We start from the raw sequence: 144179 nt of genomic DNA, 5'->3' as shown, positions 1-144179 counted from the left end.
TTCAATCTGTTCGTACACTCAGTCACATTAAAGAAGTCTTTTTTGTGTGTTTGCAGTACGTGCGTTCTGCCACTCAGTGGGTGTAACCACAGTGACGTCACGAGCATAACCCCTATAGAAGCTTTAGCAAAAAGGAGGAGCATAACTTCCTGTAACGAGTGTTTGTTTCCGTCAAACAAGATATATTTGTGTACTCTGTGGTCATACACAAACACACGAGCGCGTGAGTCAGTGACCTCGGGCTGACAAGGCTCGAGCGATTTTTTTGTTGAGCAGTCATCTTCTTCTTGCCGCATGTTTGTGCGTCTGTATGCTGACGATAAGCGAGTGTGTGTTCATTAAAAAAAGCTGAATGGAAACAATCAGCTGCGATTCATTTGTGTAGAGGATTCATGGAGACACAGAAAGAGGTGAAGACGAGGGGAGGAAAGACGTGTGCGAGCGGTGCAGTCACTGTCCGGGTTGTGAGGCACACAATGGGATGTCATCAGCATGCAAGCACACACACACACACACATACTCAGACGTATATAAATAAACGGTGTGTGTGGTCAGCTTTTCCTGACAGATGAGATCAACTTAAATGAAACCCTCAGAGAATGAGAGCAATGTGTGTGTGTGTGTGTGTGTGTGTGTTTGTGTGTGTCTCTTTCTGTGCGTGTGTGTGTGGAGAAGCAATAATCCAGGACGGAGAAAGAGTAAAATAAGTCCACATATTTGAATGTGCATGAATATTTTTAGCCCTTAAAGTGTGACATCATGTGGCTTGACTAATGCCTGGCACTCACACACGCACTCAAAGACTCGCACACAATTACGAGGTTATTGCGGTTACCATTAAGAGCAGACGGGGAAATTAAACTGTAATTTTCTCGTCTAAAGCTCGTCATTAATCACTTACCTACCAGAGGTACTTTTCTGACTCACCGGTGAGACTCTTAAAACCCAAATGTCACTTTAAGACACCGGCTGTGTAACTTTTCTTCTCCTATGTCACGGTAATAAGCATCAGCGGATTACCCAGCATGCCTTTGGCTGAACAATCAGATAAAGATTGGCTCCAGTGGTCCAGATGTCTCAGACTAGTCCTGCTCTTTGATTTGCATAACAAAAATATCTATATGAGATTAAAAGGAAATTAAAAGTGGGAATTGAAGAGAATTTAAGAGACGATAGAGAGACGGGCAGATGAGAAAGAGAGGAGGGGATAGAGAGAGGGACCAAAAACCTCGAGATCAATATCGTCCGTATAATTACCTACAGCTTCCTGGGTTGCTAGGCGACCAAACAGAGAGGGACAGAGAAGAAGAGGAGACGGAGAGAGAGAGAGGCTGTGAATAATTTCAAGGTTGCACTCCTTTTTATTGTGTTTTTGTGTTTCAATAGGGCTCGTGCAGACAGACAGAGAGAGGGGAGGACGAGGGAATGAAAGGGAAGTCAGAGATGGAGTAAAGGGAAGGAGGAGGGAGGGAGGGATGAAAATAAAGATATGTCTGGTCTGTAGGGGTTTGGGTTGCATGAATAATTACTGCGATATTGACACAGCCAGTCATTTCATCGTCCACCGTTTGGACCGTCCTTATCTCTCCTAATCCCTCGTCCACTTTGTCCTAGCTTACTTTCACTTCTCTTTTCTCTGTATGTTGTTTATTTTTCCATCTTTTCTGCCATTTTTTTATCCCATTTTTCTTTCTCTCTTTTGTATTTTCCACTTCTTTCTTGCACATTCTTTTTTTTGTACCTAAAAATGTGTCTTTATAGCTTTAAATCTGGTTATATACCCCCAGGGATGAGCATAAATTAGGTTTTAAAACATTCCTCACAGTATAAAATTAGCATTAGCATTAGCAGTAATAGGCTTATTACAGACAGGAGACATTTGCTAATTATTCCCCCTTCTTTATAGGCCATTATGTGTCTTCTCGCTTATAAAAAAATATATATATAAAAAAAAAAAGATACAAGTTAAATACATGTAAACAAAAACAAACATTTCTGCTATTTATTTCATCCTAACAAGAATAATCTAAATGGGAGTCATTCAGCGCATGAGTCACTCAAGGATTGAATAACAGCTTGTTGAATGTGATCTTATTTAACATGAGATTGGTGTACTGTTCCTTTAAATTCAGGGAGAGGATGAGGAGCAGGGAGAGGGCGAGAGAAGTACGGAGGGAGAGAGAGAGAGAGGGAGAGATAGTAGAAAAAGGGGAGGATGTGGTGTGCACTTTGTCTTGGAGAGGTGTGTGGGTTGAATGTGAGGAAAGAAAGAAAGTGACTTGTGAGGAAATTATTGAAAGGAGGCGCACGTCTCTCGAGGATTTTTTTTTTTTTGAAGATATTGAAACAACTGGAAGGAGGAGCTGTGTTTATTTAATGTTCCTTAGGAGCACGTTGGACATGGAAACACAGGGCAGGTATCAGTGACCTTTGATGAGACACTGTGGACACTTTTATGGATGATTCAACTGCTTGATTTCTGAACTGTTTCTTGGTCGGACTTTCAAGGACTTTTAAAACCTGTCAGAGATAATTGCTCTCCAATGAAATGTTTCTGAGAAGCTTTTAGGCAGCTGGATATTCCCTGGATCAGTCTGAAGGTTTTTTAAGTCCACTTTGCGAAAATATAACAGGATATTTCACTGTTTCTCTCGTCTTATTTTATGCACATTAACCGACTTTTTTGGCTATAATTTATTACAGATTGAATCCACTTTTTGACAAATTCTTTCTGTTGCTATTTAATCGCAAGTGACTGTGATTCAGGAGCAAACAGCTGAGATGTCCTGCTGAATATTTGACTTAAATCTAAAGGAATACAATCAATGATTAGAGATTATTTTCCCTATTTAATCATCAACTATTTGTAGTTTAAAAGAAGGAAAAGAAAGGAAGAGCGATGGCACAGAAAGAAGGAGGAACAGAGCAGGGCCGTGTTAAGACCACAGACACTCTCGGTGCCAAAGCCACCATGGCCGGGGCCCCTACCTCGGGTGGAGGAGTGGTGGTGGAGGTCAGGGAGAAGAAGGGACCCCTGCGGGCTGCGATACCCACAATGCCTTTCCCTGTGGCGGTCATCTGTCTGTTTCTGAACACCTTCATACCTGGACTCGGTAAGTCGAGAGTCACCCCCTCTCTGCATGCACTCTGGATTTTTGTTTCTGTGGAAAAAGAGAAAATTTTAGAGGAAAACAAAAAGCAGGGGAGAGAAAACGTGAGGCAGAGTTCACATGCAGAGTTTAAATATAGAGAAACTAGAGACAGAGCGGTCGTGAAACAGAAAGACCCCAGAGGCGTGGAGAGTTTATAGCCAGGGCTGCATGTGGGCAAGCCAGCACATAAGATAAACAAACATGGAGGCAAATGATTAAATAAATATCAGAGGAGGATTTAATGCGACTATAAAAGTTGGTTGGAAAGTTTGCAAGCAGTGGAAAATAAACTGTGTCCAGTCTTGCTCCCCCATGGGAGAGACACACCTTTATACTCTCAGTCTGCACATGTTTATTACTGTATGCACACATATGAGAAACAGGGGTAGAAGATGAGAGACCCCGTTCACACCCTGTGCTAAAATAAGGGTGCCAGGGTTTAAACATACACACACACACAGCATCAGTCTGCCAGCTGTTAGCACACATGGTACATGTGGTGATCAGATGTAACTCTGCAGGAACAGACAGCATCACATATGGTGTAAAAATATCAAGTTGTTAAATCATTAGGGGCAGCAACATCATCACTGTGGGTAGACTCAGCACTTGCATCATTACTGTGGGTAAGATGTGGCCTAAAGCAGCGTTTTAGAAGATGTTGATGATGCCATGAAGAAAGTGGTAGATAGAAAGAACTGACATTTTTTGTCATAGACTGTATAGGAAGTGGTGGTAGCCTCTTGGTTGCAACATAAAGCAGATGCGAAAGTGAGTTAAACCTGCATTCTTTCTCATGGCCAGCAGGGGGCGAGTCCAATGTTTTGAAACAGAAGAAAACCAGACGTGAAAATTGATCAATTATTGGATGATTTAAAACCACAGTAAACATCTTCCTAAGGAGTTTGTGGTGATATTGACGTTTAAAATGCGTGCTCCGCCCGCAGAAAACTCTGCTGCATACCAAATCAAGCTCTCCCTAAACTAACAGCCACTCCCTCAGGGGGGCGATCGAGAGGTTTGGCTTCACTTTTGGGAAAGCTGGCACGTCATGGCATGAGCGCCTACCTTGCAGCGGCAGTTTAGAGTGGAAGAGTAAAGAACAGAGACCGGTGTTTCAGTTCAACAGGTGACCATGTTAACAGGCGACTTTCACGCGAATGCTTGTGGTTGTCGTAGTTACAGCAGCTGCTGAAAACGGGAAGAGAATGCGTAACTGTCCTCATGAACGCCTCTTTGTTGTTTTTCAATACGAGCTCAAAATATACTTCTCTGTCACGTCTGTGAAGTGTTGTTTGTGTAAACATGACATGTACGCTACTGATGCTCATGCTCATGTTTTGAACGCTGCTTGTTGTTGCGCTAAAACACAAAGAGAGCAAGTCACTCGTTAAACCGAAAGACCAGTCCCCCCCCCGAAACAGCTCGTCATCGGTTGTTCTGAGGTATTTCGGGTTTAGGGCAAGGAAAAGCAAGAAAAAATAATGCGCAAAGAGTGCATGAATCCTGTGTCTGCGCCGCAAAGCAACACAAGCAACTTGTTGAGTGTATGAAGGCCAAGGGGAATAACGCCACTACTCCCCATTCCTGTCCAGCATCAACTCAGACATCCATAACAGCAACGCTGTAGCTCACATCGCTACACCCTGATCAATTCAAAGGGCCATCGCTCACTAATGCTTAGTTTGACACTGCATGGCTCACCTGTGGATGGTACTCTAACATTATGTCTCAATGTTCTTGTGTGTATATTTTGGTGCAGGTCCAGTTGAGATATTTCTCTACTGTAAGCATGTCTCTGTCTCCTCCCCTCTATCTTATTCTCTGCTTAATCCTCCGCTTGTTTGGATGTCTGTGTATAGTAAGATTATGTAAGGACGTCTGGAAACACACACACACACAGCTGAGCCTCATCTATATGTTGATCCTCACTTTGAACATAACAAAGCCTGTGGAGCCAGACTGACTCTCTGTATATACTGTAAATCAACTGTCAGGTGGTTTATCAAATCCCTTACTGTAAAGACTCGTATGGAAGTGCACTCACATCTTGCTTTGTTCAGTGGTTTGATGATGATGATTTTTTAATATAATATCTGAACAAATGTAGCAATGAATAAAGATTTGAGAAGAAAGTAACATGCACAAACATCCGTCCTTTCCCTTATTTTCTGATCCTTTTTTCTCACTTTAACACACATTCAGCAGTGTGTGTGTGTGTGTGTGTGTGTGTGTGTGTGTTTACCCTTTCTACAGTAAATGTTAAATCAATGTGTGCTTGAAAATGTCACAAACAGCCAGTGTGAGAAAACAAGGTCAGCGAACATCGTGACCCAAATAATCCGTTTTCCTCCCCTTCTGGCAGAAACGCTGTCCTCACATGATGCCTTTAAAAAACTGTCCCCATCGTGCCTCACAGGCAATAAGACAACACCTCATCTGTGTGTGCAGTTTGCCCTGAATGCCTTGACATTTCATTGAATAGCTGCGGCTAGTTGCCATGACAACACTGACTGAAATGAACACAATGCACGCGTGTGTGTGTGTGTGTGTGTGTGTGTGTGTGTGTGTGTGTGTGTGTGTGTGTGTGTGTGTGTGTGTATCAATGCCATTTGGGTCTAATTGACTGAGACTGAACACAGCGGCTTGTTGTGTTCATCCTGCGGCCAAAATTAATGTGTAATTGAATTTGGACAAGAGTCAGAACAGAACATAATCTCCCGCAGACACACAGGTGTATCAATCAACACTCACATAAACAGGCAATAATATTTAGAGAACACAAATATTAGTCTAGTCATAAAATGGCAAAACATAAAGGGTCAAAAGGTCAAAAGTCCGACGATGATTTATGACTCGGGGATCAATGGCCAACTTCTCTGTATTTCCAGTAAAACCAGCCGTTAACAATAAACTACTTACAGCCGACTGCATTGTTTACAGTCCAGTTAGCCATGTAACCGTTTTCAGATCAAAAGTGAAGCGACATTCACCCCCCAGATATGTCAGCAAAGTAAACGCTGTCATTTCTTGGTTCATTAAATCCCCCAGAGGAGCGCCCGCTTATCTGTTTCTGGTGAGTCTCAGTTTGACTGTAAATAGTAAGTAAGACAGAGGCTGCACCCTGGCCTACTTCAGCGGTATTAACTGGTCGACCGATACAGGTTTTTCAATGGCTGCTGCCGATATTTAGAGAGCAGGGCAGCCGATGGCTGATACATGACGCAGATATCATGTTGTTGCTTTTTTCGCATTTGATAAAATACAACAATTTAATAATAATAACCAATGAGAGAAGTATCTAAGCTTAAAATATTCCAGGTTTTTATATTATAAAAAATTCCTCATTAATGAGAATTCACCGAGCCCAACCCGCTAGAAAGTTACATTTTATTACGTGGCCCGCCCGATCTGGATTATTAGCTTGTCCGCTGATATAACTGCAATCAACGCATCACAAATGCTCACACACTGAGATCATGTTTTAACACTACTGTGCTCTTTTCTTGGAGAGTGTAAACTTTCAGGTCCGCTACGTGCAAACAACGCAGGTATAGCCAAACTACCACTAGCTGCTGTTGCCGCATACAAGATCTTATGTGAGATTCAACAGCTTCCCCCCATGGTCCCTAACAAGAATGTCTTTCAGCAAAAATTACACCTTGCATCATCATCAGCAAAACATAAGTTCATTCTTTGGAGCAGCTAAAAGGGTGAAAGTTTACGATGATGTAGTTAAATAATGAGAACACGGATTAAGTTAAATGAGTTATTGAAACTTGCAACCATTACAATTCCCAACCAACATTATATGCATTTTCTCTCTAAAACACCGTAACCAGACGGTAAACATTAACATTATATGTTGTTAAGAGTAGCCAATTAAATATATTGAACTTTGAAAGCTAGGAATTTACTGTTTTCTCTCTCTGTTTGACAGCACCCACTTACGTTTGTCTGTAGATGCGAAATTCCACAGCAGCCACACTGACGAGGCAGCCTGTGTATGCAGACATATTTAGTTTAATCGGCCACGTGAGCGCAGACATTGGCTGTTGCTTATTATGTAAAAATGGCACGAGTCGGCCCGATTAATTGTCCTCAAGAGGAGAAGAAAACAACTTTTAAAATAATTGTTTGTTAAATGGAGGTCGGATCGATAATTTCTGATGCATTCGAGGAAGTCGGGAAATTTAAACGCTGAACGCTGCACTTGCACGCAGATATCTGTTTACATAGATATTTATAAATAGTTGTCAGATGAATGCTGTCATCACGGCGGATTACGTTCCGCCTGCTTTTGCTCTTCACATTCACTGTTTGTGCTGCATGCCCCGAAGCATTCTGATACATGACCGGTCAATACTACTCACAGACAGCTAGTCCGTCTCCATCCAAAGTATTGATAGTAGCAGCTCACAGCTCGGCAGCAAGCACATATCTTGTTTGTGAAAGAAAGCACAAATTGTGTTTGTGGGAGTGAAGTGCTTTTACTTTTCTTTCAGTAAACAACAGCCGGGAGCAGCAGAGAGGTTCAGTGCAGAGGTGCATGGGCGGACAGATAAACTGCAGTTTGTCGAGGAGTTTTAACTTTGGCCGGAGCCAGGCTAGCTGTTTTCACTCTTAATGCTAATTTAAATCAACTTAAATCAATCAATTTAAATCACTTGACAAAGAATACAACCCAAAATGTCAAATTTACTTTTTTTTTTTTTTACTCTCCTTTTGTTATAACAAAAGATCTCCTCTAAACTAAATCTGAAATACATAATCAAGAAGTGCAAGTAAGCAGTGTTTTTTTCCACCATAGACTGTATATTAAGAGTCAGTACACCCAGGGCTCTAAGGTGAATGGTGGATTCAATGTGACAAGCTCCCTCTCTTGGGTCCACTTCACATTAATCCTGCCTGACGGTTTGTCACCAGGACCTTAGATTGCCCCCACAATGTAATTAAGACAGACTATAAATCTATTAGTGAGTCCTACTGAAGCTCTTAGTCAGTGCAGAGTGATTAATGACCTATCTGCTTGTAAATAACCGTCATGTTTATCATGAAGGAAACTATAGATCACCGCTCTGGTCGTGTTACGATCTTTGCCTTAAGAAGATCGGAGAGAGTGAATGTGATACCAAGAGCTAAAATGGTTACAATATTTAGGCCTCAGTGTGAGTGTGTGAGGGTTAACGTGTGTGCGCACGTGTGTGTGATTGAGGGTATGTGATATTGGAGACACTGCATCAGTTTCATGTTGACATCTTGCCTCTGGATGTTTGTGCGCTTTAGGACTTCTATCTTTTTGAGGACCGAATGGTGAGATAAGAAAAGCTCCAAAGTGAGGACATTTTTTTTGTAGATTTCCATTTCAAAGGTCAAAGGTCAAAGGTAAATTAGAGGTAGGTAGTTTTAAGATTACGATTGTTCTACATGTTGACTATGTAGAAAAAGTTTGCTACCCTTGAAATCACCACCAACATTGTGTATTAAGACTAATGGCTCATCAGTTGCACATATGGAAACAGGCTTATTAAGGCCTCTATATACTGCACAGCATGACCATGTTGGTGTTTAATTGCTGCTGCTGAGAGGTGTTACCACTACAAACAATTATATACAAACACAACATGTGATGCCAGGAAGGTTTAATCTCTCTCCTGTAACATCTCCAACACTGCTGATGTTGTTTTTCAGGCTGAAAACAAGTTTATATCCAACAGACAGGCTGTGTTTTATATATAAATATACTGACTGTTATTAGATTAAGATTGGCAGGTTTAAACCTTCCTAAAAAAAAAATTAAAAACGCCGAACAGCTGATGAAATGTCGTTCCTTCTGAGCTGTAACATGAAGAGTAGCTATGTGGTGCAGGTGTTGTTTCCTTTACCCCTTAGTGTCAAAGGTTGTAGAAGATCTTTGTTAATTTTCCTGAGTGCTGAAGATAATTGTGACGTATGGCAGCTTGGACAATGGACCTACTATTCAAAACATGATGATCTAGGTTCCCGTCTAGCATTAGTTTTAAAAGCGCATGGTTCAGTGGTCAAGTTATTGATAATAAATATGGTTAGAATTGGTTGGAATTTCAAAATAAAGCGTTCAAGTTAGAGATTATAAAAAGCAACCACTAACTTTAATGTTTAGGTACCAAAATGACATGGTATGGTTGGTTCAATTGAGTACTAATGTATTTATAACAGAACACAATACATTACAAAACAGCATAAACAAGTGACGCCGGAGGTGTGGCTACAGCGTCATATTTGAATAGTTGGGCCAATGACTAAGCTAAGAAGAGGGACCAGAAGGTCGGTGGTTTTTGGAAAAGCCTAGCACCCACCAAAGACTGAGAAATTGCCTTCTGGTAAATAGGCCTAATTCCCGTTCTCTGTGTTCTTAGCTGCCTTTCATGTAAATGAGTGTGAAGCCTGCTGCTTCATAGTTGGACAGGACTTCTTGAGAGCTACATGCTGTCACCGGGCGCTAAGCTAGCTGTTGCCTCTGGTGTTCACATGTATCCTCTTCTCTCTTTACCTCAATTTCCCTTTTGTCTTTTCTCCCCCCTCTATTTTATCTCTCACTTCATGTCTCTTTCTTAGTTTCTTTCTGTCTTTCACACTCCGTCATTAAACTCCCACACCACCAGTGGGTGCTTTGTAGAGTTCTCTGTGTAATTATAGTCATTAGTCTGGCTGATATCTAGGCACAAGCACATGTGACATACAGGAGATCCAAGAGCTTTTCACACATGGAGGATTGTCAAAGTAGATTTCTCTTACCGAGAAGATTAAACCTCTAATTGCAGTGGAGGATTGTTCAGCTCGTATGGGTTTGATTTATTATCCAACTGCACACATTCGTACACGTCAAGTTATTACCTTGATGGTTTGCTTTGTTCAGATCAATCCTGGGCAGTTTGACAGACTCTGTTTTTCAGTAGTGGACAATTCATCTTTAATTAATAGAAGTCAAAGAAGTCTGACATCTAAAAATGTTAACAGGCCACACTGCCGTTATTGTAATCTACACCTGTGCAACTTGTAAAAGTGTCTGAAGTTAGCCTTTGTGTGCCCCTCCAAGTTAACTTACAGGAGCAGTGCTAGCAATGTGCTAGCTGTATGCTAAGTTGCATAAAAATATGTACCTCGGCATGGCTATCCCCTGCAAAATTACCAAGCTACTTAGCTCCCAAGCTAGTGAAAACAGTGTACAAGTTAGCAGCTAAAGAGCCAGATAGCTCTAAGGAGTGGGTCGTCGGATTGTGTATTGAGAACCGGTACTTTTTGGTACTGGTATGTGATTGGGCAGTACCGAAAGTACTGATAAGCTCATGGACAAACGGTGCTCCTATTGGTATTTAACGTTAACATTGCATCATTTTTAATGTCGTTTTCATTCAATAGTTTCATTCTAACAAGCTGGCATCATTCACCTATAGATGACGAGGCGTCAGGCAATGACGTTGCATTGTTTTGGTCTCAAGCTGGAGTAAGTCAAGTAGGTCTATATGGTGGACAGAACAAAGCTTTTGCTAGTTTGGGCTCACTTTACCAAATTTAATTTGGTGCATCTTCATGCAATTTATGTAAAAAGGTAGTTGCATCTAAAGGGGGTAACACCAGCAACCTCATGAAACACTTACATGTTCAACATTCTATTAATCTGAAGCAGTGCAGCGTGTTTGACTGCTTTAGCAAAGCGGCTAATGCTAACGCTGGTGCCAGCGTTACTGCTAGTACGTCCACAGTGCAGCCTCCCAGTCCCAGTGGCTCTGATATCGATGCTTCAGATGGGATTAGCAAAACTAAAAATGTAGTTAAAACATAAATGGCTTCATAAATAAGCCTGGAGTTATTCAGTCACTGTTGTTAGCTAGCTTTGGTTGTTAGCGCTTCTAAATGATGTTCCAATTTAATCCATAGACGCCATCGGTCAAGCAGCAGCTTCATCTGCAGGGGTTAACGTCAGCAGAAGTCAGACACCCACGCTAAACCCATTCTCTGTCGCTAAATGAGATGACAAAAAAAACCCGCAGAATGTCACAGAGCTGTTTATTGCAAAAGATTTACTTCACTACAGTGGAGTCCAGTTGGATTAGGTGAGCTATTAAGTGATAGCTCGCCTAAGTGTGAATTTTGAGTTGCCATGAGCAGTATCAGTATCGGTACGGTATTGATAGAATACAACGATACCCATCACTAGTAGGTAGAGACCAAAAACAGAGCTAAAAGAGAGCAAATATCATACTTAACTTGTCATCCAAATGAATGCTAATGTTTCCCCTTATCTGCTGATTGATTGAACAATTTGCTGATATTTATATCAAGTAAAAGGTGATTATGTCATGTGATCTGTTTACAGCTCATTTCTGCTGCCCCCGAAGTGGCCAAACAATCAACTTGTGTAATCAAATCAAAGTAAAAAATGTAATATTGAAGTGTTCACGATGGCTTGTTTCCTTTAATAGGCTACCGATATGCTGCAGCGGACCTTCAGACATAATAAGCTCATTTGAAGATGTTGTTTGTAGCCCTGGGAGCTTGTTTTTCATTAGTTTACTATCATTTCATAGACATGATTATAAATTGAATAAACAATAATTAAATTAAGCATTAGATAATTGAACATTTGGAAGCCACAAAGAAAACCTGAAAGTAGCCAGACTGTATGAATCCTGTTTTAAATGCCAAAGATTGACGTAATGTGTAACCATTCAGTCACCAGCTTGCTGTCAATCATGGCTCATGTCTGGAGGTGGGCAGCTCCACCAGCAGCCAGAGCATCTGCTGGTGGGCGTGGCCTCTGCGACCTGAACATTTCTCTGTCTGATGAGACCATATCGGCTCTGGGTGGAATCTCATTTTAGCCCACTGTTGCTCTTTCTGCTTTGAGATGCTTTGAAATGAGCATCGCCTTAAAGCTCGAAAAGGAAAAGTAACCACTCGCTCCACTTCATCTTCCACATGTAAACATGGCCTGTTTTTACTTTCTGGGGCTGCTTACTATTCTGGGATCGTGCTTGTACCGGAGTTTGACTTTATGGAATCCATTCCAGATAAGGGCAGTGCAGGCCATGTGAAAGTAAATATTATGGTCTAGGTTCAGATTTGTCAGAGATTATGGGACAAACTGTAAATATCTGGCATGTCTCTACTTCTATAGAAAGATTTACACACACAGATGTTACTAATTTACAGTAAAACAGATAGAGTGATACATTGAAAGTGAACGGACAGAGAGACAAACAGACTAAGAGTGAAAATTTGACACTAAACTAACTTCTATACGAGTTGACCTCGGCCTTTAAATCGCTCCAGAGAAACAAGATGCAGCTGGCAGCCTGGCAGTTCTCGTCCCTCCCTCCTCCCTCCTGCTCTGTTTGTTGAATTCCTTCAATGTGACAAGAAATGGAGCACACAGAAAGAGGAAAGCCAAGGCCATGATGCACACAACGCCCACTAGGCATTTCTTGTGTCACTTTCAATATTCACACTATTCACTTGAGTATTTGCAAAAGGGTACAAAAAGCCTGCAGAAAGAGAGTCCAAACATCAACTGGTTCTTTGAATTATTTATCATTCTGTACAAATGATTTCTTTGCCTTCCCGACTCAATCACTAACAGAACACTTCACATTCAGACGCTTTTGCTAATTACATTTATACACTCAATAAGATTCAAGTAAAACGGCAGCCAGACAAATCTTAACACTTACCTGGTGAGACGGCAGGGTGAGACCCGGGCGGGCAACAGACTTGAACACACTGAAACACTTGATCACTTTTTCCAGCCACAACGCAGTGAAGTCTACAGTGGCTACATCATGGCATCTTTAGCCCTTTTTATTAACATTAAAGTTAGTTGAGAGGGATGGCTTTTGTGACATGGTCCATTTGAGCACAGGTGCAATACACTAAGCAGACAGCATTTAGCCAACAAGTGCTTGTCAGAAATGGAAATCAAATAAAGGACGGAGTTAAAAAGAACTGTCGGATGCAGAGCGAATGGTAGTTACAACCGATGCCTGGACATCATGTACAATAGGGGTGGGAATCGCAGGGTAACTTACGATACTACACACGATACATGGCCCACGATAACGATATTATCGCAATACAGCAATTCTACGATAATTGATATATTGCAGTACAAATCACAAAATGATACATAACAATATCTGATTAACTTCTTCTTCGGCCAATTAAATTCCGTTCACGTTGCCCTCATTCATGTCATAAGCACCACCGCGAGGAGTCATGAAGTAGTGATGCAGTGAGTCAAAATCGCAGGGAAATCTGTTTAGAGCGCCACTTGTAAATTTATATATCACCAGCCTATAGATAATGGTATTGCACGAGTCAGGACGATGACATATTGCCATATCGATTAGAGATAGACCGATATGTTTTTTTCAGGGCCGATACCGATACCGATTATTAGTAGTCAAGGAGGCCGAATACCGATATTTGGAGCCGATATTCATTTGCAGTAAAAGTGAAAATATTGGCGTCAAAATTTTGAATAATACAAACTCCAACACTTAACTTTGTTTAAATGCCTTTAAGCATATGTTTATTAAACAAACAAACAAAAAGCGCAGGGAGTTCCCAGGGTCAGCAGCATCTCTTAAAAAAAGTTAACTGAAAATTTAAATAAATAAATGAATAACTTCCTGAAGTTTTATTAAGTAAATAAAACAAAGTTAAATAAAATTTGCAAAGAAATGAACTTTTTCTCCTCTCCGCCGTGTGTGTGAGCACTCTGCACTCTTATCGGCCATCGGATCAAAAAAAATTTTTTTTAAAAAGGCTGATGCCGATATGCGTCAAAATGCCGAATATCGGTGCCGATAAGCGTCAAAATGCCGAATATCGGTGCCGATAATCGGTCTATCCCTAATATCGATATTTTGTCCCTAATGAGAGACCAATTCATATGTGACAATTCTTTTTTTTTTTCATTTTGCACAAACCTGCACATCTGTACAGCTCTTTCATACGCTTTTTGTACATATTCTGTTTTATATCGTTTTTATATTCTTATTCTTTATTGTTATTTTATTCTATAATAGAATTATATATAATGTTAAATTGAATTTCTATTTAAGTTCCCCGACAGTAGGGGTTTCTATTGCTGCTCCTTAGCTACCTACTTTTTTTCTTTTAAATTCTACTTCTTGTTCTGCACCTAAACACCAAGTCCTTGTATGTGAAAACCTACTTGGCAATAAACCTGATTCTGAAAATGTCTCGAAATTCTATTTTTATTTTATTTCTGGTGTCAATATTAACATTTGAATTCTCTCCTTTTTGAGCAGGTACACAGCTCTGTGTAACAGTGTTTAACCCATCAAAAATATTACTGATTACTTAACTAAATATTGTGTTGGAACGTGAGGAGTATAAAACTTCTGCAGCCCTTATATTTGTTTGGGAACAAGATATGGGTGCATCAAACATTTTGTTAGTCCGCTGGGCATTGAGGGTAGGCGAGGGTAGATATATATAGGTATATTTATGAACTATTCATCGATTCTGGAAGCAAATATTTTGGGCTGTCACAAGTGTGGTGATAACAAAATTGGTTGATACATAAAGATACATGGATGTTAGGTAGGCTGAAACAAACACTGCTAGTAGTTTGTCAGTGAGTTAATGCAACATAACGGCAAAGAAAAACACTGTTGGTTTCCATAGTTAAGAAGGCATGAACGGCTGGTGTTATAGCCATGAAACAGACAGACAAATCATGTTATATATAGATCCTGCTCCTGAGGAAATGTTGTCATGGAAACATTCAGTAATAAAATAATCTGATTTGTCTGGCTCTATGTTTGACACATGCAGAGCGCACACACACACACACACACACACACACACACACACATTGCATTTACTGTACAATGAACAGGCCCTGGGAGGGTCCAGCTCTCCAGATAACAGGATAAGGAGCCATATTTGCTTCATTCAGGCAGACGAGGATTGTCACAGATGTAATCCTGTCCCCTGCTCTGTGAATGTGAGCATCAATGTCGGCTTCAGTAGCGATCTTTTCCAAAGCGTACAGTAGATTGACTGCTGCCACGAACAGACAATCACCAGCTGTAACCACTTTAAAGCTATGTTACTTAGACAGCATGTGTGCAATAGCTTCAGTGTTTATCTGCTTTACTGTGCTGGACCGGTTAGTTATTTCAGGAATAAGAGATTTATTCTGTTTCTCATATTTTATTTTAGCTAATGGAACTCATACAGTGACTGGCTGTCATAATTCTCTTACCTAATAGATATGTCTCCAGCTCTTCCAGCTTCCATTCACACCACTACTACATATGATACCATCTAGGCATCACGAACAACAAAGATGTTTAGCTTTGTTGCCCATGTTAGCCTTGTTAGTGTTGATTTTCTTGTTACCCAAAGCCGACTGACCTTGCTGATCCCCTGACATTTTTGAAGCCATGTTTTGGGGTATTAGTAAATAAATCTTAACTATTGACTAGAGTGATAGTGATAGTGTAGAGAAAATGAACCTGCAAAACTGCTGGTATTCCCATCTATAGCTGCGTCCCAATTCAGGGGCTGCAATCTTCCAAGGACATATTTAAAGGCCGACTGCGTCACAGCGGTGCATCGAAGGCTGTCCCAATTCAAAGGCTCCCTCAGATGCGTCCGACAAATGCATCATCCTTTTCCCGAGCCACGAAGGATCCATCAACGTATCCCAAGATCTATTGTGCGCCAACTCAAACGAGACGGCTGACTCTTAAGCGGCCAGGAATACACTTTTCAATTTTTAAGTTTCAACTCATTTGAATAGCTAGCGATACAAATGTTTTATTGTTTTTTTTAATTGATATTTTTAACAGACATTTACAACCATCATAGTTTAAATATTTACAAACTGTTACTTTGTATTTTTTATCTAAAACAAAAAGAGAAAACAAGAACAGTCTGGTTAAACCTTGACGAGGCCAGCGATACAAATGTAAAAAACAAAGAAAGGGGTTACAAGGTGACAGGAGTGGGGTCTGGTGATGCAAGGGTAAGGGCGGGAACAGCTGGTGACACCAACAGGAAATCCTCTGTAGACTAGGCTGTCTCATTTCAGTTCAGCGGTCTAAGCAGTCTGACTCATGGCCCGCATCGTAGCCCACATCCTGCATCCCCAGAACTGAGACACTGCTCAAATGTGCCCAAACGAGCTAAAAATCAACATCAGTTTGTTGCATGTAGACATTGTGATGACGTTAGCATTTGGCTCAGAACACTACTGTGAATTAGACTGGAGTTATCTTGTGTCATGTTTTCAGTTGAGGCAATCTTGTCTCTTCTGGTTTATTTTATTCACAAGTATCTGCTGTCAGGTTGTTTTATGGACCCATACAAACACATAGCTGTGCAATAATACCTACAACAATAACGGGACATTTTCCAAGGGTTAAAAAAACACTTTCAATGAACTGTGTTGCATTTTGTTTTTGTCCCAAAGGTACGTTCATCTCAGCGTTCACGGTGCTGTGTGGAGCTCGCAGTGAGCTCATCTCAGAGCGAGGGGTCTGCTGTGTGTTCTGGCTCAACGTGGCAGCGGCTCTCATCCAGATACTGACCGCTGTCATCATGGTGGGATGGATCATGAGCATCTTCTGGGGGATGGACATGGTCATCCTGGCAAGTCAGTATCCGTCTGTCTGGTCTTCTGCTTTCTTCACCTCTTTTTAATTTAAGTCATCTCCATTGCTTTTATCTGTCTCTGACATGCAGCTGGGTTCAATTTCAAACAACATTTGCAACATAAAAACACTTGTGTAAAAACTCAGTCTTTAGTTTTCCACTGTAGAAACAGAGTTAAAATTGGTTTCACATAAATGTCTCACCACAGTAGAGACGCAGGAAATAGGTCAATGAAACTGTTGTCTCCTTAAATTATTCATTTATGCTTTTCTCACATGAAAGTCAAGTTCACTGTCCCAAGTAATTCTTATGTAAACCAATAAATACGATAAGTTTGGCGATATTCTATATTTTCTATTTTTTAACAAATCCCTTAAAAAGCAGAAAATAGTTACCCTATAACATGTCCCTTTATTATAATGAACATGACACTGCAGTTTACTTTGACTCAGTCCTGCCTCACAACCCTGCTGGTGTTGATATTTCCTATGCATCACCAAGCTGAATATGTATTAATCCGCAGCTGAATATAGGCCCTAACAAATCCACTATAAACTCCTGTTTGAGCAACATTTAAGGAAAACGACAGTGCCCAGAAAGTTTAAGAAGCTATTGACATATTTGTGATTTGCACTGACGGCCACACTGAATAAACAGGAGAGGGGAAAATGCAATAGATAGGAGGATAGGCGCAAATAAGGGAGCAGGGCTGCACGATATTGAAAAACTGACATTGGGATAACTGTTATTTATTGCAATTTTAAAAATGATACCTGATAATGGATGATCAATGCAGTGTTTCCAATTAACAGTCATACTTTTTATGAAGTTTTATTACTTATGAAAAAGTAGAGAGTTCAGGTGGAGCGACACATTTCTTTATAAAATAAATACAAACAGACTTTAGGGCTGCATTTGAGTTACTTCAGCGGTATGTCATCAACCATCAAAAACGAAGAAAGCAGATGTAGATGCAGAGAACAGAGATGGAGAGGATGGTTAAAAAACCGCCTTCTCTGTCAAAAAGTGGTGTTTTCTCCTCAGGCATTGATGCATGTACAAGTGCCGACACACACACACACACACACACACACACACACAAAGTGACTATTCTCTCATTGCACTGAGGCAGCCTTTGAATTAGCGCCGAGCTGTCTCCTTTGTGCGTATGAGTGTGACTATGTGAGTGAGGTAATTGCTGCCTGCGTGTGCTACCAAATGTTAGGATGCACATGCTTGCAGCAATCTGTGTGTTTCTGTGTATGCGTGTGTGTGTGAGGTATAGTAATTGTGTGTGTGGGAGTGAACAGCCCCACCCCCCCCGGTGTGTTTTTGTTCACTGCTCCCTGCTGTTTCTCAGGCCTCTGGGCACACGTCTAATTCAACTGTTGCTGCTAAAATCCATACTCCTGTTGGCGCGCTGTGCTAGCAGCGTGTTTAATATTTATATTGAACACGAATGGCAAATTCTCAGGGTGAAAGCATGCACGCTGTTTGCTACAAAGATCAATTATTATTCAGCTATTCATCAGCACAATGCACTACTTTGTAGCTTTGGGGGCTGTGCTCGTATTCAGCTATTGCTGCTTTCCCTATGCAATGAATCACTATGATACAGTACTTTCCTTCTCTCTGTAATGAGCCTGTGTTGCATTTGATCAATATATTCTTTCTCTCCATACCTCTATCTCCTCTTTCCCCTCTTTTCTTCCTCCCTCTATCTTATGATCATGCTATAATTCTCCTCCCACTTCTTTCTGCTTCTCTTTCTCCAATCTAATGATTCTTACTATTTGATCCTCTCTTTCACATTATTCCTCCCACTCTCTGCCCGCCTCACAGTCCCCCTGCCCGCCTCATTTTTTCTTTTTTCATTCGTCTCCGTGCCCGTCTCTGTGTTCCTGGTTATCGATCTAACAAACCAGGGTTATGTTTCTGTATTTGTGCTCATTTGATCCTGTAATGCATCTGAATTAAAGATCCTGTTAAAAGGTTTTTCTTTTCCTTTCAGTAACTAGACTGCTCTGTGGAAATGTCTGTTTTTGTCCATGTTACTTTAATACGGTCGTCGATTTTTGCATGTTAAAACCTGATAGTATTTATTTTCTTTTAGTTTCCATCACTAACTTTTTTCTCTCTTCTGCCCTCCCTCGGTTCCTTTTCTTCATGGACCAAAGTTTCTGACGGTAGGTGTTTCTCTTTCCCTCACTCACTGCTGTGTCCCACATTCAGAAGCACATCACAGAAATATTAAAACGTCAGCTTTACTAAATTTAACACAGATAGCGTAAGCCAAAACAAATAAGAATATTTCCCAGGCTTACTTTCAAAAACATCTATTGAGAACTTTCTCATGATCTCTGGGCGGGTTGGGAATCAGATATCATATTTGGTATGTTTACAAAAAGTCTAAATCTCATGAGCTCCTTCCTGACCTTGGAAACAGTTTTTCACTCTTTAGCTTCTCAACTGAAACACACTGACTCCTGTTAAAGTTTACCCAACTGTCATGGAGATTTATCCACTTTATCCACTGAGTTGCCTTCGTGGGCTTAAAAAGTTACGTATCGATTAGTGCACAAAATCTTGACCTTGCAAATAAAAGTTGGAAGGGCCGTTGGGGGTTGATTTGTATCGTGAAAAGGAAACTGAAACAGTTAGTCAAGTGGATCTTGAGTGGGCATGTCATGATTTAGTTTTTGCTCTGAGACCAGGTTACACATGGTTTCAATGATGATTTACTGACCAGTGAGAGTTAGTGCTGGGCAGTATGACTAAGAATCTGTATCATGGTATTTTTTTATATTCTGCCGGTTTCATGGTATATCATATACCGCAATATAATATTCAACTCATGCATCCTACTTCCTGTCGCCAAACGCACAACCTTATGCCGTGTGTGCGCAACAGGTGAAGCGACTCTGTGGCACCTCTGCTCTGTGAACGGTCCGTTTATGCGGCCACAGCGATAAACAGCAGCAGGGTGAGGTTCCGCTAATAATGGGGACACATTCACTGAAAAGCCAACTTGCATAACTACGCGTCAGACTCAATTATCCCGCCGACATTATACATGAGGGCTGCAGCGTCGCACGCATGTCTACAGGCAAGTGACACACACACACTCTGCATGCAGAGCGTCAGGTCTCTGTGTGCTCCATGTCGTGACAGAAGACCTGACCTGTTTGCCCTCTGTCTTTAAATCAATGTTTCCTTGGTAGAACACCTCTGCTGCAATTGTTGACACATTGCTCAGTTTCTTGGGGTAAGAGACAAGATTTTGGTCATGGAAGCAATCTGGTTTCCATTTAGTGTGAGTTTGTAATCTCTATTTATAGCTACTGCATACAAAATGTAGAATCTGTAGGCGCGGGAATTTTGGTATTGGAAGTGTTCTGGTTTACATTTGTAGTACGTTTGTTGTCCGAGTAGTATTGACCAGTCACGTATCAGCAGGCTTTGGTTGCATGCAAATAGTTTGTGTGGAGAGCAAATGCAGGCAGAATGCACTCCACCTTAATGCCATCTGGGCTCCCATCGGAACTTATTGGATGATGATTTAGCTTTTTATTAATCTCTATAAACAGATATTTGCATTAGGGATGCACGATATTATCGGCACGTTATCGGTATCGGCCGATATTGGATTAAAAATGAACTAACGGATATCGGCCAACACGCCAATATCCGCCGATATAATTAACCGATAAAATAATTGGCTGCTGCATACTTGATTAAATGCCCGACCTCGGCGCAACGTCCCCGGCGCAAAGAAGACCTGCGCGGCGCAGCGTGATGACGTCTTCAAAGTGTCGGAAATAGAGAGCAAAACTGCTATTTGCAATGACTGCTCGGCTTCGGTGATGCGAGGAGGAGCCAAGGCAAAGTCTTTCAACACTACAAACTTGATACAGAAGAGAGTTGATTATCTCTGCAATTAGGTGTGCGGGAAAAAAATATCGGTATCAGTATCGGTATCGGTAATCGGCTAAATGAGTTGTAAAATATCGGCATATCGGATATCGGCAAAAAACCCAATATCGTGCATCTCTAATTTGCATGCAAGTGCAGCTAACAATCCGCTCTCGCAGCTCCATTTTCGCTTTTCAAGTTGCTAGTTGGACTGTGAAAACGCACATGGAAAAGGAAGTCTCAGCCCGAAAGTCCTTTCTCACTTAGCAAAGGCTACACAGGAAGCCCGGAAAAGCTGGCCTTCTCTCCCAGAGGTCATATCATTATCGGATGATAGCTGATGGGTTGCGAGATTGGTTTGTAATGAGAGTAGATCAACCAAATACATTTGTGCAAGCTTTGGTTGCATGCAGGAAAGCAGCCGGTGTGGAGAGCAGAAGATTCTTTTTTTTTTTATATGTATTTGGATTCATGTTGAGAGATCTGTTCATGGAGATAAGCAGTAGAAGTTGTCCAACTCTATCATTGCATCTTACGTTGCTATAGACGGACTGTAACCAGTGACCAGCGTACAGAAGCTATCATGCTAGTGTAAGTCATGCTAACAAAACAGACACCAATCTTAGAAGTATTGCTTCGTAACGGTTAAAAACATTCAGCTTTATAAACAAGGTTGAATTTAATGGGAGAGATTTCTCTTGAAGTTAAAGTTCATCATCTACATGAAAGGAAACCCATCCTAGCTGAAAGGCTGTTGATCCTTAGCAGACAAAAACAGTGTGCTTTGTGAGGCTGTAACCCAGCTACAATTCTGTTTTTATAAATGTTGACTCATTAATAAAAGGAGTTTCTTATTCATCTCTAGTGGAGTTAATGTTTCCAATTCATTGGAAACCATAAGGCTCATATCATCTGCCACTTTGGGGAAGCTTGATAATGGCTAAACCTTGCCAGCCATTACTTAATACAGCCTTCTCTGCACCATCTTGGCTTTTAGTTCTCTAAATGAAATAAAATGGAGAAAGGCAATCATAGTCTGAAGTTCCAAACAAATGTTTAGCAGTTTAATGAGCTCATTAAATCCCTCTTAAGTGGGGCTATAAAACCGGATTATTGATTTTACAAGTGTTGTTTCTACAAGCACTTAAAAGGCTTTCTCTCTCTTTTCTTTTTCCTCTACATCTCTCCCATTCACCGCCCTCTTCCTCAGGCTATAGAGACCAGGGTCTTCCTCAGGACGTCTGAAAAGGGGTCACACTGTTTGCCGATTGAAAACATGGACAATTTGGCCTCTTTAACCTCCCCTGACCCCTGATGGTGACCTTTACCGTTATGATGACCAGTAGATGTCGACAGAGGACAGAGGGAAGGAGAGACATTAAAATAAATCAAATACGTGGAGGAAGAAAGACGTGGATCAGCTGACTGAGAAATCTTCTGCTTGCTCGCTGCTGATTGGTTGATACTGAGACAAACAGTCCAAGGGACAGAGACTCAAACTGTACAGTCACAAGAAATATAACGGAGTAGAAAAACAATGTGTTAGTTTGTTGAGTGATCATTGCGGTGATTTTTTGCTATTTGTATTTGATCTATTTGAAAGAAAATACAAAACTGTAGACGTGTTGAACTTGAGGACTACATGTTTTTCTACATGACAGCATCGAGTAAAAGAAGAAGCAAGGACAATTTGTTGTCATGACTAAGTTAGACAATTAAGTTTTGTCGGTATTTTTAGTTTGTGAATTACGCAGGATGATGACAAAAGCTTCAGTAAATGCTGTGTATAAAAGGGTTGCATTGCACCTCAATGATGCATTGTACATAAGGGCCTGTGTCCACTAACGGCTTTTGTTGCGCTGGGAGCGCCTATTTTCTCTACAAAACCAATGCAGTTCAGCGTTTTCAGCGTCCTCAGCGCAAAAACACCATCAGCATTAGCTGTTTTTTGTCACGAAGCTCTCAGTTGAAAATAGTTCAACTTCTGGAACAACGCTGCGCTCGTCAATGTCACTTCTCCCTCACCGACCAATCAAAACGGGGCGCGTAATCCGACATCAACTTTGTCTATGGCGGAGGAGAAGCTAATCCACTCGTTTTTTTCATGGGTATAATTTCCAGGTGTAGAGCTGCTGTTAACGCCAGGACACCATTTCTTTCCATCGTTTTTAAGTTTTTAAAATTTCCTTGAATAAAATCAAATATTAAGCATACAGAGCGAAAGTTTTAAAACAAACTTCACGGTCACTACCAAGGGAAGAGGAAGTGCCGCCAGACAACTTGTGTAACCTAGCAACAGCAAGCCCTGGTGAGAAGCGCTCTGAAATTGAAGTAGTGGATGCTGCCAGTGCAAAAAGCGCCGTTAGTGGACACAGGCCCTAATAAGGCTCATAACAGTGTTTTCAGAACCAGTGTAACCAGCGTTTCCACTGCCTCTGAACTGGCTGCCTGGTGCAGCTGCAGCTTTTTTCAGTGTTTGATGTCAATGGATTTGCTGAAGACTTTTAGAGTAATGTGACCGACTTTAGCGTTAGCCTCCAGTGTGCTTTAGTGGCCTTTCCAATGTGAAACTGACATCACAATGCTGCTCTGCTTTCACTTTCAGCGTTTAAAGCTCTTGCAACGAAACATCTACCATCTATTGTTTAAAAAATAACCCATCCAGTGCTGTACAGTAATATTTAACAAACCATGATGTTTTGCCGCTAAATCTGTCGATCACTGAGCACAGAAAAAGCAGATATTCAGGTGTCAACTTCGGACCAAACATCTGGAGCATGTGTTCAAACTATAAGCAGCTCTTGCAACTCCTCCACTAGCCTCTGGTTGCTACATGTGCAGTATTTTAGTCTTTTCCAGCATATTTTACTGTAACAGGAAGTCAGTGTCATCCTAACATTACAGTGTGGAGATTAAAATGACTCATGCCTCCTGATGATTTGATTTGAAGTTTCACACCTCTTAAATGTGTAAATCAGTGGCGAAGGGATATTACACGTTATTATCTAATCAACAGTTCCCACTCAGGGGGAAACGTCACCACAGTGTCTGTCACATTATGACAGAGACACACTTACAGTAAAGCTTGTGTCACTTAAATAAAAGATCTATTTTTGAGTTGCTTGAGTTTCGTGTGTACACTATATATATATCAATGTGTGGGTGTTAAATAGTGTGCAATATTAGAGAATATACGGTATTGCTTTGGTGTAACTATGTGCAATGTAGGAGGGTTTGTTTGTGTACCAGACTCAAAAAGTTGTAATATTTAACACGATTGCCTTGAAACAGTGGATCCAAACAAAGCCTTTCCCGTGATACCACATCAGATTTCTCACGCTCTGTGACATTGGCTCACTTCCCTGAAAGATATCCAAGAGTATCAAAAGTCAACGAACCTGAAACTAAAGAAATAAACAAGCTAGATATTTGGATATTAGTTGTGCCTCTACAAAAATACAACCTCATTTGCATAATTGAAGATGTGCTCCTTCATTTGATTTTTTACTGGTGATCTATTTTGCTTATCTTCATTATATCAGCCAAATGCCTTTTAGAAACGTACTGCTGTATTTTGAATGACAACAATAATGTTTTTACGTTTTGACTTTGTGTATGTTTGTGTGTGAGACAGATTTGTTCCGATACCGATACCAGTGTTGTTATCAGCCTCTGATACTGCCTAATGCACCAATCTGCTACCATGGTCATGGCCACAATAAATCATAAGCTGTACCCCAATTCAGGGGCTGCAGCCTACAAAGGAGGAGGTCTACAGAGGATGAGTCATTCGTAGCCTGCGTTGACTGCTAGAGCCGAACTGAAATGAGACTGTTTGGTCTACGGAAGACACCTGTTTGCGTCACCAGCTGTTCCCGCCCTTACCCTTTTGTCACTAAACGGCGCACCTGTTGCCTAGCAACAGGTAGCTAGCAACAGGTAGCTAGCGGGCTAACTAGCTAGCATAACTCACATCACATAATGTAACCTATTATTTCAAAGTTAATTTGTTTCAAGGCCCTTTTTGTTTTTGTTTTTTTTACATGTCATGCTAGCTATTCGATTGAGTTGAAACCAGAAACGTTTACATTTAAAAGTGTATTCCTCGGCTGTCATCTCATTTGAATTGGTGCGCAATAAATTACAATGAATCTCTGGATATGTTTGGCCGCGAAGGATGCACCCGATGGATCCTTTGTGGACCAACAATCAGCCTTTAAATATGCCCTTTGAAGGCTGCATCCCCTGGATTGGGACACAGTCATAGATTATTGTGTGACAATTACAAACAAAAACAATGTGGTGCTAGCAGAGAGTATAATAGTCCAAGCTAGCAAAATGTCAGTAATGTAGGTACATTGTTGTAATCACACTAGCATCGGAGGGGTACTTGGTATCGGCCAATACTTAAGCCCAGGTATCAGAATCGGTATCGGGAAGGAAGAAAAATCGGAACATCTCTGAAAATCGATGACTGTCATGGTGATGATATTTTCTGCCTTAAAGATGACCAAGTGTTTTTGTAGCAGTTGTGCTGGAGTTTTAGCTTTGTTTCTGTTTGGGTGCCATGTATACATCTGAAATAATTGTAATCCTTCAGCTGTTAAATCTGATTCTGCTTTGTGTTCAGGGGGAATATTGACTAATTGTAATGTCTTTTTTAATGATGCTGGTGTTGTATTGGGTTTAAGATTGTAGAATAGACATACTGCCATGTACAGATTTCTGCATGCTTAGCTTTGGTGTGAAGTCACTGTATAGAGTACACACACACACACACACACACACACACACACACACACACACACACACACACACACACACACACACACACACAGAGATATACTATTTTAGGGTTGTAGCGTAGTTCTGTTTCTTTGCAACAATGATTTTATTTTGAAACATTTGAGGTGACTGATACAAAATCTTGCAATTAAAAAGTTTTGGTTCAAATTCCTGTATACTTGCGACTGGTTTTTGCCTGACTGGAGAGAGTTATTCCAGCTGGTTGAGGGATTTCTACTCTAAGCCACAAATGCTTGAACAGATTGTTTACCCCTTGAAACTGAGAAATTCTCCAGTCCCTAATGATAGAATACTTGTTTTTGTAGGATTCTGATTTGTCATTCAAGATGTCACTTCATTTTCCAGCTAGGATTGAGAGACTTTTCAGCCATGCTAGCGGGCAAGGTAATGTCCATTTGTTGGTCCACCAATTTAGTCCAGACTAAAAAAGGTTAACAAGGCCCACTGATTAGATCGCTGTGGGCCCAGAGGAAAAGTCTTAACTATGCTGGTGATCCCTTCAGTTAAAAAATTCAAGCCGAAATCATTCCCATTAGCTTTATATTGTGTATAAAGCTAACTAACATGCTAGCATTGTCAAATAACCCCATACTCAGACGCACCTCAGATAGTCCCATTTCCTGGGAACTCATTCTTCTGACTTTTTCCCCTTCTACACAGCCTGTTCAAGGCAGGACTATTATGCATCCATTACGCCTCACCATCTGTGTAAAAAGTAAGTTACGCATTTAAGCTAGCAGGGGAGGAAGTAACAGAGGCACAAAGCACCACTTCACAGTGCATCATAGTAGCAGGGGGCTGTAATCATGTCAAATGATAATATGAGGGGTCCATATTAACAATTTAATTATTTGTTGAGCAACCCACACTGCTGATGTGTCACACGGTTTCTCTGGTGACAATGTTTCTGCCTTATTACTCTCTATCTTCGTTCATGGCTAGTCACAACTATATTTTCCTGACATGAGTAAAGAAATAATTTGTCTACTTTTCATAATGGCTAAAAGACATGCAGTAGGATTATATTGTATAGTATGTAAAAGAAATATCTGCTGCGTGGAGGCAACTTTAACTTCAAGGTTCCCACACGTGCACATACCTGGGTTATTCAGTCACTCAACGAGTGAGCAAGCAAGTCAGACAGAGAGAGATTGATCTGTGCATTTTTTGCAGGTAACCTTTACAACACACCTCCATAAAACTCCGATTCATCGCATGTATGAATTAGCAAACAAGCCTGAAAAATAGCCAGCAACATAACGGGCAACAATATGCTATACATTATTACTACATAATAGATTGTCCAGACAACTTGGATTAAATGTCGGTATTATACAGGTAACTGATTTCATCATGCAGCAACATCATTATGAGAAGAGCCATGCAAGAGAGATGAAGATAGGAACATTATGCAACAGCAACATACCCGACATAATAGACAATAAAAAAAGCTACATGTTCAAATAAAATTTTGAATTATTCCTACCTTAAGTTAACTCAGCATCCACCTGTTGCATCAAACTCTTCAGAGCGGCCTTCTCGTCGATTCCAGTTGTTTGTCAGTCATCTTATTCCTGGGATACGTCTTTAACCGATGTAAACAGCTGAAGGAGCGCACAGCACTGACAGTGGACACTACATCCTTAGGATCATCCTCATGACAGTGTTAAAGTTTAGGTAGCTGCGACGGTAGATTCCTCCTGGAGCTCTTCACTTTGGAATATGGACATGTAGCTGGCTGCTAGCTGCTGTCGTGTAACTTTTATGCTAGCAGCACGAACGTTAGCAAACTCAGGGCTCGTGCGGCTCTGGAAGAAGCTTTGGTGCTAAGAAAAGTTCGTTCCTATTTTCAAAAGCCCGAAATATATTCAATTCGTTAAGTTTTCTAATTTCTGGGGTGCTTATTTGCTTCTTAAAACAGAGATAAGCTCAACTTAACATTTCAATCGTCACATTTAAGCGCCAGAAATGTTTTCATAAAATTACCGTAAAGACGTAAACACCAATTACCGGCCGGACTTCAAATGAATTAACGTCATTACGTTACGCAGCCTAAGAACGCAACATTATTTATTTTGTGAGTTTTTATTTCTAAGTAAGTTAGATCTTTTAAGAAAGAAAAAAATAGAAATGTTAATAATAGATTATTTGTAAAAAATATATATCAAATTATTCCATAAAACTCCACTACTGAAAAAGAAATACGAATTCCTATGTTTTTTTTTCAATCAAGCACAATTAAACACTGCAAGGTCATTAAATGGTAAGAAAATTGCCAGGTTCATTTCTTAAAAAGAATAAAACAGTGGAAGAGGCCTCGAAGACAAAATATTGAGGTAGGAAGTGGTCAAGCCCCAAAAATGTGTTGCCTATTTGGTGAAAATCTCTCAAGTAAAACTAGCATTTTAACTTAACAATTCCACAGTTCAGTGGAAAGGCTCTTTGTTCAGGTATAATACAGTTATTGATTTTATCTGATCCACTTTCATGGCTCAGAAGTGCACTTCTTTTCCACTTCACACTAAACCTGTATAAAATCACTTTCAACCACAACAATAAAAGCAGCGTTATTAATCATCTTCACAGGGATATTGGTGATAGGAATAAATAACACTTAAGAAAACTGTTTGTGACAGTGTGACAGAGCCCTTAAGCACTGAGCCCAGACTTATTGACTCTCCTCTCTCACCAAATAAGGATTTGTCACTGCTTGCTTTCCTTGACCAGACGACTAGGTTCACAACATCCCCCCTAACACTCCCACTGTCGCCTCCGTAGTGTAAACACAACCAGAGGTGAGTTTTTCCATCTCAGCTCAGCAAGCTGCAATGTCAGAACTGATTCATTAAAGATGTAACGAAGCTGTCAGAAAAAGTTGTCCTCTAAGAACTCGACCTAACACAGCAATCTTTTAATTCAAACAATCTTTGGTCCGGACGTCACAGCTTAAATATCTTGAGGCCTGTTTGTGCGCCTCTGTCTGCGAGTTAAATGTTGTCCCTTGAATACAGTTTTAGAAAATGGCCTCAGGGAAGACAGCAGATGGTATTCGGAGGGAATTAATTAAATTGCATGAATCTCTTGGCGAGCTTATGCTTCCATACAAATAATAAATCAGAGCAGTACAAACTAGCCTATTTAATGCTCTGGATTAGGTTGTCAGCCGGAAAAAAAAAATCAGGGCATTTTGATTAATTACCTAATTCATCTGTGAATATATATTTCTACCCTGAAGTGGGTAAACATGTAAGGTCATTAGGCTTTATAAGACTCTATCCTACAGCACTATCAATATCAAATATGAGTCTACGTTCCCCTAATGGCCATTGTTGCTTTGTGTTATCATTAATCACTCTAATTTCCCCCACAGCTGCTGACAGGATGGTGTCTAATAAAACGTGATTAAACATCTTACAGTGAATGCAGCTGAATTAGTTTGAAGTAATTGTCTGACTGGTTGCAGGCTCTATGTTTTATTCTGTGGTGGGGAATGATGCCTGTTTTGGGGAAGCACAACAGCACCACCTGCTGGACACTTACATGAATTACAAGAGGCTGGAAGTTAGACTTTACAAGGCCTGAATTTTAGAGTAGTTGGCAAAGAGTGAATAATGGATTTTATTAAATTCAGACAAAAACTATTAGGTGTGAAGTATCAGCCTCTTGAAAACTTTATTTTGCCTTGCGCATAGGCATGATTTATCTGCCTGGGTATTTTTTTATATTTGCATGTTCTCATTTCCCAGGCTCTCTGCCAGTTCCCCCATCGCCGGCCAAGACAGGGCTAAATAAGGAAGACAACCTCTCCTTCTAGCTCTCCCTCATGCATTCTGTTTTTCCTCTTTAAACAGACATTACAACTTCCTTAAGTACAGTGCCACTTTACATGGTCAGCAGCACGTACGCACTATTTGGTGCTTTTAGTTTGAAAGTATTAAAGATCACACACACAAAACCACAAGGAGCCACATGACAAGTATAGATCAAACATTTACTCTTTTCATACATCTTCATCACATCTTTCAGTACAGAACGCATTTCGATTAGAAAATTTAAACCATCTTTTCACCAAGTCTTGATATGAAATATAAAGTTGGCATTTCTAGCTAAAAATCTCCCGCTGGAAACTACAGGCAACTTGTTGTTTTTTTTGTTTTTCTTTAAACATTTTTCAGCTTCACACCATCACACCTTCTAACTGTTTTCACACAGCGGAGCAGAGACAACTTTCACAGTCGCACAGCAGCCAGGTGACGGAGGATTTCGCACCCGAGGAGGTGTGGAGAGATCAGTGGAAGCGAGGTGAACCCACTAGCCGAGTTGTGCAATATCAGGTTGAGCCTCTGCCGTCTCTATAGTTCATTAACATTCATGGCTTAGGTCCGGGCCTCAGTCTTTCTATCTCATCGTCTTATAGCAACATGGATCCACAGGGTCTTATTTCTATGTTATCTACGAACAGTTGAATAGAGGAAAATCATGCTTTAGTGCTTAAACTGAATCTGACTTAAAAATTAGAGCCACAATGCTAACTTTTTGTTAGCTTAATCTGACCTATATGCATACTGTTTGACAGACAAGTCATCAAATAGGACAGAAATAAATTATCTACAGCAGAAGCATAACACATAGAGACCTTGAATGTCGTATTAATGGTCATTTAAAACAGTCTGATAGTTTACATCAATGCCCTGCCATCAGATTCCTCCCAAAGCAAAAGCTATAAACAGCCTTTAAAGTCTGGATGGATGATGCAGAATAAACACTACAAATACCAGATAATAGACAGACATTTTGGTGTGTTATTTCTTTAAAATTCCAGGTTGTAAAATTGTCTATAAATGGCTTAATTAACCAGAACTTGATCTCTGAGCAATATCCTGACTTGAACACTGATTTTGTATCCAAACAGCTACATTAGCTTCATTATTCATATGTAGTAAATGTGCTCAAACTTACTCTAAAAGTAACAGAAATATTTGTGATGTACACATGTTGGTCATGGTCAATACTGCGTATCATGCTGTGCGTATGCTGTCACAACACTGTTATTTAGTGACTGTGAAGAGTTTTGTTTCCTGATTTAACAGGATAATTCTGGCAGATGGCAGTTTGGAAAGTTGGTGCAATCCCCCAAAAGTTCAACAAAACACAACAAGACAAAAGACTAGAAGCAAATCGTGAACCGTGTTGACAAACGTGAGAGAGAAGAGATAAAATTCCAACCTTTTTACATTCATTTTACACCTGAACTAAAACACCCGACGCTGTTCGTCTCTCCTTCCCTCTCAGTCTCTTTTCTCAGGGCCGTATAAAGCACTCCAGATGCCAAGCTGCTGCTCCCGTACCAATACGAAATGACTGTTGTAAATATGTAGAAGTGTCTCTCAAACACTCATCGTGCTGGGTTGCCCAAAACGGGAGCGATAAGTGTAACACAGCGTCTGCTCTGCAGTTCTACCCTGACGTCTCTGCTGATTTGCACTTTGCCTATTGGCCCCAGGATCTGTCCATCAAATCACCTGTGATCGGCTTAGGCTGATTGAGACGGCGGCGTGCGGCCTTCCCAGTACTTCTGATATGCCTTTTGGAACATGTCATTGCACTGCAGCTTGGCGTTCAGCCGGGAGCAGATGAGGAACGATCCTCCCATCTTACGGTGCAGCGAGTACGTCTCCTCGGGAGGCGGGGTGAGCCGGTGTTTGAGCATCACGGGGATCAGGTTGTGGATTCTCTCGGTGGTGGACTGGGAGCCGAATTCGAAGGTGTCTGTGGAGGCAAAGGCCTCCCCGAGGATCATCACGGCATCCACATGAGCATTTATCATCGCCTGGACAGAGAGAGACAAAAACACACGGCACATTGAGTCTCAACTATTAAGGCACGGACTGCTAATTTGGTGGAGCCCAGTCGATATGGGATTTTTGACACTGACAATGAAACTCACAGATTACGGACATGGTGGCCGATACAGTACATTTTTGAGATGGATAGAAAAAAAGACCTTTTCTAGGAGGGTTTTGCAACAATACCACTTTTCAAAGGAACACAGAAGGCTGCTTTTTGAACTGATAACTAAAGATTATTATACATTATCAACCATTTCTAGCACAGACAGCTAAGCTGTAATGCTCTGCGACATGTGACTGTTGCAGAGCTATTTCGGACAAAGAAGTTAGAGCCTGTTTTTAGGGACTAAAGTGACAACAACTCAATCATTGTTATCTGAATGATATGTTCTGTAGAGATGGTTTATATATAGACAAACATGTAGACAGTAAGATAAGTTAGTATTTACCTTAGACTCATAGCCAGTCAGGAACTTCATCTCAATGGATTTCTTCAGAACTCCCTCTCTGTCGCCCACTGCAGCCGAGCGGATGACCTACAACGACAAACAGATTTTAAATGTAACCACTGTCTTCTCTCCATCTCAGAGCCGTGTTTTAATTAGAGATAGACCGATATGGTTTTTTCAGGGCCGATACCGATACCGATTATTATTAGTCAAGGAGGCCGATAACCGATATTTGGAGCCGATATTCATTTGCAGTAAAAGTGAAAATATTGGCGTCAAAATTTTGAATAATACAAACTCCAACACTTAACTTTGTTTAAATGCCTTTAAGCATATGTTTATTAAACAAACAAACAAAAAGCGCAGGGAGTTCCCAGGGTCAGAAGCATCTCTTATAAAGTTAACTGAAAATTTAAATAAATAAATAAATAACTTCCTGAAGTTTTATTAAGTAAATAAAACAAAGTTGAATAAAATTTGCAAAGAAATGAACTTTTTCTCCTCTCCGCCGTGTGTGTGAGCACTATGCATGCACAGCTTTCACTGCTGATTGGCTGTTACCCGTGCCATGGCTCTGCGTGTAACCAATCAGTGCTGTGGGTGGGACAACGCTGCAGACAGAGTAGTGACTGCAGACAGAGAGGCGTCAAAATGCCAAATATCGGCGCCGATAATCGGCCCGACCGATAAGTTTTAATATCTTAACATCTTATGCAAGGCAATACACTTGTAGCTGTAATGATTCAATGCAAGTTAAAACACAAGATAAAACAGCCATTATCACTACATCGGGATTATCATTAAATGAGGATCGCTGCTCTTACCTCTATGTAGACATCCGTGAAACTCAAATCAAATCCTCTTGTGGCTCCAAAGTCCAACAGCGCTACCTAAAGACATCCAACCAAATGATTACTTCTTTAACGGTCTTATTATTATTATTATTCATAGTAAAAGTCACTCTATCAACTGATATATTTAGCCTGTAGAGGGACTCACCCTGTGTGTCTGTGGATCGTAGAAGAAGTTGGACCAGTTTGGGTCGGTCTGCATGTATCTGAACTCAAACAGCTCTCTGAGGCATAACATCAGGATGTTCAGACAGATCTGAGACAGAAACAAACGTATATTAGTTCTGTTGTTGTTCACTGGTATAATGAACGCTGTATTATGTTCATTTTGCACGTCTTAATTGGGGGAGGAAGGCAGGTGCTTGCTGAGAAAACAAAACTGGATATAGAGGAAACAGGTGGAGGCAGAAGCAGCGGTCAAAAAGAAACCTTTTCTGTTAAACAACAAACCCTCTGAAGACATTAAATAACATGTTCCTTTCCAGATTAACGCACCAAACAGTCAGCTAAATATCTATAGGCCTCTTCATCTGTCTGTACCTCGTTCTTGAGGTCCTGTGTGAGGCCCTCGGCCTGGTCCAGGGGAAACCCAGGCACCAGCTCTGTGGTCAGGACGTGGCTACTGCTCAGCTCCTCAATCACCTCTGGTACATAGAAGAACGGATGGTCCTTTAAGAGCTCCCTGGGTCAGACAAGTGATGACAAATAAGACAGTTGAAACCTATATTTAGTTGGCCGGTCACTGCAGTTGTTTTGACATTGCAGAAATATATGATAATTAAACAAAAGAATGGAAAAAAGCTAACTTAGGCTAATAAATGAGAACCTGTGTTTGTATATGTGATTTGAGTTTAACGTGAGCGTCTGTTCTGACATGTGTGGTAACTGCAGCAAAGGTAATATCAAGCTATAATAAACAACACAAAATTAAAGCTGGAGAAACCAGCACGATTAAGCTACTGTTCTACCAATCAGTCATCCGTCCATCATCTACACCGCTTATCCTATTCAGGGTCGTGGGGGGCTGCGGCCTATCCCAGCTGTCATTGGGCGAGAGGCGGGGTACACCCTGAACCAGGGCTGACACATAAAGACAGACAACCTTTCACGCTCAAACCTACAGGCAATTTGAGAGTCACCAATGAACCTAACGAGCATGTCTTTGGACTGTGGGAGGAAGTACCCGGAGGGAACCCATGCATGTACGGGGAGAACATGCAAACTCGAAACAGAAAGGCCCACTTCGTCTGAACCAGGATTCGGACTAGGAACCAAAAAAATGCCAAATCCCCTCCCCCAAAACACTTAAACATTTACTGCTACCTGACTGTTGCAGAACGAGATCACTATAGAGCGTTGGGCGGAGGAGAGGAGCGCAGTGCATTGTTATCATCGCTACATTTATCCAACTACCTTCCTGCCAATCTTGTGCAACTAGCTCGCTGGTTTAAGTTGAAGACTGACAGCTTTTTTTGTTTTTTTTGTTTACACAGATAAGCTGTTAAGTGAGTAGGCAGACCCTGTTCTTGCTTTTGGAATACATTTCATCTTGCAACAACAAATAAATAATACAGCAACAAACCTGCATTTGTTATCTTTCATTCAAAAGCAACTGAAAGAAAAAGTTCAGTTAGACGTTCAGATTTGCAACTCACCTGAATTTCTTTGCACACTGGGCTTCTCTGATATAATCGCACTCCAGCGCTAGCTCTTTCCTCATCACGTCTATCAGGTGCTCGGGAAACAGACCTAGAGGGAGACAAAGACGACAACAAACAGGAAGAGAACGTCAGTCAAGCTGTCACATGCCAATTAAATTATCTGTAAAGAGTGATTAACTCACAGGAGCGGAGGGGAAGTGAGTGAAGCATGTGTGTAATCAAGCCTGTGTGTGTTGTTTGTGTATGATTTACAAAGTAAACACGCTTGTGTTTCCTGCATGACTGAGAGTTTCTCTGGTTGTGTACCTTCAGGCAGGGCATTGCTCATATTCAGCACTGTCATCAAGTTGTTGACGTCACTGTTGATACTCTGAGCCACACCGGGGTACTGGAGACGCATAAACAAACACAGAAGAAGAAACATGAATCTCTATTTTGTTTGAATGTATAATCTCACTTTAAAATGCTGTAATGCCCCTGTTTTATGTTTTGAAATGATCCAGTGTCTAAAGTCAGAAATAGAGGAGGCAAACACATGCGAGAGGCACTGTAGTTACAGTGTTTAACATGATAACATGGGAATGTGCTGTGTACACAGACATGTTCACACCCTACCTGTATTTTCATGGCCACCTCTCTGCCGTCCTTCATCCTCGCCAGGTGAACTTGGCCGATAGACGCAGCTGCGAACGGACGCTCCTCAAACGACTCCAGCTTGTCTCTCCAGTTAAAACCTAAGTCACTGTTCAACGCTTTCTGTAAACGGACACAAAGAGTTGATGTGTTAGAGGCTTTTTATATTAAGTTAAATAAATTGTCTGTATCTAGGAAAAGATTTGCAGTTTGTCAAATGTATTCTTTCACTGGTGGAGTTAAAAGTGAATGTATAGTGTTCTTGATGATGTAAATGTTACACTAGCAGAGGTAGAAATTATATCTGTGAACCTCCTCCAATTGTAATCACCAGAAAATATTTATATATATATAAAAAATTAAAAAAAACAAGCAAAAGGAAAAGACTCTTACCGTCATTTGTTTGATTGGCATGAAGTCAGCGCTCTGTCTTACACGCTCAAAGATCTTGGCGAGTTGAGGGTTGATGAATGCATCATCTGAAAAAAAAAAAACACACCAGAGTTTAATAACTTATCATGGTCAAAATCCAGCCAGAGAATCAGTCTAAAGTCAAGTGTAGCCACTTAGATCACTGGTGTAATTCTGCAATGTCACACCAGAGGGAGTACTAATGTACTAAATATCAACAGGGCTGTGATTTGGTCATATTTAATCACAGGCGTGCTGATATTCAGTACAACAGCACAACCTGGAGTGTGATATTGTTTTTATACAACAGTTCTACAAGCAGCATTAAGTAGTTAACGGCAATAAGCAACAATAGATTGTTATTGTTTATTTAATCGTTCATTTGTCTCCGCAAACACAACTAGTTCTGCAACTTGGCTGAAACTTGCCTGTGGCCAAGCATAACAAACCCTTCTCCAGCACACTCTCTTCTTTGTGTACGTCTGTGTTACAATTCATACTTTAATTCAAATGTTATTGAAGGTAATATGACCCTCTTTGTGCTTGAAAGTTTGTTACAATCTAGACAACAAAATGTTGATTAAGAGAATTCAGAACACCTAAAGCGGAGTGATACATATGGTTAAAAGTCCCCGTGCCGTTATACTCAATATCAGAACTCATGGAATGCCTCTTGACCAATCAAATTACTTGGTTGGTACTAAAGTGTATTATTAGTTATCATCAGTCAGTTTTGTCAGCTGATATTGCTGCTGTTATGAAGAATTACAAACTTTGTTTAAAAAGTTTTTAAACAGTCAGAATCCTCAAGGTTAACACTATTTTGGACTGGTGCTAAAGGGAACAATGGTTGAATGCACAATCACCCTGTCACGTTGGCCGTGACAGATAAATGTCACTGCAGCGGGCAAAGACCACTGCAGTGACATTTATCCTACAGATTTACTGTACTCTGCTCATGTTGCAAAGGCCTCAGCTGCCTTTTATTCTATGGGACCATAAATCTCCCTCTCTATGATAATAGTCGTGACGTGTGCGTCCAGCTTTAGAAAACTAATGTGACCTTTTTGTCCATGCATAGCAACCACCATGTCACCACCATAGAGACAGAAGTGCTGTGCCAGTTCTGCAAATAACCACACACATGCACATAGGGTCAACCCGCTGTGCTCAAACCTGTTTAGCAGGCACGCTGCAGCCAATGCCCTTTCCTCTGCTTCTACTGTTTCTGTGGCTTATTACATTTAATTCACTGCTTGTGTAAAGTTTACCCTCACGTGTCCTGCCCTCAGTATGTGAAAGTAAGAGGACAAAGGTCGCCAGCCAAGGTCAGGCAGCGGGTACACAAGCGATAAACAAAATAAGCCATGTGTAACGCTGATACTCGAGCCGGCTGCACAAGTTCGGTGCCAGGATGTTTGCTGCCACCGGCCTTCTAGGTTTAAGCTTTCTGTGCAAAACAAGACCGAGCATTAACTCGTATTTTAACTTGTATATTTGCTTCTGTGTGCAGGTAACATGTCAGTGTTAATGTCATAACTCTGACACACATTTTCTAAACGTTCTGTCGATCCCTCGCTGGTTCATGACTGCAACATGCTGGCAGGGAGGAGTGGACCTGATCTGGACTCCTGGCAATCACTGATCAACAGTCAACAGATTCCTGTGCCAACTTTCTTTGCAGACAATTGTCCCTGATCCAGGTTTTTCTGTACTACAGGTGTATAATTATACCTTTATCATCAACAGTCATAGAATACATTCTTAATAAGGATGGAAAACTGAGGCTTCCACAGCTGATGGAAAGAAACATCAGGATTCAGTCAGTCAGTCTCACTGAATCATCCCTCTACTCCGTGTTCCTCTATTTTCTCTATGTCTCCTTCTCTCTTCCATGCCGATTCTCATTCCTCTTTTTATCTTTACCTCAGTCTGTTACATCTTTCCTTTCTGCACAGATTCAAGCACGTTGGTGTCACACACCTTGAATACTCAGCATCTGTCCCAGTTTTAACGCGGCTCCTCTGACTTTGCACAGAGTTCTGACGATGCGTTCAGCGTTGGCTTCGGACAGGAAGGGGCTCGAGTCCAGAACACCTTTCTTATTTTCACCTGCAGGAGCACAAAACAGAGAGAATTACGGGTTTATAGAAAATTGGAAAACCTCCTTTAACACAAGTGTCCCAACACTAAAGTCAAACTAAATAGCCTAAAGTTTTATGTTCATTATAAACTATGTAACATGTTTTGTTTTATGTAGTCATCTGGCATTAGTCAAAGGAACGTGTTTACGTCCTCCATACCCCTGCAGACGTGTGTGTCGTTGCGTATATGTGTCAGTAGGTCGTCAGGTAGTGTGTTGAAGCAGCCTTCAGAGGCTTTAATAGAGATTTACCTCACCCACGCACACACTTAGGAGTGTGTTGAGAGCAGCGCTGCTGGGATTAACTCACACACAGCCACAAGCAGACGCACAAATGCCACAGATTTACGCTCGTACGCTGTTTCAGCTTAGCTCTGTTTTCAGATTAACATGCTCGCTGTGCAGAGTGCAAGACATGTCTGTTTAAGAGGAAGGTTGGAGAGGGAGGTGGCGTAATTGCCCTGTGTTGTAAAACAGAGCGCGTGTAGCATGTACTAACACGCATGAGGGATGGGTACAGACAAAGGATGTCAGCTTTTAAAAGGCTATTATTCAACAGGAACCCAGTTACAAAATCCCTGTATGATTTATAAACAAACACACATGTCCTTACAGGCTCAAAACTCTCTGTTGTGGTCTTATTAATTACGTTATTAGAGCATTTATGTGCTGCGTTTTTCTATACACACAAAAACAAGAAGTTAGTTGTTAGTCTGATACCTTCCACACCATTAAGCCTGATGGTCTTCTTGGCAACTTCAGCCAGAGCTCCAATACTCAAACCTACAGCCAGACCTGATAGAAACGAACAAAAGGAGAGAAACAGATAAACACTCGTTGATGTGACCTTAAAATACAAACACAAATACAACAGAACATTAAGGGGGGAATTCACTAAGAATGAATTGCTCCATAAGTTGCGCATCATTTGCCCCCGCTATCTGCTCCGTCTCAAGGTCTGATTCACAAAGCAAATTGCACTGAGCGCAAACACGCTCATAAAGCAGATCTGTGCAGTTTGTGTCTGATTGTGGAGAGAAGCTGTCTGCACCTCCACTCTCTCTGGCATCAGTCCAGCGCACACTGACGGATCTCAACTCCATACGCAGATCGATGATGAGCAGGGAGAGGAGGGGGCAGCTCTTTTAACAGTGTATTGTAAAGTCCAGACTCGACAGGTGTTTACTAGTTTCACAGTCTGTAACGCAGCTTCATTTTTAAAGAAGCACGCAACAGCAGCTCGTCCATAATCCCCGTCATGTGTAACGGCTCCAGACCGTCCTCCACACATGTGGACAAAACGTGCCCGTGTGCCGGGGGTTGAGCCTCACACAGCCCCGGACTGATTGATCTCCTGATTATAATAATTAGAAATTATTATTATTAACACACTGTATTTACAGACAAATAAAGTTTTTGATCACACAAATGGTGGATTTGTCGCCATGATCACAGGAAACTCAGAGCGTGGCAGCCCTTATAATACTGCGCTGCAGTTACCACCAGCTCTCTGCAGGCGGTCATGTTTTCACTATAACTGTGCGGTGCTGTTAGCACTGGTGCTTGTGAATTAGCTGATTTTTGCCACAAGGCATAGAAAGGGGACAAATTTGCCCCCGAAAGTTTGCATAATGACTCATTTAACTACGCTCAAACAGCACCTGAGCACAGAGACGCTGTTTGCTCCGCAGCGCACTTTAGGGTGCATTCAACCAAGGGATGCACGATATTAGATTTTTTTCCGATATCCGATATGCCGATATTTTACAACTCATTTAGCCGATTACCGATACCGATATTTTTTCCCCTCACACCTAATTGCAGAGATCATCAACTCTCTTTTAACATTCTTTTAACAACATTTGTTACAACGGTCGGGGTGATGGGTCTTCAGATGGTTAATCAAGTTTGTAGTGTTGAAAGACTTTGCCTTGGCTCCTCCTCACATCACCGAAGCTGAGCAGTCGTTGCAAATAGCAGTTTTGCTATCTATTTCAGACACTTTGAAAAACTTCCACACCACGGACATTTTGGCTTCTAACTCTCTCATGCTGCAGGTAGACACATGTGACGTCATCACGCTACGCCGCGCAGGTCTTCTTCGCGCCGGGGACATTGCGCCGAGGTCAGGCATTTAATAAAGTATGCAGCAGCCCATTATTTTATCGGTTAATTATATCGGCTATCGGCGTGTTGGCCGATATACTAAAAGGCTTAGTGGGCACAAAAGCAGCGCAATCCTTTAGTGATTCCCCCCTAAGTTGTTTTTTATACATGCAAATAAAAACGCATATAAACAGGCGACATAAAAGCACAGAGTCAGGCAGGGACACTGAAAAAAACCCCATCTTTTTTGAGAGTTAATCTGTGGACTGGCTGTAAGCGGCCTCAAAGGCACCTTCACCATAAAGCTGTCAGAATATTTCACCTGTGTTCAGCGGTGTCTATAAACAAACTGACTGTATGAAGCATCTGTTGCCTCTGAAGAATGTTCCCTTTTAAAACAGCATACGCAACAGAGCATATATACAAACACAATATGTTCACAGGAGCCCTTTGATCAAGTGTGCAAAGACAGAGCTGAAACAGACGGTCATTAAATAAATCAGCATTTTGGAAGATAAGGAAAAGAAACAGTTCTCCTGCAGGGGTAGGGACTATTTTTGAGCGAGTTCCTCCAAGCCTGGTCTCTGCCTTATATAACTCAGCATTACATAATCATTTAGTCAGCGGTCTCTGAAGCGACAAATCCGAGATCCAACGGTGGACGCACTAATCAGGACGGAGTCTGCTTTTAGAATATTGCATACAAGTTGAGCGTTTCTTCGCCGGTCAATAACATGTCAGCACCTCTATTGTGGGAGACAGGACGCACCAGAGGGGACGAGGATGTTCGCAACACTTCCTCAGAAATGTGTTGAGCTGTGAACCGAACATGTCACCTTGTGTAACCTGACAGCGTTATCTCCTCTTTCACTCCTGAAGTACTCCGTCATGTTACTCCGGATTTCAAAAGTGCAGCGGCACATTTAATATAGAGGTTGTAAATTTACGTAAGGCAGCAGATGAGCAAGCATCATGCCACTACATATCAGTGGGATATAATGTGTGCAGCTCCAAGCCAAACAGGGATCAGCGTTTCCTGCAGCATCTCTGAGTGACACATTTTTTTCCAGAACAAGCACACGTGTCTGTCAATCATGCGAGGTAGCCCGCCCAGTGTGTACACACTGAGTGCTGGACACTAATGTTCTGCTTCTTCATTTAGAAGCAGAAATGCTCAGACATACAGTCCTTTTTCTTCAACATTCGAAGTAGTCACTGTTGCCAGGAAACAAGCTAAAAGATTTATGAAACTATGAATTAATTTGCTGCTTGTTTCACATCTAAACTCCCCAAAAACCTGCGTTCTCTGTGCCCACTTCAGGATGTGAATTAACAGCTGAAAGAGAAGGAACAACTTGTATCACTTTGTCACATACAGGAGAGTGAAGGACAGGTTGAGGCCACATTCCTCCTCCCCTCAGCGACACCTTCTGAATGTTACCACTGTCAACACGCTGAACCAACCCCGCTCTGCTTTGTTTTGTCTCACTGTAGCCTGAAGAAGTCCCGTTTGTTTGGCCGAGAAGCAGCTAAAATTCTGCTTTATATATTTGTGTTGGCGGTCTGGTGTGACTCATCTGAGGCTCTGCTCGGAGTTCACTTCTGTGCACTGTTTTCCCTCGGTCAGTTCAGTGGAACAACAACCTGCTGACATACGAGCTCGTACCCGTCATGTAAAGCTGCATCTGAGGCTAGTTGTGAGCTCTGGCTTTGCTTGTGTGAACATTTTTGCCTAAACGCTGAAAAATAATCCTCTCTGGATACGACTTTTAGACATGAAGAAACACATTTTAGTGCCTGCCTTAAACAACTTCTATGTCAATATTACGTATCAATATATTTAGTACTAACTGACATGTAAATAAAATCAAAGATAATCACAAAGGGGGCATGCATTATAAGACTTTTTAGTTTTTCACCCATGTTTACATCTGTCACATTTTTAGTTTCATAATAATTTGGAGGTTTTTTGTATATTGAAATTATAGGAGTATTACAGGAGTATTTTTTGTTTTAAAGACCAGCTACAAATGCTCTGCTGAAATAATAAATTGTGTTTTTTCTGCAAAATATGTTTAATTACCTTGTAAAAATCCTCCACAGGCATCTCCTCCTTCTCCCTCATTAAAAATGACCGAATCTACATAGGCCCCGCCCCCTCCGCTGAAAACAAAATCCGTCTCTGCCATCGTTTAGCGGCAGCTTGTTGAAACTTAGCTAGCTTGAAATGTAGTAATTAGTAGTAGTAACGTTGATGTTAGTAGTCAGGAGTGAGTTTGCAAAAATTACGATGACGGATACAGCTGGTTCGCACATCTCCAAAGTGGTTGCCATAGGTTACACATAATGATATGAAAAAGCATCACCCCGTCCATTAACGGGATTGGCTCCTTAGGTTTGTGACGTCTCAAACCTGCCAATCTGAAAACGCGCTGTTCAGCCTGTCCTTGGTACACTGCAGTTTAAAAGCAGACAGGCCCAGCCATGGAGATGACTGCTTATGTTGTCCCTCATATAAGAGCAGCACATGAAGAACACCACATGGAGATGTTTACAAGGTTAAATACTTGATTTTCACTGGAGCGGGTCTTAAATATGTCACACCTTACAGAAAGGTGTGACATATTGAGAGAGAGAGACCATGTTCAAACAGAAGATTAACTTACAAAGTCACACAGATTTTACCACTACTATGGCCAAAGTGCTCATGTACTCGACTATCAGGGAGTGCTTTTATCTGGGCAGCAGCCCAGGTCCATTACTGAAGGCCAGATCAGTCGACCTAATTTCTAGGGGTGTTTGTTTAAGTGTCACTTCAAGGTCTGACACTCATGTTAGTCACATTGCTGTCTGATATGTTTCTCTCATGTCATTCACTTGTTTTTGTTTGCCTTCATTTATGTCTGTACATACTGTATATATTCAGTGGTGTTGACATTACTAGCTGCACAGACTTTGAGAAGATGCAGTGACACAACAACACCAACTGCTCTGAACCCTGTGACCCCAGCTTAAGTTACAGTTAGACTAAGGATTACATGGTTAAGATCAGTTTAGACAGCTTTGGCTGCTCAGTTTTGTGTCTATTTTTATAAGACTTAATGAGAGAATCCACATTGTGTTTGATGTCCTCTTGTGCTTCGCAACACAAATATTAACTCAGGAGCAGGATCTATTAAGACACATCCGCTCTATACACTGGAAAGAGGATTCAGAACCTTTTTTTTACTCACCGCACAGACTGAAATGTATGTATCCACAGAAAAACGGCTTGCAAACAGACACACAAACCTACAGATACAGTCAGACAAACAGACTTTAAACCAGCCAAGACTCAGACAAAGATTTCTGTCACTGTACCTCCAAAGTTTGCCAGTCTGCCGAGCCGAGTCACCGGCACTTTCCTCTCTCTGGCTCTCTCACTCAGCTGAAGAAAAAGGGAGATTTTTCTCTTTAAGTTTGTAAGGAAAGGTAAATATTTGCATCAATGTCTGTGTGTTGAGAAAAGGAACTGAGGAGATGTATTTACCATCTGTTTGTGTGGTTTGATCTCCGTTCTCTTGCTCTGTCTTGCTTTCTCGATGTCTTCAGCGGTCAGCCCTCCGACTGTAGTCGGGTCCTGATGGTAGCTCCTGATCTGACTGAAGTGATGCTGACTGTAAAGATGTCCCCATTGCTGCCTGTAGAAAGGATAAAGTACAATGAGATTTCTGCCATAACTAAAGCATTTATCCTCCAAACAGCAGCAAAAACATACATACTGTAATGCAATTGAAGAAGAGATACCTGGCATCTTGGTGGTAAGATCTGGTGTGACTGCTGAACTGTTTGCTGGGATCTTTGTATCCCTCAAACAACGACTGTTTCCCACCGACATGGCCTGAATCTCCTGCTCCTGCATCATCACTACTTGCTGTATGATCTGCTGTTACGTCCACACCGTCCTCCCTGAACTCTGAAGCTGCAAATTCACTTTCATCATGAGGAAAGTCAAACTCTGACTCTGATGTAGAGGTCTGCTGCTGGCCTGACATCTCCTGTACCAACACATACACAAAGACTCTTACAAAATGAAAACATACTCAGTGTTCTTTTGACATTAAATGTACAGTTCTTTAACGGTGCCACACTATGCTGCCAATTTCCAAACTAGTATTTCCACATGCACATGAACACACCTGCATTTTCATCATGGCGGCAGAGAGGCCTTGCTCAGCAGCGGCTTGGACACCTTGGACTGCAGCACCAACCCCTGGGACTCCTGGGTTACAAAGAACAAAATATTAGCTCTTTAGTACAAGACTGACTCCGCCTACAGCAAAATAATCTGTTGTTTGGAAACAGAAACACATGAAAAATCTGACTATATTTAAACACCAAACTTACACAAGGAAATCAGATTGATGTTGAGATAAATGTTGTATAAGCATTTTTGTGTGTGGAACTATCACTAACTAGCTTCTTTTTTGAAACCCCATTGTATGATGACATTTAAGCTGAAAATTCTTGCTAGCATAACCTTACAGCTAATTGGTAACCTTAGCCGCAAGTCAATGTTCTGTCTTTGTCTTAGCATGTTAGCTAACCTACAGGTTTTAACATATTTAAGACATATTTTAAACAGGCTAAAAAAGTACAAAACAAATATTTATTAACAATTAATAATTGGATAAAAATTCTTCACCTTGCTAGCATTTTTACTAAAAATGACTTATCAACCCACATGTAAAGCTTATCACAAGCTAGCCTATCATAACTTGAGCTAGTGAGCAAGTTAGCTAAATGTTTAAAGGAGCAGGTCACCGCTGGAAAAAGCCTCAATCAAAGCTGGTGTTCTCTGTAATCGATAGAAGCAATAATATTTGAAATTGGCGCCATAGTTGTGGACAAAGTTGTACAAACAGCTTGTGGTTTCGCCCGTTCTACAGTCCTACAACTCCCAGCGTGCATTGCGCCCCTCCCTCTTAAAGGAAGGGCCCAGCAAGAGAAGCTGGAGTGAATATATATATATACCGGTGGATCGTCTAAAGAATCTTTAGGTCTGCAGTCTACATTTCAAACTGATGATTTTGAACGAGACATGACATCGGAGTCGGGCTTCCTACATTGAGGAAGTGTAGTTTAGCGAGCTCCCTGGCCTCTGCCAGATGACGCGTTTTACGTAGTCTGGTGGAGGTTTTTCAGGGCCCATTGGAGAAGCGGATAGCGTCCTCCAAAGGCACAGAGCCAAAGCATTTTTTTCCTCCCATAATGGCATTAGCTCGCTATAATAGCATGATAGGACTGAGGTTGAAAATCGGCGAATTGGCCCTTTAATGACATTAAAGGCTAACAAGTCATTCAACGGTAGCTCTTAGATAAGTCCTGACATTTTAACTTCCATAATATAATAAAGTTTCAGAAAAGTAACCAACAGGGAAAAACAGGTGTATTGTTTAAAACGTAGGAATCAAACGTGTTGACATATCTTACCTGCTCCACTGCGCAGGGTTGTGCTTTGAGTCTCTACGATCGCCTGGCTCAACTTAGCCAAGCCTCGCATCAGCAACATCATATCACCCGCCATGATGACTACAGAGACGAGAGAGAAGCACAGGGTTTTTTCTTATTCAAAAACACCTTCAGTTATGTAACATCTAGTTCTATATATGTAGCTCTGGTACAGTGGAGAGGTACAAACTGTTCACAGAGAGAATGTGAGGTCAGATATCTGAATGTGTGACGTGAACTTGTCAGTAAAGATGAAAGGAGCAGGGACAAACACACACAAGAACACAAACGGAGGGAGAAATAAACACACTCTGCTGCCAAACAGGAACACACTTACAAACTCACACAGCTGTCACATCTTGGGATGACTTTAATACTTTGTCTAAAAATACTCACGACCTGCCGTCCCTGCGTGAGCAACACACACACACACAAAAAGGAAAGGGGGAATGTTGTGCATGCATGTGTGCTGTGAAGATATGCGTTTGTGGGCCAGAACTGGATCTGAAAATGTCACTGGAAACTGGCGGGTGGGGAGGGGGGAACTATTTATGCACATGAGCCGACATGTGTGCACGTTTTGGTTCATGTACGAGGTCGCCGGCACACTTTACTTTTCACAGTTTCTTTCCCCGACTGATAGAACCTAAAAATATCCATAAAATCTAAACATGTCATTACGAGAATGAATCTGGTGTGTCTTTAACAAATAGTTATGACAAGCTGATAACAAACGGCACATAACAACACACTTAGATTAAACATTAATGTTATAATAGTCGTAAAGTTCACTTAAGATCCACTGAGGACACAAAAGCTCAGCTCAATCCTCTCACCTCCCCTGCTGTAATCTAAACAACGGAGCTCCCACCCTCTACATACCTCTCTGTTACAGTCTGCAGCACTTCTGAGTGTGTTTGTTAGCGTGCTACGATACAGGTGCTGCTTTGTGGGTGTGACAACGTGCTTCGACACAGCTCGGCTGGGATTCGGGCCAATGGAAAAAGCCGTTGCTGAAAGAGTGGGAGCAAAATGTGTGTGTGTGCTGCTGCCACATACACACAGCGAGTCAGTAAGTGGGTCATCTGTCCTCCTTTAGGGCTGCTCTGTGTATTTGAGACAGCGGACTGAAGACAGGGGTTGGTGTGTTTTGTGACACAAAGGATTAGCAGCCAGAGTAAAGCTTTAATAGAAATAGACATGAGAAACATTTCACGCAGGGATGTGGATATTTTCTTCATGTCCATCTCATTGTCTGCAGCTTTGAGCTATAATTTCGTCTCGTGACTGCGCACAGTGCTCCCCAAAACAGAATCGGTGAATTCTTCAGTTGAATTCCTCGTGTCAGTATTGGTGTTGGTGATTTAATCCTTCAGAAGAGCAGCACTAAGAACTGTATTGTATTATGGATAACTATGGGCTGACTCAGCACGTGACAAAGCCCACACACAATAATGGGCCCATTTTGGACTCTCCAACATTTCTTAACATTTTTATGCTTTGGCAGCTGATGTCACGCTTTCTGATCAGGACTGTGCTTTCTTTGGAATCCCTGAACGCCCGCCCCCACTTGGGTGTCAGTCTGTAATAACAAATGTTATGGAAAATCTTGGTAATCGTACGTTGATAGAACAAAAATAAGAATAAAAAAAAGTGGCAAAAACAAATAAACCAGCAATAACGCACATGCCTTATATGCTACCGTTAACCTGCTGAAATCTCCTGTGTTTTAACCCCCTGAACTTTTGTCCACTAAATCAAGCAATTAATTTGCCTTCTTTACTAACAAACTTGAGAAAATTGGATGAGCCGGTACCTCCTGCATATCAAGTCTGTACTGTCCTTGTATCCACTTAAAACCAATTCGATTACCATGACACGGTTTGATCCCATTAGCTATTAAACCCTGGAGAATATTGTGCAACAATTTAATCCTCCTCCGGCTGCCTTGATATTCTGCCTACAGGCTATTTCCCACATGTCCTCAAAGCTGCAGATATTACACACAAGAAAAATCTATAAAACTCACTAATGGATACATTTAGACTGTTCACCACAACGTTACACTAGACAGACTGCTGGGCTGTACACTTTGACACACCTGTAACGTAATTTGAATCCTATTTGACACAGGGGGACTACTTTGTGTCTGGTCATCACCTTAAACTCCTGTTTGTTTATTAAGCACTAACATAGGTGAAAGGTCAAAAATCTTTCTGAACTGCGGCTCCGTTATGAACCATCCAGTCCTCTCAGATCGTCTGAAACATGTCTGCCTGATGTCCTAACAGTCCAAACTTAAAATGGTGAAGCAGCGTTTAGTTTTCATGCATCACATATCTGGAACTAACTGTCTGCTCCAACACTATTAAATCATTAAAAAGCCCCTGCATTCAATTAAATCACTACACTTTATATCCACTCCTTTCTATTCTACTGTTGAATCTGTTTTAGTCTATTTTAGCCTTTAGTCTTTTTTACACTGTTATAATTCTTTGAATTGCTTTTATGCATGTCTTTTAACGCTGTCTTGTTACATTGCCATTTGTTTCTATGGATGTTAATGCAAACGGGCCTGTCTTTAAAAGGTGTTTACACACAGACTACAGGTACCGGCATGTATAAAATATCAATGGAATGTCATTTCTCATATTATTATTGTTATTTTTATAACAATTATAAAAGTGCTGGGACAGCACATTATATCAGCAAGATCCTGCATGATCTTCTAGTAAAATTGGAGGTAAGATAGCAAGTTTGTACGAAGGCTAAGACGCCTACTAACACAAATATGCATGCAGGGCTGCAGAATCTTAAACTGCATGCTGCATGGCTACAACAACACATACTGTAATCATTGTGCATTTCTGCAGGATTAAATGTCACTTGCAAAACCTGATACTATTGGGAGAGGATTATGTTATTGCTTAATGTAATATATTGAGCAACTTCCCATTTGTCACTGTGGGTGTGTTTCCTATGAAGGTGTAAACAAGCTGCGTTCTGCACCACCACTGCGAACAACTTAACCATCAGAAACAGGAGAGAGGCTTATCTACTGATACTAACTGAATAAAAATATACAAGCAGAGGAGAAGTAAAAGGTCAGTTTTAATGCTCAGTGGTCAAAAGGTCACTGCAAGGTATTTTTAAAGTACACAAACTGCATGGTGAATACAATACACCAAAGCCTCAGTTGTTGCCTGGACTCTACTGCTGGTGACTCACTGCTATTAAAAGAGCCAGGCATCGCAGCATGAGTGAAATCTATATCTGAATACTGTTCAGGAATACTCATGGCAAACCTTCTGTCACTGCTCTAACTACTGATCCTGATTTCAAAGGTGGCAAAACTTTCTCTCATTTCCAGGCAGAGGTGATTCACCACCACAGCAGTCACCACCAGTAACAGGGGATACGTGACTAAAACCATGTTTCCTCCAACTTAAAGAAAGTCTGGTATTTTTATAGTGAATTGCCAAATCAGAAACAGTTCTTGTAAAACCCCCAAAAGAACTGTGTCATTTAAGGTAGTGATGCTGGATATGGTACATTGTTGGCCAACGGATCCATTACCCTGCAATGAATAAGAAAACTAATATTGCTACAGTTCAAATAATGGAATATTGCTGTGGTTCTTCTGTAACTACGACAAGAGTAAAACCAACAGAGGGGTGAAGCCCAACAAGCACTATTATAGAATGGCAACTAATAGTTTTTTGATGACGATTTCAAAGTTTGAGTTTAAGAAAATATTATGGATAAATTAGGTTATTAAAAAAATTGCAAACAAGGTTCAGCTTGACACATTTAAGTTAAAAAAACAACACTGTCAGTGCTCTTTAAAAAAGGACTCACTAATTAAATGACCTCTAACAGACTGTTTCTTTAGCATTTCTGTGCTAAATTTCTTCTTCCTAATACACGATCATACTTTACTTAATGTTAATAACATAATTCAGGCTTAGAATGGTGAAGAATGTTATACATCCCACCATTAATTCATTTACACACTATACACACACATGCAAATTGTGTATTATTTACACATTCACACAAGATGCAGATACTATATCCATTTTGTAAAAGTACATACACTGTCTATACACATTTTATTAGTACTCCAACTTTTGAAAGGTTATCAGGTGAAGATTAACTAAAAAAAAATCAAAATATTTATGCCCAAAAGCTAAAGATTAGTAAGGTTAAGTATCAACAGCTCACAAATTAAAGCTCATTTTAGACATTAAAAGTTACTCAACAAGCTTACTCTCACCCTAAGTGAACTGAAACAAGCGTACTATAGTTTCACTTCACTTTATGACAGTTTCGCATCATAAATCCTTGAAACCAACATAAGTGGCCCATTTAAAATCTGTGTTTATTAACTTCCTCGTGGGCGTGTTGCCACGAGCCTCTACAATAACAAACGCGTGCCATGTTTTTATCAGGTCATTATTAAACCTAACATTACAGCTGCTTCAAATGACTGAGGTTAAAAACCTGTTTGCTGGTTTAATAAATAGTACAAGGTTCTTTTGAGGAGTATATTCCCGCTCCTCGGGTAAAGTTTGCAGAAGTAGCAGAGCAGACATGGACGGCGTCACGTCAGCACGCGCTGCAGAGGATTTGGCACGTTCAAGCAGTTGGAGGTCGAAGCAACGGAGAACGGGATTATAACAGGACTAATGTGGAAAAAAATCCCACATTACTGCGCATATTGACCAGCTAATGCATGCTAATAATCTGTGGTAGCATTCGTGAGACTCACCTGCAGCTGTCGAGCAACGTCCCCGCTTATCTCTCCAACTGTCAGACGAGGTCAACGGCGAGGACGAGTCAAATTAATCAATATATTTGTTTGTTAAAGATGTGTTTGGACGTTCTCGGGGTTTGGGAGATTTATTTGGTAGCAGCAGGAGTTGCTGGTTGTTTGTGGGTAGCCCTCCTCTTCTTCCTCCTGCTGCTGCTTCGTCTGCTGGCAGCGTTTAATCCAGTTTGTCTCTCTCTCTCTCTCCACCACGAGGTCAAACCTTATTTACCAACTACACCGAGCAGCCAGAGCCGTACACTGACGCAACCCTCCCATATCTGTTCCTAGAGTTTTTTAAGCTCACGGAGCCTCTGATATTCAGATAAAACACATTTTGCACAACATTGTTTATGCATACTTGATGAAGGAACGACCTTTAAATGCATTAGATATTTTTTTCCCCAAATATGCACTTAACCTCAATATATCATACATTTATTGTATTTCTTGTCATTTCCATTTTCTCCACTTAAATTGAGGGATAACATCTCCACTAAATGTAGTCTGACTTCATTTCACCATATATAAATAAGCAGAGCAGTCTGCACCAAGCAGACTTGCTTATACACGGCTCTGTTCTTTTTCCGCTCGCCTGTCTATCCTCTGCTCCTATTGGTCCTCATCGTCTGTTGACAGGAGGTGGGGACTGAAACGCGGCTCCTCATTGGTTCTTCACGAATGAAAAACAAAGAGTATGTTTACGCTGCATCACCCCGAAGCCAAAGCCTGACGCAGTGTTTTTTTAGAATATATGTCAGTTTCACAAGGAGGACACACGGCCAATATGCAGCAGTTACACTAACCAACCATATAATTAAATGTACCTCTCGGCGGTGAAATGGGGCTCTGCTGCCATCTGCTGTTCATGGCGCGAGGACAGCACCCAAACACCGCCCTGTTTGACTCATTACGTGAAAAACTTTATTAGACTGTTGAGCTAAAATATTAATTGTTACAGTACTTTAAATAAATCAGCTACTATAATAAAATCTACTTCTAAAAACCTCAACTACAATAAATATAAAAAATCGCATGTCAGAAATCGCAATTTCCCATGGAAACAATGTTTAATTCCGTTTAAAATCCTGTCATAAAGAATTCTGGGTCTTTACCACTGCTCTTTGAAAAGAGTGTCTCTCTGCAGTGTCAGTAGAAAGACAGCAGAGGGCGCTACAGAGCCATACACCCCATTTTATTGTGTTAACTAAATGAACACTGGTCCTCTCGAGTAAATGTACCTCCTGTAAAACTACTTGGAGCATGGATATTTGGGTCTATAATAATCCTAATTCCAAATAATAATGGAAAAAAAATTTAAAATAAACTTTGTGTAACGTGCATCTGAGTTATCACATGTAATGAAATGAACACATCACCAAGAAAATAAAGATATCAGAGCAGAAAAGCAGCAAGTGGCCAAATAGGGGGAACATTTGAACTTGATTTGATCTTTTGACCTTTGTAGGAGCTGCATGGTTAAAAAGACCTTTCAGTAAGATGTTGACCTTCTCGTCACCCTCCACTGGAAAAAATCTAATCTCTGCAGTGTTTCCCCTTTCACAACCTCTCCGCACCTGAATCATATCCTTTCTCTCCCACCAGCTCCGGATGCTGCTGCTGTTGTGGACAGGTGTGATTTGAATGGCAAATGGCCTCCATGCAAACAGAGCAATTAATGTGGCTGAGGAGAAGCAGCGGCAGCAGAAACGCCGGGTCACTGTGGCTTTTCTCAGGTCAGGACGAAAGGTGAGGTCCTTACAGCCTTGAGCTGAGTCGATTAATTGAGTGCATTGATGGATAGATACACACCTTTACGATAATAACAATTCACAAAAGTCACGCAAAGAAGCAGGTTTTTCTTTCACCAAATACACACTTCTTTAAAGGAACAATCCAAATAAATACACAAGCAGGCCAACCAGAACAATATAATACCTACTAACAAACAGCCAGAAGTGCACATTGGAAAAGATAAGCAATAGCAAGACGTTTGGTCTTAAAGTGAACGTTTGAAATCCTGGAAGAAACACTTTCTTTGCAAGAGTTAAAAAATGAAGTTACAACCACGGTCTGGTTAGCTTAGCATAAAGACTGGCAACAGCTAGCCTCTGAAAAGAGGAAACAAAAGCTCCCTAAATATCTTTCATAACCAGCTCACTTGTTTCAAGCCCCGATGCTATGCTAAGCTAACCAGAACGTGGTTGATGCCTCTTATTAAGCATACAAACGAAATGTCGAACTATTTCTTTACAGAAGGCACTGCATGGGTCTCTTCATCTACTTTCACTGCAAACATCAACTGAAAACCATTGAAATTTTAAATATATGGTAGAGTGAAACCTACATACTGTCTAGTTTTTATTGTTCATCAAGAACCTGTTACATTATGGAGTATTTATCTCTGCCCCAACAGCCGCTGTTAGCCTTACCCATTAACATCAATGGATATAGCCATAATGAATGCTTTGAATAAGGGGCGTCCACAATCAGCGACCAGCCCCACAGTTTGACTTTCACTCATACTGTAACACATGCTTGAAGACAAAACAACATAACAGCACAAAACTCAACATGTCACAGTATCCCATTAACTCAAAATAAACACAGTATAATGTTATAAATAAGAACAGAGTGAATAAAAATTAAGCCTAAGAGGATAATAAACATGCACCCATGTAAGACTAAGTTAAGACAGGTAAGACTTTCATTGTAACAGTTAAAAGTTATATATTCAGTTGTCTGACTTGGCTTGGTAAGGTAAAGAAGGCACTGTTTTAGCTTAAATAAGATTGTTCATGGCTGTAAGTGTTCCACAGGGTTTGAGTAAACTAAAATAATGTTAAAAAAAAACAACTACATCAAACATCATAAATCTTACTGTACATTGTGAACAATCCCAACAAAGTGTGCGAACGATGATACATGTCTTGCCAGGGAGAACTACGGACGCCATGCTGGCTAAAATATGTTACATAACAACGCTAGTCATAAGATACTGAAACTACTGTGAGATGTATGATTTAGCTCCACCAGTTAATGCCAGATTATTGAGGAGCAAACATGGCTGCCGCTGAAGAAAACACTCTACAGACCACTCTACAGTGTGTGGATTCTGTCTACAGCTGTGATGTGACTGGTTAATCATAGATGTAAAATCAGTTGGAAGACTAGTTTCTGCTGTAAAACACAATTGACATCATGTCTTCAACTGCACTATTTCTAATAGTATAAGTGTAATGAAGTCCGCATTGTGTTTTTTAAAAGAAATGAGGTGTCCCCGCTTCTCCCAGAGTATGTTTTATATTGTTATGGTTTCATATCTCCTCGGCTGAATTGAAAACCATATATGATATTGGGCATACTACATCCCATGCATTTACCTGAACCATCATTAGCCACATTAGTTACTTTAAAGAGGGGGTATTATGCTGTTTCACATTTTAAGACATGTATATAATTTTACAATGTTGGATGTTCATACCAAACGTAGGTTAAGTTTCAAATCTTCTCAGAAGAGAGCTGGCCAATCAGAGGAAAGTATGCTTGTAGGGGGCGGGGTTTCTTAAAGGGACAGTCGTTTCAGGCAGAGGCTGTATGAGGGCCTGCACAGAGCACCAGTGTGAGAAAAACTATGATTTTTTTAAACTGTAAATTATGCTAAGCTACTCCACAGGTATCACAGACTGAAATATGAAGGTTGAAATGAGCATAATACCCCCCCTTTAAGAAGTTTTTGCTGCTATGATGAGTTCAAATCTCTGCTGTGAAAAAGGTGGATTTCAGTCTGCCTCAGATATAACGGTCACATTAAAATAGCTGTAAGAGTCAGACCCAGAAATCCCCTGGATACGATTAGAAAGGTTACATCCATGAATGGATTTGGGAGCATATTAAGTGATGATGTGGGGAGACGTAGGGAGTCCTTGAGTAAGTCCAAAGTGTTCTTAGGAGAAACGAAAGAGTGAATCAAAGTGGTTGTCGTGTCTAAAATGTTCACTTGGATTAAAATAGACCCCCTCAGTCTTCAGGTCTCAGAGTTCACCATGGAAGAAATGATGTTCACCATACTATCAAGTCCAATGAGATAACCATCTTCTCTGTTGCCCTCTACCCACGATGCTCTGTGGGTCAGTTCCTCCCCGTCAGGAAGAGGCGTGGTTTTCCCAAAGTCGATCATCCAGACTTTAGCCCGCCCCTTACTGTCGTGGACGAATAACAAGGAGCTGCCAATCACCTGCAGAGACAATAGGGTGAATAAGAAAACAGGAAACCATTTTCTGTCTTTTTATACCCAACATTACATATTTGTTTGTGTCCCTCACTTCCTGTTTTTTTTAAACTCATGTCTAGTGGTTTGTACGTGTGTGTGAAACTGAATGTGTGTGTGTGTGTGGTCAGGGCTGTCGGTGTCCAGTTTCCATGATGAAACCTGCTGTGAACTGTTTGCCTGGGAAAGGTTTTGTCAACAAATTACACTTAATTACTAAATCAATAAGTCATATTTGGGATTAAGAGTGACAGAAAATTTATGTGATCAGGATATGGCAGTCATGTGTGTCTTGGAGTTGCACCACATGAGCAGCAGCAGAGCAGAGAAACACCGCTTCTGATACTGGGCGTCGTGTGTCGTTACCTCGTGGGTTTTGAAGAACGGGGAGATCTCCAGAGTGTCTTTGATTTCATTCAGTCTGGTTAAATAACAGTTCTGGGAAAAAAACACACAAACATATTTATATTTAGTTTTGTTCCCAGTTCTGCCAACTTCTGATGCAACCAGTTTCATTGTCTGTTAAGAGCTGAGCAGCTGATAGAGTCTGATGGTACGACACAATAATACTTTATAAGGAAGGTGTAGAATAAAAGAACTGAACGCCTGTCTTTACTTATTAGCAGAGGTGGATGTAACGACATACATCCATCTATTATTGAGTAAAATATACGGATATTGCGAGCTAGAAAGAAAAACTGACTGGGACCAGACACCAGTCAAATGCATCCCATCAAAAACAGGCCAATCAGATTGAAGATGTCATGCATCGCGACAAAACAGTGATGCCAGAAACGGCCATTAGATCGCCCTGTTCAAAGCCACCAGACTCCATTAACAAGAACATGTTAAATCATTTTACCTCACAGAACACGGGACTTGCTGGTCTACCGCTGCGTCGTTTCACGTCGTAACACACGTTAGTTTGGCACTGAACTCACCCTTTAAAACACCACACAATAACGCACACAAACTAGGCGATGGAGGCAGCGGTTGACCGTCAGCAACTCCGGTGTTCTGCGAGGTACCATTGCTGTTTTTGTCAGTGGAGTCTGGTGGCTATGAAGAGAGCTAAAGAACTGCTGTTTCTGGTTAAACAAAGGATGTTACTCTTTGATAAAAGGTCCATCTGTAGTCATTTTTGACACCAAAACATGTACATATTTATAACAGGGAGTTGAGGGCTACAGCTTACACAATAAACTTTCATAACCCTGCTTTATAAAGCCATTTATTGCATTAGTTGGAACACCTTTTACTTTAACTACATAAACCTTTACATTGTTCAAATTGTACAATCATTTCCTCTCTTCCTTTTCAGTTCATAGCATGTGAGTCAGGATGCATGTGTAAGGTTACCTAGGATACATTTGGTTATAATAAAAATCAGCAGAGTGAGAAAGTAACTAAGTAACTTTTACATGAGTACTTTTTTTAAGTGAGCCACTTTTTACTTTTACTCGATGACTTTTAGTCTATTTATACTTGAGTAGAATATTTCAGTACTCTTTACGAATCTGGTTATAGGATTAAAAATACACAACTACAAGCCTGAACAAGTACACAATGCTGTCATATACCAAAAATGTGCAATTTGTGTGTGCGCGCGGTGTGTGAAGAGGTCCAGGGAGTTCCCTAGGACTTCCCTTTTTTTCTGGCCCTTGAGGCTTGAGGTCACATTGTGTGTCTCTCTGTGTGTGCGTGTTTCCCATGGGGTTATTAAAACAGCACAGAACATTTTTTCACATCTGTTTTTTTGTCCCGCACGTAGTTCAAGGATAATGACACACACATCGTTAGCTACGAACACACTCACCAGTATGTCCTTGTTTCCTTTGACAAAGTCCTGGAAGGCCACAGTCACTTGCTCTCTCGTCTTTGTTTTCTTAAAGTCTCTGTTCACTGTCCCGTCTTCTTTCTGCAGAGCAGAGGACAAAGGAGTTTTAGGGATCATGAGGGTGTAAATTAATGTTCATATTGAGGGTTTCTGCTCTTTGTCCTCATAAAACACAACTTCCAGGTTTATTGTAGAGATGGGGAGGATGGGAGGGGGAGCAGAGGACGGTGGGGAGGAAGGAGAAGGAGCAGAGGGGTGAAGTGACGGGAAAATAGAACAAACAAGGAGGGGATGAAAGGAAGGATATTTTTAGAGAAGAAGGGAAGGGTCTTTGACTGTTACACACCAGAACACACATTTTTACAATTACTCAATTAATCCTTTGTTATTCTTAATAATGACACATCTATGTTAAATACTTGATTCTGATTGGTTAATCACGTTGCTATGAAGAACAAACAGTTGCTAGGGATGCAGCTCTAATCACACAATCCGGAGGACTAACTGTAATCACATCAATTCGCTAAAAGAAGTAAATTTGATGTCGGTCTGTTTACAGAGGGAAAAAAAGAAAAGAGACAAAACAGCGGAAAGAAAGCAAGACAGGTTAAACGATGCAAAAACTGAAGGCTACGACAGAGAGATCGACAAAACCGAAGACGGCACATGAAGCAAGCATTAACCCGAACACAGTTCAGGATGCGGTGGTGTTTAAAGACAGTGAATGGAAAAGAAAATGTTAACAGACTCTGAAAGGTGCTGCACTGATATATCTTATTTCACCATCAGTGGAAATGTTTCCATTTAATGTGAGTAATAACAGCTAGCTTATTTTAATGTGAGTTATATAGAGAAAAATTGTACGCATCTGATTCACAGGACAGGTGCGTAGGACAGGAAAAAATTCGTTATATTGAAAGGAAATGTTTTTTTCTACAAGTTCAGCAACATTTTGTTTTCGAAACAACTTTAACATTTATTTGATCAGAAAAAAAGGTACAGACTTATTTTCCTTTCAGCTGAAGGAGTAAGTGTTTCAGCCCTTACAAGTGTCTAGTTCACGTATGTGTGCATATGGATCTGACGGCATCGTGTGACCTGCAGTTGTTGAATGCACATTTCAGTCTCTGGGGTCCTTCTGACAAAAGCTTCAGTTATTTCCTTGTAAGTTGTTGTGTATTCAAAGTGTAAAGTTGGACACATTAAATAATTAAGGAAACTAGCATAGCATAGCATGTAACACTAACACTCTCTGGTATGAACACAGTGGATGTCTAATGACTTGAGTTGTAGCATTAATAATAAGAGTAATACTGTAGCATCAGAGGGAGTACCAGCAGTCGTCGCCAACCTGCTTGCTGGTTCACAGTGAAATAAATGAGCTTTTCTTCTTCTACTGGCTGCCAGGCAACAAGGTGCCATCTGAAGCCAAAACAATTTTTTTTTCCCTTTTTAGTTTGGTTCAGGTCTGAGTCCGACTGAGGCTCCCTGTGTGGCTTTCTTTAAACATACACACACACACATATTACCTCATTACAGCATGCTTTTCCCATATATTAGAGCTTATACAAGCTGTCTTCACCTTTACAAGAACTGCACATGAACTGGATGAACTGTAAATCCACAATTTGTTGGATATTTCTCACACACACACACACACACACACTCACACACTCACACACTCACACACTCACACACTCACACACTCTGTTTCTGGGGATAACCCCTTAGTCTCATGGCAACAGACCACCGGGAGGCCGTGAATGTCCATATATAGTCATAAGCCCTTAAAATAAAGACAGCAGAGACAGGGAGATTTGTGTGTGTGTGTGTGTGTGTGTGTGTGTGTGTGTGTAGTGTCAGTGCCAGATGCTGAGGCATACAGAGCTGCCACGGACAGGCCTCCTGTATGACAAAGGAACTCCCGCACAAACGTTTACTTGAGAGGAAGTTTCTGTTCAAAACAGGAAGTGCGATCATGCCCCCTGAAGGACACACACACCCCCTTCAAACAGAGACACTAAATCCTGGAAGAAAGGCGGGAAGGAAGGCAGGGCACACACACACACACACACACACACACATTTGTGAGTCTCACCTTGACTCCCTCTATCCTGAAGCCCAGGGTGGCTGTAGAGCTGATGGTCTCTCTCCACTGCATGTATCTGGGTTTGGTCACCACTTTCTGCTCGCTTTCCTCGGGCGTCGGCGCCTCCGGGTCCACCTCGATCATTTTCTGATACATGTCCGGTCTTGGAGAAGGCTTCTTACGAGCTTTAGTCAGCTCTTCCTCAAGGTAGGTCCTGAAAAGTGAGAAAAAAAACAGGTGGTGAGTGTTGAAGACGTAATAGAACGAGAATGAGACGCTTTGTCTCAGTTAGATAACCTGTCTAAATAAAGGTTAGAATAAAAATAAATCTACAATATACATTAATTCTTTGGTTATTATAACGCTGTACTAAAAAGTAAAGTGGGGTGTATACAGTCACAGTGCAAAAACACGAGACAAGAGAAGATCTTCATACTTATTTGGAAGAGAAAACAGAAGGAATTAAAAGTTATTCCCCAAATATCCTGGCTCAATTTTGACCAAAGGGACTTGCCGTAGTTCACACAATTTTTGTCTGCAAGGAGAGGCATTATTACACAGAGACATTTTGCACGCTCACACTTTTGGTTTTAAGTCCAATAAAGGGTGTGAAAGCTTGGGTTGGTTGTCCTTTCACACTTCGTTGTAGCGTTGTTGCACTTTTTCCACAGAATGTTTGGTATTCAGCACAATGATTATCAAGAACTGAGAAATTCATAAGAATAATGCCAAGTTTGAAACACGTCTCTCTCCTTGAAGATTGCCAAAATAAAAGAAATGTGGTTTGGTGTAAACGTCTGTGGTAAAGCACCAGATGATTGAGTTTAAGTTAAGAACTTACAATCCTGCCATCTATTATTATGTGCTGTAACAAGCTTTGTCTCCTCACCTCACTCCCATCTTACAGTCCATCACACATGGGAAGTCGAACTCGGCCAGCAGATCCTCCATCTGGTTATATTTCTGGCCGTCCTTCTCTACGTCTCCATGGTAACCGGGGACGTACGGGCGCAGCACGTCTCTCATCAGCAGGGACAAACAGCGCTGCTCACAATCACAGTGTTTCTAGAAGACATCAACATGGTGATATTATTCTCTGATTTAGTTTTCACACTTCGTGGAACTTCTCTAACTTCCATCCACGAATATTTATCCTTCATTTTAGATCCATCATCTCCTGCTGCATCAGCCACCAGATCTGATGGAGCATCGGGCTCTGCTTCGTATGTCCTGTACCCGGTGATTCATTAAACACAGTCCTGTCTTTGTTTACCATGAGGATGGAGGAGAATACCAGCCTCCCCCCACCCAGCCTTTACATCCTGTCAGGAGGTTGTCATGTAGCCGAACACACAGACACACGCAGAAAAGTCTATTTCAGAACAGTGTCTTACTTTTAAAATGCGGCCGTTGGCTCCTGCCTTGAAGCTCCCTGAAAAAACAAAGAGACACATTTTACTGTGAAGCAGCTGCAGAACATGTTCAAATACAGTAACTGGGAGAAGCATGGCTCGAGTTTAAAAGTCAGGGTTAAAGTGAGGTTACAAAATACTGAACAATCATGTTGTTTCTATTATTTTTGGCAGCTCTACAGAAGTAAAATAATGTAATGCAAGGAAGTAATACAGACTCTGAAATGGTTTGGCTCCCCCTGCATTACGTCACTTTGTATCCTTTCGCTAAGAAAAGTCTATAAAGTCCACAAGCAGCTTTCAAGTCAAACTGAAAGATCTGTTAAAATCTACCGAACTCTGTAACCACTAAACTTACATCCTTGCTTTTAACTTGACTAACATAGTTTAATTGCTGGTGTGTGTGTGTGTGGTTGTGTGTGTGGGTGTGAGAGAAAGCATACTGCTCTGTCTCATTCTGCATTCTGTGTTGTAGTCTTGTAACTTGGTTACATTTTTTAACTATGATGTGTTAATTGTGACATGCAAAGGGACTGAGCGTGAACATGGTGGTACAAAGCAAAGAATGGTAACAATTATGTTTAATATTGGACATGGTCCCCTTTTTTTTTTTAAACCATGTCCAGGCTGCACGGTGGTGCAGTGGTTAGCGATGTTGCCTCACAGCTAGAAGGTTCCTAGTTTGAACCCTGGTGTAGGTGCAGGGGGCCTTTCTGTGTGGAGTTTTTTTTTTTTCCCTGTGCATGCGTGGGTTTGTCTGCTTCCTCCCACAGTCCAAAGACATGCGCATTCAGTTCATTGGTGACTCTAAAATTGCCCGTAGGAGTGAATTACGAGCGTAAAAGGTTGTCTGTCTCTATGTGTCAGCCCTGTGAATGACTGCCGATCAGTCCAGAGTGTACCCTGTTTCTCTCCCAATGACAGCTCGGGTAGACTCCACCCTCCCTGCGACCCTGAACAGGATGAGCGGTAAAGATGATGGATGGATGGAACCATGTCCACGTACCTGCATGTCCAGCCAGTTGTATCCAGGGATATTTCTTCTTGAACGACATGACAAACGGGGACCAGTGGACCATGTTCTTTATCTTCTTCCAAGACTTGTGCTGCAAACACAAACCCACATATGTGATTATCCCTCAGAATGATGCTTCAACAACAGTGTGACTTTAAACGAGGAAACACATTTCCCATAATTCCCAAATGAGTCAAAGCTATTAAATTGCTTGTTTTTCTGGTTATGCCAACTACTTAGACACTTTGGATGACGTGACTCACGAAGGTAAGAGGTAGAGTTTACCAACTCCATGTTGACTTTCTTTAAACCAGTACTTAAGGAAGCCTTACACATGCTCCATCCCTCAGATATCAGCGTGCAGACAAAGTAGCTTAATCTCTCTCTAGAAACCTTTGGCTTATGCAACCTTTTTTTCTGTTCTGTTTAATGGCCAGGAGCAAAACAAGTCTTTAAACACACACACACACTTTCTCACACACACACACACACAGTGGGGCATCCCTGACCCCGGGGGAGCTGTTTTCAATCTGTCTCTGCCAGCTTCTCCCACACTCGCTTGTTCTCCTTCTTTAGCTGTTTTAGACACTTCAACTAAACTCTGGAGGATCACGCCGGGGTTTCCCCTGGTTACACACACACACACACACACACACACACTTAGTCTCTCCTTGGGCTCTCCCTGTCCCTGGCAAGAATACATTGAACTATGGGACTCCTGCCACACACACAAACACAGCTTTTATCTCGCTGACCACAGACTGATGAAAGTTTAGCTCTCCCTTTATCCAGCTCTCCGTCTCTGTGATCAAAAGACTTTCCTCCTACAGATGAATCAATATTTAACAGTTGAAGAAGGACATCTTAACCTGTGTGTTTGTCCCTTACATAACTATACCTGCTATATTTACTGGATAAGCACAGGAGAAGTTAAACAAATGTTTGAAGAACAAGATGGTTAGCATTTTGAGATCAGCAAACATGTCCTGAACTTTCCCTCTAATGCTTAAATCCTAATGCTATCCTAATAATACTTCGTGCTAATGTGGCTGCATGTTGGAACATCTCATCCAAGCTGGAGTAACACATCCGCTTGTTGGATCAAAAAAACAAAACGAAAGACACATTTTTTTTGCCTGCAGCATTACATCAGAGGGAAAAACTCCAGATGTCTTGTTCTGTGGGTTTAAACAATGCTCGTTTGTGTGACACTGAGGCAGAAAATAAGACAAATAAGACGTGTTTCCCCATAAAAACACATCAGAAATTATTCTTGAGTGATTTTAATACAAAATATAGAATCTTCCATTTTAATTTGCATCATAATAGACGCAACATCCAGCCTTAAATTGCACCCGTGTGGTAAAACAGAGTCAAAATTTCCAGGTGCAAAAGCTCCTCTCTCTTCATGTTACTGCTGTGATGTCACACAGAAGATTCCCCCTGCCCTGCAAACACCAGGAAACATAATATTATGTCTTCAAATAAACCAAGAAGAAAAGAAGAGAAACGAGAGAGAGGAGAGGACGGATGAGATAAGAGAGAGGAGGACCATAGAAGGAGATATATAACCCATGTCACATAATCTGGACCTGATGAAAATTCATCAGCTGATAGCATGACTATCTATGGTTAGATGCACGCACACACACACTGTGATGCTCTCTCGCGGGGTCACATGAGGGGTTTTTCTCTGCACCACTGAAGGAGAGAGAGAGAAAAAACTGCACCCTACGCAAAGTCAAACACACACACACACACGTGTAGAGATCACATGGTGGAAACTCTCTGTAAGGTGGGTCAGAAGAAGTGAGAGTCGTGGTAATTACCATGCCTTTTATCAATGCAACAACGGCAAGTTTTGTTGCAAAGTTAGGATTTCTAAGAGTTATATCTTGGATGCAAATTATTTTTTATTTAATGTAGAAATTCAGAGGCAATGGAGAACTTAAATACTGTTAAAACAACATGTCAGTGGCCTAAATGTAAAAGGTAACAGAGTAGAAGCTTGCACTTGGAATTTCCATATATTTATGTGCAGGTCCCTGAATTACGACGAGTATTAGGGCCACATTGCAGAAAAAAAAATATTATCCAAGATTTTGAGAATAATGTCATAATATTACTAGAATAAAATTGTAATTTTTTTACGATAAAAAAATGATATGAGAGAAAAGTCATAATATTATAATCAAAATAATATTAGAATAAAAGTCGTAATTTTACGAGAAAAAAAAGTCAGATTATTAGAATAAAAATAATATGAGAGTAAAAATAATAGATAAAAAGTTATAATATCACGAGAATTAAATCATAAAATTTCAAGGGGAAAAAAACATTTTTTTTTCTTGTAATATTATGATTTTCTTTCTCGTAAAATTACGACTTTTTTCTCGTGATACAATGACTCTTTTTCAGTAAAATTACGACTTTTATCTTGAAATCTTACATCATTTTTTCAGTAGATCAACCACAGTACTCCGTCGTACTGAATAAAGAAAGGCCGAAATACAAAAAATAATAAGGCAGCAACAAGTCAAACTGAATGGTATTCCCCCTCTCATGTTTTCCACCATCTTTACTCAGCCAGAGACCAAAAGGATCAGGCTAAAGTCTGAACTCCCTCTATTACCTCTGACTGTCCTCCATCGACCACGCTGCCCTCTTACAGCTGCAGAAACAGAAAGGGAAAGTCTGGACTGTGTCAAAGGTAAGCACGTTGTCACAGTGTGAAGATTTAGCTGCAATCAAGAGGAGAAGATTGGTTGGCGTGCAATGAAAGTAAAAGCTTCTACCTGCAACATTGTTATTGCTCAATAAAGTGTAACTGCAGAAGTGGAGCCTTCAAAGCACCCCAAACAAAGACTAAATCTGTGACTGTAAAGGCAAGCTTGAAATCAAAGTACCTGAAGGCGGCTGGTACGGAGGTGGATGACGGTTATGATAAAGATGGCTCCGACTGACACAACAACACTCCACACTGAGCACAGCCATGCCGACCACATCATGGCCGACGGAGGTGACAAGACTAAGATTACGTGTCCGGTTCTCCTACAAACACAGCCAAACTCTCTTCATGTCTCCCTGCTTTTAAAAACCTCAGGCTCGCCTCTTTCTGAGCTGAGTTACACGTGTGTGTGTGTGTGTGTGTGTGTGTGTGTGTGTGTCTAAGTGTATGCGGTGGTAAGCTATTGTTGGTCATTTGATTGGCAAAACAGTGGACAAACAATCTGGACATGCAAAGCTGCCCGCAGGTTACAACATATGAAAGAGACAGGTGGAGGTAAGTGTGCGTGCCGTTGGCTTACTGCACTCAAAGTACTAAACCTTTACATTCAGACAGGTTTTTCTACCTATACATGTTTGTGTAAATATATGTGTTTGTCTTGGATATGGCTGCCTGTATGTGTATGTGACAGAAATTACAACGCAGGCTTAAGTATACAGGAAACATCTTAACAGCAGCTGATGAGGTTGGTACGATGCACCTTCAGCCTGCAGCTCAGCTCCTTTAGGTGCAACAGTGCATCATAAACTACACTTAAGTTTTTATGCAGTAAAAAATGACCATACACCATGCACAAAATGTTTGTACTTTCATTGTGAGATTTCACATGAATTAACTGATTATTTAACATTAAATTAGTCTAAGAATGAGTAAAAGAATCAAATGACTAACTGTGTGGAAATCAACTATCCATCTTATCTTATCTTCACTCTTTTTTTTACAGCTGAATCCTCTCACACGAAATAACCTCCACACAGCCACATACCTCACATGTGACGGCCTTCACAAAGACACACATAAACACACACTGCTCACATTCACTCATCCATCCATCCATTATCTATACCGCTTATCCTGTTCTGGGTTGCAGGGGGGCTGGAGCCTCTACCAGCTGTTATTGGGCGAGAGGCGGGGTACACCCTGGACTGATCTCCAGTTAATCACAGGTCTGACACATAGAGAGAGACAACCTTTCACACTCACATTCACACCTACAAGCAATTTTAGAGTCACTAATGAACCTAACGAGCATGTGTTTGGACTGTGGGAGGAAGCGGGAACCCACTCGTGTACGGGGAGAACATGCAAACTTCACACTTCTTTCAAACTGGGATTCGAACTGGGAACCTTCTAACTGTGGGGCGATAGCGCTAACCACGGCACCAGTGTGCAGCCTGACATTCACTTATGTAGATTACAATTCTTTTTTTTATTTATGTATTAATACATTGATTTAATATAATTGCTGTCAACTTTTTCATTTATGACTGCTAAAGCAACTGTACCATGCTTTTATATAATAACAATGTTTATATCAATCTCTTTATTTCTACAGGTATATCATACTTGTATTTCATCTTTTGCCTTCTTCCTGCACGACCCATCTTAGCTACTAACACAATTATTAACAAGTCAAATCATGGGGACAATAATGGTTCCTATAAAGGACGACACATTTACTATAGTTTTTTCATTATGGTGTTTTTAAATGATGAAAACGTAGCATCTTTTATACAAATAAGTAAACATGAAAGTGGAGGGCATTCAGAGAAGGGACTTCAGCTGGAAAAAGTCAAGTGACACTTCTCTGTCTCTCCCTCATCTTTTTCTGGCTCGTTGCTCTCCCGTAGTCTCTCCCATTCTCTCTCCTATCTCTTTCCCCAGACCGGCTGGATGACAGGCAGAGAGAGCAGGAAAAACAGTCAAGTTTCCATTGAGCGAGAGCGAGAGAGAGCGAGAGAGAGCGAGAGAGAGAGAGAGGAGGAAATTGTAAGAGAAGGAACTTCTTGCAGACAGGAAGTGGGGGGGGGTTGCCGCTTGCCTCAGCGACAGTATTTTCCACATCCGCCGCTGACTACAAACAAAAGAAAGAAAGAAAAAAAAAGGCCTTGCCCTCCGTAAACAACTGAAGAGCTCAGAGGAAAAAGAAGCTCTGAGGCAAAGACTTTAATGTCCCCTTGATTTTAATTATAGAAATATGCAGCATTTTTAAATTGTGCAGGTATGACATGCATTGTGCTATTGTTGCGCCCCAAAAGATGCATGGTTGTATGAAAATTCAAAGTTTTTTTCTTTGAATCAAGAGAGCCAGGGTTACATAGGGCAACGTATCACTCATTTGCATGCAGGGAGGAATGCAAAGAGGCCGAGTGTGGTAAGAACGGAGAAAGAAAAACTTGGGTCAAAGGGTAACTCTGGGTTACAAATGTGTGATGAGATGCAGCAGCGAGGGAAACACTGATGCATGCTGATGTTTTCATCGGAGGAGCACGGAGGAAACAACAAGCCTGATATCGCTCACCACAAGGTCCCCTCGCAGATACAAATACTGCAGCTGTCTGAGTCTGCAAAGTTGAGACTGAGAGGAACACACACACACACAAACACAGTCTAAATTAAACTGCATGGAGTGTGATGCAGGCTAAACAACGTGCACTAGATGCTTGGACGGTGCCTTATAAATCTCTTAGCAACGGAGGCAGGCTTGACGGTTATATAAGGCGAGAAAAAAGGGACAACTAAAGGGAAAAAGAGCGGTTAGATGTTTGTGATGTGGCTGCTCAGTTAGCTAAATACTGTAGTCGGATAAGAAAGACCAAATTGAGGTCACAATGGAACATTAAAGAGCAGATCTCACTTTTAGATCTCGCTTCCACTTTGACATTAAAGAAACAGCTTTATTTTTGGGTGCTTCTTTGGTTGCTCATGCTTGTTAAAAAAGCATGATCATTTTTACATGCAATGATATAAATAAAAGCACAGATATCAATCAAAGAGTGGTGTTAATATAGCTATGATTTGTAGCGGTGCAACCTGTGGATCTCCAGTCTAATGAGTCAACATGTATAACCCTAGTATTCACATTCAGCAGGGTTTCCCCATGCACTGTGTGTGTGTCTCTGACGGCTCTGAATGTGTGTGAAACCACACTTCACTTCTGCTCTGGACTCAACACTAGACGCTCTTTCAACCAAAATGTCAGTTTCAGCAGCAGCAGGTCGAGCTGACTCCTCCACGACCGGGGCAACTGCTTCAAAATGCGTGCGCTCTGAACAGGCAAGCCTCCCGCAGAAACACCAAATTAAGAAATGACCGGTGTTTCCCCTCTCTCAGTGACCCAAGTAGGCCCTTTTTCACACACACTTTCTTTAACTTACAGACTCACTGTCTCTCTCTCCCTCACACACACACACACACACACAGCTGTGAGAGGGAAACTCGGTTTGACGTCACAGGATTGCTAAGCAACCGGCCGCCGTGGTAGTGAAGATTTTCCACTTCAGTGCAAACACAGTGTGTGTGTCTCAGAAAGTGTGTGTGCTGAGTTACAGTTGAGGACATGAGAGTGAGTTTTTGTCCGGTCAAGTCCACTTAAAAAAAACTCTTTTTTTTGTTCGAGGTTCGGTTTGGGTGTGTGTGTATGCCTGCGATTTAAAGGATAATAAAAAAAGGATGTGAGAAAAGAACAATTGTTTCTGAGTGGATACAGTTTTGTCTTGCTCTGCAAAGGTCAACTAGTAAAAGTTCAAGAGTGTGTTGTGTGCAGAGGGTGTGTCAGTGTAAACGTATATGAGTGTTAGTTTAGCAGCATGGGTTTAGTCTGTGATCTAAAGGATGCATCTGTTTATCAAGGATGCTTCATAGGTGTATTAACATATGTCCAAAGGCATCCCGAGCTTTAATTACAGCTCAGGCAGTGTGAGACACAACACACCCTCTGCATCATTTATAAACTCCCGCACTGCTTACGTTCCGCTGTAGCTTCAGCTTCTGTCATCAATCTGCTCTGAGTACATAATACAACTTTAAACACAGCTGACCCGAAAATTTGGCAGCAGGTTTATATTAAAAAAACTAATCGAAGCTGTAGTTGTAAAGTGTAACAAATGCTCAGTCAGTCTATTTATGTGACTTGTAGACTTAAAAAGGTAAAAAAGACGGTGAAAAAATATATTACTGTGGGAAAAAAACAAGATTAGCAGTAACATTTTATATTTCAGAGGGAGGTACGTGGAAAATGTGGCTTTTTTTGCGTGATAATTAAGTTAAATGACTAATCGATTCCTACAAATCTGGATAATTGATCGAGTAATTGTTAAACTTATGATATGAAGTCCTTCAAAAACACTAATCCTATTATTAATGTTGTCAATTGGTGACTTTTCAAACTTCTTATTGCTCTTCATCTTCAGTTTTAACACTATTCTGCCACCTGTTTGATAATGTGTGGCGATTTTGTGGTTAAACATTCTTTATTGTCTTAAATATTGTCATCATTAAATGAAATGTTACAAATATAACTTCTGTTCCCTGAAGGAGAGGATTCAGGTACAACACATATAGTTTGGGATATCACATACTATATGTGTTGTACCAAGTGACTCGACTGAAAGGGAACTCTGTATTTGCATTTCCATTTATGTCTATGAGGTTTCATTTGTTGTTGTTACTCTTATCGCCCTGTCGCAGATGTTTGAAGGTTAATTACACAGAAAAGCAAACACATTTTGACGCCTAACTAAGGTCATATTACTTACAGTTTCTTTTCTTTTCCTTCCCCAGAACCCATAAAAAAATTGTAGAGAGGAAAAAAACAAAGATGCCAATCTATTGCAGGTGCTCCCTCAGCTGCCAATTAACTAGAAGAGGGAAACACTGGCAGCACATATATGCCTTCAAACCTTGGAGAGATGCCCAACAGTCAAAAGATCAGCCAAACGGTGTCTATAAAAGGCTCTGTTAAGACTCTGAGAGTGTGCACTCTTAAAAAATGAGTTGATATAATCATAAAACTAATGACCATAGCAAGGCAGATGTGTTTGACTAGGATTAAACAATGGAAATTAAAATGTCACGTTAACCCAGGTGAGTGACGCAAAGGCAAATTAACTTATTAAACTCATAATGACAACAAATTCATTAATTATGATGCAGAGCTCTTTAACAAAAAACATAACCCTAAATGTGTTCTGAGGAAAAGTCTTCATCAGACAAGGTTCAGACCTGCCATAGTACAATCTTTGGAGCATCAACAATCGATTATATACGGTCGAAGGCCAAAAATGTGTCAATGGCCGCTTCATTTTTACTTGGCTGATTGTCATCAGTCGGTCTGGGTTAGATTGCCTGTATTGGCACCACAACTTCCTCAACACAACTCTATTATTCTCTCTTAACTCTATTATTCAAACAATAGTGGCAGATGATGTAAAGTCACCTTTCATAGTGGTCAGCAAAGGAGTAGCTCAGGGATCTTTTCTAGGGCCTTTTTACTTTGTATATACCTGCCACAAAGTTAGAAGAACCATCTTTATGCTGACGACACAATGTTATATTCTTCTAGGGATGAAACGGTTACCGGTTTCACGGTTAAACACGGTAAAATTGCAGAGGGTTAGAACTACAGTGTTAAATTTTAATTATCATCACCGGCAGAGGAGATTTTTCAGCCCTCCAAAAAAGACTAAATGCAAGGTGTGGTCATATGCTCATCTTCAAGACCGTCCACTACTTTATAGTGAGTGCAAGGTAAGTTAACTCTTGATGCATGATGTGGGTTTAAGGAGTGCCGGAAAATGTCACGGTGTCTGTCTAACTTGCTAATAGTTTGTTAATAATGTAAACTGAAGCTTCAAGTCTTACTTTTTTTTAAAGCGAAAGTGAGACGGAAAGTTTTTGCTTTTACTCGTCTTGCTGCTGTATGTGTCGTGTTAGCTGCAGACTCTATTCGCCCATTGCCCACGATAACCAGTAACGTAGTTTAGTCAGTCACCAACATATTTTGCTCATTATAAATCGGCAGCCATTGAATTGGTTGTTGAAGTCAACAGGAGAAACGCTGTGTCTGTGTGTGTGTGTGTGTGTGTGTGTGTGTGTGTGTGTGAGAGAGAGTGAAAGAATAATAAAAACGCTAATAATAATAATAATATTATTAATATTAATAATAATAATACATTTGCTATTGCTTTGTTTACAGAGTGGGCGTGCAGCAGGCCAGACAAGTGATGCTACTGGGCCTTGTCCCTCAGTGACACAGACACTCCAGCAGGACATTTGATGGTTTTCATGTTTACATAATATTTCTTAGGTTCAGTTCTTATTTTAGTATTAATTTATGCAAATACAATGCATAGTGCTGTTATTGTTTTGTTATTATTGTGTGGGTTTTCAAAATAAAACTCGGTTAAATTATCAACAATACCGCGATAATACTGATAACCATGATAATTGTAATCGTGATATGAAATTGTCATACCGTTACATCTCCATATTCCTCTGTACCCTCAACCAGAGGCACAGACTGATTTTAGCTCCAAATCCAACAAGCTTGGGCTAGTCTTCAACTGCTGAGTTCAAGTACATGGGTATTTTGCAAAATAATGATCTAGTGGTTGAACTTTAAATAAAGAAACTACTTGCTTTATAGGCGTGCAAATACAGGTAGGTTAAGGGTTTACAAGACAAGAGATAAGATAAGATGCGTGTATCTTATTCTGTTTAATTTGCATTGCTGCAGGCCAGGGCCCCAGCTCGTCTCAGCATGAAGTACATTTTTAACAAATTCTACAGTAAATATTGTAAAAGTTTCCATCTCCTGCAGATGTTCTTTTGTCTCTTTCAGCAGGTTCTTGTTCTCAAGCTCACTCTGTTCTTCTGCCTTTCTTACTCTCTTATATCACTCCTCTTCACTCGCTCCCTCTCCTCTTTCCTACATACCTCCCACACAAGCAAGCATGCTTTATGTGTATGTGCATGTCTGCCTCTAGTTGCACACATACACCCAGTGTTCATAAGAAAACAACTGATCAGACACCGTGACCGGCTACAGACATGAACATAAATAACCTGCATGTTTGACATCTTTGAGCTATGAAGGGGGAAACCCAGACTTTTACGAGGAACTATGAAACCCTTGTCTTCAGTCAGCTGCAGGAGCTTCTGTGTCTGTCTTTGCCAGGATGAAGGAAAAATACAAATACTGGGGACATGCAAACAGCAATACAAACACTATTCAAATCCATCAGCCAAATCCTTTTAAACAAATAGTTAGTAATGCATGGCAACGAGGAAGGCCGGGACATGCGATTAGGGATGGGTCATTAGATTAAATACAAAGGAAAACTGCATCCATCACACACAATCTGGAGTCTCATAAATCATACACCGCAATAAGATCATAAAATCACATTTTATTATATTCGCTGATATGCAGACGATGAACTGATTTCATGCATTAAGTCCTAAAAAAGGGACAATTTTAGTACTGGGACATTGTTTACCAAACACTAGAAGAAATCAGTTATACAATCCTTTGTTAAATCGTGTATCAAAGCAAAAGTGAGATGAACTGGTGAACTTATCCTGACTACAAAAAAAATCACATCCACACAACCACCTACACACACACACACACACAGAGACCCAAACAGGCCTCAGCCTCCTCTTTGAACGGCATCCAAATGCAGGCAAAGCCTAAGTGTGTGTGACTGCAAATTCTCTTGCCTTTCCTTTTTCTATCAGTCATGCACTCTCTCAAACACACACATACACCCTCACACTTACCTACACACTAAACACACACCTACACGCACAAACACTCACACAGGTCGGGGCACAGAGCTAGCTTTGTTACCGTGAATGTCAACCATTACTAAGGCGGGGAGCTCTGGCCAATTTGACACAGAAGCACCCAGCAACATGCACAGGCACATTCAAACACACAAACACTGAGGTACACACATTTTGATGCACAATTAACACTAAATCACACGAGAACAAGCTCTCTCCCAGGTCTGGCAAGATTAGCTTCAAAATCACCGCGCTAGCTAACATACAAAGGTTCCTACCGAGGTCTTTGCACATCACAAATACTTGAGACGTAACAATTGTTCCTGTCTGTATTTCATCACAGCCAAATAACAATGAAGCAGCTGAAAACTATGATGTAATGCAATGAATAAGACACATGACTACAGCTACTACGACTACTGCTAACGGCTCTGACCCTGTACTTTGTGCTAGCAGTACTTTGAGCTAAATGCTTACATCAGCATGCTAGTATGCTCACTGTGACAATGCTTAGATGCTGATGTTTACATTAATTTGGCTACATTTACCATGTGCACTACTTAGCTTAGCGTTTTGGCATGCTAATATTAGCTTATTCTTATAGCTAATGTTAGCGTATCTAATTTTGTGGCAATTAAGCAATTTCGGATTAGATAATTCACAGGACTGGTAAAAAGTTTGACCTGCTATTGATGTTGACAAAAAGGCAGGGATAACAAATAATTATTAAGTTATTTGACTCGAGACAAAAGTGGTTGATCGACCAACAAACGAGCAAGCCAAAATAGGTATTCCAAATCATGTTACTAGCATAGCTAAAAACGCTTAGCTAGGCCCTTTTCCCACTGGTCAAAAAACCCACCTACACCCACTAACACCAGCCTTTTTTTCTTAGTGGGAAAGGCAACAATCGGCAATCAGACTCGGGTCAAATGACTCTGCAGTAGACCAGGGTGATTATCGCCTCGGCTCAGATTAGCATTGATGCGAATACAAAACCCGGGTCAATACGCTAATCTCCGCCCACACCAGCACAACACTATGCTCCATCGCTAACTTCTGCGACTCCTTGACATCTCAGCTAAAAATTCCGCCCGTCTCCATCTGAGCAGCGCTAAAAAACCTAACCACACCTTTACTGTTTATTAATCCTGTTCCGGGTGTGTTTGTGACGTAAGACTGTGACGCAGCAGAAAAGAGACCAAAAGGAGTATACTTCACTGGCAATGGGAACAGCATCTATAAGCAGGTCTTCCCAGGTCTGAAAAACCTGCGTCAACACGCTAAATTTGGTGGGAAAGAGGTACTGTATTCCTGTTAAGTAAAGTCTCAGATGTCCCTTAGCTTTCCCTGATTATCCATCTACTTCTCTGACTCTTTCCATACTGATGATATAAGGCATCCCCGGTCAGTTCAGTGTCTAAAGGTCATTGCCATTTTAACTTCAAAAGGTCTGCAGCCTATACATGCAGGCGCACACACTAGCAGACAAACTCTCATGTGGCTCTACTTACCGCTCTCTGTTTAGAGGTTAGGACTGCAGGGTTGAGAAGCTGATCTCCTTTCTCCGTATCACTGGAGATATCCTCCTCTGACTCTTCCCAAGACGAGGAGAACCCGGCTGAGGACGCAGAGGAGGATGACAGCTTCCTGAGGGAGCGCATGGCGAAGTTTGACCCAGGGATGGGGCTAGAACCGGGGCTAGGGGTGCAGCTTAGTCCCAGATCTGAGCTGGAGCCTTCAAAAGTTTGAGGTTGGCTTTCCAAACCGTGGTCAGTTATTATGACAGCAGGGATGGAGGGAGGGATGAAGGGAATGTGGTTGGCGGTGTGGTCGGTGATGTCCAGCAAACAAGGGGAGCTCTCACTCATTTGTGCCCCAGGAAAAGCAGGGGTTTCTGGGTTAACAGCCAGCATGTTTGCCTCTTTCTGGAGCTGCATCCCGAGACACGACTGGTCCTCTTTCTGATTTATTAATTCTCTCTCTGTCCGTTCTCTTTCGTCTCCCAGAGTTTGTTTGTTTTCTACCTCCCGTCCATCTTTTTCTCCCTCCTTTTCTCCCTCTGTTTTCTCTCTGTCTAGGTTTAATGTCTCGAGGGAACCCTGAACAACAGACGATCCATCTAAACAGGGAGTTTGCATTGTTATTGTAGAATGTCCAAAGAGTGTCCTGTTCTCTGTGTTCGTTTGAGTCACGTTACCGTCCTTCTTCTCACCTTTATTCCTTCCTCCCTCCAAAGTCTCCTCCTCCCTTTCCCTTCCATTCTGGACGACAGGGGGGAGTTTGCCCTCCTGTGGGTGGGTCATTGGGGATTCAAGTGCCACGTTTCCTTGGCTGGAATGGGAAGGCGTTTGGCTCGGCGATCGCCGCGGAGAACGAGGGCTGCGTTGGAGCTCGCTGTTAAGCACCTGGGCACGGATTCCAGAAATGTGGGCCTCGAAAATGCCCACTTTTCCCCTGACCTGAAAGACACAGACAATAAGAGTCTAAATGCAGCTACAGTTTGCTTTCCTTGGTTTAACCGTAGAGAAGTTCCTTTGATGCATTTGGTTGGGGCTGCTTATCACTTCACAGGTGCACCTGTATCAGCATACCTTGGCAGAATATCATCATAACACAAAATACTACCTATATTAAGAAAAGAAGAAAGAGGCTCGACTCGAGGGTTTTCCCATGTTTGGTGTTTTACAGTCTGAATTGAAAAACGATGTTGGCAAGCTGCAAATTCCATTTGTGACTATTGGCAGTTTCTGAGTACAAATGTAGTTTGGCTTTCAGTTACAGAGAGAGAAAAAAGAGCACGAATATGAAACTAAAATTAAATCAAGTGTGCTTATGTAAAATCCAAATCAAATCTAAGAAAATAAAAGCACTTTTGCAAGAATTGAATTTGAATTAAAAATAATCAGTATTGATTCTTAACTGAAAAATGTTGGTTATTATTTGCTGAAATAACATTTACGATGGATATTAGGAAAAGAAAATACAGTATTATTCTGGAAAACATGAAACTTTCAAAATAAAAGCCCTTTTTCAGAATGACAGAATGATTAAAGTCCAATTTCCAAGCTTGCCGGATGACTTACATTTAAACACCTGAGTCAGAGAAACTCCTGCTGACATTGTTCAGACTAGCCCACCAAATCAAAACAAAGTAGTAAATCCTTCAGTGTGAACACATTGCTCTATATTGCTTAAGGATTGCATTCCTAGACAAACACAGACAGAGCTAGGAGGATGTAGAGAGTAAGACAGAGATACAGCAAAACAGACAAAGAGACACGTATGATATCACCTCAACGTTCTGCAGCTCCCTGTGAATCTGCAGCAGCTGTGCCTGGCGTCTCTTCTCCTCTCGCCTCTCTCCTCCTCCCGTCTCTCCTCCCCTCTCCTCCTGCCCTTCTCCTTCCCCTCTCTCCTCGCAGCCGGGTGAGCTCAGTCGTCGGACCCGCTGGCCCACATTGACTCCTAGCAGCTCCGGGCTCCGAGGGGAGGGGGAGCGGGCGCGAGGGGAGGAGCTGGGGGAGAGGGAGGAAGAAGGGGGGAAGACAAAAGTCTGACCTAGGGAGCGAGGGCTCGTCTAGGAGAGAGACACAAGACGGGATTAGAGGCGCTACAAGAATTACTCACGCATGTATATTAGGACTTCAGTTACAAACTAAATCAGGTACTTAATATTCTTTGGTTTTTAACTTTAAGACCAACTGGACATCTTTCACAGGTTAGATGTGGTGTTACCTTCGGGCTGGTGGGGCTGTAGAGACCTCCACCCAGCGCTCCCCCAGCCAGTAACGGACAGTAGGTGCTCCGATCTGGAACTGGCAGCACTGGTCGGCCGACTGGACTGGTTCTAGCTGCAGAGGTGGTACTAGAGGAGCCTGGCTGCGTGTGAAACTGATTACTGCTGCGGAGAGGAGAGAAGAGGAGAGGGTTGGTTAATCTCAGTGTTTATATAAAAAAACAAATGCTGAAACTATCAGAAAAATATATATTTTCCATTTTATTGCCTTTAAAGAAAGAAATGTTGAAAATGATATAAAGAAGCAAAAAATGTAGAGGGATAATTTCTTACAAGAAAAGATATTTTCATCAACATACTGCACAGCAGGATGGCTCTATAAGTAAGTGCTATAATGTATTAAACATCAAATCTAACCAGTCCAGTCTAACAGCTTCTCAACCACACTAAACCATACTGACCAAACATGTTTAGAGTTTGCATTTCCTCGAAGAAACTCTCCAGGGAAACAGTGGCCTTTAAACAAAAAGAGTTGACATACATGTGACATACAAAACAAATACAAGCACACCTGTTCATGACTCCGAGGCCGTTCAGGTTCAGGGCAGACGCTGCCATCCCCGCGGCCGGGCCAGGGGCTCTGAGTGCTGGGTACACATCTGATAATCTCCCCCTGAAGCAGCAAGGGAGCTCCGGAGAACAGCTTTCAGTGTTTCTTCTGCATTCAGGCAGCAGCGAGTGTGCCAACGACGCAGGAAAAAATGCACCAGACACTGAAAGAAAGAAAGAGATCAAGTTAATTTGACTGCATCTGAGCTTTGTTACGTAAAAACTAAATGAGAGACGGTCTTTAAAAGCTCTTTTTCAAAAGGGCAAACACTGGAAGTTGAATTTTCCATTCCTGGAAAAGCATCCCTAACTGCGTCATGGACAAAGATCAGTCATGTAGTCCTGTTGGTAAGTCGAAATGAAAGATAGCATTGTTTGTGCAGGGATTAAAGCTAAATAAGATACAAATAACAGGGAAAGTGAAAGGGGGGCGGACAGAGAGATAATGCAGGGAGGAAATGAGCAAGGGACATGTTGCACACACTGGAAGTAATCTGTTTAATAGAGGCTGAAATTATATAATGCTTATTTGAATGAAACAGCTGTTTTATTGGATTACAATGTTTGTCTCTTCAGTAGCAATCAATTTATGTCCTCTGCAGGCACATAACTAGTAAATCTACACCAAAACGTCTTAAGAGTTTCACATGTTTAACTAAACGAACCGCCTCACGCTCTTGTTCCTCGTCTTTGATCTAAAAGCAGCAGCGGCGGCGGCACGGCGGCCAAAGTTCAGCCGGACCAAGCTGTGACAATCTTTTTGCTCCGTTGATCCTCGAGCTCAACGCGCTGTTTGCTTGAAATTTTGCTTCGGTCTAAAAATAAAGTTCGCGTGAAGGTAACATTCTTTCAGAAAATGAGGGAGGCACGAGGAAAAGGGCAGAAAGATGGAGATAGAGAGAAGCATGCAGGGAGGGAGGGAGGGCGGGAGGTGGTCAGAAGGGCCGCAAAAAACAGTGGCAGGCAGCAGAATGAAGCGGATAAAGATGTGTCTTTTTGGTCTTGTGTTCACATGTATCAATAAATTATAAGTCATTTTCATCACAGGGGACTATTTTGCTCTGTTCTTACATTGAAATACTTCTATTTTGAACATCAGGATGTCTTGAACTTGGCTTAAAATAAACTTTTGTTTTGAGGACCTGCACTAAAGCACTTGGCTTTGTATTTTATGCATGCAACAGCACAGGGGTCAAGTACCTTTATAGGAAACGGGCCTTTTTAGAAGCAAAGCAAAACCTAGCTGGTTAGAAGGTGACCTGCAAAATCTGCTACTTGCAGAGTGAACTAGATTTAAAGTCCTTTCAAAATAAAGCTGAATTGAAGCTAAATTGATCATTAATTATTCCTTTTAAGCATTAAAGCATAAGTGATGTAATGCTCCCTCATTGTGTATTCGATTCAGACGATGCGATTATGCAAAGTTGAGCATGAGCCAGACACTCGTGGAGTGCAGAAATGCTAACACTAAATACTTTCATGCTTCAGTAAAAGAAGAAGCCACACCATCTTTCACACCATCTTGCAGGTCAATCAGCAAAACTAAACTGAAGATCTAACGGCTAAAACGATTCTATTTCAGCGCAGTCCTGTCGCTCGGTCAAGCACATCATGAGCTGAGCTGCCAGAAAGCGCCTTGGGTTGTGGTTTGATTGGAGATAAGTTAAGACATCAGGTCCTGAACATGGGGTAAACATGGGGTTTCCTCGTTGGGGAGTGACGCAGTTAGACAGAAGTGGCAGGAAGCAATCTTGAATGGCCTGTCACTACACTGAATAATCACTTCTCTCTTTGCTTATTGGACGCTCACGTCCATTTAAGAGTCTGCGAAAACAACAACACGATTCAGGCCGGGAGTGTAAAGAGAGTTAGGAGAGGGAGACGGGGACAGAGAGAGCGGGGAAGGGAAGAGAGGTGTTCACAGGCTATTTCGGTTTAGTTGTCTATTCTGGAGCTTTCATGCAGAAGCAGAGGATCTGCTGTCTGTGGAACGGTCGCTGTAATAGAGCAGCGCCGGGCAGCAGGAAGAATTTTCACACTGCATGCTGCACATTGTAAGCTGCAAAAAACAGATACAACTCCCCAACAACGGTCATTAAAGATTTATCAGATCAAGGGGAAAGACAAAAAAAAGGGGCTGATTGAACTCTTGTCTGTGGTTTATCGAGCGTTTAAGGTTGCTTCACAAGAGAAGAGGCCTTAACGGTGAGAAAACATACAGTGGGGGACATCCTGCAAAATAGAAAGACATGAGAGAAAGCATAATATAAGATATGTCTCATAACTTGACTTCTCTTACAGATTATACCGTCCAAAAAGGTAGCATGCATCTCCCTGCACACATTGTCGACATGTTTTAAGATATCATATACGCACGACTCAACAACATCCTTGAAGCAGGATAGTGGAGCAAGCCCTGACCATGACTTTCAACTCAGACATAAACATAACTGAAAAACACAGCTTTTAATACACCAAACCTGGCAACCACAAAAAAGGACGGAGCGAAAAATCAAACAAATATTGGTTTGTGCTGACTTCACATGTAAACTAGCTCAGCATGTTTGTCTGTGTCTCAGCGCAGTAATGACAGAGTGAGTGGGATTGTGCGAGCGTTCAAAGTGTCCGCCTGCCTACACAATGAACCTCCGGACAGAACACGATGGAAGATACTCAAGAGTCCGACTGAAAGTTTACAAGATGCTGATCATTATTTTTTTTCTTGAGATTCACACGAGCAGATGGCCGGCCAGAGCGATGATGATATAATACAGTCACATGATATAAATGCTGTTGCTGTTTAGCCGGGATATTTATAGGATTGAATCACTTTTATATTTCTGGATGTGTGCAATTTTACCGATCAATGAGCGGGACTATTTTATGGAAATAAATACATTTTACTTTTTCTTTTCTTTTCAATGTGATGATGTAACTTTATTTGGCAGGTATTTAACTATCTGGATTAGTCACAAACACTGTTCTTTTATCCATTAGTAGCTCCTCAACAGGACATATTACAATATTAGAATATAAATAAACATCCCTATAAACACTTATTGTTCTCCACAGTATAGGACTATATTTATATCAGCCACCTCAAGTAGGAGAGGAGATAGAGTAGAAGCTTAAAGGTCCCCAGTATGGGAGAAGGCCTCAAGAGGGGGCCAAAGAAGGTTAGAAATAACCTTATTAATAAAATAATTTAAAAGAAACATTTTCTTAAACATCTTTACCAAATTGCGGTTTTCACTCTTGTATCACTATTAAAAGAACGTCTTTGGGTTTTGGACTGTTCATCAACTAATACAAGTTGATGTTTGATGACGTATGGAAACATGTAGCCTAACGATCACTTTTCCCTTTTTATCTTACTTTATTAAACACAATAAGAAGATAATTAGAGGATCAATCATCATCATAAATAATAACAAATTAATAGAAATAACCTCTTAAAATTTAGCCTTTTTTTAGATCCTGCTACTAGCAGGTGAAATAATTGTGTTAGGCCCTGATCATACGTCTCCTGCAGCTCTCTATTCATGGCAGTGACACAAGACATGGACACACAGCAAATATGTACAGAAGCTGGTCAAAACCGAGTTTTAGATAATAGGATGTCAATATTTGAGCTTCAGTTCATCAGCATATGTAACCACTGTTGCATAAAGTTGTCCAATGCCTTAAATAAATGGGTTTAATGTGGTATCAGACATGATTTAGCTATGGTAAGTGGATTCACTGCTGCAGGTTTAAAAAAGGTTTACGATATAGTGCTTTACATCATCAGAAAACAGCTGTTATCTTCAAATGAGAGCATCTGTAATCAAATAAAAACATATATAAAGGGGTAGTAAAGAAGCTTGTGTTGTTTTTAAGTAATCTACCTACTTTAATTTTCAAACTGCACCTCTTACTAAAAGGATGACTAGGCCTATAATCTCGAAGACTTTCACTGTAACCTCTGCATCTGCACCAGAGGAGGAGGTGGTGTTAAAGTGTAATAAACTCCATCCAACAATAATAATATCCTTAGATGGAGGTCCTGACATGACAGCAGGCCCTGAGTCATCTTACCTCGGGTATGCCCCGTCCTCTTCTGGCTCCTCCGGGACACTTCGAGTAATATTTCAGTCAGATAGCAGCAGATATGAACGGAGGAGGATTTCTCTGTCTGTGTGTTTCAAACTCGAAACACAAAAAAACGTGCAAAGTTACAGCTCCTCGTGCACAACTTATTATCGACTGCTCTCGTGCGGTTTTTGCTTTCTTCCACACACAAACTTGTTCGACGCTGCCGCCGGGTCCTTGTTGCTTCTTCACCTTTTTTTCTCCACCAAAAATCCTCCTCCTCCTCCTCCACAGAAGAAGAAGACTTCAAAATGTCTTTCTCTCTCCTCCACGAGTGTTTTCTCTCTGGTTGTTTCAGGAAAAACTTCAAAGCCTTTCGTGCCGACCAGTGAAATCCTGTCAGAGTTTGCTCTCGGGATAAATAGTTTCTTGGGAGGTTTCTGTTGTCATGCGTGCTGTGTGTGCTCGTAGTAAAGCGCTGTTTGTCTGACTGTTTGAAGCCGGAAGCTACGAGACTGCCTCCCTCTCTCTCTCTCTCCCTCCCTCTCCCTCTCTCTCTCTCGCTCTCTCTCACTCAAAAGCCGTGCGCGCGCTAGTTTGTAGTTGCCAGTTTGAACACGCACGTGCTGTGCAGCGGGGAAAGCCCTCGGATAAATATAAAGCACGCGTGCACAGGTGTGAGTAAGCATAATGAGAAAGAACAACACTTAAAAGTTAGAAAACAAAGTGACAACTGGACCGGCCCTTAGTAATGACATATTCATCTAAACTTCTAAGATGCTTTTCAGGTAAAACGGTACGCTAATTCAATTAGCTTTATTAGCATGATGATAATTACAGAGAAGTATGCTAAAGCAGGTTGTAGCCTTCAAACACTGGATTTATAGTATATTTTAGGGTGGTCCTAGATTAAGTACAACATAATTTATTTCAAGTAAAGGTTTTTATATGTTTGAAAGCATCACAAATAAAAGTTACTGTTTCCAGTAACTCTTGCTAATTATCACTTTTACCAATTACCATTCATCAAGGTCTATGAACCAATAGCAATGATAACAGCATAAACTGTCCCGCCATTACAGGTTAGAAACAGCCAACAGGAGGGTGAGGAAGCTGTCAATCAAACACAGCCTGTACAGCCCACACAGAGGTCCAATCAAGCATCTTAAGTGGAAACACCTGTGGGGGTAAATTTTTGGTATGTAGTAGCTTTACGGTGACCCCTGAATGTGTGTCGAACAAGAAGCCCTGTGTTCTGTTTGTATACTCTGAACAATCCAGTTAATGTTATGATTACATTAAAAAATCTAAATCTGTTTTTTATTTAGATTATCACTTTGTGATTGGGTGATACAATTGTCAGGATATAAAAGGAAATCTTCGACCTCACAGCCCACAGGACACTTGTGAGACTACAGAAAACTACCACAAGGCCTCTGCAGCTGTAGTAACACAATCTTAGACATAGTGGGAGTTTGGGAAGGCCACATCAAAGGACTTCGGTCTCATAAAAGTCCTGGTTAAATATTCAGTCAGGAGGGTTTGGGACAGCCCGAGCTGTTTATCAGAGGTGGAGAAACGTTGAACACAGGTGTGGGTGTAGTCCTCTACTTCACCGAACACTTTAAAGAACTTCTGATCCCTAAGCTATTTCCCATATTCCTGCTGAAATGCATTGACTTAATGATGTTATAAAGTATGTATACATTATGTTGATTGGTACAGTGGTTCATTTACAGTTACCGGCTAAGTTACATTAACAGTGTTGGGAAATCATCCTGCAGCCTCTCTTAGAGACTATGGTTGATATTAAAGCGTCAGGAGCAAAGTCCGGTTCTGTGGAAGTTGCAGCAGAGGATCAGCTTGTTAACACAGATCCTGAAGAATGAGATTCTTTCCAGTGTTTCTACTTGGAACAGGAAATACTCACGTCAAGTTCGTCTGAGATATGTGGCGGCAGAGTCTGGACAGCAGGAGGCTGCTGGGAAAAGTCTGGAGAGCTCCTCCTCGACTTCAAAGATAGTTTGGAATGAAATGAAGTACTTCTGGAAATATCCTCCAGCTGAAGCAGACAGTGTTGCACCATTTTCTTTATCTGTCCATCAAAGAATAGATTACCATCAGGAAACAATGCATGTACATGTTCAGGCATTCGATTTGCTGTTTAAGAAATCATGGTGATACTGAAAGCATGGTGGTATTACACATTAGCACATATAAAGTAATAATCAGTCATGTTGAGACATCCAACTATTTTAAGATAAGAAAACTATAATGTCCAAAACTGCCCGTAAGTGTGAGTGTGAGCGTGAATGGTTGTCTCAGCCCTGTGATTGACAGGCAGTCAGTTCAGGTGTAACCCCGCCTCTCGCCTAATGACTGCTGGCTCTTGCCCCCCTGCGACTCTGAACAGGATAAGCAGTATAGATAATAAATGGATGGATGGATTTTAAATTAGATGTAGAGACATTACATGACATTTGTCCTGCAGGCGTAATCAGTTACTAATCTTAGGTGAGATCTGCTTCCTCTCAGCTCTCTTGGTAAAAAATGCACAAAATTCCTCACATTTTTTTCTTGGAAGGCCTCACAGGATGGCTGTGGGACTTTGTGTACTGAAGAGTGTGAAAGAATGAAAAAAACACACCAGACTACATCCTGTGCTCTAACTCCTCTCTAAGACTAATTATAACAGATAAAAATAATCTGCTTTATTTCTGACCTAAATCACTGTCTATTAAATATAATGTGTAGAACACTTGGCCAAAATTATATTTCTGTATCTGTCAGTTTATTCATGTATTTTAATCTGTTTAACTTCTTGGTGTATATGCGCGTAAATACCAAGTTTGAGTAAGAAATACTTTCTCACCTTGTCTTAATTGATAGATTTAGGAAAGGATTCCTGTTTTTATTTGTTTTTATTGGAGGTATTGTTATTTTATATAATGCACTTTTTATTGCATTAACTGTTATGATAAGTGCAATGCAAATAAACTCTGATTGACTGAATAACTGTAATGTTTGTTTGTCCTGGGTTCATGTCAGACTGCTGTTTTAGAGAGGAGTTACTGCCCTCTAGTGGCCTCTCAGTGTTCTGCATCACAGGCAGTGAGGCTTTATCCACTGCACAGGGCTTCATCCACTGCACAGGGCATCATCCACATCATCCGCTGCACAGGGCTTCATCCACTGCACAGGGCATCATCCACATCATCCACTGCACAGGGCATCATCCAAATCATCCACTGCACAGGGCATCATCCACATCAGGGCTTCATCCACATCATCCACTGCACAGGGCATCATCCGCATCATCCGCTGCACAGGGCATCATCCACATCAGGGCATCATCCACATCATCCGCTGCACAGGGCTTCATCCACTGCACAGGGCATCATCCACATCATCCACTGCACAGGGCATCATCCAAATCATCCACTGCACAGGGCATCATCCACATCAGGGCTTCATCCACATCATCCACTGCACAGGGCATCATCCGCATCATCCGCTGCACAGGGCATCATCCACATCAGGGCTTCATCCGCATCATCCGCTGCACAGGGCATCATCCACATCAGGGCATCATCCACATCATCCGCTGCCTAGGGCTTTTTGGATTTAAAAGATAACAAAGAAAATTATCATTATTAAATTACAAATGCCATAGACAATATGTGGCAGCATTAATTATGAATATTATATGGAACAATATTCTGCTTTAAAACATGCACGTTTGATCTTTCAGTTAGGATTAATAATTTAATTCAAAAGAGCTTTATTGGCATGGGAAACATACGTTTACATAATAAGCAAGTGTCATAATAAAAATACAAATTAAGTACAATAAAAGAAGATGAAGACAAAATGAAAAGATGTAATCTATAACAAAATATAAACTGAAAATGCTGCATTTACTCTTTAAATTATTAACAGAAAGTAAAGATAACTTAAGAGAAAATTGAAAAATGTTGACAGCAGTTAAATAAAGCAAAAAGTGTTGACTGAGTAATCATAAACCACTGTATTAACCATTGAAAAAAACATGTCTCTTGCGGTGCATTCAAGTACCAGGACAAAACGATGCTACCAGGCTCCTCCAGCTTTCAGTAAGTTGTGTTTTAATGGTTCGAATTGATGTTTTTTAATGTTATGTAGTATATTCTGATACACAGATTTCTAATACATTATATAACACAGAGTAAACTATATTTAGGGAGTCAACAAAGAGCTGTTTTGAGTGCTAGTTGGTTTTGAGGTCCACGCCACCGGATTACATTTAAGACAAACACAACAGCCTCAGTGTATTTGACTTAATACAAGACACACCTATGACTTTTAACTCCATCACACACACACACACACACACACTCACAAACATTTGTTTTTGCCTTATATTAATTCCCTGCAGACCTTAACCAAAGGCCAAATCCTGTGTGATTAATGCAACACAGCACAAACCTCAAAGCAATGGACCAATGGACTCAAACTCTGATGAACAGGTTTTAAAGTAAACTAACATTTTACTCTCCCGTCTCTCCTCAAGTGCCACCCATGGGTGCACCTCTACTCCTCTCTCAGCATACTGTATTTATCATCTTCTCTTTGTATCTGTCTTTCCATCAGGTTGTTTCTCCCATGAGCTCTTTCTCTCTCTCTTCCTCCACTCATTAGCTGACACCTGATCCTGCAGTTTAGAGTTACACACACACACACACACACAAAGAAGTGCAAGAGGAAGAGAGGGGGGGGGCGGGGGGGGGGGGGGGGGAGCTGCTGGTTGACATAACATAAAACAAACAGGTGTGAAGTATTTGCTCAATGTCTCAGTATTTGTTCGACACAGGTGAACGTACAGCGGAGACAGAGAGAGAAGAAGAAGAGTGACACAAGGAAATACTCACTCCAGTCACGCAGCCGTATATGATCAGGTAAAATACTCTTTAATGTGCGTATGTGTGCCGTATTAGTGTGCATTACGTTGTGTTATCATGTATTGGTGCAGGGGTTATAGGCTTGTGCACGTCTGCAGGCTGTGTGTACATTTGTGCATGTGTTTGTGTATCTATAGGCTACAGCGTGATGTGATATTGTCCTTTCTAAAAACATGTTCAGAATTGACTTTAAAATGTTGCTATTAATGAGCTTTAAAATACCAGAGACTGAGCAGTAGGTATATCCTCTATGGCAAACCACAAAATGTGTTAACACTGAGGTATGCCGTGTGGGTTTCAGTGTGTGTCTGTGGCACATGATTACCCAGATATGTGTTTCCTCCTGCAGCCACACTGACACACCTTCACAACACTGAAACTAAAATATCACATGTATTTTTTAATCTATAATAAATGACACTTCTAATTATATCACTAAAAAAATCGAATAGTTTCAGCCTTCCTCCATCCACGTGATTTATGAGACACGAGACAATGTGAAAATAGGCTTCATTTAAATGTCATATGAAGTGAGGAAGTGAGTGTATTTATGTACAGAGAAGTTGTTTCGTTTGACCTCAGGGAAGGCAGCTGACTTATGGTGGAGCCAGTGGAAGGTTTTGGTTGCACTTTAGCACTAAAGCATGTAGCATCCCAGCTGATAGATCACAATAGTTTTAAAGATGAGGAAAATATATATCCTGTAGCTCCATGAGCTACACCCTGCAGGCTTAAATAGGGAGATATCTAATGGTTGTTGGTATCTTGCAATAGACCACAGTCTCTAAGATCTCTTATCATAAACCTCAACTTTGCCTCAAAGGATGCTAATAATAAACCAAAGTTTGCTTACTTACTTACTTAACTCAAAAGCACCGTTTGCATGAGTGCCAAACCTAACTTAAAATCAACTCACAACATTTAAAAAGTTGTTGCAAATCACACAGGAAATGCAGCTTTAAAGTTATAATCTTGAAGATCTCAGTGTCGTTCTATTTGGCAGCACCTATGGCGATAAAAGACAACTGAGGGGGCATATGTCCCAGATAACCAGACGGTCCTCGCTGACGGTCGCTTTCCTTTTTAGACAGTTTGCCTTCATCTGAGCGTCGAATTTGTTTCTTTTTCTTTGGATTTTCACTTATTTTTGAAGTTGTATCTGTAGTCATCTTTGTTTGTTCAGCCATAGTAGATTATTGTTTACTCGCAACACTTGTAGAGACCGGAAAAGCAGCCGCTTAGCTCCGCCTACCCTCTCTGGCAGACCAACCACTGCTGGCTGATGGAAAACGCGTCACTAACTGGGCGCCGCTTGTGATTTTTTCCGCTAATGTTGCCATAGACAGCAAGTCTGTAATAATACTTTATACTGCAAATGCAAAGGCTTTCATCAGTGGGCCATAGGCTCAATCACCATTGTGTTACCTCATGCAGCTATAGGTAGTGACTTAACAGACATTTATTAAAATAAAACATCTGTGATTATTACTTTAACTTAACTTATATTCTTTGTAAAGGGGCTGATTTTAAAGGGTGCTTATACAGTATAAACCAAAGTTACCTACTTAACTGAAAAGCAATAAAAAGTGAGTGCCTGATTGTTTTGGCTACAATCAACTCACAACATTAAAAAATATTCAGTGCAAATCACACAGGAAATGCAGCTTTGAGCATGCTTTCCTTCACACTGAATGTATTTTTGCATGCAGGGTTGCTTAGGTCAGAAGGATAGCTTTCACCCTGAAGCATGACTGGGCGATTACAGACAGAGGGCACAGCGTTGGCTGGACGTTAGCTGGTCCAGTGGGCATACTCTGCTGTCCAGATGGCTGTGTCGGGGTAATTCCCCTCAGAAGGGCTCTCCTCTAATCCTCCAGAGAATCTGCGCTGGCTTGATCTCGTGCATGCATGGGAACCAAACAGCGAGCCTACTGTACGACTCTGTGTTTCTGCCAAGCCTGCTGGCTTATTGACACTGGAACAATCTGCTGGTAGGCAGAGAGGGACGGTTGATCAGACTAGAGGGTAGAGGCACCCATCGTAACGAGAAGAGACAACAGGAGAGGTTTCTGTGGGGCAGAACAGGAAGTGAAGAGACGTAAGAGAAAAGAAAGGGCGAGGAGAGAGATAGAGAGAGCTTTTATCTGGTTATCTGGCTGATTAGATGTAGAGTCAAGATTACGATTGTCTTAATCTCTGTGTGGGAACTATTTCTGCAACATGGGACCTTTGACAACCAGGTACACCTATTTTACTTTCATTAGAGATCTAGAAAAGCATGCAGGACTGGCTAACTGTGTGTATTTGTCTTCAATGTGGCCTCATCAGTGTTTTAAATGTTATATATTTGCAATAGATGCTAAAATAAACGGCCAGAGATCCATTAAATTGTACATTTTTGCACGACTCTTCTGTGTTCTTTTGTATGTTGCTTTTGGAATCAGCAGCTGACTTGTCCTACTCTCATGTTTCCAGTATTAATATAGTTATATTGTCCTCTTAACACCCCGTATTGTCTCTATTATGATCCACACTGAGGCTGACAAAGGTCAAGCTGTTTCTTCCTAGCATGTTGCATTCAGGTGGCCATTCATTTTTAGCTCTCCTGGGCCACAAGGGTCCAAGACTTCAGGGAACACAGCGGTGTTGCTTTAATTCACTTAGCCCTGTATTAATAGTGTGATTAGATGTTCCAGGGTGGGTGTGTTTCCTTTCACTATCCTAACACGGGGACATTATGTCAATAAAGTGAGACTGAAGAGTCTGTTTGCCGTCATGCCAGGGAGGAGATCTGCTGTGTGTTGTATTTTTTCCCCCATCATGACATAGTGTGGCGGTGGAACAGGAATCAGCTGTGTCACTTTTAGCCTGACTCTCGTCCTAATGCAGTGATCATGTAGCTGTAGCTACCCAAACAGGAAGTGAGTTTTAATCCCTTAATACTTGATCTTGGTTTTCAGCTAAATGTAAGGTGTGCAAATGCAGCAGATGTAGCATGAAATAATTATAATGTGATATGTTATGCCTGATTTTCTGCTCTGCTCTTTATTCCTCTGTGTTTGTGTGCACGCATGGACTGGCCTGCTGTGCTTCCCGGCTGGATCCATGCTGCTCTCCTAATGGTGAGTCCTCTGAAACACACAATACTACACGATAACACAATATTTAAACAAGCTGATATCCTCCGTTCTTCACCTATATAAGTGAATCTTTTAGTACATATTGTTCTGCTACACAATCATGTCGTTCTGATGGGGCTGTTTACTCCTCCGCTTCTGTAGATGTAAAATCTCCACGCTTGCTTTACACTATAAGCCAATTACTTGAGCTTCTCTAATCTGGGTGTGGGTATGTGTGTGTGTGTACGCAGAGGAAGTGGCAATGCTTTTTGTTATACAATGACCTGTGTGTCCTTTGTGTGTGAGTGAGTAAAGTTGAGAAGAAAAGAATAATTAAGTGTGAAAGAAGCAATCAATACAATGAAATAATCAATCAATATGGCCGTGATTATAAGAGGATATACGTGAGTATAAATGTCTGGACTTGCTTAAAAATAAAGCTGAAGAAGAATAAATAAACCTTAAAATAAACAAAACAAAAAAAATCAATATAATTTGGAGTCTTGGCAATAAAAACATCAACATGTTGCAGTGACCCTATCTGTCCTCTAGAGGGAGCTGCCTCGCCACACAACCACCGCCACATCTGCATCGAACGTCCCTCCATCACGAATGGACAGCGCGATTGACCAATCACATCTCACAATCTCATACAGTATCCCCTCTCAGCCAATGGAACACAGCTAAAACATATTTCGCACTGTATGGGGCGGGTCTTGCGGATGATGGACACGTCTGCTTTGAGCCCCAGCCAGATTTTCGGTGTGGACTCTAGTGGAGATTTTTGGAGGCTGAGATAGTGGGTTGTACGTTATTTTTTGGTGGAGGACAGAGCCAGAGGCCACGTTTGGAAAAGTTCCCCACACGCATCGTTGAAAATACAACAGGTAACGTTTCATTTTACCACCTTTTATATCACGTGATTGATACGTTAGCGGCTGCAGTTGCTTTAATGCTTTTTGGGTATTTTGCGATTTCTATTTTCGATTTTTGTTGCGTTAGGTATCTAGGCTCTGAACATGCACTTTCAACCACCGTAACTAGAAACAGTTTTGTTAAATAGTCAAGCAAAAAGCACGCCTCCCTTTGAAATCCGTGCTGTGGAGTTGCAGTCATACCTTCGATGTAGGGCGCTTCATGGCGCCTATCTTCTCCCACATTATCCCTGTTATCATCACCTAAACTACTCTCTTGTCCCGCCGTGTCTCGCTCAGTTGTGCTTGATGTGGTTGGCATCAAGGATTCCGTGAAAACATTTCGCGTGGGCAAAACTAGACGTGTTTAAAAGTCATTTTCTAAATGAATAGGCACAGTTGGGTATCTGGTAGCGGTTGTGTTTCCTGGTGTAGATAAATAGGTAGATTCTACCGCTACGTTAACGGTGAGTTTACGTTGGCGGTTGGTTCTTTTAACCCTGCATACGTAATCATCACGTTTAAAGAGTATTTGAAAACCAGTCTCGGGAAAAGAGGGACGGTTAGGGAAGCTGCTTCCTACTGCTAAGTTAACAAGTCTTACATGGATGTTTGAAAGCACGGAGCTGTTGAGAACAAGGATATAACATTTTAAGACGTTTTTCGGTTGGGTAAAGACACTAGAACACGCTGCTTTCAAAGGGTTTGTTTGGTATGGTTTCACACTGTAAAGTTACTAGGGTGTCTGGGAAATGCAGTCCTGTTGAAATAAGTTTGTATACAGAATTCAAAAGAGGGGGTTCACCCATTGATGTAGCAGTAAAATATATGTGTGTTATCCATAGGAAGTCAGTGGTGGAAACCGAGATATTAACCCACCCACCCATCTAGACGAATCAAGAGATATAACAGTGATTGTTGAATTGTATTATCAAGGTATGCACGATATTATGGCTTGAAAATGAAATATCGACATCGGCAGTCATTTTTCTGTTGATATTTTCAGCTGATAAAACGTGTTAATTATGCTTAAATGTTGAATGATTCCCTAAAAACGGAAAAGAAAATGTCACAAACAAATAAGTATGGCATTTTGTACTGTATTATGTTATTTCTGCATCTGCCAGTGGGCCACTACAATGAGAGTAGGCATGATATCAATTCCACTACAGGGGAGACTTGAAAAAACATGTGCCTAATATATCGGTATCGAAACCGGCAAGAAAGGTTGGAAAATATCGGCATACCAGCCAAAAATCCTTTATCATCAATTCCTAGTCTGTAATGTATGATGCGTTTAGGCAAAATCAATTAAGCTGTTGTTAAAGCTATAATTTGATCATGTACCTTGAAGATGATCTTGACCATACCCCGGCACTTTTCTGCCCTACATGATTGATTTTAAAAGCTTAAATGGATTAAAAACCTTTAAAGTTAAGATTTTGTTTCAGTTCTAAATGGTTTCTGTTGAACTGCATCTAACTCTCTTACTACTATGTATCTGCACACAGAGCTGTGTGTACATTCAGTACTTTACATTTGTGTGTGTGTGTGTGTGTGTTTCCCACAGAGAGCCTTAGAAGTCAAACTCTGTGTGACAGATGGCGAGGGTTCAGCTAGTTCACAAACAGATAGGCTGGGACGCTTACAATCGGACACGCAGAGTGGACTTAGGGTAGATTGTGCTGACGTGTAAAAAGTCAGCAGCATTGGCAAACATGACTATTATTATGTCAAGCGAATTCAATTATAATGAAATAATCAATCAATGTCTTTATGGTGCAACAGGTAGAAGTCATGCTTAATTATGCAGGCAATATCTGTGAAAGTTGGACAAACATACATTTATTTACCAATATCTTTCTACTGTTCACTATGCGGACACTTTAGAAGAAGGCAACATGTCTATTTATGCCTTATTTTGTGTCATTTACACTGCATTGTTTTCCATTAATCATGAAACCCGAAGACCCTGCTTTACTTTGCATGTATTCTAATGCGATGGGCAAAGACTACACTTGCAAGATTTTCCATACATAAAGAGATTTCATGCAAAATACAATGTGTATCACAGACTTGTTTTCCATGTTAACCCATGTCTGTGTGTTTGAATGTGCAGGATGTGACTGTCATCTTTCTGCACTAACCTAAACCTCTCTTAGTGGAAACCCGGTTGAATTTAACAAATTACATAACATGTCATCATCCGTCCTGTCCCGCCCCACAGCCCACCTGCTGCATTAACAAGACTTTAGATGCTCTACATCCAGTCTTTTATTTGCAGGTTATTGTCTTAAATTGTACTAATATTTAAGTGGCATGGATTTCTGATTAGGGCGTATAATAACATTAGACTTATAGACATATTTCTTAGACCTTATAGAAACATATAATACAATCCAGTACAAAAACAGCACAGACCTAACACCCCAAAAAGTACCATATTGTTAACGTAACACCTCTCTCTGAGCAGCAGTTGAACATCACATGCCTCATAAAGGTGTTATATTCCATTGTGCCATTGTCTGCTTTTGTATTGTGTTTCAGGTGTTCGGGTTATTCAGCACATGTCGGTGCACCTGCAAGTACAAGAATATCTCTACACATAGGCCTGATATAACGCAGCCCTTAGAATGAAGAATACACAGTTTCTACTTGATATAAAATAACCGTACAGGAAGCACTCTTTGGTTTGTGAAGCTCTAAGGGAAATCCAACAGTGAAGCATGTGTCACTCTTTCCTGTCAGGCCCCTCGGTGTGTGTGTGTGTGTGTGTGTGTGTAGTTTATCTATAATCATCAGGGCCATGTTCACTCTGAGACTCTCAGGATGTGCAGAACAGTGGCAGCTCTGTCAAACCCGCTAATGAGAGAAGCCTTAATTGGTTGTTCTGGTGGGAGAATCTGCTCATTAAAGGTAGCGGGAAACAACTCTGGGTTAGCTAGAGTGCGCACATGATGTACTTTTTTCCTCGCAGTATTGTCACAATCCTTTTTGGGAACTGTGTATTTCATGAAATGATGTTTCCTATATGTATTTCCAGCTGTTTGATCCATTTAAAATGTGACAAAACATGGACGTTGGAGCTCTAGAAATAAAATAAAAGGACTAAGGCTCGAGATTATCTTGGAAACCAACAACCGACAGTGGCTAGCAGTCTATAGGTAACACTTGTGCGTTCATTATTAATGCAGGAAGACTAAAAGGGAGTTCGTTAGTTGTCATTGCAGCACTAGAAAACACTCCAAAGACCTTTACAGACTCATCCACTGTACTCCAGTTCTACTTGTACTTTAACCTACTTGTCTAACCTTGCGAGAGGTAGAAAGGCACGTTTGGGAGACAGAAATAGGTGTAGTGTGGAGAGTCGGTGACAAAAGCGGAGAGGAAGGGATACAGAAACAAGCAGAGAGGAAGAGAGGCTGAGCGAGGGCGACAGAGAGAGTGAGAGATATTGCTTAACCATTCGGAAAGGCTATGGGAACATCCCTGCGTGTGTGTGCGTTTGTGCGTGGATGTGTGTTTTGGTCCTGACCCTGTCGGTTCAACAGGAGCACAACACGTCACATCGGCTCAGGCACAAACGGGCGGCCCGGCCGCCCCTCGGAGTGAACGACGAGATCTGACAGCGTTTTATGAAAGAAGAAGATTTTTTCTGAATGATAATGAATGAAAAATCTAAATACCAAGATTCTTACTTGGTTTAGGCATACATTAGCGCATTAGATCATCCTCCTTAACACTGGAGGTCCAGATCCCAATTCAAGGCTTCTTTCATCTCCTCAATGATTGCAGTAACATTGAGACAGTCACAACAATTACCAAGGTGGACATATTCCACAGTGCAGCACTCAGCCGTGACCGGAGAGTATTAGCATCTAGCTTTCAGAGCTGCACGGCCAGCAGGCACAGCAGGACTCGCATTTACACACAGAAAAGATCAGAGGGGCACGGATGAATGGAAACTGTAATGCAGTGTTCAGCTTATTACCGCGGCAGGGAGACAGTGAAGGGAGGAGGGGGTGAGGTGGGGAGAGGGGAAGGGGGATAGAGATGTAGAGGAGGTGTGTGATGAAGGGGACGAAAAGAAAGAAGAAGGTAGGGCATTGACTGTATATTTGAAATGTGTCGCTTATCAGAGTAATCGTCTCGTTAAATAGGAGTGTCTGTTACGGGAGAATGAAACAAGTCCCCGTGTTGAATGTTTCACATCACAGAGGGAGAAAGAGACGGCAAACTGCTTCCCCAGCAAGTGTCCGGCGCTGAAAGAAGCGATAGAATAAAAAACAAGAGAGAGAGCGTGGGCCTGTGGCTTTGGCAGGAGGCCAAACATAGTTAAAAACAGATTAATCAGCATAGGGTCACATTCTCACACAGAGAGGCTGAACAGAGCATGGCAGGACAGGGCTTCATCTTTTACAGGCCAGGCAGCAACTGATGTTTATATCAGCAGAGGAATGGAAGATGTCTTTGACTGGTTTATATACGAGCCTGTCACCGAATACATCTGTTATCTGCAATTAAATATTTCCCAATACGTGCGGGTATGAAAAGTTTTCTTTACAGAACATGTAGTGCAGAAAAAGTGCCATTGCATTTGTAAAGCACAGCATGCTCCGACTCCATCGCTTACATTACTCTCAGCACTGTCTGCAGCACACGGAGCCGAGCATCACAGATGAGATGGCCGAGCTCTGCAACAGAAATGATTGACAATGTGCAGTACAATCACATTAGTGTTCTTCTTTAGTGTCTTGTCTTAGAAAGCAGCCTACTAAGTATTTTTGCATATATCAGTTAGAGCTTCACAATATGGAGAATAAATCATGTTCTTTTTTAGACAGGATGTTTTTAGATATCGTAATATCTGTCAAAAAGAATCTATTAGTGAGAATGATCATTTTCTTATTGTGCCTATTAAATCTTCAATCAGAGGGTTGAAGAAAAGATTTGATTATTTTTATGAGCAATTCTTTAAAGGCACAATAAGTAGGATTTTTTCTTGCATTTTGTCAACAACACATTCAAACTTGGCCCCTCCTCCTGGGCTCTTCGTCACCAGAAGCTCACTCTCACTCTCTTGTGCGACAACATGGCCACACGGCCGAGCTAACACCCACAGCATCACGGTTACCTTTGGGCTAGAATGCTAACTGCCGGTTAGCTTGTCCTACCCAGTTAGAGGCACCTACCTGTCCAATAGAAAGAAGGCCAACTCTGCATCGCTCTTTCGCCATGTTCGCCGGTCTGAATGGGGCCCAGTTGCCAATTTGAACCACTCCCACTCTCACCTATACGCTGTGATTGGCTCAGGGAACCACAACAGCGCCCCTCCTGAAAACGTCCTGTGCAAAGCAAAACAACAGAATAGATGCAGAGGGAAGGGTCTCACAAGGGTCTGCCCACACACTCGCCAACACACGTAAAGAGGCCCATAAGTGATGATTTATATTATGTTATATTTGTAAAAGTCTATATTTTATTTTTCTAGGAAAATCCTACTTATTATACCTTTAATTCAGTTATTAATTATTTCACTGATTGATTAAATGAGTGATTGATGATTAACCATTCATTGCTTTACTGCATTCATCATGTCGCCTTTTCATTCATTAGGGCGATCAAAAAACTCAGGGAAGAGGAGGGGGAGCGCAGAGGAGGGATGAGTCACAGAAGGATAAAGAGGAAAAGACAAGGGGAGGAAAAGGAAGTGAGAGGAGTGTCTGGGGTGAGAGGGTTGAGAGGGAGTGCAGACCTGCTAACTGGTTCTCATTAGCCGCCTTTGAGTCGCTCTGAAGTTTGTAAAACATTTTGGAAAGCGTGTAAAGACCCTTGTGAAGTGTGTGAGGGGGAGTTTCAGACAGACACAAAGCAGGCTTAAACAGACAGTGTTTCCCACAGGTCAAATGTTCAGAGAAAGACACAAAACATGACTGTGCGGATGTTTTGGCCTCGGTCACTTCCTGTTTTCATGTTGACTGTTTCTGAAAGATAGACACAGACTTACACAGTCATATTTGTGGCTAAAAATAAGAGTTGTAGATAAAGATGGAGGGATGGGAGATGAACCGAGCGAAACAGGAGCCCCGTTGCCACACTTCCTGTTTCCTGGTTAGGGGTCAGAGGTCACTTGTGTGGGATTACTTAGATACTAGACGACTAAACAATCTGTCTGGTCATATCATTGACGTGTGTTCTGAGAAGAGACGCTGGTTACAACGTATCTCACATGATCACGTGTGAGAGTGCGACTGTAGAGAAAACAGGATGATGTGCAGAAATGAGGACATCTTGTGGTTTTCACAAGGGGGGTGTCTAAATATAGAGTGAGGGGTTAAGGTTAGTAGTCGCAAGTTGATGTCAGACACACACACACACTAACTCAAAGCTGCCTGAGTGCTTTACATTCTCTCTATTGCATCATTTCCTAACATGCTGCAGACAAAGCTCACAGACATTGTGCATTTTATTTACTATGGTATCGTTTGCAATTTTGATTCATTTCTGACGCTGCTTTGATTCCAGTCCTCATTTCGATTCCAGGATGGTTAATATAAAAGTACATCTGAGCATCAATAATAGGGGCTGTTACCACTCTCTCACTCCTCAGCTTTCCCTTTATTGCAAACAAGAACAGCGTGCTACAGCTAGCTGGCGCGGGCTATGTATTAGATGCTAGCAAGGCGCTAGTAGCGCGGGCTGACAAATTCGGGCTCAGGGTCGGCCAAAACAATCACTGGACTGTAGGGGTGGGACAAAATAACGATATAGCAATATATCATCGTCCTGACTAGTGCAAGTCAATTATTGGCTGTTGTCAAATACGGCTATCTTAAAGATATGACGCTCTAAGCAGATTATCCTGAGATGTTGACTCACCACGTGACTACTTCATGACTTCTCGCGGTGGCGGTTATGACATGACTGAGGACAGAAATTAATCAGCCAAAGAAGAAGTTAATCAGATGTCGTGATGTATGATTATATGATCGTCTTGCAATATTATCGCTATATTATCGCTATATCATGATATTATCGTTATCATGGGCAACATATCGCGTATCGTATTGTATCGCATATCGTGAGTTACCCTGCGATTCCCACCCCTACTGAATTGTAGCTGTCCTAACTCAAATGTTTGGTCAGATTTTATGTGTAACTTTACTTAGAGCAAGTTGGCTAACCACATGCGTTTACCACAGTTCGTCCTTCACACTGGTCAAGTTAGCCGTACATGCTAGCTCATGTGTTAATAAATGCTCAAGTAAACAGCCACTGGCCAAAAGCTACGTCGGTCCTTGCAGATATGGTAAATGGACTGTGCTTATATAGCGCTTTTGTAGTCTGCTAACCACTTAAAGCTGCTTCAACACTGCATGTCACATTCAAGTGCCAATCTCCAATCAGATCTATGTCCATTCATACCCAATGGCGATGCCACCGGGAGCCATTTGGGGTTCAGTGTCTTGCCCAAGGACACTTTGACATGTGACTGTAGCAATCGGGGATCAAACCACCAACCTTCCGATTGAGAGACGACAGACTCCACTACTGAGCCACAGCCACCCCGGCTATGGGGATAGGACATGTAGCCTTTGTTTGCAAAAATATATTTCTATCGCATTTAGCAACTTAAACGGAAAATTGAATTTCCCTTTTTTATGAGGATATTGACTGTACATATATTGTCTTGCTGTGTCGGCCATGTTGTTTGGGTTCTGTTCTATTACATACTGAGTTTCCTGTTGAGCTTTGTTTGTCAAAGCACTTTGTAAACTCTTGTTTTCAAAGTGCTACATAAATAGCACATGTTCTTATTTATATTATTATAATTTGGCATCATGGTGTTGAGTTTCAGTTTTCAACCAGACTATATTCTGAATCAGCAATAGAGTTGTTGTGCCCTGTTTGTCATATTGGCTAGATAATGGTGTCTGAAGGCGCTCACTTAGAACCGCAAAGCAGTAGACAGCAGTTATCTTGAAGCTCTCAATCTGTTCTAATCAACACTTGTTGGTGCACACTTTTCAGCTACTTTACAAAGTAGGATTATTCTATTCATGTGTATCAGCTTGCCACATTAGACAGCTGTAATAATGATGATGCCCATGAAGTCATTTGTTTTGCCAAACACCTGTTGTTACCACCCTCTATGGGATGTGTGTTCCCAAAGTAACACCACACCCACCGCTAGTCCGGAGAGAGACACGAGCTGCACGTTTCACTCTTTCTTTTTCTCTCTTCTTCTACCTAATGCCTTTAATGCTCTCTCCCTTTAACACACACTCTGAAAACTGTATCTACTCTCATGTGCACTTGTGTGACCCACCCATACTTTCACTCTTTGTCTCCCTCACCCACACATTCACTCAGACAGGGCACTTGCGCCTGACTGCTTTAATCGCTGAATAGGGGAGTTTAGCGGCTAACAATAGTAGTTATGAGCTGACCCGTTATTCTCACACACAGACCGAGAGAGAGAGAGAGACTTGTAACGCTAGAAGACAGGTTCATAGTCTATTCAGGTTGGACTTGATGTAGTAAGAAAAAAAATCACTGCCATCATTTCACAGGTGACAATAGCAGTTATGTGCCGACAGTAATGATACGGTAACAGACGTAATCATAGTCTGGGTCATTTAAGAATACGCTACAAGCTGACCGTTCATTTGCCAAGCTCAAACTGAAGACAGCAAAATAAGGACACTTGTGTTTTTGCAAAGAGGGCCGTGAAGTGTTTATGAGGTGCCAGAGAGACAGACAGAGACGGAGAGTAAGATGAGGGAATGAATGGACAGACAGGCAGGCAGACACACGCACACACACAAACATACACAGGGATTATCCTTTGTGTAATCCTCCGTTTGAGGGTCAGAGTGCGGTGTAAAGAGACAGGCATGTTCGCCATTTTCACACCATAGGCCTTGTGTCTGTGTGTGTCTGTGTGCGATTGACAAAGCAAGTGTGTTAATCAGCGATTGTGTGAGTGTGTTCACATATGATGTCAAATCTGTGTGTGTGTTTGGTTTAAGTGCGTGTGTCATTGCGTGACAGATGGACAGATCGTACAAGAGAACAGCACAGATTAGGATTCTGCTGCGCTCTGTGTGGATGTGTGCGGTTCTTCCAAAAACCAAACCCGGGCTCGGTATCCGTCAGCTGCCGAGCTGCGATGGGATAGCATGACGAGCTGTCGGCTTGTTGCGTCACCGTGCTGAATTTGGGATGTCCCGGTGTGATCTGCTGGATTGATTTCATAATTCATTAGGCTCAGCCGAATGATGGTCAATTGATTTCCAATGATTTGTTTATATGAACCCATTGTACTCGGTGAACACCAGCTGTCAGCCTTTTGTAGCTCAGCTGGAACACATTGTGTGTTAATAACCAGCAATAGAATGAACATAAACAAACAGCAACTAATATGATCATCCATACAGACAGCAAGCAATGCAGCAGATTTTAAAAGAGGTGTTTGGTTTGAAACTAGTTCCTTAAAGTTGCGTATAGATAGATAGATAGATAGATAGATAGATAGTCTTTGGCAGTCGCAGCACAGACGAAACAGTAATATTAAGACAAATCAAACACACTAAACACACGCGAGAGCAGTTGTATAATTAACCAAGATCAAATATGAGGGAGTGATGCTATTCTCTATATCAGCACTCATGGAATGCCTCTTGTCCAATCAGATTACTTGGTCAGAACTAACTGTTGTTGCCGGTGCTATTATTGCGGTAGGTTGGGGGGGTGGTTGTCGCGCTCAGTAGCTAGTGTCCTCAGTCTTTCTTGGGGCCTCAGGTAGACTACACCTCTTGACCTATGTTGTTGTTCATAATGAACTGTGACTGAAGTTATGTTATATTTGAAGCCATGTTTGTAGTGTGGCGGTGGGGCTTTTGGTCGGTTCTCTGTGGTCCAGTACAGCAACCATTTGATGTGTTGCCATGAAATCTTGTTTATGCATTTATGGTCTCCAGATGACGAACCCTGATGATGAGAACTTCTTATCCAGTAACAACATTTTCAGTTATTCTTTGACATAGCTCAACACATTCTTGATGGGTTACTTGTGGCACAACATGAAGTTAACATTTGTTTCTGAAATTTCTCACCAACTATCAGAGGGATTGGCTTGAAGCTTGGCACTTGTAAATTGTCATAACTAGCTATATGCCTTCAAAATTTAAAAAGCCTGAGCTGTACTTTGTGTTATGTGGTAATTAGCAATCATTAGCATACTAACATTAGCTAGCTAAATTCAGTTAGTAAGTGATGTACATATTATTCCTCCACTTTGTACTGGGGGGTTCTGTATTGAGACTTGATTACAAGGCGGAGTTGAAGTTGACGCCGTTATTGCTGTTTGTGTTGGAAGGGGTTATGATATGATACGATGTGATATAATTACATTAAATCTGCAGTGTACATAATGTTGTGTAGGTGTGTGTTTGTGTTTGACATGAGCGAGAGGCCAGCTGGTCCAGAGAGCTACACAGATCCACTCTGCACACATGTGCACTGCACACACACACAACTCTGTGGATAAGATTAGTGATGTTATGATATTATAACACACACGGTTACTGCTGTTAGCCTGGTTCCAGACCTCTGAACCACAGCCCACAGCTCGGATCTTATTAAGCCATTCAGAGGTCTGTGTAGCTTCGAATAAATGTCTGTTTCCTCATTTAATAAGAAATAAAACCGAGCCCATACGAGCCATTATAGACGGGAAAGAGGTTTGAAATGACTTTTATCTGCACGAGAGCCATCTTTCCTGTTTTCCGTCCAAATTTGTGAACTCCGTTAGAGGGATGTAACAAGTATAAGCAGTTTTTTCTCTTGATTGTGTGTATTGAGGATCAAGTGTTGGAAGCTAAGCGGCTTGTTTTGATTGTAATGTAATTAGCCGCTACTAGCTGCAGATAGCACAGCATCTGGGTTGACAAGTGTCATTAACAGGGCTTCTGTAAGCCCAGCATCTTTTCCAGTGTGTTGTGAATCAGTACGGATGAGGGGAGGGAGGCGGGGCACGTCGCCGCTGTACTTCCTGTAGGTCCGGCACGTTGTATCTGCTGTAAATCTGATGGTGTTTGAAATGGGTTTAGGCACGGTCATAATCTCTATTGTCACTCTGCGCTCGTCCACTAATCTGTATTTTTCCTGCGCTAATCTCTTGTCTCCATGGGGATTTATTGTTGTAGTCCATGAATGCGGTGGCCACGGAGAACAGTGCCTCCCCTTTGCGCCCCTTAGCGCGGGGTGGGTGGCTGCTGAAAGCAGTCCTCTCTGTTTTATTAGATAGTAAAAGAAGACAAATGTAAAAAATATTGAGGCCAGTTCTTTAACTCTTTTGTCTTTTTCTTGACTTTTGCACCCACTCCTGCACCCGTCTCTTGTAAAGTTTTATCTCTCAGCCACAGGGCAGGTCAGAGAGTTGTTGTTTAAACCCAGACGGACCGCCGTAAAGTGGTTAGTGGGAGGGCTGTATTGCAGGTCTCCTGCAATAAGGTATTTGTGAGCGTTTGAAGGGTGAAAACAGAAACTATCTAAATGAGGATTTTGGTTTGTAGAAAGTGTTTGTATTTACTATCACTTTTTTCCCCTTAGAATAAAATTAAAATATGATATTGGAGGCCAAACGTGAAGTAATGGCTCACTGTTGTCGAGGTTCTCTGAGGGATTGTGGATCGTCTACACCAGCGTACATTAGCAATCTAGCGCAAAAAGTGTGCTCTCTCTTCCATCCATCCTCTCTCTCTTTCTCCAGCACTAACACCGCTCTGCTCCGCTCCCCCCTTCCTCCCCGCTCTCTCTCGTTTTCTGCCCTTGTTTCTCCGAGCGGGAGTCCCGAGGGAAGCAGACGCAGAGCTCCGACGGAGAGAGAGAGAGAGAGGAGAGGATGGAGAGAGGAGAGAAAATGGCAATGACAGTTTGTAGGGCAGGCATTTTGCTGAGAGGTGTGGAAGGAAAGTGAAACAGAAAGATACAGGCAAAAGGAAAGTGAGAAGACAGAGAAGGAGGTGAAGAGAGGAGTAACAGGGGAAAAGAAGGGAACAGAACCAACAGTAGGTAAGAGCTTTAGAGTCTATTTAAAATGTAATCATTGATTAATTTGACAGCAGAAACTAACACCAGAGGTTATGGAGGTATAGAATGTAGTGCCTTGTTCAGTACAGCTGTAAAGCCTGCAGGTGGTAAAGATTAAAGCGCCCTGTCACTGTCACTGTATAGTTAATTGTTCATCTCTCCTGTGACAGTCACGTGCAGCAGCCGCTCATTTAGCTTGTTTACTCTGCTGTAATTTGTGTCAAGAAAACATTCTAATCTCTTGTGATTGAGTCCGAGCAAATAATGAGATTACAAAGTAAAACTAAAATAAATACCGATAATCCGCTTCCAGCTGCAAGCAGCCAGCAAATATGCAAGGCTTTTGATCTTGAGAAGATGAGGTTAAGATATGCTGAGAGATTTTGACCGAACAATCCCTGTTGTTGAATCAGAAAAAAACGTCCCTTTCATGCGCATGTACACAAATGAACACTGGGTTGTACACACCCAACAACATTTCAGCCCTGCAAATAGCACGTTTAACCCTTATTTGACCCCATTCATATTGTAGCAAGAGTACTGAAATATGAGTACGGCCAGCTCCCTAATATAAGATGCTCTACTGATAGTTTTACTGCCATAAACCATCAGCGCGTGTACATGTGTGTGTATATTTATGAGGAGAGGCTGTAATAATGTCACCGCTATTGTTTATATGGACTGTGGGAAGAAGAGAGAAAGAGGAGGGGGGTGGGGGGTGGGGTATAATGCGAGTGGACGATTGGAGGGGCATTGGAAGGGGGCCCGGGAAGAAAGGGATTGTGGGAGAGAGGAGAGAGATGAGTGCAGAGATCTTGGGGAAAAGAGAGAGAGAGGGAGAGAACAAGGTTCCCGGTGTTGAACAGTTGTAGAGAGAGACGGGGACAGTTTAAATGAAGGGCTAAGTGGCCGTGACGACCGTTTTGGAAGAAGCTGCGCTCAGATGCCAACTCACACACACACACACACACACAGACTGCTAGATAGTCCATTGAGAAACGAGCATCTCAGATGAGTGAACTGCAGTCAGAAGGAAGTATCAGCCCTGTTTTGATGACTCTACTTTAGAGCATTGCCTCATCCACAAGGACAGAAATATGCTCGAGTTGATTTAAAATGTATTTGGATCTCTTGCACAGAAGTCAGCCTGCACGCTTCAAACATAATCCAAAGCTCCCTTTCTTCCATATTTAAAACTCTAACAGCGTCACCATGCCTGCATGTTGCACAGCTACACTTTGGCCAGAGCAAAGGTTACACAATAAGCATCCCCAGCTTCTGCTGTCACAGGTCGGTCTAAAAATACTGACGCTGAAAAGTAGTAAGACTTAAAGCCAACTCATGACAACCTTCTGTGTTCAAGCATGCTCCAAATAACGGTTCAGAGAGAAGAAGAAGAAGAATAAGAAGAGCAGAGTAATTTCCTGTATCGGTGTCATGTTTGGCCACTGTCCATTTCTTCATTTCTTTAAGAGATAAGCTGCAGGTGCTGGGTCTGTTTATCAAAATTAGAGAAGTGAATGTGAGCAAGTGTATGGGTGTTTCTGTTGACCCAAGGTCACTGAAGTAAATACTGGACCCATTTTTAACAAGCCATTTATCTTGCGGGTCGGACCCAGTGACCGTCATCACCGCTATTTGTTTTTTCTAATATCATAGACCCAGTGATGTTGCTCGGTACGCGTCCTGCACCTCTGACACATTAAAATCTAAAGGGGCGCAATAAACTCACTATCCATGCGTCCCAGGGAAGCACCTCATGTGGAACGATACATTGAACAACAAACTCGTTTTAAAAATCGCAGTAATCAGCAAAAGAAACCTGGCTGTCAGAGCACCGATGTTTCCACCCTCTGCTCATCCATTCGACGAAGACAAGCCCGTGTGCAGCCTCGCGACGTGCTTTTTTAGCCGCCACAACAACAACTAGCCCGTCACCATTTCACCAATGAAGGATACGAATTTAGTAGTGGTTAATAAACTTGCGTCTCTCCACCGCTCTGGGACACTGCTGTGTTCAAGTTTTACCATCTGGGGGACGCACTGTAGTTAAATAAAGCCTCTTTCCCACAGGTCAGAAAACCCACTTACACCCGCTAACACCCGGCATTTTTGCTTAATGGGAAAGGCTACAATCGGCATTCAGACCTGGGTCAAATGACTCTGCAGTAGACCCAGGTAATTATCACCTCAGCTCCAATCAGCATTGATGGGAACACAAAACCAGTGTCAACACGCTAATCTCCTACCCCTTTCCGGTGCCATGCTATGCTCCATCGGTAACTTCTGCGACTGATTGTCATCTCAGCTACAAATTCTGCCCGTCTCCGTCCAAGCAGCGCTCAAACATCGTTCCAAATCTGCATCAAATTTCGGTGCCGAATGCCGAATTTGATACACAGACTGAATGAGTATGAGTAATGACTGTTTACTAACCCTGCTCCAGGCGCGTTTGTGACGTCAGACGGTGACGCAGCAGAAAAGAAACCCACAGGAGTATACTTCACTGGCAATGGGAACAGAGACAATCAGCATTTATAAGTGGGTCTTCCCGGGTCTGAAAAACCTGTGTCAACACGCTAAATTTAGGTGGGAAAGGGGTATAAGATAAGATAATCCTTTATTGACCCCCAGGGGGGAAATTTGGGTCCAAAACATTCTCCATACTCAGCAGGCTGGGCAGCGGTTAACCGTGTTTCACCGCGATTAGAAAAATTCAGAACCGTGACAGTTCTACTTTTAAACAAATCCAGAGAAGAACATATCGTTTCTCTCCTTTGGGGCTGAATCGTCAGTGTCGCCTACGCTGTTCTCTAACCGGATAAACACATTTCCAGGGACTCGCATGTTAAACCACGAATCAAAACTTTAAACTGAAATAAAACATTTGTGAGGGGGAAAAAGACAGGAAGAGTACTCTTTCAAACCATTGGCTTAGCTTGTAATGCATCTTCTTTATTATAGAGCATCTTTGTTAACATGCTGGTGTTTAGCAAGCGAAATGTTTAACATGTTATTCCTCTTACTTTAGCATCTTAGCATGCTAACATTTGCCCTAAACACAAATTGCAGATGAAGCAGGGATTGTCATCAGTTTTATATGGTTTTTGTCATAAACCAAAGTGTTCACAAAGAGCGCTATATGACACATGAAGACATCACAAGGAATCGTCAAGCCCTTACAATTCATGCTGAGGGGCACATGACTGTTTGCATCAACTTTCGTCACAATCTTTTGGGTCCTTGTTATGCAGTCCCTCAAAAGAATTTCCCCAAAGCTGTGACTGTTAGCTGCAAGAGAAAATGTCAGAGCCTGAGTCAGTAGACTCACCCTCAGGGACGATGAATGTCTGTACAAAAGGTCATTGCAATCCAGCAAGCAGTTGATCAAATATGTCAGTCTGGACCAGAGTGGTGAGCTGAACTATCATCTGACCGACACAGTAAGATTGCCATCCCTACGGCAACGCGAAAGCACGGCTGGAAAATGTATGAGTGACCTGATTTTAGAGATTTATGTCTTTTAAGGGAAATCAAATGGAGTGCTGTTTGTTATGTCAGCGGGATTCCCTCTTTATAAGTCGGTTGTTTGTCTTTTTTCTCCTCATCTGCGCAAGCACACGCACAGCACAGTGTTTTATAGCCTCTGTGACATTTGCACACACCTACACGCACACCTCTCTCCATCCATCTCCTCCTCCTTCCCTCCCCGCCTCATTAGCCGATCATGCGTAAGGAGACCGGTTCTATTTTTACTCCCCCTCCCTCCCTGCACACCGCTGCTGCATTGTGTATGTGTGTGACCTCTTATTGAAGGTGGCAGGGCAGAAAGGAGAAAGTGAGGAGCTTGGAAGATGGTCAGAAAGAGAAAATGCAGACGACGTAATGAATAATGGAATCAGAGGGAGACGGCGAGAGAAGGAGAGACAGCGAATGACTTAATCGTGAATGAATCAGGTCCCCGAAGCTCCCTCTATTCAAACACGCACATGCGCGATATAAAGGCAGACTGTGTGTGCAGGTAAACACCCTCAGTTTGCAGGGTTGCGCAATCTGACCCCAACCTCCCCTCAAACCAATGTCGTGGTCCTCTAGTGTTATCAACAAATTAGTGTCATGCTGAATTACAATGTCTGTTGCTGTTATGGGGTGTGTGTGGACAGCGCTGCCAGAGATATTTGGGTTGAAGAGTCCGTCTGTGTGTGTGTGTGTGTGTTGACCACAGCTGCAGGGTGCAAGCAATGACTCAGATATTAAGACTTGAGTAATTCCCCTTTTTGTGAGCGACTCCTTGTAACCAGCTGTTGACCCAGATGAGCCTCGTCCTGTGACATAATGACATCCTAAACTCTGGGGTTTTTGTGTTGAAGACACTTGGACGACTACAATTCAACATGTAATGTTTCCAACAGTTATGAGGTCATGTGTTAGCAGCTGTGAGCCAGAGGGGCCGGAATCAGCTGGCTTATATAACCCTAATGCATTTAATTTTGGTGTTTTACTCACGACATGGCGAGATAGGTTAGGCGAGGTCTCGTCGGCCTCCTTTTACACACAGCCAATCAACAGACTTAAAGGAGGGGGTATCATGCTAATTTAGCTTAGCATAATTTACAGTTTAAAAAGCTCATCATTTTTCTCACACTGGTGCTCTGTGCAGGCCTTCAAGCAGCCTCTGCCTGTAACGACTCAGTCGGCTCTGTCCCTCTAAGAAACCCCGCCCTTTTTCCGCCCCACTTTGTGACGTCACAAAGTGCAGCGTGTAGAAAAAAACATGTGAAACCTGCTGTTCACAGCAGCCTGCTGAATGAGCTGAGAAGCCTGGGGATTACTCCAACATACTTTTACCTACAGATTTACCCACCCACGTTTAGTCTGGACATCCAACATTGTAACATTATCTTAAAATGTGGAACAGCATAATACCCCGTCTTTAATAAACATAAGGTATCTAATGGTGTTCTTTGTCTGCCAGTCTGTCTTTGTCATTGTGAAGGGAAACATAAATCCCTCTCAAAGAAAAGAAAATGGGAGCATGTGGCTCATTTATAAAAGATACTCCAGACTAAAATTCAAGTTGTGAGCCATGAAAAATTCATGTTTGTGCCAAATTCAGAGGGGAAGTCTGATTTTTCTCCAGCTCTCCCAGCCAAAACCAAATCAAGTATAATCCAATTAAATAATCCCTAAAATCGATATCAAATCTAACGCCCTCTTTTCTTTCTCTGCAGGTTGACGGGTCACCATGACAACAGAAGCGGGCACTGAGACAGAGGTGAAGGAGAAAGCCGAGGAGTCAGCCACGCAGCCGGACCAATCAGAGAAGGCCACAGAAGACGCCAAGGAAGTAGCGAACGCTACAGAGGAGGAGAAGGAAAAAGACAAGGACAAAGAGAAAGAGGGGAAAGAGGGAAAAGGAATCTCTCGCTACCTGCCAACATGGCTTAAGAAGCAGAAGTCTCAGAGCCAGGTAACACTCTTCTCATAGACTTGTTATGTTGTTCTGGCTTATTAGAAATATTCAGTTGGATCTATAACGGCTGTTTGATTTTTCTCAAGACATCCCCGACCAAGGAGGTCCCAACCACAGAGGAAGCCGTGAGCGAGGCGAAGCAGGAAGAGGAGGGGCCTGCCCCAGAAGTGAACGGTCACGCCGAGGAAGTGGAAGAGAAGGAGGCAGTAAAGTCTGAGCAAGTGCAGGAAAAAGAAGCAGAGTCTCATTCCAACGCCAGTGCAGACACTGAGGTACCGGTCATATGTTGTGTAATTACACTCCACACCCCGTCAGCAAACATGAAGGGATATAAAGCAGACAGGTGGTCTCCTGTTAGTGAGAGAGACGAGACAAGGAAGAGAACAAAAGTATTTTGATCAATACTGAGATCACGATTATTTATTAATTTTAGGGACTACATTTTTTAATCAAACTAAGACTTAACTAGGTTATTTACCTGAATTTGGTGCATGCTCTAGAGGCAAATTGCAATGCAAATCCCGTTTTCAACAGCTGCTGTAGCTACGACAACCACAGACGCATTCGTCTGAAACTCACCTGTTAACATGGCCACTCGTTGAACTGAAACACCGGTCTCTGTCGTTTACTCTTCCACTCTGAACTGCCGCCGCAAGTTAGGCGCTCACGGCACGACACGCCAGCTCCCCCTAAAAAGTGAAGCCAAAACCCCTCGATCGCCCCCTGGGGGAGGGGCTGTTAGTTTAGGGAGCGCTTAAATATATAATATCATATGCATATAATATCGCCGTCGATTAATTATTAAATCGTGAGAAGCCAAAATCGTGACCGGGATTAATATTCGATTAATTGTGCAGGCCTACGATTGTGTGTCTCTCATGCTGAATGGTTTCCTGAAGGCACCAGCTTCTGAACTAAAGGCATGTACTGTCTGTCATAGTATCAACCTTTAGCAAAATGTTTAAGACAGAAAGTGCCTGTATTTTATGGTTCATTCTGATGAAACAACACGAAATGTTTACTTTAATACATGCACATGGAATAGCTAGTTAATTGGGCACCATCATTCACATTATTGATTGGCCAAACACTGCATTGAGAGTTGCTGAGCACATGTCATTGTTCATTGCACACCATTCCAATAATGCGTGCTACGAGTGTCACGCCCTGCTGCAAATGAGTTAGTAATCACTGACATAAAACATAACACCAAACCTGTCCCCCAACAGTTAGCTGATAAGACGCACTTTGCCTAAACAAATGTCCTCCTTTGTGTCAGCCAAGAGAAAACGAGCGACACACACACACACACACACACACACAAAGCCATTCTCCCTCTAACACATGCTCATGCACACGCATAAACTGTTCCATCCAGTGATCACATTAAGCCACCCCGGCCCACCCAGTGACATCAACATCTGAGTGGTCAGGCCAAAAGAAACGCCTGCAGCTTCTAAGAGCAGATTCAGAGCAGAGGAGGAAACACAAAAGGAACAGACAGACAGAAACCAGCTTTCCCTCTCACTTAGTTTCGACAAACAATCGGGGTTTAGGAGACCGCAATTCCAAATCCTTTGTGTACTCTCAGTAAAACATTAGTTTTCTTATTTATTTCAGCCTGCCAAGGAAGAGAAGGTGGAAGAGAGCACCGAGAAAAGTCCTGAAGATACCAAGGAGGCAACAGAGGGAGAAGCAGCAGAGGAGCAGAAGAAGGAACAGGAAGGAGAGGCAGAAGGTGAAGAGGAGGGAGGAGGAAGAGGAGGAGGAGGAGAAGAAAGCCAGACCTCCATTTTTCAGTCTCCTCTCCGCCTGGTGAGGAAGAGCAAGATGAAGCTGGTGGTGTGTCACGTGAACCTCCTTGACGGGACTGACTTCTCCTGCGAGGTGGAGGTGAGACAGAGAGAGACACACACACACACACACACACACACAGTAGAGGCTGAAGGTGGGGAGGGGAAGCAGTGAATTCTGTTGGGTTATCTGCATTATTTGATTATTTGAATTTACCTACTTGAAAGGTCTTAACTGCAGCACATTTGAGCATTTTAAGAAAATACTTCTTGAGCTGAGTTTTTTTTCTAGCTCTGTGTAAACACATTTTTGTGATACCCACACTACCTTTTATATGATTCTGGCAAAGAATGAATGGAGAAAAAATAAGCAACCGTAAGGTCGGAGTTCTGTTTGTGGTTCCTCTTGGCCTTCATGCTGCACTTTGTGCTGTTTTTTTAGCTGGTTGAACAAGTTAGTTGTGTTGCTTAGCGGCGCAGACACAGGTTTCATGCACTCTTTAATTTTTTCTTGCTTAACATCACTTCCCCTAAACCCGAAATACCTCCAAACAACTGATGTAGAGCTGTTTCGTGTTTCCGTTTAACGAGTGACCTACTCTCTTCCTGTTTTAGCGTAACAAGCAGCGTTCAAAACTGAGTGTTATTCGCCTACATGACATGATTGCACAAACAACACTCGAAAGACATAACAGAGAAGTATATTTAGAGATCACAATGAAAACAACAAAGAGGACAACTACATATTCTCTTGCCGCTTTCAACAGCTGCTGTCACTACGACAACCACCGACTCATTCGGCCGAAAGTCGCCATTTAGCACCCTTTGAACCAAAACACCGGTCTCTGTTGTTTACTCTTCCACTCCAATCTGCTGCTGCAAGGTAGACGCTCATGACATGTGCATGCCAGCTGCCCAAAAGTGAAGCCAAAACCTCTCTATCGCCCCCTGGGGGAGGGGCTGTCAGTTTAGGAGGCGCTTGAGTTAGCCAAAATTGTGATCAGGATTAACAATCGATTAATTGTGCAGCCCTAAATCACATTGGATCAAACCAATTTGCTACTGGTCATGTTGCAACCTAAGATAGTCCCCCTAACTATTAGCATGACTTTATTTGATGTATTTCAGTGTTTAAGAGTTTTGTTGTATTTTCTAAAGAGGAAACTGTCAACAAGTGACGCACAGACACACACAGTCTGTCTTACGTTCTTTAGTTAGTCAATTGGGCCACACGTGAGTGCCAGTGTGTCAGTGATGTAATCCCTAATAGGATCAGATCTCGTGTGTGTGTACGTGGATGCGTGTGTCAGTGTATACGTCTATGTGTGTGTGGGGGGGTGTTTAACTTTCTTGTCTCATAGTGCAGTTATGGCAGAAGCTGCAGCCGCTCGCATAGTTTGGGCGTGGTTTAGGGGATAAATGCAGAGCACGCTACAGGGGCTTGTCTGGTGACCACAACACACACACAAACCAGGCAGATTACGGGGGTCCCACCAGATTAGTTTTATGCATCTGCTACTCCTAAACAAGCACGTGCTACAGACCCCCCCCCTGACGCACACTCACACATATACTCACAACATCATGTGTTTTTCATGCGGGTCTCACAGACTCACAATTGTGAGTGGTTGTGAGAGTGTCTTGTGTGCACTTTTTTTTAGCGATACCCTGTATTCCCTCACTCGAGGTTTTCCCCTATTTAGATGCAGGTTGGCTGGAGCATCTAAAAGTTGCATTCATAGTTCAAGAGCCCTTTTTCCACTACAATATTTTCAAATTTGCTTCTGGGATTTCATCTGGAAATTTGACCCCCATGACAAAGCTATTTTCCTCTTATCTGCAGTATTTCCAACGCCCAACAGCGCGCCTGTGAGTGTCTGCGGCTGTTTGAACAGTAGCCGCTTTGTCTAACAACAGAAAACGCCGATACTGCAACTAACTGCTATTGTCCTGAAATACACACACACGCGCATACACACACACACACACACTCGCATATCCATCTATCCCTCCCTCTACACTCTGGCATAGTTAGGTCGTGAGAGGGAGAGATGCACAATGCATTCCAGAGATTAAATTTTCTGTTTTGTCCAGCAGGCCTCCAACACACACAATACCAAACACACACACACACACACCAGTTTCTACTCTAACTCCACTTCCATCTTCCTGTTTATTAACCAAAGGTGTCAGATCTATTCTTGTGTATTAAAGTTAATGCATATTTGATTAGCTGTAGTTCTGAATGAAACGCTGCCCAGACGTCTGACTCTCTTGCTTTCAAAGCAGAGTCTTAGTGTCACATGGTCTTAATGCTGTTTCTAAGAATTTCATTAGTATTGGTTTCAGCAGGATTTCGGTGTCACACGCTTTAAGTAGAATTTCATAGCTTTTCATTAGCGCTCAGTCAGGCATGAGTCAAGTAGTATTTGCAGATTAGCCTTGTTGCATTGCATTTGACACAAAGCAGAATGTGTTTATTTCCCCCACGTTTACACAGAAACACAAGATATGAACGCTAAATCACTTTTTATCTCTTAGGTTATATGTAAGGGATGGTGTACTGTATAGTGAGCAGACTGTTATAACAGAATGGAACCCTGACAGGGACAGCTTTATATACATTATCCCGCTAATTACACCTACTTACCTATGAAATCAATAATTTGACACAATATATTTATTTGGAAATTATTTAATTTAAAAATGAGTGTATTTCTGTTTTCCATTTAAAAATGGTCCGTTACACTCACAGTGAGAGCTGCGTCCATAGCAACGGTTAGCTCTGTAGCCTTCTTAAAATGAGCTAACCTAGCTATTAAAACTCCCATTAAAATGAGCTAACTGAGTTGTTATTACTCACAGTGAAGTGAGCTAAGCTAGCTGTTATTACTCACATTAAAATGAGCTAAGCTAGCTGTTATTACTCACAGTAAAATGAGCTAAGCTAGTTGTTATTACTCACAGTAAAATGAGCTAAGCTAGCTGTTATTACTCATAGTAAAATGAGCTAAGCTAGCTGTTATTTATCACATTAAAATGAGCTAAGCTAGCTGTTATTACTCACATTAACTTGCGCTAACCAAGCTAATACTACTCACATTAAAATGAGCAAAGACAAGTTGAACTGGACCGCAGGAATCAGTGCAGCACCTGATTGAGGTTTTCTGTTTCGTCACTGTCACAGTGTTGATATGTTCTTTTCCATTCACTGTCTTTAAACACCGCAGTATCCCGTACTGTGTTCTGTTTTGTAGATCTCTCTGTCGTAGCCTTCAGTTTTTGCATCTTTTGCATCTATTAGCCTTTATTGCTTTCTCTCTGCTGTTTTTATTTCTTTTTTTTCCCCCACTGTAAACAGACCACTGTCAATTTTACCGGCGCTTACCGGTCAAATGTATTTTTCCGGTGGATTGATATAATTACAGTTAATCCTCTGGATTGTGTAATTAGAGCCGCATCCCTAGCAACGGTCTGTTTTTCATAGCAACGGTCTGTTATTGAGAAATAGCAGACATCAGAATGCATTAACTAACCAATCAGAATCAAGTATTTAACCTTCTGTGTAATAAATAATGATCATAATCTTCAGGTTTCATTCTTCCTAATGATTATATTATTATTTCTTTCATCTTAATCTTGCAATAAAAGCAGTTTAATTTTTTAGTCATTTAGGGATTTAACACAATTAAGCTTATTTATGTGGCTGGGGTACAAGGAAAAAAAGCCTTCCTTGTATATTCTCCTGTTCGGTCTCTCCGTTCATGCTGTCGTGCAGATCCCCATCTGTCGCATAAAATTGTGTGACAGACATCCAAAGATATGAACATAACAGTAAGGATTCTGGTACAGCCTGCAGCCATCACACAATGCTTCTTAGGTAGTGCCTTGCTCGGAGGCAGACTGGCACAAACTCAAAAATCATGAAAGGTCACATTCTCACATTCTTCGGGGCGTTCACAATGTATCCACACTGTGAGCGTGCGTGTGGCGCATGTCTTTGACCAAGTATAGGAAAATACCGCAGATGCTTTCAGCTGTCCCAGGACGAGAAGAAAAATGCACTCTTTCATCCTCTTTCCTTCCACTTTCACCACGCTCACTGCCCTGTCTGTGAGTCTGCCTCTCAGTCTGTCTGCCACACTCATTTTTGTGTGTGTGTGTCACACTAAGGGCACGCTGACTCACCAAAAAGACATGAATATTATTTAAGTATCTCGTTCTTCTTCATCTTTTTCCCCCCATTTCCACCCTCTCTCTGTCTGACCTTCTGTCTGCCTAAAGGGCATTATTGTGTGTTTGTGTGCGTGCCCGCTCACGCACGCACGCATGGATGTGTGCTAAATGTCATTGTCATAGTTGAGAGTGGGGGCTTTTATAGTAAAACTCCCATCGGGCCCTTTGGAGGAATGTGTTGCCTGGAGACAGATGGAGACAGCGAGAGAATAATGGAACAGATGGAGAAACAGAAATGCATTGATGGAAAGGATTGAATCGGATCTTTATAGTGTCTCACAATCAAAAATTAAACATCACTGGAATAATTAACTAGATTTTTATATGCTATTTATGTCAATAAGTGCTGAAACAACATTTTTAATATTTGTCCTTGAATCTCTCTCGTTGCAGAAACGTGCAAAGGGCCAGTTCCTGTTCTTTAAGGTGTGTGAGCACCTGAACCTCCTGGAAAAAGACTACTTTGGTCTGACATACACGGACAGCCACGAGCAGAAGGTATGTATCCGTACACACACACACACAGGATGTACTGTAAGCCTAATAAGTCAGTAATGTACACATACTGTATATAGACACTCCACACAGACGCCTGTGTAGTGTCTTGTGACAGTTTGATGACAGAGATTAACTGTCTTCCTGTTCTGTGTCTCACTCCAGTGCTGGTTGGATCCCACAAAGGAAATCAAGAGACAGATACGCAGTGAGTTTTCTATCTTTAAATCATAGGCTCTGTTTCTCTCTCCTTCTCACTCAGCCTGCCTTAACAAGACGTCTCACACAATATACGAGCCCCAACATCTCAGCCAAAATGCAATGAATTAAACATCAGCATTGAATTAATAAAAGAGTTCAAGTATCCTTGTATTAAAGGGAAAAACAGTCTCACAATTAAGCCCAACAAAGCCGGAGAGACACATGAAACCCAGCGACAGCCGTTCTACCAGAGCTGGCAGCGTGCGACGGGTTACCACAGTGTGATCACCCTGCTTCATTATTCATCTATCGCTTTATTAACTGTTGTTACTTTCTGAATACAAGGCGAGGCAAGGCATCTCATCTTCTGTTGATAGACAGCTATCGAGTGTGTGGAGCAACCGAGCATGGTGTTTCATTTGTGAAAGCACGCACGTACCTGTAGCGACTGCCTTCGCGATAACATCCATAATCTGTCGCACAATTAGCTAAAGTAGGTCGTTAGAATGTTCATGAATCCTGTTCCTCCAGTTTGTTGTTTTATTCAAACTAGGGCTGCATGACTCTTGATTCAGCGACTCTGACAATGTTCAAATGTCTGTTTAATCAGCCTGATCAGCCCGGTGACAATTACTTTTGGAAATGAAAGCTCACCGTCTCCTACTTCCTGTCGGCACATGCGACCTCACGCTGTGTGTGCGCCACAGGTGTAGCCGCTAAAAGTAAACACTTCTGCTCCGTGAACGATCCGTTTATGTAGCCACGAAGTTAACCAGCACCAGGACGAGGTGCTGCTGTTCACGGCAATAATCTCATTTATCAGTCACCTTGCATAACGGAATGTCTGCCTCGTGACGGCAACAGCGTCATGTGCATGTTTACAGTTTACAGGCAGGTAACACACAGACTCTGCTACACAGCGGTCAGTTCACTGTGTGCTCTGGTGAAGGAATGCACTAATGTGATATCACACAGACTTTTTCTGTAGATTCGTCATGGAAAACGAGAAACTGGCGAGTTTTCGTTTAGCACTGAGCAAGTAGCAACTTGATGTGTTGCACATGCGGACATCGCAAACGCAATTGTTAAACGATATATCGTGAAGCCCCAATTTAAATTATAAGTTATGGTTGTTGTGATTGGATTTTTTGTTATAATTTGTTAATGTATTCTGCATTGTTATTGAGGGTTTTTGCCAGTAACTGCAGCCGAGTTTCTCCAAGAAAGGCGTTACTTCTCACTTCTCCTCTTTCTAAGTTAAAAACAGGCTTCCTCTTTAAAGTGTGACTTGGAGCTTCAGGTTGTGTGTTAAAGTCTGAGTGAAAACGTATCATTTTGGCTCATAAAGTGTTATTTTAGAAGTCGTATATGTGACATAGTTAAGGCTGCTTGGGTGTGTGCAGACTGTGTGTGTATGTGTGGTGAACATGCATGCCTGTGTTTTTGTGGCTGCGTCGCTTCGTGCGCCTGTGGTTCATGGATGAGTGGTATGCAACCGGACGCATGTGTTCATTTTCGTGTGTGTGTATATGCATGTTTACAGAAGAGACTGTATAATGTGTGTTGGATACTTCTGCCGGTGCATGTGGGAGCAGACAAATTGCAGCGCAAATGACAGGTTTGACACCAGTCGGCTCTAATCTGCCATCAGTGTACGCTCGGCCCGTCACAGCTCTGCGTCACGATATACCGGGCTGGGACCTAAATGTTGACATTTTTTTATGGGTGCTTGAAGCTGCTGGAAAGATCAAAGCTGCTGTATAAGCTTTTAAAGCCTCGTTAGACCACCCTGTGATATAAAGATCTAAGAGAGGGCTGGTGCTATCATCACTTGTATGAAGAGGACGCCATAGACGTAGCCAAAATATATCAAACAAGAAATGTTTCCAATCTGGACAACCACGGTGTTTGAAATGCAGTGTTTTGTAGTTCAGTGTTGTGGGTACGAACGTTCAGTCTATGCTCTCATGTAGGGGGAGACTATACCCCACAATGCTGCTTACTATGAGGAAACACTGTGAGGATGGGACACAAAAAAATTAGATAAACCATGTAAAAAAGAATATGAAGTTAAACCTGTAGGTAAGGTCTTAAAAGGATGGAAAATTGTGTCATCATTTAGGAAAAATAAGTAGGAAAAACTGACTGAATTTGCTCCAAGAAACAGTTTTGGTTTTCTCAATAAGTCAAACTAGCCGTCTGTAGTCACAACCATCGTGACAAGCTGGGCTGCAACAAACGACTGTTTTGATAGTCGACTAGTCATCGATTATTTAAACGACTTATCGACTAATCGGATAATGAATTGCAATCTTTTTTTTTTTAAGATGTTTTTTGGCCTTTTTATGCCTTTATTGACAGAAAGGACAGTGATAGCGCTGGAAACAGGGGAAGACAGAGAGAGTAGGGGATGACATGAGGCAAAGGGCCGAGGGGCTGCCTCACTGAGGACTATAGCCTCTGTACATGGTCGCCAGTTCAACTGCTGAGCTAAACCGGCACCCTAGTTGGTGGTCAAAAATTGTCTTTTAAAAACTTTACTGCTGATTTGGCCACAACTGATTCGGGGTGGGAATCGCAGGATAACTTACTCACAATACGATGCGCGAGACCCATTCTTCTTCTTCTTCGGCCAATTTATTTAAATTCACTACTGACATGAAGAAGTGAAGCGGGGAGTTAAATCACAGTGAAATCTGTTTAGAGCACCATATATTTGTAAATCAAACTATTGATATTTGTCGCCTGTCAAATTGTTTTGCACAAGTCAGGCTGACGATATATTGCCGTAGCGATATTTTGTCCCAACCTTTCTACTGATGCATTATTAACTCCAACATGCCTTCTCTTCAAATTGCACTGTCAAGTGCTCCAATGATAAGCAAATCTTGCAGGCGATCCTTTTCTTTGCAGCCTGAGCACAGCATGAAAAACACATGTGATGACTTAACAGACTAAATATTGACAATTAAATTTGTTGGCAACTAATTTTGTCATCGATTTCAACAATGTCGACTAATTGTTGCATCCATATAACAAACAGTGAAAAAAATATCCCATCAGTGAAACTTTGCGCCCTTGAGACCAAACAAGAGCCACTGACTGTAAACTTAAATCCCTGCAAGTGAGCTCCTGATCTCACTGTGACACACAAAACAAGCTCTCTCATCTCTCTCGCTCTCACTCACACAGCAGGTAAAAAGGCTGAAGAGTCTGGATTTAGTCCAGGCAGTAGGCCTCTGCAGAGCGTGTGTCTGCTGTTAATGTTTAACAAAGCACACATGTTCTCCCCATAATCACACAAACCTTTATAGTGCTGCGCTGGGTGTCTCACCGGGCTGATAATGTCCGTGTACTGTCACAGGACATGCGAGAACACACAGCTGCTATCTGCGCTAAAGTAATCGTATCACAAAGTTTAGCTTATTTTAATATTTATAGTCAAAGTTTTACGTTCCTTCAAGTCATCAATTTACTTGAACAGATGTCTGTATTTATATTATATGGAAAATTGTAATCTAAAGGAATGAGTCAACCAAAGGAGAAGAAGAAGGGCTCAGGGAGGTGAAAGGCAATGCTGCTATGGATGAGTACAGTGGTCATAGGGAGGTTGTGTGTATATATATCAGTGTGTGTACGTTCTATGCATCATGGGGCATATTGATTGGTCGTCTACAAGGTTAAAATGGTCATGAGAGACTCCCAGAGCACTTAGAGCTGCCGACAAAACATACACATCACACACTCAGACACACCATCACACACCCATACTTTTACAACAACATACAAACACAGGCAGGTAAAGAGAAGATTATGTATGTTGAGAGGGACCTCATGTGTCTTCTCTTCTGTAAGTTGCAGTGAGAATGTCCTTGTTCCTCGTGTCATTCTGGTGTCCATCATTCCTCCTGCTCCTCTGGGATGCAGCTGTGAAAGCTCAGTGTCTGCACGTGTGTGTATATGTGGATGTGTGTGTGTGTGACCTTGGAGGAGGAAATGGTCTCGGTGTGATGTCAGCTTTTCCCGGATGGAATTTTCCATCCTATATTGAGTGCACGTGCACGTGTGCGTGTGTGCATGAGTACATGTCTGTCTTCATGGGTGGAGACAAGTGATACAGACAGGGGGAAGGTGAAGATGCTTGCAGGAATGGTAACATGGCCAGAAACAGGAAACAAAGGCTGATATGAAACAAGTGCTAATCAAAGGGAAACCACATATTGACTCTGATAATATGCTGCATTTGTTGCTAGTGGTGATGATGATGATACAGATTATACTTTGGCATTTGGCGAAGCCAGAATGGGGTTATGCAATAGCAGATCTGCCGTTGTATTTTTGTGTGTGCGTGCGTGTGTGTGCATGATGCAGCTGGCTTAGCACTTTTTAAAAGCTGTTCTGCATTAGACAGATGGGTGAGATGGACAGAGGGGTGGATGAAATAACATAGAAATATATTGGGTAACACTCATTTTAATGTTGACTCAAAAATACATGTTATCCAAGTACTTGTAATACATTATGTAATGTTACTGCTTGTTCTCTTCCTGTAGGTAACAACTGGCAGTTTGCATTCAACGTCAAGTTCTACCCTCCCGACCCCTCACTGCTCACTGAGGACATCACCAGGTACACGCACATGCACGCAGGCTGGGTGCTGTCACTCCTAAAGATCGTTTGTTCGACCAGAATCGAGGATTAAATTGTTACATTGTTGCATTTTGCCTCGAGTTTGGTTTGTGTTCACACGGCAGCTTTTACCAGTGGACCAAAAGTTTTCATGCACTGCTTTCCGATTGGTCAGAATTTCCACATGGGAAAACTCCCTGAAGTAAACAGACATTCTCTTTCAAACATTCGTTCGGTATCTCACTATGGGGTACGCCCCTCTGCGTAGTCCTCAGTCCTCGCTCATGTTAGCAGAGAACCGGGGTTACCTTTGTAACCTAAAGATACCTCACTCATGTTATCAGAGAACCGGGGTTACCTTTGTAACCTAAAGACTTGAATGTTTTGTTTGAGGTTTTTTTTAACTTTTAACCGACATTGTTCCATTGAATGATCAACTCCATTCTCCTTTAGTTTCTCCCTGAACAATTTGAACACCTCCGTATTCTTGTGCACTTGTGAAATAGTTGGGTCAGCCCATATTTCTATTAGAGCCCTCACCTCGTCGCTCCCCCATGTTAGTCCTCTACTCATCTTGCTGCCTGGCTGCGTGGCTGTCTCTGCAGGTGTCAGCATCCATTAACAACCCACAATGCACAGTTTTTTGGTTTGCTTCCTATATTAAGTCCTACTTTAAGTTCTCACTGAGTCTCAGTCCCGTCTTTTCTGGCGGGCCATGATCCGATAGTTTGGTTGAATGCTTGTTCTCACCTGTCCAAATGAATGAGTAAAGTCGAATGTCCAGAACAAAGCTGTCAGGTCTGAATGCACCCTTTACATTACACCTTATTATTTGGCCCCTTGTTAACACAAAACTATTGACTGGTGCAGCTTTAGCTTTGGAATTTCACTTTTTAAACACGTTTAAACCTTACAGATACTGGCACAAGTCGGCGTTGTGCACACTGTTAATTCATTTGAATGTATGCAGACACACACGCAGGCATGCTCCAGGTACAAAGCATGTAAGTTGGAGTGTATGTCTAATGGAGCGTACAGCTTCTCTGAGGGAGGTAGCAAAAGGCCAACTGAGGACACACACTCCCTAACACGCATACTTTCCAACTCCAGGTACCGACTTGTGTCCTGCAGTGAGTGGGTTTCCATAGACTGTACTGTTATGTATATTTCTGTATAAATGGAGCCTTTTATTTCAGATATTTTCAGTTACTGTTACTATGTTTATTAACACAATGAAACCCAATATTATAGTTGCGCAGTGATGAGAACCATTCTGACTGGATGACTAGAGTTTAAGCCTCCATGTCAGCGAGTGTTCGTCCCACTGAAGTAACTTTGAATGACATTTTTCAGTAGCCGAATGATGCATTTACCAGCACCCTGAGGTGTTTGAGTTCATCATTCACACAGAAGCTCCATTCACATGATGAATTCTTCCGTGATGGTTTCACTGCAGAGCTTACGCTGTCTCAAATCCACACATGCGCCGGGCACTTCACTCACTGCAAATGCACGCGGTTATGCAACTGAGTTTTGGTTTTTGTCACGGTGAGGATTAGACATAAGGTTATTCCAACGAACCAATGTAGCGGCATACTAAGAAAATTATACAACAAACACACTACCAACAAAGACATTTAATCCGCACCAGCTGATCCCCGGGCGCTGGGCCTCACAGGAGGAGAGGCTGCTGGGATCGTTTTTTATTGTTATCATGAACAAAGAAGCTGCTTCCACTTCAAAGAGGGGATTAGAACGAGAGTTTAAAACCCAGCCGCCTTCTCTTTTTCTCTCTCCTGTAGGTACCTGTTGTGTCTGCAGCTGCGTGAAGACGTGGCCTCAGGTCGACTGCCTTGCTCGTTTGTCACTCACGCTCTGCTGGGGTCGTACACGCTGCAGGTAGGATACATGATGTGTGAATATGAGCTTTAGAGGCAAAGACCTCGTAACAGTATTGTTTCTAACTGTGGCTTTTATAACTGGTGTCCTTCTGGTTTACAGGCAGAATTTGGTGACTATGAACCCGACCAGCCTCGGCCCCTGGACTACATCAGCCAGCGGACATTTGCACCCAATCAGAACAAAGAGATGGAGGAGAAGATTCTTGAACTCCATAAATCTCACAGGTTAGGAATAACTTGTCTTTTTCTTCTCATTGAAGCTGCTTACTTATGTTTTTAACCCCAGAATATGATGTTTGACATAAAGCATATATTCAGGTATTATAAATGTATCTTTTCTGTGTATTCAGGGGGATGACACCAGCGCAGGCCGACACCCAGTTTCTAGAAAACGCCAAGAAACTGTCCATGTACGGAGTGGACCTGCACCACGCTAAGGTACCAATAAATGAACCCTCTCATCTCCTCTTCTCCTCTGTTGTTAGCATCTGGGGATTAGCACAGTTTCTTTGATGTTGCAAGAGTGTGTCCACATGTTTATCTGTGTGTGTGTGTGTGTGTGTGTGTGTGTGTGTGTGTGTGTGTGTGTGTGTGTGTGTGTGTGTGTGTGTGTGTGTGTGTGTGTGTGTGTGTGAGAGCGCATGTGTGTTTGAGCGCGTCAGCTGTACAAACACTCAGGGAGGCCATTGCCATGGGAACAGCGAGCCTCTCTCGCTGGGATAGCAGGTCATCAGCAGAGTGCGTGCATGTTTCCATGTTTGTATGAGTCCGTTTGTGTGTCTCTGAGCAAAGGGGGCAGAAAAATGGGGGGGAAGTATGCATGAGAGCGAAAGAGAGAGAGAGAGGGGGCGAGGGAGTCTGGAAATAGAAAGAGAGGATGTAATATTGAGGATATTCAGCAGACAAAGACAGACGGAGAGAGATAAGGTTAGAGCAAACAGGGACGGATCCTTGAAAGAGAAACAGGCGAGTCCCCTTTAAGGGCATGCTCCACTTGTTTGCAACACAGCGAAAGAACCAGGGGGAAAAGAGGAGAGGACAGAGAGAGCGTTTCAAAATGTTGGAAATCTTTTTTTATTGCATACCAGAATTGTGGGAATTCAAGGGGCAGATCTATTTCTGTCTGGTGCCATTAATTTGACCGGCACGTTATGTGATCCCCACGGCTCAGAGGGGAAACATTTCAAATACTGTACGTCTGATTCTAAAAACACCAGATGATCATTATAATATTGAAAACATCCTGGATGATGGAAATCAGCATTTTATAGTGGCATTAAACAACATCCATTCATCCCAGTGCTACTTAAGCAGCTAGTAAGTACCGTAAATTCCAGAATAGAAGTTGCACCGGAATATAAGACGCAGAGGGAAAAAAGGTTTTTTACAACTATTTATTAATAAAAAGGTTTCTAAAACTTAAATCAACAGTATTACAATTTATTTTCATTTAAAACACATTCAGAACACACACAAATTACAGCCTACCATCTGTTTTCGCCATGTCGCGTTCGCAATCCAGCTAGCTACTGCTGCTGCAACTACGGCAACGTCAATTGTTGTGAGGATGACGCCGCATGTCTCTAATGAAGATGAAGCTTTAGCTATATTATAGCCCACTTTTTAGATGGAAAACATGTAATTAAAGTGCCTCTTATACACTGAGTTTTACGGTAATACAATGTTCAAAGCAATCGCTGAAACTGAACGAGACTGACGTCTGATAATGTCGGGAAATTGGAATGTCACTGCAGACAGATGCAATGAATAGATGAGTAATCTTACAAACTAGAATTCTGTCTAAATAATGAGCATCTACAGACATGAATCTTAACTAGAAGGTGTATGAAGACAAAATCGCCCCAATAGAAGAGGCAGCAAACAGCTGAGCACAGCTTTGGCTTTGCTACTTGCATGATATTGAACAGTTCTCTAAGGTGGATGGACTGACACTTCCTTGTCTACTCGCAGAAACCACAAAAAGCTAATGGAAAACTGTTCTCCTACTACGCCTGTTTACTCAGCGTGTCGAAGCCAAAGTGCTAAGTGTGTCTTTACCAGGAGCTCAGAGATCGATGAGCAGCCGACAGCATGGCACGCCCGTGTGATGTGTTTGTGTGTCCCAGTAAAACTGTCCATTATCAATATATTGCATTCTCCATTAGGCCGACGGATTTTCGCTGTTAATTGACCACTGTAATCAATAAACCCCCCTCCCTCGCCATTACCAGATGGCCTTGGACTTAAAAGCTTTGTTAGCGAGTTAGCCTGTCAGCTAACCCTGTTTGAGTTGTGCTGTGTGCGTGCGTTAATTGAGTTTCTGTTGACCTTTAGCAGGCTACTTTAGAAATCAATTCACGTACAGTATGATCTGATTTAGACAAACAGGCAGCATATGCACATGTTTGAAAAATGATGTGTTAAACGTATGTTTTGTTTACATGTTAATGTGACTGTTTCAGGATTCTGAGGGGGTGGACATCATGCTCGGCGTGTGTGCCAACGGGCTCCTGGTTTACAAAGACAGACTTCGGATAAATCGCTTCGCTTGGCCCAAAATACTCAAGATCTCCTACAAGAGGAACAACTTCTACATTAAGATCAGACCAGGAGAGGTACTGTATGACATCATTCTCTTTAGCGTTAGTGCTTGTAACATACTGTGCATTTCAGGTAGCTTCTTCTGTGGCCGATTAAATGTCAGAATCCTTGTTGTTGATGTTTTCCTCTCACAGACGGAGCAGTTTGAGAGCACGGTGGGATTCAAACTCCAGAACCACCGATCCGCCAAAAAGCTGTGGAAAGTCTGTGTGGAGAATCACAGTTTCTTCAGGTAGAAACGCACAAACTCTTACACTATGAAGCAAAAACGTGCGCCGTGTACGCACGTTAATATGAGAGATTTCCAGTCTGGCATTCAGGGTAATCGTTATGGCTTGTTGGGTGACGTTCAGTAAAGAAATCAAGCTGGATCCACTTCCAGAACAAGAGAGACAATATTTTGTGGTTGTTTAACCAGTCTGATACCTGGGGCGATACATATACACACACAGGTGAAGCAGGTGCCTGTCATTGCTGTGTTTGTAGCTGCCAGGTGTGTGTGCTGTCTCTGCAGGTTTCTTTGTCTGTGTGTGTGTGTGTGTGTAAGAGAAGAAAGGAGTAAGCTTTAATATCCTGTTGAGGGATACGCTGTCTCTCCTGCACATGCACAGACAGACCTGACTGTTACAGTTTATTACACAGTAAATCCCTCTGAGTAGCCTCATGTCTACCTCCTTTTTATCTCTCTCTTTAGGTTAAATGCACCAGAAGCTCCCACAAAGGCCCGCTTCTTGACTCTAGGCTCTAAGTTCCGCTACAGCGGGCGCACCCAGGCTCAGACCCGCGTGGCCAGCTCCCTCATAGACCGGCCCGCGCCCAACTTTGAACGCACCTCATCCAAACGCATCAGCCGCAGCCTGGATGGAGGTAACGCACACAAGATAGAAAAGAGGAATGATGGACAGATGGAACAACTGTCACAGAGTGCGGGGATGCCCGTGTTTCTGTGTGTGTTGGGATGTACAAGGCCAGATACAGGAAATAGCTACAGCATATGTTTCCTGTCACACAGTGAGAGACGGAGAAAAAAAGAGGAGAGAAGAAGGAGAGTTATGTGTATTAAAAAGAAAAAAGGGGCCCCAACATGACAGACATGAAGCAAACAAAAGCCCAGACCACCAAACTTTCTTCTTCTTCAATTATTAGCAGCACAAAATCCGGAAATAATAGAGTGGTAATCCATTAAATGATTAAACTTTCTTACTAATATCCCCTTAATGTTCCAGTCACACATTTTCACATCACATACATGTTTTCTTTCTCTTTGCAACTGTTTCTTTGGAGTTTCCCTGATTTAGCATACAGATTCCACCTCATGCTGCTGTGTGAAGTTATTCCTCTGCCTCACACTGCCCCCTGGTGGACACATTATTCCACTGCAAGCCAATGTTTACAAACGTCCCTGGAGAAAACTGAACCTTTGATCTTGAACTTTATTCAGGAGCCTTCGGTGCAGAAATCAGAATGAAACTTTAGAGAAGCTTTAAGTTGTGTTTTAATGTATTATTTTTCCTTCCTTAGCACCAGTGATCAGCATAACTGAGGCCACATCTGAGAACGGACGTGATCCCCACCTGGAGCTCCACTCTGACTCTAAGGTGTGTGTGGAGGTCTCATTATTATTATTATTATTATCACCACGTATTGTTACATGTGTGTTTAGAAGCAAAGAAACTTTTGCGATGGAAAAATCAACATGCCATTTTTCGCTCTGCCTAGCGTGTATACAAGTGTCTCTTAGCCTAATGTTGCATTCATCTGTGTGTGAAAGAGAACATTTTATACATTGTAACATTATAACATCATGCATTTTTCCAGGGTTGATAAACTGCTCTTATATTACTGTGAGTGTATAGTACAGGAGGAACCAGTATAACAGGGTTTCACAGGAACGTGCGCAGAGTATACATGTTGTATGCATTTGATGACAAAGGGGCTTATATGTGGCTTATTTCTGCAGGAGCAATGACGTAGTGCAATTACCTGAGAAGTGAAATGACAGCCCAGACTCATAGCTTAGTCAGCAGCAATTTTCAACAACCCTATTTTATTTCTCAAGATTATTAATAATCAGGAAGAAGTAACAGTTTTTGGAAGGCTTACAGTACTTGAAAAAATCACCAGTGCATGTAAACGATGAATCCTCTGCTAATGTGATTTCTGTTTGTACATTGAAGTGTTAAGTTAACTCGCTTTGCCTCATATAGAAGTAGGAAGCAGCAACACTTTTTGAGCGTATGGTGTGAACGTTAGTGCGATTTTAAAAGAGGTACTCTATGATGGCGTATTAGGGCCATTTAAAAAGAAAATAACGGAGCCAGAGGAGAAGACAAAAAAAACGTGTAAATTCCAAGATTATAGTTGTAAATTTGCCAGAAAAAATGGCAAATTTATGAGATAATAAAGTCAAAACTAGTGTTTATGGAGTGTTTGAAGTAGTTTTGTATGTCCGTAATGCAAGCTTTGTTTACTTTTAGTAGCGGTCAAGGTAATTTTCATGTGTGATTGTAAACCCCTGGGTCTAATGGGGAGCATAGAAACGCGTGTTTTTGCAGCAGAGGGTCGCTTCATCTTTGTCTGCTATGAAGTCTGCTTCTTGTGCGCAGAGAAAATAGGCAAAATATGCGGCGAGCTACGCGCCATGCACGCCTGTGTAAGCAGCAGTGCCAACAGGGCAGAGCGCCGAAGAGAACGGGTGAATGGAGAGGGACGGGGGCTGTGAACCCCAACCTACTTTTTTGGGGGGGGGGTCCTTGGTTTAAAAAGGTTATTATAAACACTATTTTCATAGGTTTTTTTCTCGCAAATATTACTCTTCTCCTCCGGCTCCGTTTTTTTTTTTACAATGGCCCTTATACACTGTCTTAGAAAGAGCCAGTTCACAGCTTTCCTTAGAAATATTCTCTCCATTTTAACGGTTCTCTTTGCATTTTAACATTTGCAGCTACAGTAAGCCTTTAGAGCATCTATTACAGGTAGACAGGCAGTGTACACACTGATGTCATCAACTTAACATCCTCTGGCGTGACTCTGCCCTGTAGGGATTCGAATGTTTCTGTGACAGTTTGCAGTTATGAAACTTGAAGTTAGACGCAGGCCACAACGCTTTAAGTTACTTGCAACAAGAAGGAGTCATCCCTATGCTAATATAATACTGCCAAGCATCTATACTTAGTGGATTATAAATTGGCTAAGAAAACCTAAATGCATTGAATCTATAATACATGAGTTGTAGCAGTCCATAGGGAAACAAAGCTAGCCTATAGAGTATGACTGTACGCTACGCATGCCTCCTGTTCCACCCACCTCTCCTAGCTTCCCCTCTTTGCTCCCTAACCCCCCCTCACTCCCCAGTACTGTGGAAAAACCTCTGCTTCAGCCTGCGCTGTGGTGGCACCCTGTTGACACTGTTTCTGCACACAACTGCACTAAGCTCAACCCTGCTGTGTTTACTTATAACCTGTTTGTTGTGATGTTCACTGACTAATGTTGTGTCTCTTTCCCTCTCTCTTTTGTCCTTCACTGGCTTCCTTATTTTAATTTAATCACTCCACTCTTGCATGGTCTCACTTCGATCATCATTTCATAAAAACGAAAATAATGAAATGATATTTTTAATGCACAATGTGTGGGTTTTATGTTCACCTTTTTATTCACTGCTACTACACTTGTGTGTACGCGGATCCTTTCTTTCCCTTCCCACTCTGTCTCTCTCTCCTCCTTTTGTTTTGCCATATCCTTCCCACCCTCATTTTTCCACCTTCCCCTTTCCCTGTGTGTTCTCTCCTGTAATCCCCCCATCAGTCTATCTTCATGTTTCCTCTCTCCTTCTCCTCATCATCCTCCATCTCCTCCATCCCCCCTTCCCTCGACTCGATCTCCGAGCTCGACCACGGCCTGTCAGACATTTCTGAAGACGACGACCTTGTCGATGAGGCGACCGCCTCACACTCCCCGTGGACCCTCCCCTCATACACCTCCTCTGATCAGCAGCAGGCTGATCTCGAACACATCATAGAAAACCCTCCGATGACAAACCCCCAAACATGCGGCTCAGAGTTTTCCGGAGGCGAGGAAGGCTGCCTGGCTGAAACCAGAGCGGCAGCTGGATTATCAACGTGGTGGAGCTGGTTCTCTCTGAGGGGTGTGGTTAAATATGTTTCCTTCATGCTGAGTTTTCTCTCCCTTTTTGGGAAGAATGGAAACAGGTGTCTGCCCATGAAGCTTATTTCAGGATTTACAAAGAAGCTGAGGTGTTTTACTCACACTGTGTCAAAATCAGCAGGGATATTAAAGCAGTTCACTGTAAATGCCCCCAAATCCATCCTTTCTAATGTGACTACGCCCAAATTACGTCACATTCTTAACAGCTTGCCATCAAAATTTACCAATTTTGTGGCGTTTATTTCGAGCTTTCTGCTTGCTAAATGCACAAGTTTGGTTCCGGCCGTTCTGTGGCGCCCAACACGACTACATCTGCCTTCTATTTCCTCCATTACCTGTCCTTCAATCGTCTCTTCCTTTTCCTCCGTCTCCTCTCTGCCCTCTTATTTCCTCTCTGTCCCATCCTCCTCCTCCTTCTCTTTCTCCACCCTCACCCCATCCATACACCGCTACCTCCTCAATCCCTCCCCTCTGTTCCTGCCCTGCCTGTTAGTCACCTTCCTCTTGGTTGTGATGCTCACAGCCAGCCAGTCGTTGGTCTTAGCTCTGATTTTAGCCACACCCCTCGGCCTCACCCTGTGCTACCTAGAGAACATTGTCTCCAGTCAGAGGAAGGCCGTGTTGCCGATGTATGTCACTGACACATCATATGATGAGTCTGACGATCAGTGCAGCTCTGGTTTCAACAAGCAGGCTCTTCCTCTCACCCCCACGCACACACCTCCTCGCAGCAGGCACACACTGAGTGCTACCTGGATGCAAGAGATGTGCGACCCTGCTGCATAGACACCCCCCCCAAAAGTCCACGCCTACACCTCTCTCCTTTTGTTCTTCTGTTTGAATGTGAACTGTAAGCTCCCCATTTTCACCCCCAGCCCCACTACTTCCCTCCTTTACCAGATGTTCTTTTTTCACCTTCCCTGCACACTAATTTTTTCTAATAAAGATTAGAACAGTAAGATTAAACAGAGTTGATAAAGGATTAATTTATAAACGAGAGACATAAATAAATAAGAAGTGTATTATGAGATTTAAATTCTGTACAGGGACTGTAAAGGACGGAGAGAGCTGTAGAATATAACGTGCAATGGAAAAATATAACATTAATGAGGCTCAGAGTACACTTTATTTATGTTTAGTAGAACTTTTAAATTAGTAAAAAGGCAGCTGCTCTGTTTAACACTCAGCTCATTATTGTCACATTCATCAAATCAAGTGACATGTTGATATAAATCCATGATATGCTCGATAAATAAGGACTTAATGCCTCTAATGGCGCTGAAAGATTAGCTTTAGATAAGATGTTTTAACTGTACAAAGAGATAGATTCAGTACCCCCTCATCCCTGTTTGCACTTTAAGCGCTTTGGTTGCCTATACCTGCTAATGAATGCTAAGAGTAAACAGTGTTTCACTAAGCCTGATAACTAAGCTTCAGGACACCTCAACACCTTCCTGTTGTTTGCTTTGTTTGAAGTCAAAGTATAACGGCTTTTATTTTGTGATTGCCGTTTGGCGTTTTCTTGCTTACCGTAAAATCCAGAATATAAGACGCAGTCTTTATTTTGGTGTATCCCAGAGGGAACAAAAATGCTTTCTATAGCTATTTATTAACAAATTGGTGTACACAAGTTATTTCAACACTATTTCAATTTATTTTCATTTGAAACGCATTCAAAACACACACAAATTATAGCCTACCATGTCGAGTTAGCAGTCTTGCTAGCTACCTATGCGGTAGTTGAGCTTGGCGTACGCTAACGTTGATTGTTGTGAGCATGGCGGCTGCACTGGCGATCATGATTGCGCATGTCCGTGACGAAGCTTTAGCTAGATTATAGCGCCATCGTCTGGTGAAATACTGTAACACAATAAAATAGCTCTCCCTGCATTTTATACTGGTATATTGGTCACACCGGTATACAGGACGCAGCCCACTTTTTGATGGAAAAAGAGTAATAAAAGTGCGTCTTATACACCGAACTTTACGGTAAAAAAACCTGTAGATACAGATTGATAAGATATGTGATTAACAGACCTGTTGGAAAGAATACTGGTATTTTCTGCTCATTGTCAGAGTTAATAACTGCAAGTGTTTTTTGAAGTTAAAGCTGCACTTCTGCCCTGCAAACCTTAATGGGAACTTAAGTAGTTGTAGCATTTTACTAGTTGTAGTTGAACAGTCAGTCTGATGTGGGTTTTGAACACAGTGTTGTATATTTTCAGCTGGAGATCAGTTAACAAGCTTTGCTGTTTTTTTTTAGAAATGAACGTTGCACATAAAAAACAGTTTAGGAAAAACATAAATGCATCATATGACAGAAACATACTTCGACACAGACTGTGAATCTGTCAAGCGCACTAAGTAGCACCAGCTGTCTCCCGTTATTGACCGCATCAGACTCCTTTCAAGTTACTGCTCGTGTTGGGTTTTGGTGCAAAGGTCACATGACCAGCTGTGCTCCCTGACACTTGGGGAAGCTTTTTCCCATCATCCATTTCACATTTTTCTTTCTCGTTGCCCCTGCCCTGCTCATTTTTGTCATCACTGCTGTCGCCATGACTACGACAATGAAGGTTGAGGAGGTGGACTTAAGCCCTGGTGATGCGGAGGCCACGCCCACCCAGGTCTGTAGGGCCTATGTTTAACCAGTACATAGTGTAAAGATGGTTTGGGATACTGGTGCAGTGGAGCGTACATGCAGTAAACCTAACCTTTCTCCCTCACTTTACCTTTTCAACAGTCACCTGGAGCCAGTGAGCTTCCCCCCTCTCAGGTTCACTCACTGTTATTGGTTATTTGATGGTGTATTTGGTCTGTCAATCATTTGCTTTGGTTGGTTTCTGGTTTGGTTTACTCTGAAGGGTGAAGTTGCCCTAGCATGATGATAAAGAGCCAGTTTTTACATTTCTCAGCGACTACAGACCCGATCTGTAACTTCATTTATAACTTTAATAGTTAGTTAAAAGTGTCTCGATTGCACTCTTTGTCTTCAGATTGGGCCTGAGTGTAAAAACTGACCCTGAATGGGGCACTTTCACTTCCGGTTGCTCTGCTGTGGCTTTTGGTTTCACGGTTTCAGTTTGATTTCATATATGTGGTTCATCATTATTGTTGGGTTTTACTGACAGCACATTGGGGTTTGATGGTTTGTGTTTGCATGTGTTGGTGTTCTGATGTTTTAATGCTTTGAATTTTGTTTGTGTTAACATGGGTACGAGCGCTAGCATCAGTACAAAATTGTGCTTGTACCCATCTTACAGCCTTCATTCACCATGTTGGACATTTTGGCAGTATCACTACATGCCTGATGTAGTTTTCTTTTTTTTTCAATTTATACTCTTAAGATTTATCATTTATTTTATTGTTTTTTGTTCTCATTTTCTTTAATTTTGCAGAGTTAAAACTTAAATTTAATTTCTAATTTTTTAATAATTTTTCTCCTTTTCATTTTGTTTGCTGTATGTCTGCCTTACAGAGTCCAATGAGAGTGCATGGGGACAATATTTATGTGAGGCACAGTAATTTAATGTTGGAGGTTGGTACTGGCGTTCGCCTGATGGCTGACAAAAAGAACTACATGTTTCTGTGTACTCTGACGCCATCAGAACTACAACTTCCTCTGAACTGTACTGAACTGTACAAGACTGCTGCCCTCTCGCACTCTCAGGCTCTGTGTGCATGCCTGCGTGTGTTCATGTGTGTGGACGTTTCTATATCAAGTCGACAGTCATTTCCTGCTATTATTTCCTATATGACTGAAGATATATTTATATTAAATTGTTTCAATGCCTGTTGACCTAATTCACCTAGCAACCATTTTGAACACATAAGCCAGGGAATATGACTCAGAACGTTGTCATAAATGACCCATAAAACAACATCGCTTGAAGCTTCACTTAAGTTAAAACAATGGATCAAGGTACTACAAGCATTGTCAGAGGTCTGGCTTGTGACAACAATAAAGTTAGTAACTAGTATAATGAAGAATTAGGGCCTGTGTCCGCCAACCACATTTTTTTTGCGCTGGCAGTCCCAATTTTTTAATTGTTTTCAGAGCTGAGCATCCTCCGACAAACAAAGCTGAATCCGAGGACGTTTTTGCTCACAGCGCTCTCAATGCTCTCAGTTAAAAACATTTCAACTTTTGGATCACCACCTGCTGGTCATTCAGTGTTAATTTTGGCAGCTATTTTAGATTTGGTCTTAAGTCTTAGTCTTAAGATGAAAATGCTTATTAAAAAGCAGACAGCCGGTGATCAGTCGTTTTTGTGCGGAAGCGGCGGCGAATGATGAGCAAAATGTCTCTTTTTCTGTGAACACATTTTAGTCCTGTCTCGTCTCGTTAACGTGTCGTGAGAATTTTTATTATCAACGATCTATTTTTAGCTCGTCAACGTCTCGTCTTCGTCATGGAAAAAAGGTTGTTGAAGAACATTTTACATCGTAAGTTTCATCAACGAAATTTGTCAATGTGACTTCTGCCTTACTGACCAATCAAAATCAAGAAGGGACAGGACTTCCATCATCAACTAAACCAGCTACAATGGTGGAGGAGAAGCTAATCCTTTCATTTTTTCGAGGGTACAATTTCCTTGTCTAGAGCTGCTGCTAATGCCAGGACACGACATATGTTTTCTTTGTAAACTTTACTTGAATAAAAGCAAATATTAAGCATCCAGAGCAAAGTAAAACAGACTCAACAGTCACAACCAAGTGAAGCGGAAGTGCCGCCAGACAGCTTTCGTAACCTAGCAACAGTAAGAGTTGGTGAGAAGCGCTCTGAATTTGAGGTTGTGGGTGCTGCCTGCACAAAAAAACGCTGTTAGTGGACACAGGCCCTTAAACAACTAAAGAGCTGGATCTACCATATCTTGGTTGGTGGAGACCAAAATAGAGCTAAAAGTAGATTGAATATTGGACTTAAATTAGCTTCTATTGTTCTCATATTTCAGGCCACACAACTAATGTAACAACAGACCTAGCCATATTACCTTTATAAGATCTTAAAATATCAAACCTGTGTGGATTTCTGCCCCCACACGGGCCAAATAAAAGAAAACTCGTTGAGACTTGCTCTTGTAGGAATTTTCCCAGGCTGAGCGTTCACAGTGGCTGCTTTGTGATTAGGGTCAGCTGCGTGTGTGAACATGGATTTTTATGCATGCTCTGTGCATGTCGAATGCTGTTATGTGAACATTTTTATCATGTTTCCAATCGTTGATTGACCGAAGAGTTTGATTATTGTCGGGCAGCTGTGTCTAACCTGACTAACCCTGCCTCCCTAACCCAGACAAGGAGCTTTACTTCTTTTCTCTGGTGGTTGGCTTACGACCTTGAGTGATGCGTGGTTTGATAACACACTAAAAAACAGCAACAACTTTCTATGCAACATGGGACTGATAGTGATGCCTCGCCGTATCGGAGAGGAAGTAAGATGGATGGAGCTGAAATAGAAAGACGGACGGAGAGAGGCGATCGCTATCAGCTCCATGTTCTGCCTGATTTATGGAACAACTCCTCGACAAGATGGAGCGGCCCTGTTTCACTGCAGCCTGCTTAAATACACATTCCAACACACACACACACACACACACACACGCTTGAACAAAATCCAGGTGTTAACCCAAATTAAAGTGTAAACGGCTCCAGTGAGGCAGGACGTCCATCTTGTCTTCCTCCTGATTGACAGACTAATGTTCCTGTGCCCTGTTGAACCAAATGTTTCCCCCCCTCCCCACCCGTCTCCTTCTTCCCTCCCTCCTTTCCACGCTCCCTCCTGATTTCCTTATTCACCTTTCCCATCACATTCCTCCTTTTAATGTCCTTTTTTCTATACTTTTTCTTTCACTTTCCTTTCCCCTCATCTATTCTTCCATCATTTCTCCTCCCACCTCATCCATCATTTTTATCCCATCCCTTTTTTCTTCCATCATTTATCCATACTTATCTCATTTACTCTCTACCCTGCCTTCCCCTCCTTCCCTTCCCTTCCTCTCCCCCCCCTCCGCTCCCTCATTAGGACCATGATAAGACCCAAGAGGAGGTCCTGAAACACCAAGCTAGCATTAGCCAGCTAAAACGCTCCTTTATGGAGGCGCCACCTCCCTCTCCTCCTCAGCCCAACCAGTGGGAGAAACGTCTCACCTCCTCCCCCGCTACAACGATACGTATCCAACAGCAACAAGTGGTACGTCTGATGGATGTTTGTGTATCAGGAGTCATGAGAAAGAACGCTTGAATTGCAGGGTGTTTCGCTTACAAGCACGTTTCAGGTTGAATGTCGTGTTTGCAGATGATTGCAGTTTAAATGACAACATAATACATCTGTCATTACGTGTGTGTGTGTGTGTGTCCTTTAAAAGGCAAAGCCCTCCTCTCTCCTCTCTTACTCCAAAGTGGACCTTTCTTTTGATGGGTTTGCATTGGTGGGGATTTCATGACCTGTTTGCAGCATCACTTGATGGACCATTTTCTTCTTCTTCTTTATCCCCTTTTTCAGCTGGACTCGAATCACATTCTTTTACATTCTCCTGCAGTAGAAGGGATGCAATATTTGCTGGTGTGCTTTTATTGTCTTTTGTTTCATGCTCAGAGGAATTTCTCTTCCCTCTGTTGTCTCTCTAATTTTTCCCCCCTTCTTCTCTGCGTTCTGTGTGTTTGTGTGTGTGTGCTGTAGAGCCTGGAAGCAGAGATAGCTTCCGAACTTTTCAGTAGACACTCTGGCACCGGCTTTTGTTCGGCCGCCGCGTCCGCCCGCAGCACTCCTGAACCAACACTAGATGCTGTTATAACCACATTCTCATCAACTCCTACTACTTCCACTGCTGTCTGCAACACTGCTGCACCACACAGGCTTCTAATCCCCTCGTCTGCTGCTGAGGTGCTGCTGCTGAACATTAAGGAGTCAGTTTACTTTGATTTGAGTCCATACACTATTCTAAGCTGCATCTGCCTGCTTACTGGTTAACCAGTGATTGATGGACTATTGACAGAATATTGGCAAAGTTTTGCTTCTGTAAAAAGTAAACTGACATCCTGTAATGTCTTACTTAATTTAGATGCTTGCCAAATATGCTCACAACTAAGGTTGTCAAAATGTCCGATACTTCTCGATACAAAGTGTTTAAAACGATACAATTTTTGCTTTCAATAGTCAGCTACCGAAAGGTACTGAAGCTTTAAAAAAACACATTTACAATAAAGTTTTCAATCCAAATCTACTGCGAGAGAGTGAGCTGTAGTCGAGTGACATAGGCAGGAGGTGGAGAAATGAAAAGAAAGCTGTGTAATTTCTGATTGTTTCACAACAACAAGCTAACACGCCTACACCTCCGTACAACCCCGCAGGAAGGTACAGGAGTTTGTTTGTCTGCAGCTGAAGTCGCGCTTCATCCTGCCGACTGCGTGTGTCTGCCCCGCCCTCTGTCACCTGCAGTTATTTTAACTGCACACACTCACAGGTTTGGCAAATACAGACGTTTTGTAAAGTTACGCTAGCGTCTGTTACAGACAGACAGAGAGCAGGGTAGAGAGACAGAGCTGTCGCCTGGTCTCTACCTGTTCATTTAGTCCCACAAACTTCACACTTCACAATTATTGACACCTAGAAATGTCCCAAACACAGCAGAAGAAAATGAGAAAATAGAGATAAAGGGCAGATTCTCTGCAGAAACAGACACATCTAAACACTTCTTATATCTATGCTAGGCTAGGCTATATTCTAAGATGGGTCTCAACAGGTTCAAAAACAAGTCAGTTTGTTTTTGTTGACGTGGTAACGAAACAGGTATCGAGTATCGTTTTACTAGTTACGTATCGAAGTTTAAAATTCTTGTATCGTGACAACCTCCACTAAAGACATGTAAGCTGTCCATAACGCCTGCTGTGGATGCTGGATGAATGTTGGACTTTGTATCAGACCATTCATCCTGAATGATGGGCATGGTAAACCTGATGTAAAAACAAGTAATTGATTGAATATTCTCTTTAATCCATTTTCCACGGACCTTTCTTCTTTCTATTATTCTTTCATCTCTTTTACTGCCCGCTGCAACGACCTTGATACCGTGTGGAAATGTATGTGCATGAAAGAAAAGTCAAGCAGGCCCAGAGAGGGAGATAAAAAGATGTAATCTTCTCTGCTGCTGTAGCAAACATCACTATAACACTAATGTGCTAACTGTGATGATGTCGCTTCTGCTGTGTGATTGATGACTGTCATGGTAACTTCTCTGTCGCGCAGGTGAGCGTGCCCCAAACGGAAGCAGATGCTGCTGATAACACGATCTCTGATACCAAAGAACCTGCAAAGGTGGTCCTAACGTTCTTCTATTAATCGATCCGTTCATGACGCTTCTCATCCCTCACTCCTTTCATTCCTCCTGCAGTCATCCATTCTTCACTGGTGTACTCATCTGTCTGACTTCCTGGTTGTTCTGCTCACTTCCTCACATCTTTGTGTCAACAGTTGAACATCCTCTTCTTCCTTTAAGTCCTGATTTTTGTTGTGTATTATTTTTGATTCAAGCCAGTTTAATTCTTTTATTTAAATGATCATGTTTTTTTTTGTTTCCCCATGCGTTTGTTGTGTATGTGCGTGCACCTCATTGTGTGTGTCTGTGCACTACGTGTACATGGGTGCGTGTGTTTGTGCGTGTGTATAGACGACTGAGGTCGAAATTGAAGAAACCGTTGTCGTCCAAGAGGTTTCCAAAGCGCCACAACCCGGACTTGTCACTGTTACGATCAGCTCCCCTTCAGAGCAGGACTTATGCCAGCAGGAAGTGATACCTGAAGAGGAAGAGGCTGTGGTGACGGAGGGGGGGAAAGCGGCGAAGCAGGAGAGCATTTCATCTGAGAGCGAGAGCGAAGAAGAAGCGGAGTACCATCCGAATGTCTCCGTGTCCATCTCTCATACGAGAATACCAGAGGAGAAGGAAGAGGAGGAAGAGCAGGCGAAGAAAGAGGAGGACACGTCGGCTCCCGATGCTCCTTTCGTGCCCCAACCTGTAGAAGCAGCCAGTCGAGACGGAGAGGAGTCCAGGGAAGAAGATGCAGAGAAGCAGAAGAATGCAGAGGTGGAGAAAGACAGCGAGAAGGAGACTGAGACTAGCACCGACGACCCGATGATGACGCCGGATGAAGCCCCTAACGGTCTGGCCATGCCCGAGGAGAGCGTGTGCACGCTGGTCGACCCCGCGGAGGAAGAGGAAGAGCCGAAAATGAACGGAGAAGCCTCTCTGGTGGAAGCGGAAGCTCGGCCGCAGGTTATTTGTTGCTCTGAGGTAAAGTCTTCACTGGGCCGACTGCGGAGCTTCCCCGGGCTTTGATCCCTCCTACCAACTGTAGAAACACCCACATTCTTCTTCCTTCCTGCTTACCACAGTGCCGGTTTCCTTCCTTCCTTGCTTGTGTGAATATTTAAGCCCCATGTACATCCTCACACTCGTGTTTGTCCTGTGAAACAACTCCAAAAAGTAGAGTTAAAAACATCTCTTTAAAACCATTCTTTTGGTGTGGTGGTGTCAAGTTACCATCCCCTACATTTTTCATCATCTTCATATATTGATCTCATACTTCATACCATCCTCCCGCCCCACATGTGTGGCGTGTTAGCCCTCGTCTTCATTGTGTTTCAGTGTTGTGAAGTAAATGGGGCCTAATTGGGGGAAACGCATGATGCTTTTAGGTGCATATTTGCTTTTTGCTCCGCATGCTGTACTTCACCTTCATTGTGTGTGCGTGTTTGTGCGTGCTCCACGTGTTTGGCAGTGATGCTTCCATCTCTGCTAAGTGTTTAATGTATTCGCCATGGTAGTGTTAATGTGGAAATCATCATTGCCAAGCACTTTGGAAATGCCATCTGAATGTCATCTTTGCATGCTGTTTGCACGTTAAGTGCTGTTTTGTTTGTGCGACTGCTGTTTGAGTATTGCATGTTTCATCGGCTCGTTTGCATGTTTCGTACTGTGAGTTGCACGTTGATGCCAAAGATGTTGTTGTGGTGTTGTGTGCATTGCTGCAAGTAGTTGTGGTCAGTATACGTTGGTTTGCATGAGTTTGGGCGCTCTTGCATGACTTCTACTGCATGTATTGGTTTACATTGTGTTTATACATCCACTGTGTGTGGAACTACTCCCCTTTAAATACTATCCTGCTAATGTTATTGGAATCTGCAGTTAATTTAAGCACAAATTCAGATTGATTGACTGTAAAGTGATGTACCAAAGTTAGCTCATAGACACCTCCATGTTTCCTTAACTGTCTAACTTATTAACCCTCTTTCCTCCCCCCCTCACTTCTCTCTCTCCTCCCCTTCTAGCCGCCCGTGGTAAAGACAGAAATGGTGACTATATCAGACACGTTTGCAGCCCAGAAAACTGAGATAGCTACAAAAGAAGTGCCCATCGTACATACGGAAACCAAGACCATCACATACGAGGCCGCACAGGTGCAACCTTAAGAACCACATTTAGACTTTTTAAAGGCTGGTTAATGTTAATGTGTCCAAGAAGCTTCCTCTAGTGCATGCTGTCATGGTTCATTCCTCCTCCCCTCGGGGAAATCATGTGTTTAGAAGTCGGAGTGTTTTAGAGCAACAAACATCCAACGGGGGATTTTGTCGTGGGTACGCACAAGTAATGATCTCCTCTTGTCTCCTGTGTTGTCAGTTGGATGGTAACGGTGACGGCGAGCCCGGCGTGCTGATGACTGCTCAGACAATCACCTCTGAATCTCTGTGTACTACCACAACCACACACATTACCAAGGTACACACACACACACACACACACAGCAGCCTGATGCATTATGAAGGCAATTACCCCGTCATTGTTAATGTTATCAAACTACCATTCAATCTGCTCTCCTCATATTGGTCTAATTAGCTTTGACATGTTGAACTGTCATGCTGTCACGGCCCTGATGGTTCATAATAATAAGCCCATTATAAGAGACACCAAAGCATCGTTGTTGTAAATGTTGTTGCAGACGTTAAAGGGCGGCCTATCAGAGACGAGGATCGAGAAACGCATCGTCATTACCGGCGACTGCGACATCGACCACGACCAGGTCAGTCGCACTGCAGTCACACAGCTCAGCCCTGTAGCTTGAAAATGACATCAAAATCTTCAGCCCCAGCTTACTATATTTAAGATTCAAAGGTTTTTTCATGGTTACTTGGACTTAAAGCAACAATTAAACACCTACTGACATGTCCATCATGTTGCTTACAGTTTGAATGCACAATTTGATCACTTATTAAAGATGCCAATACGTCAATAAACCCACCATCCCATCCATGCATCCAGGAAACGGTGTCTTAAACCTTTTTGTTTTTGCCATGCTGTGTCTGATTTTGTTAACTGTGTCTTTGTCTTTGATTGTCAGATTTCCACTGTGACAGAAAATCACATTTGTAGATCACATCTTAATGTTTGTTCTGTCGACAAGCACGAGTTATAAATGGAAATATAACCATGAACTCAAGTCCAGACTTTCAGTTTGAATTTAAGGATCTTAACATCCTGATGAGCTCCCCTAAAATTTTGCGGACTATTTGTCCCCTACTCACCCTCATTTCTATGACGACCTATCAGGGCCATAAAAAAAAAAAAAAGAGACTAAGACGAAGAGAAGAGTAATATTCCAAGAAAAACGCAAACAGAGATTAAAGTGGTAAATTTGTGAGAAAATAAGTAGCTAATTTATGAGATTACAAAGTCAGGAAAATAGTGTTCATAGGAAGCTTTTTGAGCCGCGACAGAACCTTTGAGATTTGAGATCAGATTTCTTTGCTCTCGTTTTACCCCAGGGGTTACGATCACAAATGAAAGTTACCCTACGCACTCACGACGGCTACTAAAAGTAGATAAATGTTGCATTAGGGACAAAAATATAGGAAACTACTTTAAATCAATGGTTTCAGTTGTTTTGTTGTGTGGATGGAGGCTTATATAACAAACAACGACCTTAAGGTTGTGGCTGACTACTATATGAAGTGCGTTACACACTTGGGTGGGTGTCCAGAGAGGATTCCTGCTCATAAGTTTGTGAGTTATTTTCTCACAAATTTGCAAAAAAAAATTCTGGCAAATTTATCACTTCAACCTCAGAGAGTTTTTCCTCCTGCAAATTTTAAACTTGCATTTTTTTCTAAATATTACTCTTCTCTCTTCATGTCTCATGATTCCTCTGCATACAGACCACTCTGTAAAATATGATTTAAAAAAAAAACCTACTTTGCAATTATACGTTTTTTAAAGACCTGATCAAACTGATTTTATTTGGACTCTGTCTGCTGATACCATCTAATGGTTGGCTTTTACTCTTGTCAGTTGCTCTGACAAGTTGAACTAGAGTAAATCAGGTGTGGAAATGCACTTAGTACCTCTGATGTCTCAAATATTCGACGAAGAAAGAAATGTGTTTTGTCCGGTTTAGATTTTATGCACGATCCCTCGTCCACTGGTTTGTTTAAGTTGCTTGTCTGGTTTAACTGGCTGGATTTACATTTTGTGTCGCATTGAGTTGGCAGTGGGATTTATTTGACATAAGTCTCTCTCCACTTGATGCGTCCATCTGAAGCCATTTTACTTCATCTACTTTCCACTGTTAACCCACAGAAGTAAAACGGCACACTGATCGTAAATCCAGCATTCTTGTCTTTTTCTTTCTGCTTCTTTTTAAATTTTTCATTTAACTCCCCTCCCCCCACCCCTCCTTCCTTCATCTCCCCCCTCCCCCCCACTGCCTGCCGTGCTCGGCGCTGCCACTGTGTGGTCGCCCCTCGGTACTGCAGGCACTAGCCCAGGCCATTAAGGAGGCCAAAGAGCAACATCCTGACATGTCTGTCACCAGAGTGGTGGTTCATAAAGAAACTGAGCTGGCTGAGGAGGAGGATTGACAGAACGCAGGTAATAATAATAATAGTAACTGATTATTATTATTATTATTCATGGTGAAAGTAATATTTAATAACAGTGGGGGTGCGTATAGTGGATTAATTACTGAAGGCAAGCACTGAGAATTACTGAGATGAAACTCCCACACATGAAGCTGTTAAACCATCATCACACACGAGAGAAGGAAGAGAAAAGAGTATTCAATTTAGGAAGGTAGGCAGTGACTGATGGAGGATTGTGTGTGTTTGGAGAACACAATAGGAAATATTGTGAGTGGAAGGCTGAGTGTCAATCATCATCCCACCGCCCCGGCTGATTGCCTTCACCTCTGCTTCCCCCACTCCAGAGCTGAAGAGCCCATCGCGACTGTTTTTCTCTGCTGACGTCAAACGACCTCCATCACCCTACGACAACCAACCGTGACCGACTAAAGAGGAGGAGAAGAAGAGCTGAGGGAAGTCGCCAATCTCTTCCCTGGTCGGTCTTTCTTCCGTGTCTGTGGTGCATCTAAACCCCCTCCCCCCCTCCCCCCGTCACTCCAAAAATCAAGAAAAATAATATTCTCGCTCTTTCTGAGGGAACAAAATAGAACCACTTTGTTAGTTTAACATTTGTAGTATGTTTTTATTTTTTTAATAGTGCTTTTTTTTTTTTCTTTAACTGTTTTACAAAAAGAGAGAGGATAGTGTGTCTGTCATGTAATGCAAGAAATAAAAGCTATAGGGATGTACTGATAACCCATCCTCGCGCTATACTCAGCTAAAAGTGAACCTCTATAGTCACTTCTTTTTCACCAGTACCAGTCATACGCATAAAAAGACCAAGCAATTCAGCCTTTTTCATACAGAAAACGGCTTTTAAAGTGTCAAAAAGTGATTAATTTGGACTCAATTTTGTACTTGGAGGTTTGAATCAGCAGTGGAAAAGTGATATTGGTGCATTCTTAGACAATTACAGCTCCCTCCCTCAATTTATTATGGTGCAAGTAAATGTTATTATTATTTTTTTAACAAAAACACTCACTCATTATTATCATTAAAACACATTCGCGGTGAAGTGAGCAGCAGAACCAACCATGTCTTATTCTCACGTTTTAATGCTAACGGTTGCAGGAAACAGGGAGCTGTAACTTAAAACATCGCCGTCAAAAAAAAACAACAGGTTCATGAATTTTATGCTTATGTTTTTTTTCTCTGTAAGTATAGTTCTTACTCATCCACATTCCTCGTGTGTTACCGAGCGGCGGAGCGAGTTCATGTTCAGTTCAATCCACTTTTAAATAAACTTTAAGAAGACATTTTACTGGTTTTACTGTAGGTGGGAACGGATGGGTTTTTATTTGGGTCGGTAGGTTTGGCTTGAATTAAGAAGCCAAATGATGCAGCTGGGATTAATTCTTAAGATTTACTGTATGTAAATTGAACTGAAGACGAACTGACTCTAAAGCTGGTGTATGCGACTTTCTGTACAGTACAAATGAAGGTTATTAGATGGGAGCAGTAATGCAGCTTTTTCATTCGCTAAACGCTCTCCCTGGGCCCGCCCACTGTACGACATTAGCCATTCCTATTGGGCCACAGGGAAGCAAGGGAGCAGACTTTTAGATTGGGAGAGAAGACCTGTAAACTGAAGGGGAATTGGGAGATAGAGGCGGAGCTGTGCAGTACCAACTTACAACTTGGGAGTGAAAGAAGAATATTGAAGCATGTTCCACTCCTGTTATTTTGCATCGTGCGGATAGTTTAGGAAGCTGTTATTAATATTTTTTAAGGCAAGGCAAGGAGTTTTGCGCTACAACAAGCACAGGTACCAAAATGAACTTTAAACCAGTTCTGTCCCACATTCAGAATCGCTACCAGTTTGCTAACTCTGCATCAGAGCCTGTTTGTCGTCACAGATCAGCACTTAATTTCACTCCCAGCTTCTTCTTTTCAGACCAGACTAGACGATAACGATAACACGACAGGATCTGGGATTAAATTAGCATGTCTTCACACATTTTTTTTTTTATCTTGCAAGAGTATCTTGAGCGAGTCTAGATAGAAGGCTACTGTGTTGATTGGTTTGAGAGTGTGTAGATAACAGATCATTCTGGCTCTTACGGCTCGTCTAGATAAGATTATCTTTGACCCCCACGCTGGCTGTGCTGCAACTGTTTCACCTCAACCAAATATTTCTCCGCATTAAACTGATTATATGCTGTTTAATTTCAAAATGTATATTACATTTCTTTCACACAAAAGCAGTAAAAATAAGAGTCTGTCGGTACACTACAAGCACACATGGAAACAGTTACAGCAGAGCAGTGAAATGCAGCTTAAAGGGAAATGTATCCGAGGGTTTGAAGTGCTCTTGAAACCCCTAAATGGATTCTTGTCATGTTTTATTCATTTTCCGTGTCCTTTTACCCAAATGTTCAGCAGTAAAGTTCAACAAAAATGTGACTCTGTGTAAATATTGGTGGCATTCAATGGGGTAGAACAAGGTCCTTGGTTTTAATGCATTTAGTTGACTCAGAAACTGATTGTTAGCAACAAAAAGTGCCACAGATTAGTCTAAAAACATTCCACCTGTACCTGCCTAGATCTGTCCGATTGGACACACTATAATGGCATTTTGAATTGGAGTCAACAAAACACTTTTCTAAGAGATGTAATAAAGTCTGGGCGTTCATTGGGAAACACTGGTTGGACCTCTACTATGCAGTTAAATGACATTCCAGATGAGGGGGACGCTTTAACCTCTGACCCTCCTACAAAGAAACGAAGCAGCAGAAAAACATTTAAAGTCTAGGCAGCTTTGGAAGCTTTTGCTTTTCAAAATAAAATAAAATCTGTAGCGATCTTTGTAGGCTTTCTCGTAAACTGTCGTCTTTTCTCTGTGAAGCTGATCTAGTTGTCTAAAGGTGGGATTTATTGTGTGCTCTCTTGGATATTTTTAATATTTTCACCGTTTTTGGGACATCGAAGGAACACCACTACAAATCATTTCTGCCACCATTTCCTTTTTGTACTTTTAGCCCCCATGTTTGACCTCCTTTCAGGGGGGCTGGGCTCTGTTTTGACCAATCACAGGAGCTTTGGGCAGCGAGGTCTGGTTTTCCAAAATGTTAGCGGCGTTTTCTGGTCGATTTTCTCAAAAAATGCTCTTAGAAACGAATGTTTTACAATCAGTAACTTTTATTAAGATACAATAAAGGCACACAAACTCAACGTAATGTCGCTCCAAGCAACAGATGATGATTCAACGCCAGCTGATGTTCAAACTGTCAGGGATCTCAACATGGAGACATTATGGAGGGCGAAATCACACAGAAAATATCATATATACTGCCGTTATATACGCTCTAATTCAAACAGTAACATCTCTCTGTATAAAGCTTTAAAAGGCTTATGTTACACGAGTAAGGTCAGTTAATACCAGCACAGTTTTGTATTTTAGCTACTCCAGACTTTGTAAAGAAACACATTTTGGAAACGCGACCACAGCTGCCTCATCGCTCCTCTTTTAGCCAACCAATGATCACTGTAGGGTTTTTCTATCTAGCAGCTTGATTGTCTTGTGTCTCCCCACACGCAGCCACTCCTTCCCTGTGTAACACTGTTTAAATAAAGGATTGTTATACTCTGAAATCTTTCTTCATGTTCCTTCATTCATTCATTAGTGCATTTATTGATACACTGTCCTGTACATTGAACTGTTATATAGACTTTTATGAGCTGACAGTGTGTGAACAGTCGTTTTAAATGGTTGTGTTACAAAAGATAATAGTTTGAGGGGGACAGAAGTTTGTCTCAAACTTACATAAGATAAAAAAATATCTGACCCTTAAACAAGCATTTGTCTTCATTACCTCAAGATTTCCCTGAGTGTTTTAAATATGTACAACATACATGTAATGTTCACATCTTAGGTGATTTAAAGATAATGTTTTAACATTAATCTTCTAAAGGCACTTTAGTTTCGCCTGATATACAGTATGTCCCTGCTGGTGTTAGAGTTCAAGTGTTCATTCTGCCTGTTAGTCCTGAAAGGTGCGTGACTGCTACCCGACACTCCTCCGCCTCCTCAGGTCTGCACCTCTGTGTAGATGCCCGTAGATGGCGCTTCTGTCTTGTGGAAACCCCGACAGATCTGCCTCAACTGTGGATGAATAAAGATATAGGGACAAAAGGCAAATTACATGGATAAATTGTCTCGGCACTGCACTTTTTTTTTGGGACATTTAGGCTGCCGTAATTTGGAAACGGTCAAAGGAAGTAATTACAGCTTTAATTATTTAGTATGTTTTATCGGTTTCCCTTGCTGTATACACTTTTTTCCAATTGTTAAAAACGTTGACATCTAATTATTAATATTTACACAACTTGTGGTCAATTTTTAGATCGGCGAAGCTCTTTTAAGACTTGGAAACCGCTTCATAAAAACAAAAACTCATAGCTATCGTCCACGCATGCGCAGTAAGAGCGGTCGCCTGTCAATCGACTCCTCTCGCTATCGCTACTTGATAGTGTGCCCGCAGGTAATTAATGTCCGTAGTTTAGCTTGTTTTTGAGTATTAAGTATTTAATATTATTATATTAGGTTCCAAGACGATCATTTCCACAGAAGCTAAAGTTGGCTAACTGCCCACTCTAATAGATGTTTTGAATTTATAGCAGATTTTGTTTTGCTAACATTTTGAAGTTAGCTAAACACCAAGCTAGCACATAAACTAGCTCTTAATACTGTTGGATAAAATTGTCTGTTAATTACTTTTTGTTGCTGGAAATGTTTTTTTTATCAGAAACTTGAAAGATGGGCTTCTGTGTTTTACAAGCTTCAGAGTTGACGCTTGAGTTTAGGTGAAGGTTGGAGTCCCCACCTGAAAAGGGAAGCAAAGAGGACCACCACACAGGTACGTTTACATTAAAATAGCAGTACTGTTGTAGTGAACACACCAAATACATTATAATTTCCGAGTGATTAAACGTCACATGCAGACAGAAGTATTTCTCCCCAAGGTAGTCGAACTCTGAACTCTCCGTGTAATTTTCTGCATATATGTTGCTCTGTTTTCAATGGCAGAAATGGTGGTGTGTGCGTAATGGACTCAAATAGACCAGTGTTCGGATTCATTTATGGTAATACAAGAAACATGTCATTCAATGTTG

General features: G+C 41.8%; 4 protein-coding genes across 17 annotated transcripts; 2 read left to right on the top strand and 2 right to left on the bottom strand.

The window, feature by feature from the left end:
• Window positions 1-2141: 2141 nt before the first annotated feature.
• Window positions 2142-25688, top strand: stum (stum, mechanosensory transduction mediator homolog). Its single transcript, XM_069657617.1, has 4 exons — window positions 2142-3113; window positions 16642-16824; window positions 19001-19009; window positions 21946-25688. Exons 1-4 carry the CDS (start codon window positions 2900-2902, stop codon window positions 21978-21980), a joined length of 441 nt encoding a protein of 146 aa, XP_069513718.1. The 5' UTR covers window positions 2142-2899; the 3' UTR covers window positions 21981-25688.
• Window positions 25689-29511: 3823 nt separating this feature from the next.
• Window positions 29512-50106, bottom strand: coq8aa (coenzyme Q8A, genome duplicate a). 2 transcript variants are annotated; one of them, XM_069657623.1, is made up of 17 exons: window positions 49906-50106; window positions 45117-45215; window positions 43823-43905; window positions 43431-43681; window positions 43174-43324; window positions 43005-43071; window positions 38259-38333; window positions 37379-37507; window positions 35378-35463; window positions 34967-35107; window positions 34658-34739; window positions 34346-34439; window positions 33231-33372; window positions 32839-32946; window positions 32664-32729; window positions 31840-31926; window positions 29512-31371 (listed from the first exon to the last, which is right to left on the bottom strand). In XM_069657623.1, exons 2-17 carry the CDS (start codon window positions 45208-45210, stop codon window positions 31075-31077), a joined length of 1953 nt encoding a protein of 650 aa, XP_069513724.1. In that variant the 5' UTR covers window positions 45211-45215; window positions 49906-50106; the 3' UTR covers window positions 29512-31074. The 2 variants fall into 2 exon arrangements, with proteins under 2 accessions (XP_069513724.1, XP_069513725.1); XM_069657624.1 differs by having other exon boundaries at window positions 38268-38333.
• A 1637-nt stretch (window positions 50107-51743) lies between these two features.
• Window positions 51744-80017, bottom strand: itpkb (inositol-trisphosphate 3-kinase B). The gene is made up of 12 exons (XM_069657484.1): window positions 79569-80017; window positions 75454-75655; window positions 74882-75047; window positions 74439-74723; window positions 72658-73605; window positions 60559-60658; window positions 59535-59572; window positions 59030-59205; window positions 58150-58354; window positions 56031-56132; window positions 54581-54652; window positions 51744-54181 (listed from the first exon to the last, which is right to left on the bottom strand). Exons 2-12 carry the CDS (start codon window positions 75498-75500, stop codon window positions 53972-53974), a joined length of 2349 nt encoding a protein of 782 aa, XP_069513585.1. The 5' UTR covers window positions 75501-75655; window positions 79569-80017; the 3' UTR covers window positions 51744-53971.
• Window positions 80018-88376: 8359 nt separating this feature from the next.
• epb41l2 (erythrocyte membrane protein band 4.1 like 2) lies at window positions 88377-142658 on the top strand. Of its 13 annotated transcripts, none has more exons than XM_069686173.1 (24): window positions 88377-88505; window positions 105860-106098; window positions 106188-106373; window positions 107722-107994; window positions 112524-112628; window positions 112791-112833; window positions 117380-117455; window positions 119258-119354; window positions 119457-119581; window positions 119707-119794; window positions 121819-121971; window positions 122092-122189; window positions 122652-122824; window positions 123479-123555; window positions 128698-128748; window positions 128865-128897; window positions 132144-132311; window positions 134367-134435; window positions 134788-135408; window positions 136446-136574; window positions 136795-136893; window positions 137114-137194; window positions 138924-139038; window positions 139373-142658. In XM_069686173.1, the coding sequence occupies exons 2-23, from the start codon at window positions 105874-105876 to the stop codon at window positions 139026-139028; spliced, it is 3075 nt and encodes a 1024-aa protein (XP_069542274.1). In that variant the 5' UTR covers window positions 88377-88505; window positions 105860-105873; the 3' UTR covers window positions 139029-139038; window positions 139373-142658. The 13 variants fall into 13 exon arrangements, with proteins under 13 accessions (XP_069542274.1, XP_069542283.1, XP_069542266.1 ...); XM_069686182.1 differs by lacking the exon at window positions 88377-88505 and adding an exon at window positions 100360-100606; XM_069686165.1 differs by lacking the exon at window positions 88377-88505 and adding an exon at window positions 100360-100610.
• Window positions 142659-144179: the final 1521 nt, after the last annotated feature.

The sequence above is a fragment of the Semicossyphus pulcher genome, unplaced genomic scaffold (genome assembly GCF_022749685.1).
Source record: "Semicossyphus pulcher isolate SPU_LCO1_2020_fin unplaced genomic scaffold, fSemPul1.0.p SCAF_11, whole genome shotgun sequence".
In the NCBI taxonomy this organism is placed as follows: domain Eukaryota; kingdom Metazoa; phylum Chordata; class Actinopteri; order Labriformes; family Labridae; genus Semicossyphus; species Semicossyphus pulcher.
The sequence above is the reverse complement of the archived record's forward strand: the minus strand, read 5'-3'. Positions and strand labels throughout refer to the sequence as shown.

Coding starts and splice junctions, on each gene's coding strand:
- coq8aa (XM_069657623.1), bottom strand. CDS start 45,210: ATGGCGGGTGATATGATGTTGCTGATGCGAGGCTTGGCTAAGTTGAGC. Junction 43,682..43,822: donor CCGCCATGATGAAAATGCAG/GTGTGTTCATGT, acceptor GTGTTGGTACAG/GAGATGTCAGGCCAGCAGCA. Junction 34,740..34,966: donor AGGTGGCCATGAAAATACAG/GTAGGGTGTGAA, acceptor ATGCGTCTCCAG/TACCCCGGTGTGGCTCAGAG.
- itpkb (XM_069657484.1), bottom strand. CDS start 75,500: ATGGCAGCGTCTGCCCTGAACCTGAACGGCCTCGGAGTCATGAACAG. Junction 59,206..59,534: donor CCAACGGCCGCATTTTAAAA/GTAAGACACTGT, acceptor GATGTCTTCTAG/AAACACTGTGATTGTGAGCA. Junction 56,133..58,149: donor TCAGGATAGAGGGAGTCAAG/GTGAGACTCACA, acceptor TCTGCTCTGCAG/AAAGAAGACGGGACAGTGAA.
- stum (XM_069657617.1), top strand. CDS start 2,900: ATGGCACAGAAAGAAGGAGGAACAGAGCAGGGCCGTGTTAAGACCACA. Junction 3,114..16,641: donor CACCTTCATACCTGGACTCG/GTAAGTCGAGAG, acceptor TTTGTCCCAAAG/GTACGTTCATCTCAGCGTTC.
- epb41l2 (XM_069686173.1), top strand. CDS start 105,874: ATGACAACAGAAGCGGGCACTGAGACAGAGGTGAAGGAGAAAGCCGAG. Junction 122,825..123,478: donor CAGCCGCAGCCTGGATGGAG/GTAACGCACACA, acceptor TTCCTTCCTTAG/CACCAGTGATCAGCATAACT. Junction 134,436..134,787: donor ATACCAAAGAACCTGCAAAG/GTGGTCCTAACG, acceptor GCGTGTGTATAG/ACGACTGAGGTCGAAATTGA.